Source organism: Mytilus galloprovincialis, chromosome 14 (assembly GCF_965363235.1).
Source record: "Mytilus galloprovincialis chromosome 14, xbMytGall1.hap1.1, whole genome shotgun sequence".
Taxonomy (NCBI): Eukaryota; Metazoa; Mollusca; class Bivalvia; order Mytilida; family Mytilidae; genus Mytilus; species Mytilus galloprovincialis.
The window spans coordinates 72300463-72444641 of NC_134851.1; the positions used below are offsets into that span (position 1 = coordinate 72300463).

Consider the following 144179-nt stretch of genomic DNA (forward strand, 5'->3'; position numbering starts at 1 on the left):
GATGCACTATCTCATTGCTGCTGGGTGTTTTTAACGTGCCCATTGTATTCATATGTTAACCATTGTATGTTACTACAATCTCATAGTTGTGATATCAGCGAGCTTATAACGTGAACGAAATAATTAACACCAATGTTTTCAAGATTCTTTCCGGTTTCTTTTCATAACAATATATTGTGATAAGAATAACTTTATTATCTTCATTAAAGAATGTGTGTGGTATAATGGGCCTTCATACAACTATCTAAAAATAAAAGACCAAAAAGTAAGGATATGAACAACTATGGTCACCATATGGTCTTCAACAATGACCAAAACATATGTTATATATTAATTAAGCTTTAAAAGGTCAAGGAATAGTAATTGTGAAATCATTTAAAAGACCGGAAAATGGAACATAAAAAATATTGCATGGTTAAACATGTTTGTTGGCGCTCAATCCGCCACTAAAAAAAAACACTTATCGATTTCGTGCGAAATAAGTTTAAAGGGCTGGACTCATCACCTAGTAGAAAGTAACTAAAAAATTTCAAAAGCCACATAGTATCGTTTAAGACATTTATTATTGCAGAAAACACCAATAACTTGCACTTCTCCGGAGGACCTACTAATAAAGATAACCTCCATTTACAGTTAACGACGTCATTATTCTCTTTATTTCAATCAATTCCACGAACCTCATTTTAGGAAAAAAGTGGGATCAAAGAAACTACTGATGTTTTCCAATCAAAGTTGAAAGTCGTAATAAACACAACGGAACAAGGCATGTATACGTTGCCTAATATTAAACATACTAACGTTACCGATTTATTGAACCATAATTGTGAGTGTAGAAGCTATTCGAAGTGGGCAAAACGTCTTAATTCGAATATTTCAAAATTGGACTTAGACATTTTGCTTGCAAAAGATATCCAGAGACTCAAGAAAGATCTGACTGTAAACAGAAAGAGTCTGAATTCTTACACCAGACGATTAACAAGTGCACATGACGACAGAAGATCCGCTAAGGCAACAGGGTGGATTGGAATTATTGTTATATCATTATATTTATAATTTTTCTTTCTGTTTAATTTAGTGTTATTTTTGCACTTTAAAATAGCTGACTAGCATGATTGAAAAAGAAAAGAAAAAAAGGAGCATAGACGCTACCATGGGAATGACGATGGTTTGCCGAAAAATCACGTCATCCAAAACAAAAGTGGCAAAATGGGCATCGCGTCGTAGAATAGTATGCATGTCTTTATTCATCCATGGTTGAATATATATGCTTGTTCTTGAGCTCTGCATTTTTTTTAGATTTTGTACATAGAGTGTTTACATTGTAAACACCATAAAACTTTAAATATCCGATTTTTGTTAATTGCTCCTATGTTGTTGTTTTTTTTTACATAAGACGAAGATAGAAACTGAAAAGTACATCAACTTCCACGAACTGTGAGACTTACGATGGCATAACCACTAGCTGTTGAGAAGGGACGATATTCTAGACCGCAGATACCATACCAGTGATATAATTTGTAAATTACACATACGAACTCTGTAGAAAACGAAATACATGTTTAATGGTTTGGTTTGTCCTTTATATTAAGACATCCGTTACGAACTCTTTGAAAAATCACTAGAACCTATTGATGACTTTGACAGAATGAACACAGAGAGTAGATTAACTGCTCTTATAAACTGTAAATGCATACAATTTTTTTTTAGCTCATACATTGAATAGAATTTTTCTTAAAAGAAAAGGTTTTTATGAAATCATGATTTGCAAACTACCAGTATTTATTTGTCATCTGAATTTCAGCACTATTTTTTCTTTCTTTGTACATTTTGTATTGTACATAAAGGTTGATGCAATACTCCTCATATAATACCCCAAGTTTAAATACTTTTAAAGATTTTATATAACAGTTATCCTGAAGAGTCCCAATGGGAGGATGAATAGAATGGAACTGTTTACTTATTTTATTATTTCATTTAATGAATATATATATCTGCACATGTGAAAATTATTTTTTACGCCTATATATATATATTTTAACTTATGTTAAATACGGATATTTTTTTTTTAAATAATAGTTAAAGATGGGCTTGTAAATAATTCATTCGATTTTGCCATAATTTTGATTAGTGGCTTTCTGATTTGAATTTTCCTCGGAGTTCAGTATTTTTGTGATTTAACTTTTTATATATATATAAATTGTATGTTTTTAATGTGCTGTATTGTACATTTAGTGTCTCGTAAGTCTATGTAGGCTGAATATCGATCTTTGTTTTAACAGTTTTGTATATTGAATTCGTATATTTTTTTGTAATATCAATATGTGACACTTTAATAAAATAATTATTACAATGTATCTTCTATCTGATCTTATCTTATATCTTAGCATTTAATATGCAGGTCGACTACATCAATCTGTTATTAATCAGACAATTTTCATGTTAAGGAAGTTTATATCAATAAGTGAACTGTGTGAAATTAATGTAAAATTAAGTAAATATTTAAATACTCTTATTTCACAAATTACTAATCCTTATATATACATCTGATAAAATCCGACAACTCAAATAAAAAGTGTGCTTTAAGATTTAAAGTAAAATAAACAGTCATCACGAACAACGTAGGTCCATACAGATTGTATATCAGTACAATAAGATTGGAAAGGACTGGCGGATATTAAATTGTTTAAATTTCCTTTTATTTTTACGTCCGTGTGGTTAAGATTACGTCACCTGATATTCTGTTAAAATTTTCCTGTATAATTGAAAACCATTTGACGCTAGACCACCAATTATCAACCAATCAGTCATAAGAATGGAATATACTTAAAATGTAAAATGAAGGCTGCTTTCCAAATGATCTGTTCGTTGTTATTTCAAACAAAGTTTCAGAAGACATGAGGCTGCTATAATAATATGTGGTACAAACAAATTAGGAATATCTGCTTTCGAGGATTACAACTCAGATAATTAGCATTTTAACTAATGATGATGCTGCTGTACATCGTACCTTTCTTTCCGTTGCTGCTACACACTTGTTTGTTTTTTTTTGCTAGTTTTTAATGAATCTCCAACATCGCTGATATATTTTGGGTTGTCATCGTTAAGTATACTGAACACAAAGTTGTATGTTTTTTGTATTTTTTTTTGGCTTCATTTTTTGTATAGGCTTAATTTTAGCCCAGTTCTTCTTTTTGTCCGTCTAATTTCGTTATTATACGACATCTTTTTACGCATTGCAAGTCTTTATTCATCCATGGTTGAATATATATGCTTGTTCTTGAGCTCTACATTTTTTTCAGATTTTGTACATAGAGTGTTTCCATTGTAAACACCATAAAACTTTAAATATCTGATTTTTAGCTCACCTGGCCCGAAGGGCCAAGTGAGCTTTTCTCATCACTTGGCGTCCGTCGTCCGTCGTCCGTCGTCCGTCGTCCGTCGTCGTCGTCGTCGTCGTCGTCGTCGTCCGTCGTCGTTAACTTTTACAAAAATCTTCTCCTCTGAAACTACTGGGCCAAATCAAACCACACTTGGCCACAATCATCATTGGGGTATCTAGTTTAAAAAATGTGTGGCGTGACCCAGTCAACCAACCAAGATGGCCGCCACGGCTAAAAATAGAACATAGGGGTAAAATGCAGTTTTTGGCTTATAACTCAAAAACCAAAGCATTTAGAGCAAATCTGACGGGGGTAAAAATGTTTATCAGGTCAAGATCTATCTGCCCTGAAATTTTTAGATGAATCGGTCAATCTGTTGTTGGGTTGCTGCCCCTGAATTGGTAATTTTGAGGAAATTTTGCTGTTTTTGGTTATTATCTTGAATATTATTATAGATAGAGATAAACTGTAAACAGCAATAATGTTCAGCAAAGTAAGATCTACAAATAAGTCAACATGACCAAAATGGTCAGTTGACCCGTTTAGGAGTTATTGCCCTTTATAGTCACTTTTTAACCATTTTTCGTAAATTAAAGTAATCTTTTACAAAAAGCTTCTCCTCTGAAACTACTGGGCCAAATTAATTCAAACTTGGCCACAATCATCTTTGGGGTATTTTGTTTAAAAAATGTGTGGCGTGACCTGGTCAACCAACCAAGATGGCCGCCACCGCTAAAAATAGAACATAGGGGTAAAATGCAGTTTTTGGCTTATAACTCAAAAATCAAAGCATTTTACGGAAATCTGACATGGGGATATAAATGTTTATCAGGTCAAGATCTATCTGCCCTGAAATTTTCAGATGAATCGGTCAATCGGTTGTTGGGTTGCGGCCCCTGAATTGGTAATTTTGCTGTTTTTTGTTATTATCTTGAATATAATAATAGATAGAGATAAATTGTAAACAGCAATAATGTTCAGCAAAGTAAGATCTACAAATAAGTCAACATGACCAAAATGGTCAGTTGACCCCTTTAGGAGTTATTGCCCTTTATAGTCAATTTTTAACCATTTTTCATAAATCTAAGTAATCTTTTACAAAATCTCCACTGAAACGACTAGGCCACAATCATCTTTGGGGTATCTAGTTTGAAAAATGTGTCCGATGACCTGGCCATTCAACCAAGATGGCCGCCACGGCTAAAAATAGAACATAGGGGTAAAATGCAGTTTCTGGCTTATAACTATGAAACCAAAGCATCCAGAGCAAATCTGACAAGAAGTTAAATTGTTAATCAAGTCAATATCTATCTGCCCTGAATTTTTCAGATGAATTGGACAACTGGTTGTTGGGTTGCTGCCCTCCAATTGGTAATTTTTAAAGAAATTTTGCCGTTTTTGGTTATCTTTAATACTATTATAGATAGCGATAAACTGTAAACAGCAATAATGTTCAGCAAAGTAAGATCTATAAATAAGTCAACATGACCTAAATGGTCAATTGACCCCTTAAGGAGTTATTGCCCTTTATAGTCAATTTTTAACAATTTTCATTAATTTGGTAAATTTATGTAAATTTTTACCAAATATAGTTCTCTGTTACTAATGGGCAAAGTTCATTATAGATATAATTGTAAGAAGCAAAATCATTCGGTAAAGTAAGAACTTCAAACACATCACCATCACCAAAATACAATTTGTCATGAATCCATTTGTGTCCTTTGTTTAATATGCACATAGACCAAGGTGAGCGACACAGGCTCTTTAGAGCCTCTAGTTTTTTAATTGCTCCTATGTTGTTTTTTTTTCTTTCAGTTAGTTCATAATAATAGGTAATTACTCATTATTATGCTGAGTAATTTACAAAACTAAAAAGAGAAAACAACATTTCAATCTAAAAGTTTTCTTGATTATAAAAGAAAATTTAGTTCTTAAAAAAAATGGTCATTAACACCTGTATAATTAGATTTTTTTTATTTTTTTATAATCTATATGTAGATTTCCCTAATTGAGTCAGGAGATACTGTCACAAGAACGCGAAGATGAATAATACATGATGAAAGATTGATTTTTAAAAGAAGTTGTTCGATGATAAAGCACACAATCTTTCAATACCTTGTTTTTTCGATTCCTGAAAATATACATGATATATTAATAATCTGAATTATATCATTGGTCCGATTCGTGACCTTACACAACATACTGAAAAATATAAGCAATTATGTAAACAAACCTTCCATGTTTTTCTTAAAACGTTTTGTATAAAGTCAGGAATATGGCAGTTGTTATCAAATAGTCCGTTGCAGAGTATGTTGGCTTTTGTTTTGTTGCAGTTCAATGTTCTGTGCATGCATGGTTTCGTTCGTTTTCTCTTATAGTTGATGTATTTCCCTCGGTTTTAGTTTATAACCAAGATTCGTCATCGCTTTATGACAATTAAACAGCGATATACTACGTACTGTTGCCTTTTTTTATATAGAATATATGTGCTACAAATGAAAATGAATTTTTACATTTCTTGACCTTAATGATGGTCATACCACATAATTATGACCATTAATCTATTCACTTTGCTACGGCAAATTCCTGCATTGCTCGTGTATGACCGAATGATAATCTAGATTTTACTATGTCTTATAGCGACTAACACGAGGTTTCTCAGGGTTCTTATGTGTGATCATGTTGCTTTTTTGTTATCTTTTTTTGTTAACCTCTTCCTTCTTTTGAGTACCTTTGATATTTTATTCCCTTTTTTTAAACTTTACACATCCAGCATATTCCCTTTTTAATGTTTTATAGGGGCCCAATGGCAAAATGTTATTATTAGATCATCTAAAATATCACTTGTCTGACAACCCTGATGCTTATCAGTTCGATCCACACACGTCGCAGGCTCATTCGATTCCAAATTGACTATGCGTGATAGTTTTTCGTTTCAAAGCTTGGTGGTTTTCTCATTCAATCAATCAACAATGTTTCAAAAGTTCAATCAAAATGTAAACCAGCAAGCATTAAACTATATGATTAAATCACGAGATAATAAATAATCCATAACATAAGATTGGTTTTCAAATATAGCCAAAAGATAATTGATGTAAGAAAACATAAAGCAATTATCATATTTATGATAGTACCGGAAATTGTGCATCCTTTATTCAGGTAAATTAAGCTATTTACCCTCTGTGTGATCCATATCTCATAAGAAAGTCATTATGAACTGTTTCTAAGGGAAGAAAACTGCACTTTTCCCCTGATGTGTTCACATTTACTGTAATAGGTTGAGAATACGATAACAAGAATTCAGTACTTTAGACTGCTCACTTATTTTCTATTTCCCTAAAGGGTTTCAGCGTCATGGAACCATATGGACTAAAATTTATTTTTATTTTTACTGGATACGTCAAACTGGTATTTTCAATATTAGGTAAGTCTTCCGTACATATTAACATTCACGACCTATATAATAAAATAAGATAAGACGAGTGAGAAGTCAGAAATTGTACAAGAATTCTACGACAAAATACTTATTTGTCTACGGTTTTATGTTTATTTATCTCTCCGCCTAAATATGTGGATTTGTTCCATCTCATTTGCTTCGCTAAAAATTTGAAATTGTAAAATAAATATTCGTTATCCTCGCTTCGCTAACAATGATAGTTTAATACTTAGCTCCAAACTGTACTGCAATATGTATATCTTTCATTTGAATTAGATCAGAATTAAGTTAGTCTTGTTTTTAAACTGATAGTTTTACCTTTCTTGTTTATAGATGCTGTGTACATTGGATGTTATGCGAGTCATGATCCAAATGGTAGAGCTGTTTTCTCTGGTTCTAAATTTAGCGAAGTAGTTAATCAAATGTTTTTAAACAATTGTACAGACTTCTGTTATACAAGTAATTCCACTTTTGCAGGCTTATATGGATGGATTTGGAAGAGAGCAAGTATTTTTTCATGCCTATTTGGCTATTCTGTCTATGTATTTTTTAGTCAAATATATCTAAACATTACAGCGTATTGACATATACCTTGTTTTTGCAAGATATAAAATCTTTCAACCGTTTATTTCATTTCCTAGCACTGGGTCGGTACCGCTTCTGGTGAACTATTAGTTCTCGACAGTATCGTTACCTGCACAAAAGGAAAGGAATAAAAACCACCAACACATTTATAAACTTTGAACAGTTATCATATGTTGTCATGCAAACCCATGATAACTATATAATAAAACTTAACTATGCATATGCGAGAAATCATTAATGTCACATAATTCAAATAATATAAAGGTCTACTATGATAAAACACTATAAAAGATAGACGAAAGACGCAAGAGGGGCATTCAAACTCAGAAGTCGAAAATAAACTGACAAAGCCATCGACAAATATACAGAATGACCTTTATCCATTTTCTAATCGAAAATTACAATGTCGACTGACATCCAAGTCTCTATTGACACAAACTCACCCTAATATAAATAAAGGGGTCATTAGTATACGACTGTTCATTCGTCATACATCGATTAAGCAAAAACAAATCAAGCAAACTAAGTAAAAGCAAGTGTAACACAATAACCACGTGTTATAAGATTTTTACCTAAAACATCTATCGTGAAATCAATATTATTCGTTGGATACCAATTTTCATGGATTTCTTAGGTATAGGTAAACCACGAAATCAAATGTTCACCGAATGACACATTTTCTAAAGGCTTGTATAAAGACTTCGGCAAAACCACGAAATTAAATGTCTCCGAGCACGAAAGTTTTCCTTCATCCACGGTAATTGGTGCTCACGAAAATAAATGAATTCATAGTATTATAGACCGAATTTAATTTTCATTTTAACAAGGCTTAGAGAAAAAATATTGAAAAGCGTAAGCGTTTTTTTTTTACATATCTACTCTCTGTTTTCCGATATTTAAATGATCATTAGATGTATATGCTTAGTATGATGAAACGTGCATTCTTCTGACCATTACCATCAATACATTTGTGGTATACATATCGAAAGAATCCATTTATCTGATGTATGAAGAACAAAAATTACAGCACATAACTTGCTAAATTTTTGTTGTATTTCAGTGTGTCTGTGGTTTAGAATATGAACTTAATACGAATTTGAAATCAGAAGATGCGTGGTGTAACAGAAATTGTTTTGGTGACCTTCAATATGGATGTGGAGGAGTTAGAGTTATGGCCGTATACCAGTTATTCGGTATTTTTGTTTTTTTATTTACTCAAGGTTGACATACATTTGGACCATGTGTTTTCCGCTATCTAGAATTGTACAATAACAGATCACAGCAGATAACACTCAGCCTTGTTCTTTACAGAAATATGCAAAGTTTTACTAATTTATTTTCATGAAGGAATGTACAGTGTATTTACCTCTGAAACCACACAACAGAATTTCATGAAACTTAGTGGATAGTAAGGACATACTATGTAGATGTGCATATCAAGAGAAAATTATGATTAAATTTTTATTATACGAGTTACGCCCCTTTTAACTTATTTGCTTCAATACACTACTGCAATAGTTTGTCATCGCAACTCCTCTGAACCCCCGCATAACAGAATTTCATGAAACTTTGTAGATAATAAGGAAATACTATGTAGATGTGCATATCGACAGGAAATTATGAATTAGGTTTTTTTTTCTAGTTTTTACGCCACTTTAAACTTATTTATTTCAATACACTACTGCAGCAGTTTGTAATCAAAATTCCTCTAAAACCTCACAATAGAACTTCATGAAACCTTTCATATAATAGGACATTCTATGTACATGTGCGTATCGACAGAAAATTATGATTCAATTATTTTAGTTATTTTATTTGTGCAGTGACAGCATGGGGGTGTGGGGTATGTGCGAACGCTCACTAAGGTTCTTCTAAATTGATTTGAGATACACATCGCTAACTATTAGTGCTAAAACTTACAGCTTTAATTAAAGATTATCAAATGATATGCTGTTCAAGACATAACATAACTATTTCTATCAAAAACAATCTATGGAATTGTCCTTAATCTTGCAAAAACCGTAATTACAAGTGCCATCGGTTTGTCTACAACTATGCCTGTTTATTGTGGTAGCTATTAATGAATTAGACAAATAGTAATAATCAATGCACTATGCATCTTAAACTATCTCTCAAGATTGTAAAAGACAATTTCTGGCAGTCTAGGCAACTTTTGATTTAAATTTTCCAAAAGTAAATCCCACTTAATATAAGACTCCAACAGTCCTTGTATTAACTGTTCGTTTCTGGGTTTTTTTCCCGATCTCTTGTAGCAACTCTCATGTATCTCTCGACTCTATCAGACATTGGTGGAGATTCATGTGAATGTGTTTCTCGATTTTCTATTAGCGAGTTTTTTTTTATCTGAAAACTCAAACAGACAGTGAACTCCCGATACATATGCATTCTTTCATTTTTCAAAATTAAATTCACCCCTAAAAAAGTGCGAATAGAGCCTATGAACTTTATTGTAACCTAACCTTGTCAATCTAATAATTTCGTTAAAGCACCATAAAAGGACAAGACTTATCATATAATTTCAGTTGATATTGTCATTATCAGTTGTATTTGTTTTGTCTCTATTAATCTTAAATGTTTTTTTAAGGTGTTAGTACAAAAAAAAGAATGACGTGATATCATCAACGGGAGAAACTTCTATAACAACGAAAATGTACACTTTACAATCTTCAGACGAAATCATGACAGCCACGGCAGGTTCAAGTTAAGCTGAAGAAACAACAACACCATGAAATACACGACTTGAAAGAAATAGTACAAATATAGAACAAAGACTAAACTTCTCAATAAAAGCAACGGTTCCACTCTCTATACGTGAAGAAACATATGTCACTAACATAACATATTCCTTAGACACAACGGACCCATACTCTGCAAAGTATGTCAACAAAGGTATCACTGACGTGGCAAATGAACCCACCGTCTTCATAGAAACAACTCAATGGTACACTTCTAATTTGCCGTTGAACTACTGCAAATGTCCATGTCATGCAATTTACTCCAAATGGAAGAACATTCTTCATTCTAATATATCGAAACAAGAAATCCTTTATTTAATTGAAAACGAAGTTAAGGAAATTCAAAAAGAAATTGCTATCGACAAAACAGCTACAAGTGCATATCTAAGACGTAAATCTAGTGCCACCGATAAAAGAACATCGTCAGTGACTGTGGGGATACTAGCGGTCATACCTATTGTCGTGGTTTTAATGTTTTTTTGTTTGTTTCGATTGCGTTTCAGTTTACCAGAAAATCAATAACTAATTGATATATTTTTGGTCGAAATTTTTAAATTTAGTGTTTCTCACTTTTAAAGCTAGACATTAAAAAAATCAGGTAACTTTCATACAGCAACATATGTTTTTCTCATTTGTATTGATTGGTGCTTGTATATATTGGAATAACTGTAAATGTTATGCTGTATAATTGTCAGATATCTATTTATCAACAAGTGCAAGCGTTACCTCTTCACGCTCAAGTACTATAACTCTACCTAAACATTCTTCAAATGTTCATAGGACATTCGATATTTATATTTTTGAATTGTGTCTAACAACTTGCGATCGTGTCATTAATATTTGAATGAGAGCCAAGATCTAGACTTTTCCCTAAATAAGTTGTTGCTGCAAGATGTGTTATATAAAGTTGTTAATAAATAAACTCATCATAGATACTAGGACTAAATTTTGTATATACGGCAAACGCGCGTTTCGTCTACAAAAGACTCATCAGTGACGCTCGAATTCAAAACAGTTAAAAAGGCCAAATAAAGTACGAAGTTGAAGAGCATTAAGGACCAAAATTCATAAAAGTTATGCCAAATACAGCTAATGTAATCTATGCCTGAGGTAGAAAAGCCTTAGTTTTTCAAAAATTCAAAATTTTGTAAACAGTTAATTTATAAATATAACCATATCAATGATAATTCATGTCAGCACAAAAGTGCTGACTACTAGTTTGTAGTTTATTAAAAAAAAATCAGATTGTAGAAATATAAGAAATATATAAATGTAAATGTATAGCAGAAATTTTAAATACAATCGCCAAGACTTCAAAGTCTATATAGTTCAATCATAGATGTTGATATTTGTTTTTTAAATGGAAAAGAAGGTAAATGGTATATTAACTTTATTTACAAAACTTAGATTTGTTATCCAAGGATAAGATTACCTTCGCCATATTTCGCAAAACTTTTTTTGATATATTGGTCCTCAATGCTCTTCTTATTCTTACTTAATTAAGCGTCTTTAGCTTTCTTTATTCGTTCTTCGTTCTTCAATCATTTTAAAGACTTAATGCGTAACTCGCGTAAAAACATTTATTCATGGTATCTGTGATGATTTTATTTAGCAGATACAGTGAAAGATGTGCCATAAAACACCTAATTCTCAACACAAAAAAAAACGAAAAGATTATGTGATAAACGTCAGTATGGATTAGGATACAGAATTTGAAAATATGGGGAAGGTCATTAGTTTTGTATATCTATTATTGAAGGTAATATACATTTATTCGTTATAAAGTCAGTATCAAAAACATAAAAGACCTTTTTATATGTAAAAAGAACATGGTTAAAACATAATAATACAGGAAGCAGGTAAGTAAATAAAGCAACATTCTACAATAGAATTAGGTATACATATGAAACAAAGCACTAAAACTCGATACAGTTTAACAGAATCTTCACAGGATCTCACAGCCGGTATCAAGTAATTTAGTACCATAACCATTTCGTACAAAATAGAAAACATAATTAATCAATTCGTACCAAACAGAAAACATAATTAATCAATTCGTACCAAACAGAAAACATGATTAATCATTTCGTACCGAACAGAAAACATTATTAATCAATTCGTACGAAGCAGAAAACATAATTAATCATTTCGTACCAAACAGAAAACATAATTAATCATTCCGTACCAAACAGAAAACATAATTAATCAATTCGTACCAAACAGAAAACATGATTAATCATTTCGTACCGAACAGAAAACATTATTAATCAATTCGTACCAAGCAGAAAACATAATTAGTCATATTGTACCAAACAGAAAAAAACATAATTAATCATTTCGTACCAAAAAGAAAACATTATTAATCAATTCGTACCAAACATAAAACATGATTAATCAATTCGTACCAAACAGAAAACATAATTAATCATTTCGTAACAAACAGAAAACATAATTAGTCATATTGTACCAAACAGAAAAAAACATAATTAATCATTTCGTACCAAAAAGAAAACATAATTAATCAATTCGTACCAAACATAAAACATGATTAATCAATTCGTACCAAACAGAAAACATGATTAAAAAATTCGTACCAAACAGAAAACATAATTAATGAATTCGTACTAAGCAGAAAACATAATTAATCATTTCGTACCAAACAGAAAACATAATTAGTTATATTGTACCAAACAGAAAAAAACATAATTAATCATTTCGTACAAAAAAGAAAACATGATTAATTAACTCGTACCAAACAGAAAACATGATTAATCATATTGTACCAAACAGAAAACATAATTAATCAATTCGTACCAAACAGAAAACATAATTAATCATTTAGTACCAAACAGAAAACACAATTAATCATGTCGTACCAAACCGAAAACATAATTAATCATTTCGTACCAAACCGAAAACATAATTAATCATTTCGTACCAAACATAAAACATAATTAATCAACTCGTACCATATGGAAAACAATGCTTGTTCATTTCTTACAAACATTACTTTCATCACATAGTTCAGTTAAAACAAAAAATTTTGACGAATTTTTCTAATCTTAAACTACAAAACATATGTTCGTGTTGTTTATTCTTTAGTTTTCTATGTTGTGTCATGTGTACTATTGTTTTTCTGTTTGTCTTTTTCATTTTTAGCCATGGCGTTGTCAGTTTGTTTTAGATTTATGAGTTTGACTGTCTCTTTGGTATCTTTCGTCCCTCTTTTATATACACATAGTATTACTTATACAGTAATTTTAAGATATATTACATTAAAAATAATTGATTACATACATGTAACTATAATCCATACCAGATGGTGTTTGAAAATAGATAAAATAGAATAGCAAACCCTCTCTTATACATACAATATAAACCAAATCACTACTGAATGATATCTTGTTTCTAGAATGTAAATTTCCTCTAATAAATCTTGACACTGACATATTAACATTTTCAGACTCGCAGCACATCAACCAAATTAATTGTTAGTACTTTGAAATATAAGGGATTTTTTTCATTGAAAGCATGCTTCTTTAAGAATAGAAATCATTTCCTTTTCGTATGCAATGCATTACATTAAAAGTGAAACTCGTCTTCAACCTGCATATTTTTACACTGCCCACAGAATCTTTTATCTTTTATTAGGATAATTCTGATATAATTTTATTTTAGTCTGATATATACCAACATATTTATCCAATCTTATTGTGCCTACAAATAGTAAACAATCGTACAATTCTCGACTCTCACCATCAAATAATTGTATTGTTCCTAAATCAAATACAGAATTATACAAATCAAGTTTTTCTTTTAGTGGTCCAAAAGTGTAGAAATCACTATTCATTTAAATCTAAAAATCAAAGAGTATATTTGCATTCAAATATTCTTACAAATCATTATATGTTTAAAAAGAGGGACGAAATATACCAAACGGACAGTCAAACTCATAAATCCAAAATAAACTGACAACGACATTGCTAAAAACTGTGCAATCTATAAGTTAAGTCACAATGTATACTATAGGTGTTTTTTTGTTTTTGTTGTTGTTATATTTGTGTTAATATACATTTATTTTCATATGTGTGTATGAGTAGATTAATTATGTTTTATTCATGTACTAGCAGATTGATATTGTATGTAGAGAACCGTATTGAAAATTAGGTTAATCCAAATGAGTTTAAATGAAGATTTAATTATTATTAGGTCTTTCCACTTTTCTGTGGAAAGACCTATTGTTTTTCTTCTGATTATTTTTTTTTTTTCTTCCGCCTAATTTTGTTCTTGCGATAAACATTTGTTTCGCAATATGTCGCTTAGATATTTGGTATATGATATCGAACAGTTTATGCACTTTTGAAATTTACCCTGCGTAAACGAATACTTTTCTTTGTAGGAGTTATCTCCCCAAACACTGTTTTCCTTGTTAGCGCATCTCCTTCGCAACCGTAAAAAATTATGACAAATTTATTTTACAAAATTGCTCGTTATATCCTTCGCATGATTTGTCCTATTTTGACCGAAGCGATATGACCGCTCCATATGAGAGTTATTTCCCCTTATGCATCTGATATAAGTGATATGAATTTCTATCTTATAAATCATAAGTGATAGAGACCTAGGATCTTTTGATTTGAGGTCCTTGGTCCCAAAAAATGAAAATTAGGTCAAGGTCAAAGATCAAGGTCATATTCTAATATTTGAATTTGGCTTATTTTCACTTATATCCAAAGACTGTATAAGATATCAACAAATTATTTTTACTAAATTGTTAGTTGCGACATGTCGTAAGATGTAAATTTTGATTGCAAGCGTACGTTGAATGTAAAAGGGAGTTTTCTCCCCTCTTGTATTTAAAAATACGCGTTTGGTGATATAACTCATTAACTAAATATAATAAAGACCTATGGTCTTTTGATTTGAGGTCCTTGGTTTATGACCTTGAAACTGATCTCAAGGTCATAGCTTAATTTGACGTTCTAGATTTTGACCTTTGCTTTTATTCTATATGTATACATGATAAAGATATACAACTTTTAGAAAAAGATATCAAACCATTTAACCTTGTAAAAAACAACCGGAAGTGACCTTTGGTAAACCGGAAATAGCTATTTTTTTGTACTTTTTAATATAAAAGTATATAGAACCAGATATTTTTGGAATCAGTGTCAAGTAAATATTCAAATATAATCGGAAGTAACATTTTTCAAACCGGAAGTAACAAATTATCTCCCTTATTTAAAAAAAATGTATGGAAACAATATATTTTTGGAATCAGCTTACTAGGAGCTATCATTTGACGATTGAAATGTCATTTTAAGCTTAGTTTCACAATTTTTCATATCAAAATACATTGTTTTGATGGAAAGACCTTCAATTGTTCTCTGAACAATTGGTTTTTAATTATTATTATTATTATTATTATTATTATTATTATTATTATTATTATTATTATTATTATTATTATTATTATACTAAGCCTGTATATGCAAGGTTTATATATTGTGTCCGTCAAACTCCTCTTAAAGATTCCAATTTTAATTTTGCACAGATTAAAAAAGATATATGTATATTTGAAAGAATAAGAGTGTCTTTAAATTTCCTACAAACGGTTTTATGATTATTTGATAAGTTCGCATTTGTTCCCTCCTGACAAGTTAACAAAACATGAATCATGAACCATGAGTAGATTAAAATAAGTCAATATTTTATTTAATTTCATCTTTTATATACAACTACACAATACAATCATGAACAAAATACATTTTCAAACGGGTGTTGGTATATGTTCTAGCAATATCTTGATTCGAATGTGAAAATACCTTTTTCTGACGTCTTGGAAATCTATTCAAATGCTATTTGATTTTAAAAGATTCGTTAAAAGAATTTATCTAAAATTTTTCAAAAGGACGATGCAAAATAAATGATATTCATTTCCAACAGTAAACAGATTTTTTTCATACCACCAAGTTTCCAGCATAATTGGAGCCACCACACATATAATTGTATAAAGATACTTCTTTCACTAAAATGCAAATCAGACGTTTACAGTAGTTTTCAACAACATGAACCTGTTTACAAAAAGTATACGTTCCCAACGTGTTTCGCATATGAGCCCGTCTGGTATATAAACCACGTGTTTCCATTCATCACATATTAATCAAACATTTTTAAAATGACTATCAACAAAAAATATTTTTATTAACATAGGTTTTGGTGTTGCAAAAGTCAACCAACTCAAAATCAGGGAACTATTTTCTAAACCATGAATTTTCATTTGTATTACAATTTGATGTTTCAGACTCACATCATCATCCCATATAGATATTTCCTATTAATAAGGTACGAAAAAAAAAACATGTTTTTAATCATTTTAAAGTTCGAAATAATCGTTTTAATACGTTAAAAAAATGATCTAGATCCATGTTTATTAATATGTGCATTTTCATTTAAGACCGTATCAATTCATTTTGACAAAGCTTAATATTAACAAATTTATGTCTTTCGTGTAGATGTCAAGCCCAACTGCATGAACCGTATATTTATTGCTATCAAGAATACACATGCACCATCATTATCAACCGTTTCATTAAATAGTGTATTCGAAAATAAAATGCAAAAAGAAAATAGTTTATGTATCATAATAATATTGCCATAATGAAAGACAATCGAAGAACACAAACAATGAAATAATGGCTACAATAACCATAACTCCTATATATCCCATGACAGCAGACGATAACCGATCATCCGTGGCACTTGTTTTCATACTTCTGTATCTTGCTGTTTCGTCTTTGCGGATTTCCAATGTCTTTTTAAGTTCCAATACCTTCTTATCAATTTCAGCATTCGAGATTGTTTGTGGAATTTTGTCCTCTGAAAAAATAAGTACACAAATGAGAACAAAGAAATCATCATGTAAGACCCTATTTCATTAAATACAACGTAACCTTTTGCTCCTTTAGATGAGTAATGAGTGCATATATATTTACTAGCAGTTCTGTCTAGGTGACCGTGTTTTCTATAGCGATGACAACATTGTAGGCGGTGTAATCTTGATATCCCATTAGCTTGAGTTCGAATCCCGACGAGGGAAGAACAAAATATTCCTTGTAAATTGCAGATTTAACAGTGATGTGCTGATATTTAGTGTAGTTATATATGAATGAGATCAACAAAAATTGATAATGTTCTGACATGCATTAACATCACAGCTTTTTAAGGAAAATTTACATTTATCATTTTACTTCATTGGGATGTAAACTGATTAAATTAAAATTCTATAAGTTCTTCAATCTCCATTACGGATCATTTGATTGTGTCAACTTATTATAACAGATAACGCGTTATATCCGTTTCTATGTTTATAGTTATCAAAGGTACCATGATTATAATTCAATTCAAGTACAAAGTTAAAGAGCATTGAGGACCCCAAATTCCAAAGAGTTGTGCCAAATACGGATAAGGTAATCTATTCCTAGGATAAGAAAATCCTTAGTTTTTCCAAATATTAAAAGTTTTGTAACAGAAAATTTATAAAAATGACCATATAATTGATATTCATGTCAACACCGAAGTGCTGACTACTGGGCTGGTGATACCCTCGAGGACAAAACGTCCACCAGCAGTGGCATCAGTATAGTGGTGTAAATAGTTATCAAAGGAACGAGGATTATAATTTAATACGCCAGACGCGCGTTTCGTCTACATAAGACTCATCAGTGTCGCTCAGATAAAAATAGTTATAAAGTTAAACAAGTACAAAGTTGAAGAGCATTGAGGACCCAAAATTCCAAAAACAGCTGTTGTGCCAAATACGGCTAAGGTAATCCTGGGATAAAAGAATACTTAGTTTTGGAAACATTCGAAGTTTTGTAAAAGAAAATTTATGAAATATAATTGATATCCATGTCAACATCGAAGTGCTGACTACTGGGCTGGTGATATCCTTGTCCACCAGCAGTAGATCGACTCAGTGTTAAGCTGGCTTTGAGATGTTCCTAGTCATGATATGAAAACAATGAGATGAGTGCCGACAAGTTATTAATTAAAATGTGTAAGTTTTTTTCTATATTTACATGTGTTTTGCGTTATAAAAATGAAAACAACCCTGTATGAATTTCATACGCCAGAAGCTTTTTTTCTAGATATGTCTACTAAAAAATTAAAACAACACGTTATACATGTAATAAGGCTAAAAGCTTTTTCTTGATTTACCTTCACCAGCAACACCCATGGCCGAATATGTGACAGCCCATGATGTATAACAACCGGAAGGAACGATCAAAGCCGAATATTTGATAGCCAAGCACAACTGAAGCAGTTCACGTATATGATCCAAAAGTACCAAAAATTTGAGCTAAATCCATCAATGTTAAAATTTCTTTATGGAGTTGAAACCTTGTAATTAGTTATTACGCAGTTAGTTCGAGCATTTTCGGTTTTATAAACTAAAAATATTTCGGATAATGTAGTCTGTCTTACCAAAAACTATTAAATATTTGAAATATATTCTTAATGAAAAAACAGATATCTTAAATGTTATAATCCTTATATGCATCATGTATCACTCCACGATTCATACCATTTTACTCTTGAAATCATCATGTATTTTTTTTTATGTTACAAGGAATTTTAATGGTTTAACCCTATATTTTAATATATGTGTTTTAAACGCCTAAAAGTCAGTTCTTCGTATTTTTGTTACTTATTACTATAATTACCTGAGAGCTTTAGCACAACAGAATTCGTCTGACAAGTGCTATTGGAATTTCCAGTATAGCAAATGTATGTTCCTTCGTCTGAATAATTCATGGAGCTAATGTTGAATACATCGAGTTTAACAGTGGTATTATTGCCGCTTAAAGTTGTCTGTTTCCAGTGCACTTCTGTTTGATTGTTAAAAACGTTACATTGTAGTTTAACAGGATTCCCCTTTTTGACATACAATGTAGATACAATAGTAAGTGGCTCTGAAAATGCAAGTAAACATACAAAGTAAAGATAAAAACGTTACTTTTTCTGACAAGTCATCCAGAATTCCGCACACTGTAGAGGAGACCAAATACGAAATACACGTTTGAAGTAGGTTATCGTGGTCCTAAACTGATTTGTCCCATGCATCTTATAAAACCAACACTTTCATAGGTTAAAACTTAATACTAAACTTACCAGTTACCTATATGATTTGTGGATTAAATTTCAAAAGCATTAAAGTTTGCTACAGCCCTTCGATGATGTAAACTTCCCAAAAAACGTGTATGATGTAATGTTGATAGGTGTTTGGTGCAATGGTGTAAGGTGTATAGTGCTATGGTGTATGGTGTACGGGGAATGGTGTAATGGTGTATAATGATTGGTGGGCTTGTGTAACATGTGTTCGGGAATGGTGTGAATGATGGTGTACGACATTTCATTAGTTGAAAACGAAGTTCTTTTTATTTTGTTTTTTTTCAAATTGTAAACATAAACAATTATAATAATCTTAATATTTGAAATTTAATTGCATTATTTCGGATCGTGTAGATAGAATGGGTAATGGTGTATGGTGTAATATGTAAGGTGTATGGTGCAAAGGTGTAACGTGTATGGTGTTATGGTGTATGGTGTTAATGGCAAGTTTACACCATCCAAGGACTGTATATAAATATCGATATTGTGGAATTTTCTCTTAACGTAAGTCCATAAACTAGTAATTTATTGATATGTTCATGTGATGGGATTTATACAGTTCACAGAAAGGTAGATTGAGTCGGATAGTTACGAATTTTTCTGCATAGCAACACTGTAAACTTATTCTCAACAAATTAAAACCTATGAAATTTGTAGTTCTTGTCGTTCACATTGTTCGTTAAACATAATAGTTGTTGTATGTTTTTGAATACAGTTATTCCAAAAACACGTGTAGAGTAAACTGAAATCGGTACCATATTTTTGAATAACGATTTTTATTTTTAAGTATATTCATATAAAAAAAAGTATGTATATCTATTAGTGAATGTGTGTTCTGCAATTTCATTACTAAGATGACCATGTGATTATTTCTGTACACTTAGAGTACTTCGTTTATTGTCAATGGTCATCCTTGGTCAGTAGGAACAGGAAAAGGCTACCAAATAAAAGGTTTTTCTTAAACATTGAAATACGACCAAGTTACCAGTACTTTTGTCACTCACTTATAAGGTAACACATTCCTATTCCCTAGGGATATATTTAATAAGGGTTTTTCAACTAAGCAAAAGTATGTGAGATAAATCTATTCCCGAGATTTCGTTGAAATGAATAATGAGAAATGAATAATGAGAACTGCTTAATCACAACGGGTAGAGAAGGCAAAGAGACAGGAAATAAAATTAGATTTCTAGATCTGACAGAATTTTTTATGTTTTTAGTATCTTACAAACTACAACTGATTAAAACAGCTCATATAGCAGGTACGGTTACACAGTAAATTTGCCGCCGACATTTGATTGGTAATAACATATATGTAGGCAATTTGGAACTAGGTCTTGCATGCATATATGTCTCTATTTGTCTCTATTTGAACACAGCAAAGTATATGGTTTGATTCCCAGGTTTATCAAAGTTAATTTCTTTCAGTATTCGTCTTATACAAACTTATTTCCATTATAATAGAGATATGCTTCGTTTTACTTTTTTTTTCTACTTCTTGATTTTGTAAATCTCAATTAAAGACATAGCAATTTAATGATACACCTAAATTGTATGAAATTCAAAGTAAACTATTTTAAGACTAATATTGACCTCTTTATGTCATTTGTTTTGTTAAGTTGCGGTCTCGTTGCCATTTACTGCACATTCGCTTTAACTATATATATATATATTTAAAAAAGTACTGTAATAGTATGGTCAAGTACCTGGATATGTAGCTTTCAACACTCGACTAATAAAATTATTCACCAAATGACATTGATCAATATCTATGATGTTATCTGATGTAGGTGGTGTGACAATAGATTTGAGTTCTGCACTTTGCGTTTTGCTTACAACAGCATAAATAGCGATGTCATTCTTTCGAATTGTATTGACCTCCTCAACCATTCTTCGTCCAGAGTTTACATTTGATGTTTCACCATCAGTCAACATAATCACAACATTTGGAACATTATCTCTGTCACCAGAGCTATTTGTAAACATTTTAGTGTGTATTTCTTTCAGTGCATCAGCTGTATTCGTATCTCCAGTATTATATGTAATACGCTCTAAAGCTTCAAACATTTTCAATTTGGTTAAATATCTGTTCAAATTAAACGCAATGTTTACTGTGTGGCTGAAGGAAAGTATACCAACTTGTACATTTCCGGAATCGATGTCTGCAGTAGCAAGAATATTTTTACAAAACGTCAAAAATTTTCTGTGAAATGTTATATTCCCCACACTTCCTGATGTGTCCAGCATTATAACCAGGTCTAACTTGGCACTACCTCTACCTAGGAATAGCAAATATCATAGGATAGTACTGAAAAATCGTTTCTAAATGGAATCCTTTACATATCAAATGGCTTAGACTAGTGTTTTATTTCTAAACATAACTTTTTTTGTGCTGTTCATGTTGAAATTGTTTTAGAAAATATTCTGAAAATCAACATATTTACTCTTGATATTACACCTTTCCATCAAACTCTCGGATTTTTTTTTTTTGCTGAAGCAGTTTCAGTAGAATTAGCCGACCTATACGAATGTATGAAACACTGGAAAATAATTTGCAAATATTTACACATCGAAATAAAAATACTGGTAAAGTCAAGATTTAGAGACGATAGCTGTATAATTTATTCATGTTCAACTAACGAAATACAATAAAATTGAGAATGTAAATGGGGACTGTGCCAAAAAGACAACAACCCGACCATAGAGCAGACAACAGCAGAAGGTCACCAACAGGTCTTCATTGCAACGAGAAATTACCGCACCCGGAGGCGTCCTTCAGCTGGCCTCTAAACAAATATATACTAGTTGAGTCATAATGAACGCCATACTAAACTCCAAATTGTACACAAGAAACTAAAAGTTTAAAAAATACAAGACTAACAAAGGCAATTCAACATTTAAACGTCATTTGAATCCAATATGATTAGGGACTTTCCGTTTTGAATTTTCCTCGGAGTTCAGTATTTTTGTGATATTACTTTTTACCGAACGAATTATAATTAAATTTTGTTGGGGATATGATGTGTGTGTGCTTTAAAAGTATAGTGATTTTACGGTAGCTGAAATCATGAAACCTGGCAACAGGCATCAACAAGGAATACCGTTTTCGTTGATTGATTCGACCAACAAAAATCCGACGTATATACATTATGTGTAAATGCTTTACATTGATTGATATGTTTTGATGTTACATTCGAGATAAAACGAATCTAAGAAAACATTTTGAAGGACAAAAAATGGGTGCAAAATATTAATTCACTTTTAATAGTACCCTGAATTTGGAATAAATACACTATTTTGAAGACTTATTTTTTACCTAGCGTCTTGAAAAATGCTGTTTATATTGTTTTGTTATTCTTCCTAACATTTCTGCCTACATATATGGTGGCTCACCGTGAAATTTTTATTTAAAAAAAAAAACATCTGCCATGATTGGTATTGAATGATTTTTTAGATTATAAAGTTATGGCAAAGGCAGTTGCAAAGTCAGCAAGTCGGGCATTAGGCCTTCTTATTGTAAAATGTTAAGCACATGGTGGCTTCCAACACAATATTTTCACCAAAATGATTGACACTTAAGTTTGGTCAGTCATCAATTACGTTTCAGCTATTGGGGTTCTCCTGCATTTCAGCAGTTTAGAGCCGAGCCTTGAGATTGCATATGGGAGTTGGAAAGTATACCCCCTGTATTGTAATAAACGAATAAAACTCTATACTTTGCGTTGTGTTACTTTTATGACCAAAATCTATATCGAAGGCACCCATACAAAGGTACAAAGTAACGTCATAAACATAAAACGTAAATACGGGAAACATAACGTTACCATTTGCATTATATTCTCAACATCCCCAATGATGCTGTTACAGATGCCATGGCTTGAAAGCCTCCATATGTTAAACAGTGGTCAAACATTTTATGACACTTGTTAAGATGTACAAAAATGGATAAAAACAGAATACATTATAAAGTGTTTATATGGTCAATTAGAAAAGGTAGTTATAAAATTAAAAATTGGAGATATAAAAGTTATGGAAATATTGAAATTTCACAATATGGACAGATTTTGTAATGTAGATGAGTATATACTCGATAAAAATGCAATTTAACACTTAGAAGAAAATATTTTTGATAATTATAAAACTGAATGAGTACAAGGCTTGATTCATTTTGTCAAGGAAATAAGTTGATAACTTATAAAATTATTTAAATTTTTAAACTCTACTGAACATTATTTGCTGCAAAATATACCTACTCGATATCGCAGTGCATATCGCTAAATTTAGATGTAGAGTACCACCTTTCAAAATTGAAACTGGTCAAAAGAAAAGATTTAGATAAAAGATTATGTTTAAATTTTGATTATATAGAAGATAAAAAAACTAAATTTTGTTCCGATGTTTTAAAATTGTATAAACCAGTCTCTCATAGTTCTTTTAAGAGTGGCACATGCATTCTAAATTTTATTTTGTACATTAAATATCATATTGTGTTTATACTTGTATGTATGTGGTGAGACTATAATAAACTATTGATGTGAATCTTTAAAGATGAACTTCTTATAAATTAATTAAACTTTAGAATACTACTTTGTATATTTCTTTAACTTCAAATGCCATTTTATCTGCAAAGGAACGTTATAAATATATATCCAACGAAAAAAATATGATTATATAGAAAGGATGAATGCTGCATACAAAACCAGCTTTTCCAAAATTTTATTAATTACAGAAAAGATTAATCTTACCTTGCGAAGATACAGTTCTGGCATTCAAAGCAAGAAGCAAACAAATCTTGAGACCTAGTTCCATACTTTTTATGATGCTGATCCCAACCAAAATGTTTCGTGAAGCTCCTATCATTTAAGGAAGTAAAACCTTATTTATATAAGCTAAGTTTGTGGATTGATATTTAAAACATCCACGTAAAAATGTTTAAATATATCTGTAACTATGATATAATCCAATGAAATAGCATTTATATTTTTTCAATTTAATCACAGTTGGAACAACTAATTGTAATGTATAATTTTATCCAATCAAGAATTAACAGTTTCGAAAAAAATTTGAAAGTCAATAAAAATTGGTTGAAGTCACTATTGCCAAAGAATTGTATATTGACAGATGCCATTTATCCTCACTAGAGGTTCGGGTATGCTCTTATTTTATTGCCCACAGCTAGTCCTACTTATAAAATACAGCATCCGTGTGTTTTATTTAAGTGCAGATCTTTTAACATATTATGTTTGTTTAATGGAAAATATAATATTAAATACAAGTTATTAGAATTGTGTTAACAATTGAATTTGTATTTTTATGGGATTACGTTTAATTTCACGATAAGATCTCAGATATTTCTATTTTATTAACTTATTCGAAATTCGAGCAATAATTAAATTGCTTCCTTGTAAACATTTATTTTTGGTTGTTGTGTTTTAATAACAGCTTGACAAGACCAACTGGTGTTTCAATTTTATTGCGTTTTCTATAAGCCAATCCGTTCAAAATCTGTTAAACCATGTAAAAAGCCAAAGACTGATTTGACTAGCCGATCTTTTACGTATTATATTTTTAGTTTATTAAATATAAAATTTTCAGTTTTCTAAGATATATATGATACATTCTACATGTCCTCTAGAATTAGCATATTAAAAGACCGAAGCTCTTCTCTTAAAAAAATTACGTCTTAAAATTTATCGTAAGTTATACTGAATTGAGAGGAGACTTGAACATTTCTGAATACCAAAATTGTATAAATTGATCCTTAAGTTCTTATTCAACACACTTTGAATTCCATTTTGACAAGAAAACAGTTTGGTTCTGCCAAACATTTGACATACAACAATCATCTAAAATATTCTTTATAAATTTTAACCACTTAGATTCACAACTGTAATCTGTGTAGTAAACATGTAACAATGTATATAATGCGGATGAACATTTGGTTTCATTTTCTCTAACTAGTCTACACCAGAAATTTATCATACGTATCTTTATTTATAGCGATATAGGAAATATGTCTAGCTCACCATATACAATATGGTTGGATGAAGATTGCTTCGAGTGCAATATAATTTTTCAAAATCTGAACTAAAAAGTTATACTGAAATATTCATGATTTGTTTGAAGTAACTGACCTTGATTTTTGTTTAGATAATGAATGTGCCTTTCTGAGAACTTTAAGGACCTGTAATTCGGATAATTATGGGCAATTATTCCACGATTAAAAAAAATATGGTACAATGTATTCTGAATATAAATGTGTGCTGTAACGGAGTTTTGATATACAGTATGCTGGAGTTTCTTAAAGACAATAATTTGTTGAATTAGGAGGTAGACTTTTTTAACAAATTTTCGGGATTCCGATAGGGACGAACTGTGTGCCTTTCCTTGTCGACCTTATCTTTTTTTCATATGAATCTGAGTTCCTTCAGACAATTGTCAAAAACGAGATGATCAAAGAAACCAGGTCATTCAATTTCAGATTCAAATATATAAAAGATGTTCTTTCCATTAACAATTCAAACTTTTCGGACCGGGTTCCATTAATATACACCCACAGAACTAGAAATTAAAGAAACAACAAACACGGCATCCTGAGCCTCATTTTTAGACTTATATCTCGAAATTGACTTACTAGATCTCAGTAGTTGAATTTATAACAAACAAGAGGATTTTGATTTTGAAAGTATCGATTTCCCCCAACTTAGTATCAATACATTAGCTTCACCTGCATATGAGATATACATTTCCCAACTACGTCGGTATTCAAGAGGTGGCAGCTCCTACCGAAGACTTTTTAAAACGTGTCTGAGTGACAGTTGATGAACCCAAGGGTATGTTCAAGAACGTCTCCTCCTGTTTCTAAAAAAGTTCATCGGAAGGTACCAAGACCTTGTTGATAAATATCCATTATAGTATTCTTTTATTTGTCTTAATGAGTATTACTGTTTAGTCTGTTTTTTGTGATATCCATTTGACGTGTCTCTGTACTTATACATCCCGTCATTGTGTATTGTTCTGTGCTTATTTTTGAATTCTAGTCTTTCATTTTTGCTAATGTGCTTCGTCTATATGCCTTTTTTTGTTCCTTTGATACATATGAACTCATACATCCCGTCATTGTGTTATTGTACCATTGCAAAATATATTCTTGTCTTTCATTTTTTTCAATGTGCTTGGTCTATATTCCATTTTGTTTTTCTTTTATACAAATGACGTGGCTCTGTACTTAAACATCCCGTCATTTTGTAATTATGCAATGGTAAAGTTTTGTATGTCTGTCTTTAATTTTTTGCTAAGGTGCTTTGACTATATGCCTTTTTGTGCTTCATTGTAACATATTTGTTAGTTTTGATAGTGATAAAGATTATAACACATGATGACTGCTGTAACCCTAATTTTTGACATGTTTATATTACTTATGTATGTGCCTGTCCCAAGTCAGGAGCCTGTAATTCAGTGGTTGTCGTTTGTTTATGTGTAACATATTGTAGCGGGCTGAGGGTTCCATCTTCCGGTGACGGACGACTTTCTTAAAAGCGTTGTGTGTCTGATAATTTTATATACCTGAAAACAGGTCGTAGGTTACGAACTCAGAGGATTGCTATTTGTATATGTTAGCGTAGCACCCTACGAATCTGTAATCAGTACCGAGTTTGAGTCGTATATGGCTTTTATGGAATGATACTGAATAAAGTTAATGATTAATTACCCAAAATAATTATGGTTTATACAGGCTGAACAATATCTATAAATAAGTGTAGTATATACAATTAAAACACTATTGGCTGCTCTAGTAATATGTGGTGCACCTAAAACTCAAGTGAGAAAAAGGGGAATTAATATATGAGTATTACTGGCATGTGTGGTAGTTAGCTCTGCTATCAAAATATGATAGACATAAGGGTTTAACAAAAATAGTACACAATAATTCTAACAATAAAATTATATTTCTCAATAAACAATGTCTGATATTATGATTGTACGTATAATTAACAGCTTATTGTCTCTGTGAGTGTCAATCTACTTTATACTGATTTAGTAATAAATATTCAATATGATAGCTCAAAACTGTGTCACTAGCGTGTCGTACTTTGAATTGATTTTTGTATGTGTAAATGAAAAACCATATTGGCCTTCAACAAATAATAATAAATATTAACTTGTAATAGTAGAATTAATTTCAATTACGCAACTCTATATCAAATTTCGGGTATCTATTTTCCCCAAAGGGATTTAACCTAATTTCCTAGAAATGATACTCTAGCAGTGTCGGGACTGTGTCGTGTCGAGACATAGTTAAGACAATATATTATCGTTAATAAAAGCTAACTGTTTTCTTTATTAGGATAAATTAATTTTTATAGATAAAATGAATCGAAAATTACTTTTCGACACTAATGTCAATTGTGCCCACCTTAAAGACAATACGACAATATTATTGTGCAAATGGAGACTTTAAATATTTGGATATGGTGCCCAGAAAAGACAAGACTGAACCCGAGAGATGCGAACATCAGTATTTATAATGAGTATGACACGGTGCGACACAAAGTTCATTAAATGGACATCTATGAGAAAACCATGCAGATGGTGCTCCATGCAAAAATGTTTGATGTTGATGAAACTTTGCTGACATGTTCAGGTTGACCTCATATGAAAGTAATGCAAGTTAAAAGCCCTTACACTGCTGGTAACCATGGCAACGATAGGAATTTAGGCCGGGTATTTTCGAGTTTATTTATAGATGCATTTACTGAACTGCATAGATTTCATAGATTTCCCAAAAAGAAATAAATACTATAATACTTCTGAGTGTTGAAATACTTTAATAGCACAGATAGGATGTGTATGAAGTACAAATCACATAATTTTATTAAACATAATGATATATATATACAAAATAAGGGTGTGGCAAAACACATAAAATGATAAAAAATATGACCTTTTCATCAAATCACACTAAAACAGAAACTACAGCCCAACAGTCGCTTTAATTTACCCTAAATTTCAGAAATGCTTTGCATTTTCTTTGGTTCAAAATATTTTGAAGGGATTTCGGTTGCAAATAAATTTTATAGATTTTATTTCTTTATTTAAAAGCACTTTACACCCATATGGGCCAATGGCTTAAAACATGATACATAATATACAGTTTACATATATAAAACAATGAAAATAAACAATGCAGACACTTTGAACTATAATCCTTATCTTTCTTTAAATCAATATATATATATATATATATATATATATATATATATATATACAACTCGTCTAAACATCAACCCAACAATGTTAGATCTGTAAATTTGCTTTCGCAAATTTTTGGTTCTTCCCTCGCCGGGATTCGAACCCATGCTACTGTGATATCGTGACACCAAATCGCCTGCACTGCAGCCGTCCCGCTAGACCACACGACCACCTGGGCTCTAAAAAAGAGCTTTCGGTGGGCATGTGTTACCTTTCCACGTCAGTTTTAATCTAGCGGCGTACTACAGTACATGATATATAAGGCATGAAGATGTTATTGTTACAGATCAGCTAAATTATCTATAGTAAAGGATCCTACAAATTAATGTAAGATACAGTCACAGAAAATAATTATATTCATAAGTACGTCTGAGTCAGTGACAACCCTACAACAGATGTATCCATCGGATCGCCATCAATGATGGTGATACATGGCTGTGTACATAATGTATATACAACTCGTCTAAACATCAACCCAACAATGTTAGATCTGTAAATTTGCTTTCGCAAATTTTTGGTTCTTCCCTCGCCGGGATTCGAACCCATGCTACTGTGATATCGTGACACCAAATCGCCTGCACTGCAGCCGTCCCGCTAGACCACACGACCACCTGGGCTCTAAAAAAGAGCTTTCGGTGGGCATGTGTTACCTTTCCACGTCAGTTTTAATCTAGCGGCGTACTACAGTACATGATATATAAGGCATGAAGATGTTATTGTTACAGATCAGCTAAATTATCTATAGTAAAGGATCCTACAAATTAATGTAAGATACAGTCACAGAAAATAATTATATGCATAAGTACGTCTGAGTCAGTGACAACCCTACAACAGATGTATCCATCGGATCGCCATCAATGATGGTGATACATGGCTGTGTACATAATGTATATACAACTCGTCTAAACATCAACCCAACAATGTTAGATCTGTAAATTTGCTTTCGCAAATTTTTGGTTCTTCCCTCGCCGGGATTCGAACCCATGCTACTGTGATATCGTGACACCAAATCGCCTGCACTGCAGCCGTCCCGATATATATATATAAGAGATTCAAATTATATTAAGGACTCTCTGCCCTTAGTCTTAGTGACTTTTTTTAAAAGGAGCCTAATTTGCAAGTGTCCTTTTTTGTTTCAGGATTGAGAATATGTTTTAATTTATGTATATCATTTAAGTTATTATATTTATTTTCATTTAAAAATTCTTTTCTTAATTGTTACATTTAAAAAAGAAATGAAACTCATCATCTAGTACATCACAATCGTGTACATAGTCTTAAATCTCTGGGAATTTTTCTGTATCTACAAGTTTCTATTAATAAGCAGTGGTCACTTATTCGAAATTTAAAAATAAGTTGTCTATATTCAACGTTTTGAGAAAGTAGGTAAGGTTCAAAGTTATAGCTTTTCTTTATTTTTTTTTTTAAAGTTCGAGTGTACTATTGATTATTTAGATAGCCTCCCCCCCCCTTTTTTTTGTATTTTCGCAATAAATTGAGGAAAGTCTCATATTTTAATGAAACCAAGCATTCAAAAATAAATACTTGAATTATACAGATTGTAACATGCAATATAGGTAATTCAAATAGAGAATTCAAAGTGAAATGGATTTTTATGTCACAAACAATAATAAGCATCAGGCTTAAAAAAGGGGGGAGCTGCCAAAGACAAATTTTGTTTGGTATTTTTTTTTATTCCAAATTTCTTTAAAGAGTAAAATCCATTCATTTCTTCCTAGTAATCCCATTTTTGGTTATTGCAGCTTGCTAATTTCTAAAGTTCTATTCTGGTTACCTAAAAATTGATATGAAATTCAATGTCAAGTTCATCATATTGTAAAATCTTTTAAGTATCGACATTCAGAAGTTGTGTCTGACAGGTTAACAAAATTAAGACACGTTGCAACCTTTTACTTGAATGCTGGCTACCATATAAGTCATTTTGATCATGAGTACCTGAGACAGTGTGGATAAAATCTGAATTTCTATTGTACAAAGGGAGATAATCCAATAAAAATGCTGGTTTTTTTAAACCTTAAACTTGCATGTACATATTAATTTAAACTAACATACGCTTCACCAATTTAATAACATATAAACATATCTCTATTTGGTTATCTGGAGAGAGAGTTAATAGTGCATTTGAGCAGATACTATTGGTTTGCTTTTGTTGCAGTACTTTCTAAAATTCTCCTCGAAAATGTCTAAATTTATAAATTATCTTTTATCATTGATAAATTTTTAAATATCTCAATCTGTATAAATGATCATAAATGTTATTTTTCTTTATAATAAAATTGAGAATGGAAATGGGGAATGTGTCAAAGAGACAACAACTCGACCAAATGAAAAACAACAGCAGAGGGTCACCAACAGGTCGTCAATGTAGCGAGAAATTCCCGCACCCGGAGGCGTCCTTCAGCTGGCCCCTAAACAAATATATACTAGTCCAGTGATAATGAACGCCATACTAATTTCAAAATTGTACACAAGAAACTAAAATTAAAATAATACAAGACTAACAAAGGCCAGAGGCTCCTGACTTGGGACAGGCGCAAAAATGCGGCGGGGTTAAACATGTTTGTGAGATCTCAACCCTCCCCCTATACCTCTAACCAATGTAGAAAAGTAAACGCATAACAATACGCACATTAAAATTCAGTTCAAGAGAAGTCCGAGTCTGATGTCAGAAGATGTAACCAAAGAAAATAAACAAAATGACAATAATACATAAATAACAACAGACTACTAGCAGTTAACTGACATGCCAGCTCCAGACTTCAATTAAACTGACTGAAAGATTATGATTTCATCATATGAACATTAGGCACAATAGCAATGGTATTATATTTAACAATCAATGAAGATGATACAATAACACTAAATGGTGCTTACATGCAAGAATAAGATAATAATAAACATGCATAAAAGTTAATTCAAATTGACTTATCAGCACAAGGCAATTGTTACATTAGACTTAGAATTTAGGGAAGTATTAAATTGTTTCCATGCTATCTGATAAAAATTTACATACATGTAACTACATGAACTTCGAACGGTAATTTACTAATAATTCAATCAATAAAACTAGTTAGTCAATCTAAGTAACAATTTCTGACAAATGAAAATATTATAATGTTTATCAAATGGCTAAGTACATTCGCCATCTTCTTGATTGTATTCAATACTGATGGCCTTTTAATACAGAAGTCATTTTAGACTTCTTATTTGCTGATGAGAAGAAGCCATTCTGATGGTGAGACAGTGAGGACACTCTGTGTCCTTGTAAATATCTCTCTCTTCTGATTTGTTTTGCAACTGTGTGTTGACTTGGTTGTTTTCAAGTCTTCGGCGAGATTCACATTGCCGTTTTCTTTCTTTTTTTCAAAGCATATACATGAGTTCCATTTCAATTTATTTTTATTTGAACTTGCAATTTTTTAACACCAACAGGAAAAATCAAGGACAGATCAGAGCCTTATTCAAGTATCCGTAATATTATCTAAGTTTTTCTTCTTCATAAACATGTTTATCAACAAAAATGTGTCTCAGCAATCAGTCTTCTTTCATGAACTCCAGTTATTTTTGGATCACCAAATGTCTGTAAAAAATAATAAGAAAAACAATTGTTATCCATTAAATGACTGAAATTTCCTAAAAAGAAGTTGATTATTAACTTGGTCTTAGTGTAAAATGTGTTTCGATTATCACAACTCTGACATTCCAGTACATAGAATAAGAAATAAAGTATACTGGCTGAAAATGGACCTAAATTTGCTTTTTATACGCCGGTCAATTTTGACGGAGCGTATTATCTTATACAAATGTCCAGTGTCCGTCCGTCCGTCTGTCTGTCCAGCGTAAACATGTCGTACCGTAACTTGAGAACGACTTATCCAAATTTCATGAAACTTATTAAGGTTGTTTCTTATGATGGTCAAATGATCTGTATACTTTTTGGTGAAAATAAGATTTAAACTTTTTGAGTTACGGCACTTTGTAACTAAAACAGGGATGTGTTTTTTTCACATGTCGCACCGTATATCAAAAACGATTTTTGATTATTTCTTAAAACTTTCCACACTTCTTAGTTATATTAATCTTAAGATCTGTATACTTTTTGCTGATGATTCAAAATTTCATTTTTGAGTTATTGAGTATGTTGTAAAAAAGGAAGAGGGTTTTTTACATGTCGCGCCGTATCTCAAAAACGATTTATGATTATTGCTTAAAACTTTACACACTTCTTTGTTGCATTAATCTAAAGATCTGTATACTTTTTGGTGATGATTCAAAATTTAATTTTTGAGTTATTGAGTATTTTATAAAAAAAGGGGGAGTCTTTTTTTACATGTCCGCCGTATCTCAAAAACATTTTATGATTATTGCTTAAAACTTTACACACTTCTTTGTTATATTAATCTAAAGATCTGTATATTTTTTGGTTTTGATTCAAAATTTTATTTTAGTGATATTTAGATATTTTGTAAAAAAAAAAAAGGGATGGGGGTCATATGTCCCGCCGTATCTCAAAACAATATATGGTTATTGCTTATAACTTTCTCAGAAACTATTTATGATTGTTGCATAAAACTTTCACTCAAGACGACGGGTGTATCATGCGCTCATGGCGCAGCTGTTCATTTTCTTATTCCAAGCTGCAGCAAACTTAATTTTAATGAAGTTAATTTTGCAGATTTCATCTTGTATTTATGACATTATGACAATACAAAAAAAGGAAGATGAGTATTGATTGCAAATGAAACAAATATCCACAAAAGTTTAAATGAAATAAATGTAAGGCCCCTGTATAACCTTCAACAATGAGAATAAACAGCTCAAGAGTACATTCTCTTACGAACGCAGAGATTGCACCTTCATCAAGTTGTTGTTGTTGGTGGTGGTGGTGGTGGGGGAGGGATGTTGACACTACATTCAAACTTGATTTGACACATCACACATGTAGGTTTCTGACACAGAATAAATGTGGTAAAAGAACTGATGATTTTGAAAATATCCAAAATCTAAAGTCTAAAAGACATGATTAAATTTATCGTATCAAAGAACTCCATATATTCAATTTTTAATGATTTTAAACACAGTTTAAGTTTTGACCCCAATTTGAATCAACTTGAAAACTGAGCCCAAATCATAAGTATAAACATGCTTAATGCATGATAACATTTAGCATAAAAATAATAATATTTTAATAAACTAACAAAGGTTTTTTTGCCCCTGTGATATTTTTTTCAATTTGAAAACAAATATTAAAAATCTAAACATATAAGAAATGTTTAACCCAAAAAAGTACTTTCAAAGAAAGAATCAAATTAAGTTTAATTCTGGATCCCTTATACCTTGATGTGGTCCAATTAAAAGATTTTAAGACAGGCTCCAAATTAAAAGAAAATAGGACTACAATACACCGTTTAACTTTGCATCATATCAAAGAACACCAATTATTCAATTGTTTTATGAAATCAAGTTTAACTTTGGACCCTTTTGACCCTATCGCTGATATGGACCAATTTAAAAACAAGCCAAAACATTTGAAATTGGTAAAACAATAAGCGTTGAAAACAAATATATAATTAATTTTACAGCTAATTTCCTAAGGCATGTAAATCTAAGACTTCGGTTAGCTTGCATGGTTTGTTTGTATATTGTACCATTGCAATTGGCATAACGTCTAATCAAATTTAAAAGTACACCATGAAGGTTCAAATATGCTTATATTTATTGTTTGAAGATATCAACCTGAATTACAAAGCTTGAATTAATATTTATACAAACAGAGCAAGCAAACCTACCACGCATTATGAAAATAGATGTAATAATGATAAAAGTGCTTTTTAAAATGAAAAATACAAATGTAGTCTTCAGGTTTACAATATGCATGTATACTATAAATGAGGATCTGTCAAGCTGACAAGAACACATATTTTTTTCTAGGTTTTATTCTTATAAAGAGAACAATTCCAATGATGAGTAATGCAAATTTTGTTGTGTAAATTGTACTGATATGGCCCTTAATTGATCATAAAATAAGAATTTGAGTGTAGGATTTAATAATGTCCCTAATGAAAAAATGTCCACCGGACACATTTTCATAGTAAATACTGTCCAAGGACAATATTTACTTATTTAGATGGGTCCTGGACACAATTTTCTATGAAAATATGTCCTCCGGTATGAAAAAGTGTCCATGAACATGGACATAATTCACTATCATAATATTGTCCAGGTGGACATTTTTTCACAGGACATTGTGTACGCAAAGGCATTTTTTGATATGATTAAAGTTTTAAATGTTATCAATTACCTTGTTATTACTGAATGTATTTTACATGTTTCAACTCTAATTGCAAATTTTTATTAATTGTTACTTTGACATATAGAGCTGTCTCATTGGCCCTCATACCATCCTTATCTTCATATTTATATCTTTTATAATATAATTATATACATGTATAATTAAAACACAAATAAATAACAGATGCTGTTCAGTTTTATTCTCCTTGGAGGACACAATTTAATAACATTTACTACAAAAGTTGCTGTAAAATGCTGCCCACTTAGGAGACAGTGTTTCATAGCAGTGGACATTATTTATTTTCTATTGCCTTCTTTTCTGACATAATAAATATAGTAAAGTTCTTCAGATTTGATTTTACACACCCTTATTATTGTTATTCTTTCATTGTCATTACCATTTGCTGGGAATTTCTAAGAACTTAAATTTCTCTATATTCACTTCCATCCATTATGTGTTTGTTTACATTTGTATATCAATCAATTTCTCATCAATCCTTCCTATTTTAATTAGAATTCAAGTATAATAAAACTTTTTAATGACCTTTGTATTACTTCCCTTGAAGGACACAATCTAATAGCAACTTCTATGAAAATTTGTCCTGTGGGTGGACACTATTTCATATCTTTTACAGTAAAAATCTGTCCATTTAAGGGACACTATTCCATGGCAATGGACATTATCAAATACCAAAATTCTATGTAAAACTGTCCATGTGGACACTTTTTCACAGGACACTATTATGTCTTACATTTGCTGTCTATTTAGCAGTCTCTTGTTATGACTTGTTTGATTCATTTGTTTCATCAATTATATCATATGTATATTTACCTACATGTATATGATCTCCTATCATATCTGCTTTCATTTTAACATTATTTTTGTGCTTTTCCATCTTCAACATTAACCTGTTGATAATAAATAAAATATTGTATATTTGTGCATTTGCATGATCAGTACAGTGAGTTACATCTACATGTACATTGAAAATTGAGTTGACTTCACATAATGCATTGGTTCATTGAAAAAAAAAGTTATGATAATTAATTTGTGTAAATGTCATGAATGCTATGATATCAATCACATCATCAAGTTATTCATTTCTATAAAGTATTGTTATTTTTGAATTTGTTTTATCTGAGTAATCTGTATAATGTTATAATCTCATGTTGCCCCTTCTGGGCCCTTTAATTTGGAATACATGTGTAAGCATATTCTATTCAGATTCTATTTTATTAACCGATAGAAGTAAATACATGTACAAGTTCTCTTTCCATGTTTATAACTGTGAAACATGACCTGCACTAAGGAAATGTAAAGAAAAAGTCTCACAGTAACCAATTTATAGAGTAAAAAAAAGCTCATAGTCTGTAAAAAAAAATTTTGAGTTTGAGAACCATATATTGTATCAATCTAGTTGCATTGTACAATGTACATGTAGTACTGGTAAAGGAATGAATAAAGACAGGAAATTCAAAACTCTTTGGGAGCTATATTGTGACTTTAACAGTGCTTAATTAAAACCTGTCACAAAAATCTTTAGGGTAGGGATAAACATAATGGTAGGCAAGGGTAGTGCAGTTAACACATATACTTTTTAGTTGGCCTAAATGTACAGTAGTTTTCATATGTTAATGTAATTTATACGTGTTTCTCCTTTTTTTTTAATATAGATTAGACCATTGATTTTCCCGTTCGATGGGTTTTACACTAGTAATTTAGGGGTCGTTTATCATGTTTATAGCTTGTTGTTCCGTGTGAGCCAAGGCTCTGTGTTGAAGGCCGTACATTGACCAATAAGGTTTCATACCACCAATTACTTCCTCAAATTTAGAACGTATGTGAAAGTAGGCCTACTCGGACAAAAAATAGTGCATTTGATGTCATTGTTTACTTAAACTAACCAACAAATTGGCAGAAATGAAACTTTTGGTGAAAGAGAAATATATTAAGACCATTTTTAGCTAAAATTTACTTGTTTATGAGTTTGCATTCAAAATTGAGGATTAATGCACTCCATAGTATCAGTCTATGGAAGAAGCGAATCGATAAAAACTTTTCCTATATCAACGTGCGATATTGTCTTATATCAACGAGTTGCATTGTGGGAAATTTCAGACGAATGTTAGCATTTGTACGAATAAAGGCAGATTTCTTGGTATAATGTAATGACTCTTTTCTTTAAACAGGGTGACATTTAACACGACATACGTCTGCTGTATAATTTCCAGGAATTATTTTATGCAATAACAAGCAAGGTGAATTTAAACGAAAAAATTGAATTGTTGAATAAATGAAACATAAATGCACGATTTATCATTTGTAGATGTACACATTCAATAAATATCACGTAGCAAATTCAGTGGAATGCAATTGAGACGAATTCAATTGTTTACATTGTACTAAGCAAAAATCACCTATAAGTCAAAGATACTGCTATATTTTATTATATCAATGCGATGTTTGTCTTATATCATAGCGATGCTCTTAAAATATCAAAAATTTATGAATGCGATACTTTTCTAATATAACTGCTATAGCTTTTTAATATAAAATGAATGCGATGACACGTCACAATGCATGTCAAGAAAACTGCAAACATAATTCACAAACTTAGTTCATGACGACAGACCGGCTTAATGTTTGAGAATTAATATCACTTGATAGTTGAAAGTGTTAACAACCTTTTCAGTCTATTGTTTTCAATCAAATGGTTAAACCGACTAATTCTCTTTGAACTGATGATGCGATGGTGGAATTTAAATGCGGTTGTAAATAGTCTACCGACCTATTAGATTCTAATATATGTCCAGTGGTGGATCAGTGAGGGTCTGGGGTTGGAACCCCCCATTTATTTGGCCGATCATTGCATTTGAATGGGGACATATTGTTGGACCTCCCTTTATCCTAGGTTTGGAACCCCCCCCCCCTCTTTTTGAAAACGGCTGGATCCACCCTTGAGGTCACACTGCTATAGTCTATCCTTATGGGTAATAAGGACTTTTCCCGTTGGTAAATCGATATCTCTATGAACATAATCAGCTCGCCGCATGGACGCTCTTCTACATCGCGATGACTGTGAGGGCATTCCAAGGTATTGTTGCCACAGAGATTTTTCTTTTGTTTTTGACTAGTAACCGATTGTATAAATACGCGAACATTGCTTAGTGCAAAATAACAATCCGTATCTATCATATATTTATAAATTTAGATCATTCAGTGCTGTTTATTTGGTAATTTTATTGACGTAATCGTTCTTGTACCATCGTAACTGTCGTTCCTGTTAAAGCTTTAGAAATGTGCTAGTTCATATTGCACTTTACAAAAGATTCAGCACCTAAATGACGTTTTAGGAGGACTGGAATGCAGGTATTTATAAGGGGAAATTTTAAAGATTATATAAGAAGATGGTGCATGAGTTCGAATGAGACAACTTTCCACCAAAGTAAAAAATGGTTTCAAGTAAACCATTATAGATCAAAGTATGGCCTTAAACGAGGAGCCTTAGCTCACAGCGAAAACCACGCTATATAAGAACAAAACAATTAGTAGTGTTAAACCATTCAAACAGGAAAACCAACGGTCTGATTTGTATAAATAAGGAGATTCAAAAGTACAGGTCAGATTTTGTCGAATCAATCTGAACGAGGACAATATGATTCATCTTTGTCACAAGTTCATTTCATTAATTGTTATCAATAAAGAAAGTCTTCCATGCGTGCGTTGCGAGCATATCAGATACATATTATTTTGGTGCGTTCATTATAAAATTTGCCAAATGTTATATATGTGAACAATAATTTTGATACTTAGCTGTTTCATTACGACATTGTTTATTAAACCCAAATGGTACTGGCATTTTTCAAATTTTTAAAATGGTGGATTGAACCTGATTTTATATATATATAGTGCTAAACCACTCACGTCTATGACAGTCTCATCAAATTCTGTCATATTTACAACGATGCGTGAACAAAACAGACATTATAGGTAAAATTGTTAAAACATAGGTACAGCAGTCAAATATTAGGGTTTCCGCTGGCGAAAAAATAATAATTGTGGCGATAAAAATTCGTCATTTGCGAAAGAATTTTGCGAAAGAATTTGGCGAAAGAAATATATAAAACGATTTATTTTCCTCCATCTTGTTAATTTACTTTAATTTTTTCTCGAGTTTCTCGGACTTTACCCGATCAGACAATACTCGTAATTAACCTTGACCTCATTAAGATTTTGACAGAAAATCAATAATCAGCTGATTGCATTTAAAAGCTATCGACAACAAAGGACTAATTAATAAAGGTGTTGATTGAATTGTTTGACAAAATGATATTGTTAAATGGCTTCCGCTAAATGTCACATACAGAATTTATTTACCACCTTGCGACGCACATGTTTGAAGTAAACTTTTGACGTCTCCTCTCCTTTTAAAGAAAGTTTAGAAAAGAAAGCTGTTGTTGTGACAAAAAATGTTCAAAAGCAAGAAAAGTCTTCGATTTAAAACTTTAATTATCATTTGGTTTTAATATAGGTAATTGATTAGGGAGACTACTTTAAAGTCGTTTGAGTGACACGCGTGTTTCAAGCATAGTTTTACGTCTCAACTTTTTCATTTACGATGGTCAAGAAAAGAAAACTGTCGTTATGAAGAAATCTATCCAAATTCATTTAAAATAAAATAAGTTTGAGGGAATAATCATAGACACAATGGAGCAAAATCATCTTATTTAAGGGCGGGGGTGGGTAGAAAAAAAGGTAAATTTTAAACGAAAAATATAGTTATAATACTTGGCGAAAAAAATAATAAAGTGGCGAAAAAAATAATAAAGTGGCGAAAAATATATTGTTTTGGAGAAAGAGGTGGCGAAAAAAATAATTGACCCAGGGGAAACCCTGATATTACTTATAATTACTAAATATTGACATAACAAAAACACCGCGATGATATTTTAAAAGTATCGCATTAATATTAGAAATAATAGCATTTGCAAATTTATGTATATAAGAAAAACACAGCACTTCTAATTTTGCACGGACATAAACATTTGCTTCTAACTAACTTCTGAATGTTTATTAAGACTCAATTGTTGTTTATATTTGAACAATATTTATAAGTTTTAAAGTTAGTATTTTCTTAATTTTTCGTTGCCGAAAACAACATTTTCCGCATGCAATGTCTGCATATTTACAATTGATATTAGACAATATCGCTATGTAATATAAGAAAAGTTTTTATCGATTCGCTTCTTCCATAGACTGAGTATACTTATTTAAGATTTCCAGAAAACCAGGGTTTATTTTTAGTGGTACCTCTATTCGGAACACCTTTTCTTTTTTATTTGATTTCAAACATCTGTTGAAAATTGGCATATAGAAAGCTGATACATGTACGATTCAGGATATACCTGGTTTCTATGAAGTTAAACTTAAGGTAAAATATTTAGAAAGCTGTGAAAATTGTAAAATTTCGTTGAACATATATGGACTTTTAATTAGTGGTATGACACCTATAATGGTTTACTTTTATAAATTGTTATTTCGATGGATAGTTGTATCATTGGCACTCATACCACATCTTCCTATATCTATCTACTGAATGTTTTTTTTTATTTCAATGAGTTATATTTAAAAACAGGGATTTGAAGCAACCATTATTTTTTAAATTAGGAGAAAAAAACTGAGTCAACGGACTCTGTTGACAATTTGGCAAACAAACTCAGGGCGAACAGACCTGATACCGGAGGGTTTTGTAATAGAATATATATTTTATCATGATTATTATAGATTTCTTGAGAGAGAGAAAAATGTTTTTCTATTAAATTTAGAAGGCAAACACATAAATCTTTTAGTTTCAGAAGAGTTTTAAATCATTATAAATGTATGTCAATGAAAATTAAATCAGTGTTTGCTTCAAGAAAATTATGTAAATCCCTCCCCCTTTTCCCCCCAAAGACAAATGGTCAATGCTTTTTCCTTTATTTATGAGTTGATGTGATGTTTCTACAGTAGGTCTTTTTATGGAGTCAAATTGCTTTTCGCATTAGACAACAAAAAAATTAAAAATATCAGCATGAAACGGTAAATATTGAATATATAATGCAAAGGCATATATTATAGGACTAGCCGGTGGCTATGTTCAAAGTGCTGGGTTTCCATCACCCTCGTTGTTTGAGGACTAACAATTTAGGTCTGTGGTGGATAAAAGTGTGCGTGCATTAATTTTCTATACCTTCTTAATCAATATTTTCAAATACTGTATGTATGTATGTATGTATGTACTGGTAAATGCCTCCGATATCCGAAGAACCCCTCAAAAGCTGCGAGGGTACAGTGGCATCCATGTACACTCCCTATCGGGACTAATGGAGATGTGTCACTAACGTATATTTATACGACAATTATTTTTACAAGGACAATCAATCCCCACCCAACACAAAGGTAGTGCTAGGACTCCGGGAAGTCTGGTATTATGGTAGAGGAAGCCGAAGTACTCGGAGAGAACCACCGGGCCACTCGGTGGAAACAGACAAACCAAAGAGATATCAGAAGATTGATCTCCAGGTCAAAGTAGGGGGCAACTTTGACCAACCGAGGCCCCAAAAATACCATTCTAGGTACCAGAGATGTGTGTGAGAGGGTGAAAATTACCCTTCTGATTTACTGATATTTTTAGCACCCCGAGTGAGAATCGAACTCGGACCTTCAGCAATGTAGTCATCGGTCTTGACCACGATCTCACTGACGGCAATTGTTGTAATATATCAATGTCAACGTGCTATTTATTCAGGGTCTTCTTTATCTGTCTTCTTTGTTTTAGCTACATTTTTAATAACTTACACTTTTTTCCATTATTACACTTTTTTCTATTATTTTCTTTCTTTCACTATTCTTTATTCTTTTTATTTCTTTGTCCGTTATTTTCTATTCTGTTAATTCACATCTCTTTTGAGGACTTTGTTGGTTTATTTTTTAATTCTGGTATTATGCGATAAGTCAATTTTTCATGCAGTTTCATGAAATATTGGTTTTATGCATATCAGCCAAGATTGTGCGTGAAATTTAAATAAACAATTCAACACTACACGGTATGTGAATTCGAATTCGAATGTATGTTAATATCTATAGATGGAAATGAATTTGACAGCTAGTGACCCTTTAACAGGTAAAATTTAATTAATCAATTTACAAATTCTAATCTATTGGCATTCGATCAACACCAAATTACTTACTTGCCGTATATTGATAAATGTGATTGAATACGCCATGCGAGGTGTTGCCTATGTTTGATACGGGGTCACCGGTGGCGGATTCGAAACAGAGCAAAACATCCAGGTAAAAAAGTGTTGAATTTTGTGGTTGAAAATTTAAAGGGGCACTAGCTACGAGATATCTAAAAAATCTTAAGTAATTTTTTTGTTGTTCAATCAATAATGAAAGTGAAATAGTGAAATAATAATGTGAACTTCAATTTATTAACCCCTAGCTAGAGATTGACAACGTATGCATTATACGTGTACAGGTTATTTAAAGAAAAAGAATGTCAACAATGAAAGTGAAACTACGGTAAATCAATGATGACTGATTCGATCTATATAAAATCATTCTTGTACGGTTAAAAACAATAATAAACATAAATTTGTAATCTATAAGATAAAATCAAACAGACCTATAAAACCCCAATTGCACGTGTTGGTTTAATCTATTCATATCGTTATTTATGTTTATTTACATCGCTTATATGGTCATCTGAGGTCAAATCAATAGTTAATTAGATGGCGTCTGGGCTTACATACACACGAAACGAACCTACATATTATCTACACCATGCTCTGTATACTGTTTATTTTAGACATTTGGTAGTTTGGATAAATGTTTTACATTGTTATAAATCAAATATGAGAATTTGAGTCAAATCGGTGACCATGAACTTGACAGCTAGTGCCCCTTTATTAAGTTGTAAATTCAAAAAAAAAGTACTTCTTTCCTTTCAACTGCTAACATGTTAGTTCGATACGTAAATAGTTTAAAAATATCCGGAACATTTGTGATCAGTAGTTATCATTCGAATATATGAAGAGCAATGGGTATAAAAAAAAACTGAACAAGAAAAGTATTAGTAAACAGACAGAAATTTAAGTCGTTGAATTAATTATTTTACAATTGTATAATTATACAATGTATACGAGATAATGTTTTAGGCGAATTGTCTTTATTTACAGATAAATGTATTTCAGTTCAGGAAATGATTTATTCTTCTGGCGGCTTCAAATATTTTTTATCAATTACTTATACACAAGGAGATATTTTAAGTTACAGTTCTGTTAGGATTTTACTGCCTTTTTATAAGGACTTTCTATTCTTACTGTTAACAGTTAGTATAGACTGTTCCTGGCTCAGAATGATTCTTTGCTCAGTCCAACTGGTGTGTAATTAGCATTTGATTCAAATATCTCGTAACAGTAAAAAAACACAAATTAATGTATTTAACAGCTTTATTCAGGAGCACAGTCTGTATTAATCGTAAATGGGTCATTTTCAAAAAATGTCGAATTTTGAAATTGAAAAATTTATTAAAAGTTACTTATTCAAACAACCCTCTACATAAGCAAATCAAAACAAACAGTACTTTAAGAACAACATATTAAAAGATGCAATCTTAATGATGTCATACAAGAAAATCTTGAAACATTTTTTGATCGGTGGTACAATATTTTGTCTATCCTGTTACCATTTTCAAAAGAAATTTTGGGTTATTAAGAAAAGGTTTAGATAAAATGTTAAGCTTGTTTTACGTTACCAATTAGATGGTTTTCAAGAGAATACACTTCTATATATATTCATTCTGTAAAATAATAGATTATTTGCCAATTTTCTAGGTTGTACTGAAAAATGGCTCTAAAAATTGGTTTTCAAAGGTTGTAAAAATTACCACCAGTAATGCAAGTCTAAGATGGCAATTTATATTGTTCGGCCTTTTTTCACCCTTTCAAATAAACCCAACATCAAGTAAATCCCTCATAAGTTAATTTACTTTTCTCTTTATTTCGTTGGTAACAGGAACGTACGTTTCTGATATATCACTATATAAAAGTCTTTCCTGTTACCTTTTTGTCTATCCTGTTACCGATATCAGTATTGCACCTGCAAATGCTTAATTGGGAAGATTAAGACGTTATAACCTTAAGATGAGTTCAAACAATGAAATATTTCATTCGTTTTCCACCTACATGTTAAGATAAAAAAATTAACGACGTTTTTGTCTATAATTGTCTATCCTGTTACTGTAACCATAGCAACCATAGTAACAGGATAGACATAACAGGATAGACAAATTTCTTCGTTTTTGATTGCTGTTGTGAAATAACTACTCCCTTTGGTGAAGTGATTATGGTTTTCTATTGTGAATTTGGTTTCCAACACGTTATTGCACTTTTTACAACCATACTGTTAGTGTAATTAATCAAAATGGTTGGTAACAGCACAGACATGAAAAAAAGTACGCTCTATTTTTTTCACTAAATGTCTTGAAATTTCTTTTCTCTACACTGTCGTTCAAGAAACGAGGCGTTTTAAATGTAAAGATTACTTTGCATTTTTGAAATCAACACTGACTGATTCAATATTCATAGGGAGAATAATTTAACGACTGATTTAAGTAGCGGTAACAGGATAGACATGAACCTCCTGTACGCTGATTGAATTTAGTTTGTAGATAATCTGTTACATACAATGATAAAGAAGCTACGATTTTTCGTTAGAATTATAATTAACGTTCTTAAAAAGTCCCGTTTGCAGATATCAAGGCGATCAGAAAATCGGAAAAAAATCATTTGAAATGTGTTTTTCTGACAATGTACGCACACAAATACCCCCAAAATCGGACTTAAATGCAGTTTAATCTTATCAAAATAGATGTAAGGTGTGTTTATTATTAATGTTCTGAATCACAAATCCGACAAGCTTTCATTTAAACCATTACAACTGAAATTTCCATTAGAAATAAAAAATTTAGCATGGGTGTACTGAAAATTCGACATTTTTTGAAAATGACCCAAATAACTTCGAGATTTATGTGGAAGTTTACTCTGCTGCTCGAGCTCTGCTAATCGATGAACCATTATTTCAGATTTGAATTTATTCGTGAGGCCCTCGTCATTTTTTTATATTCACGCAAAGCACAGTCGCCTGAAGATTTAATCATTATAGCGAAAAATGGGGGAAATAAAATATTTTTGGTAGGATTATTATTAAATCTTCAGGCGACTTTGTGCTCAATTTTAAAAGAGGTTCTCCGTAACTTGGTAAATCTTATCTGATTCAGGATCAATTCATCGGTTACACACTCCCCTATCACCAGTGATTCTTTGTTTTTAGCTGACATTCTTAAAAAGGTATTGTGTAAGTATTGACTCTCAATTTGCATGATTAATAACAGATATCGACTCGTTACCCGGACTACTGCAAAAAACAAATATTGAGTTCATTGATTTAGATGGAAGGTAAACAAGGACAGAAAGTCACAGGACATAAAGTCACAAATTTGATAGGACAAAAAGTCACAAAAAATTTGTTGACAATTGTTTGAATATATATGAAATAGATCTTGAAATATTTTCTTTTTATTACATATATTCATTTTTAATTTAAGGAAATTGCTCATAAACCTTGATAAATGAAAATGTACATTGTAATAGATTTTTATCTTGCAAAGGTCAAAGGATATATTTATTCACTATAATTGGCAAATTGAAGCCATTTAACACAGTGCCATTTAAGTACCAAGCCACTGTGATATTTTGTTTTCATAACAATTATTTGATCATTATTGATATTTATTGAATACATTACAATTACAAAGTTGCTTCATGTATAAAACTTTCAAGAACAATACAAAAAAATTGATTTTTTTTCAAAGAAAAATAATCTCACAACTTAATTGTGACTTTTTTGTCCTGTGACAGTGTGTGACTTTTTGAGCGTGACTTTTTGTCCTGTGACTATCTGTCCTACATTCAGATTGAATAGGGATTTGGTTGACCCCGTCATCCTCTATCTGACAGAGACTAATATAATATCTCAGTGATGAGCTTTATGTTTTATGTATTGTTCTTGTGACATATATGTATGTTAGATAAAAGGTTTACAGAGCTTATGTTGTATTGTTTTATGTACAAATGTATTACCAACTTTAAATAAATCTTTTTTGCTAGCCCCTAACAACTAACAAGTAAGAATTAGGTTACCTTAGTTTGTCATGTTTGTAATGCAAACAACTATGACATCTTGCAAGGCTTTTTTTAATACGACGGCGTCCCAGAAAAAAATTGAAATAGCCATGCTTAAAACTACTAGTCATAAAGTGTTAACTAACTTCTTAATTAAAGCCTAATATTTAGAAGGTAGAATACCTGGACCATTCATACTTTTTATATACAACATGCCTTATGTTATGAAGTTTTCGTCTGTCATATGTTCATTGACCTGGAGTGACCTCATTTCAAGGCTAAGTGACTGCATTGAAAAAAAAGTTAAGGTTTTTTTAGTATCCTTAATTTCTATTATGATTATAATCATGATAATGAGTAATAGGATTGCTATTACTCATTATAAGAGAAATCTAGAAACCTAAAAAGGATAACTATATTTGATATGTGCATACCTTGCAAAGTCTTCATTTTCGCCAGACAGTTTTCACTTGGTTTGACCTAATTTCATGGATCAGTGAACAAGTTAAGCTTTTGTGATCACGTCCATATCTCAGATACCATAAACAATGTGTCTACTATATTTACTTTTGATTATTGTATGGAATGATTGTAAGGTATGCATGTTCAACTGGCAAGTTTCTTCTGACCTTGACCTCATTTTCATGGTTTAGTGGTTATTGTTAAGTATTTGTGTTTTGGTCGGGTTTTCTAATATTGTATGCAACATGTCAAGTATATTTGTTGTATGAAATTTTTTAGGGATGTACATGTTAGTCTTCAAATTAGCAAAAGGTCAACTAGGTGCATATGTCTGACTGAGAAGGTTCATCTTACTTCATTTTCATAGTACATTGGACCAAGGATTTGTATAGTATCTTACTATACAAATCCTTGACTGGACAATATAAAAAAAGAAGATGGGATATGACAACTCTCCACAAGTGACCAAATGAAACAGAAATTAACAACTCAAGGTCACCGTACAGCCTTCAACAATGAACAAAGCCAATACCGCATAGTCAGCTATAAAAGGTCCAGAAATGACAATGTAACACAATTTAAACGAGAAAACTATAAACTACCTAATTTATGTACAAAACTAAAGATGGAAAAACAGATATGCTACACATAAACAAACGACAATCTCTGAATTATAGGCTCCTGATTTGGAACAGGCACATACATAACGAATGTGGCAGGGTATAAGGAACTATGAAAATGTTTAGTTTTTGTAGTTTGGTCTATTTTCCGGATACTGTAAGCAATAATGCCCCTTTATTTAGTGAATGAAATGATTGTAGGATGTACATGTCTTTCTGCCATATTTTATATGATCTTGACCTCATTTTCATGGTTCATTGGTCAATGAAACACTGCATTGTTTTGTCAGTTTATCATATGCTTAAAGTTACAGGTAGATTATATGTGGTGGATATGTAACAATTGTAAGATGTGCATGTCTGTCTGGCAGGTTCATATAACCATGACCACATTTTATGGTTCTTGGGTCAATGCTAAGTTTTCTTGGTTTTGTCATTTTATCAGATATTATAAGCATAGGTCTACTTGTTGTTGTACGGAATGACTGCAAGGTGTCATATAAAAATTAAAAGAAGGTTAATTTTACTGTGACCTCATTTTCATAGAATAATGATATTAGCAAGAATGATGAGCAAGTCAACGTTATATACAAATGAGGCAAAATTTTCAGTTGCCTACTAATTATGTAATTATGTAGTTTTTTTGTCATTAAATGATCATGATGATAATGTTTACCCTTTTATGTGTAGGGCAAGAACATTAAAGATACAAGGAAACTATAAACAGAAGAAGCTATCAACAAAAATAGATTTACAGAGGTCAACAGGTCTAAATGGTAAGTCCACTGTTTTTAAAGTTTTTGCCCTTGAATAATGATTAAATACTTATTAAAATAAGATGTGGTATGATAAATGAGAAAACTATCCATCAGAGTTCAATTAAGTGGATGTAAGCATCGAAATTACTTATTAGAGGCCAATGATGACCTGTAAGTAATGAGAAAACACATACCCTATACATACAGTCCGGGGTACTGCTTACCCAAGTACTTTTTTTTTACTTGAAGAAGTAAAAAAAGATAAACACATACATGACATATAAGTAAATTTTTAGGATACTTATACAAGTGAATTTTATTTACTTGTATAGGTAAAAAAAAATGGCTTATTTATGTCCCTTTGACAGTCAGAATTTTTTACTTGTATAAGTAAAAAAAGTCATCCTTTCCTTCTTTTCTTGAATTCTAAGATTTCTTTGCTCTAATAGAATTTTAACTTGTGTACCCTTTGCAGATGTCTTTACTAATCATGTAAGTGTAATTTCATGGACAATGAAAATCTCATTTGTCTGTTATCTTCATAACACTGCTCATTTACAAAGGAGCAATTTTTGAAGGCCTTGCCAAATATACAAGAGCTTTGCTCAATCAGTTTCTTTGATGAATTAATGAAATGAAACATTGAACATTAATGAAAAAATTTGAGCAAACCTGGGATGAATCATTAAAGGCATGATTTTACATCTCAAAACTGGAGGATTTTTGTAGGATAGTAAGTAAAATTTACTTATACAAGTACATTTTGAGAAAATTAAGGGGAGAGATTTTTCTAACATTATTTATTTACTTATATGTGTATATTTTTTTACTTGTTCAAGTAAATAAAATTAACTTGTATAAGTAGTACCCTTGACTGACATAATATAGTAATCTATAAAAGACAACACTAACAAAATTTGAAACAAAGCAACAATTCAAACTTCAAATATATATACCAGACTAATTTATAAAAAAACAAAAAATTATGAAAAACAAAAATGACATATATGAACCAACATCAACCACTGAACGATGTACAAACTCCTGATATTAGATAGGCATAATATTGCTGGGTAGATATAAAAATAGGAAGCAGTCTGATATCCAATGAGACTTTTCTCCAGTAGAGATCAAATGACATTTAAGGAAGCTCGAATGTATAAAAAACAAAAAAAAATCATAACTAATTTTATTTATAACTTTATAAGTTGTTACTTCATGGTACAAAAATCGTTCAAAACAATCAATTCGTTTTGTCCCCAGATAACTTTTAAAATGTATATTCATTTGTATCATTGAAAAAGCTCCAAATTATCTCCCTTTGGTGCAAAAATGCCCTTTTCTGCATTAGAATTGTAATATCTTTTTTAACTCATCGGTGACCTATATTTTGTATTATCATTTTCACAAAAGCTGTACTTAAACTAAACTATTATAAAATTTAAGCAATTTCTGTAATTTAGTTCTTTTTTCATTTCGATATTACCTCTATTTCTCCTATTAGTTCAACAGAAAAAAAGTACCTTCACAAAAATGTATGCTTCTTTCTAAGGCGGATTGTGAGCGTAAATGAACAGTGACCCCATTTTTTTTTTATTTTCTTTTTCTTTTAAGTATTAGATAAAGTTCATTTATAGAAAAATATAGCAAAATCCTATATTAAGAAAAAAAAAATGATTTAGACCCGTGAGCCACCTTAAATTAACAAAAATAGTTCCCTGTAAAGCCTTTGACAATGAGCAAACCCTATACCCGACAGTGGTTTTAACAACAGCACAACATTTGAACAAATTGTAAACATTTGTTGCAATGGGCTTAACTCAAAAGACTGCATCAAGGAACCAAACAACAACTGGTAATATGTAGATCATAGACACAAAGCACTGAAATAAGAGTACTAACAATGAATATTGAAATGAAAGTTTATTAAATTGTTCATAAACATGATAAAATAGCCATTTTATTGCTGTATTTCTTTTCACTGATAATTTTTTAGTTTTGTGTATTTGTAGGTCAGACATCTCAGTTTTCATGGTCATCATTTAACAGATCAATACTGAACAGAAAACATGAAGTTGATATTTTTCTCCATAGTGGAACTTTTTTTATTAATTTGAAATAGAACGTGTTTTCCTACATGTATTAGAAAAAGTAAATTTCAACATAATGACTATAAACAACACAATGAAATTTACATTTACCTGTTGAAACCAAGACTCGATGGTGAACGAAATCGTTTGAGAATGGACTTAAATATCAACCATAAGCATAAAACATAATGATTTTATATATATATATATATAGGTTGCAAACAAAAAATATTGACAAATTAAATATGTTTTCCAATAAAATTGCAAAAGAAACAATGTTGAGTCGTTCCACACATCGTTGTATGTGTTCCAGACCATATGAGTATTTGGACCGTACGCGTACGGTCCGGACCGTATACGTATACTCGTACGGTCCGACCATACGCGTACGGTCGGACCGTATGAGTATACGCGTACGGTCCAGCTGATGTTTTGGGATCATATTGGTTAAATTTAAACAAATATTTATCAAAATCATTATTTTTAGTTATACAAATTGATTTCATTACATGTATATGGATGAAATGATTAAGCGAACAATTGAAATTAAATATGTGTTTATTTTTATATCCGTGATTCCTATTTTGGTACTCAAGGTGACACTGACTTCCACAAAGAACGTCATATTTTTTTTACAGTAACATAATTTGTTCATGCACGTTGCTTTGCATTTTTTTTTTTTTTGTAAAGTTCCTTAATATTCTAAAACGATTGTCCTCCCACTCTAAGTTTACTTCCGATAACTTCAATTTTAATTTAGCATACTTGGCTTCAATATATGAATTACTGACATGCTAAATACAGGAGATTAACAGATTAAATAAACGGGATTTTTAAAAATAGTTATAACATTATTTTGTTTTATTTCAATTACTATTGAACTTTTTACATTAATTTGAGATGTAAGCTTTGTTGATCTGTTATATACATTTGTATCTGATAAACGTGACCAACTTCTTAATATTAGTCAGACCGTACGCGTACGGTCCGACCGTATGCGTATTTTGAAAATATACGCATACGGTCCAGACCGTACGCGTACGGTCCAAATACTCATACGGTCTGGAACATATGCATTTAAAACAAGAACAGGTTGAAGAGGTCATATGAATAATTCAATATTATTTCATGAGGAAAAGTGATATCGGGTCAGTGACTGTATATGACATAGCAATATACAGTCAACGCATTTTGACTGCTCAAATAGAACGAGTGCAGTATAAATGCGATTGTATGATTGTTGTTTATCTGGTCCTTTAGATCAGTATAAGACATTCACTCTGATCTTGACCTACTTACTTCTCATATCAGCTTATATAATTGTGTTGAGTGCACTCAATTGCACGAAGCAGTCATCTGAGTTTTTTTCTAACTTTTGTGAAACAGTACTTGTATATAGTTGAGGCTGCTTAAACGGATGCAATTATATAAGTTCTTAAAAGAAAGAATATAGTGTATATATACATGACACAAAATTAATACATGCACAACAACAACAAAATAACGCACAATAAACAAAGGAACAGCGCTTTTGTTGCAGTTCCTCATATCAAAATCACAGTGAGGCTTTCAATACGGAGCTACAACAAATCTCATCTCACTAAAAGACGGTCACTTTTAGTAAAATTGAGAATGGAAATGGGAAATATGTCAAAGAGACAACAATATAAAAAAAGAAGATGTGGTATGATTGCCAATGACACAACTGTCCACAAGAGACCAAAATGACACAGACATTTACAACTATAGGTCACCGTACGGCCTTCGACAATGCACAAAGCCAATACCGCATAGGCAGCTATAATAGGCTCCGATATGACAATGTAAAACAATTCAAACGAGAAAACTAACGGCCTTATTTATGTAAAAAAAATGATAGAAAAACAAATATGTACCACATAAACAAATGACAACAACTGAATTACAGGCTCCTGACTTGGGACAGGCACATACATAAATAATGTGGCGGAGTTAAACATGTTAGCGGGATCCCAACCCTCTCCTAACCTGGGACAGTGGTATAACAGTACAACATAAGAACGAACTATGAAAATCAGTTGAAAAAGGCTTAACTCATCAGATGGACAAAAATACAAGTGGACGTGGTCTTTAGCTGGCCCTTAAATAAAAAGGTGTAAATGTACTAGTTAAGGGAAAATGGAGCTTGATCGGAATTATTTGCAAAAATAATGTACGTGTTAATAAATACCATTGGACATTCATTATCAGGTTTGATTGATGATATAATCATATTCAAAACAGTGTAGCTGTGACCATTGATTGACAACCTTAAATTATCCCATTGACTGGGGCGAATTATGTGAACGTTTGTCTGTAACAACCGCTGCTCACTATTTACTTGTTAAAGGCACTTAAACTGTGGGGTCACAAAAGGTTCTCAACACCTAAATAAAGAAATTAGAAAAACTAATCAGGAATAACACGATGTTTTGATTTATATCAATAATATAAATCAAAACATAAAGTTATTCCTGATTAATTTTTCGAACTATTTTAATATTAAAGGCGTTAAGAACCTTTGGTGACCCCACAGTTGTCGTTACAGACACACGTTCACCTAATCTGCCCCAGTCAATGGGATAATTTAAGGTTGTCAATCAATGGCCACAGCTACACTGTTTTGAATCTAATTGATCGTGATTCATTACTAGTATTGTACTTTTTTGTCTATCCCAAACTTACCTCGGCCGAGCTGCTATTTACAAATTAACTTTTGAAATCGAATGTCATTGGCACTCATACCACATCTTCCTATATTTATATATACAAATATTGTTCGATTAGATGAAAGGCGTATTACTATATAAATACACTCGTGAAATTTATATTAATTACCCGAATAGTGATGCAGATTTTGTTTCTGATTATCTAGTTGATTAACTTATTATTTGATCTTTAGTTTGGCTTAATAAGGAAGTTCGCTTGTCATGTTTTTGGTATTTTTGTCAGATTTTCGGAATCTTCTGGTTTTATCCATTTGAGTGCCTTAACAAAATGTGCACATTGATCCCCCCCCCTTTTCCCATTTCATTGTTGTCATTGTTGAAGGCCGTACGGCTGCCTATTGCCCCCCCCCCCCCTATAATTACTAACATCCACTTCATTTCAACTTTGGTTGATAATTGTTTCATTGTCTATCATACCTAGACTTCTTATTTTTATATATAAAAAAAAACAGTCCTACAAAAAATAGCTTTCATTTTTCAAATAATTAGTAATGTCAGTAGATTGTGGGTATGACAGGAAAAAAACACATGATGATAATGACGGATTTTTGTAAAAATCATGCAAAAAAAGAACAATCCCAGGAAATAAAAAAGAATGTAAAATTAATGCAGTGCATTATAATTATACACGTTCACAATGTCTTTTTAAATGAACGTGAACTGTGCAAACACGCGTTTTTTTATGACAAGTTATATTCGACGTTTATCGAGTTATATCTATAAATCACCTAGTAATAGATTTTGAAGATATCGTTTATGGAGTTATATCTATAAATCACCTAAAAGATTTTGAAGATATCCATAGATATGACAAGTCCTTTTAAAAATCCACTTCACCCTTCTGTTGTGAATGGTTAACTTATAAGTATTACGTAAATCCTCTTCATACAAGATAGTTATTACTCATTCGGCAATCTTCGGTAGAATCCGCTTCTCTCATTCTATCAGGGTATGGAATTGGCCGAGTTGAGACGAATGAGTTACTTCTATCTCATCGTTATCAGATTTACCTGTTGGAGCCTCCGAGAAATTAAATGATTACGATACTTACATTCAGAAGACGTTATCAAATTAACCCGCGGGAGCCTCCGAGAAATTAAATGATTACGATACTTACATCCAGAAGACGTTATCAAATTTACCCACAGGAGCCTCCGATAAATTAAGTGATTGCAATACTTACATCCAGAAGAATGTAAAATTATCTAGTTACAGAATAATTTGGACATTATAATGGTATCACCGTGCTGGTAAGAGAATTGTTTGTACTTGTTTACTTTCTTTTTTTTTCAGAATGGTTTTATTTAATGCTTCAATACATGAACATTACAAATACGAGTATAGAATAGGATGCAAATAATGAGGTCCTACATTTCCATATACTTTATTGATTCATGCCATTTTTCTCTTTTGTTTATAATTTCGAACCCCAGTGTTCTGCATTGTTTATTTTCATGTAGGGTTTGTTTTTTTCTCTATTTATTTTACCCTTAATTTCATATATATCGCCTACAATTATCTATTCTGATAATCCCATTCGAACCCATATGGAAAGGAAACGAGATTTTTTTTTCATTTACAGCTATTTACCTAAAGCATGTAGATTAAGACTTTGGTTAGCTTGATTGCTTTGTTTGTATATTGTACAGTTATTTGGGAAAATGTCCAATTGAATTTAAATATGATATATACAGGTTTAACTATTCATATATATTGTTTGGCGATGTCAATCTTAATTACAAAGCTTGAATAAACCATTATACAAACAAAGCAAGCAAGCCTATCAAAGTTTTACTCTACATGCATTAGGAAGTAGCTGTAATGTTTGTATTTTGTTTTTTCTCGCCTGTATCTGTTTATTCTATGTTAAGTTGTTCAAAAAATGAGGTTCAAAATCCAGATCACATAATGAATGTTCACTAAAACCAATAAAAACTGCCCCTACCCCCTTTTCGTATAAAACTATCACAGAATTTCTTGTCTATTTTGTTTTTTTGAGTCTATTAAAAATGAACCAGTAAGAACAACACAGAAATATCCCACCCACCCTACCTCTTTTCGTATAAATCTATTCAGTTTTACTATAAACATCAATCTTTTCTTAGAATTGATCGATCTGCTAACATAAGTTGAGAATGTCAGGGTCGGATCCTGTCATTGTTAAAAGGTGAGTCCCAACCCCGGATAAAGGAGAGTTGCAACTACGTATACTAACCCTTTAAAGGATAAAAAAAAACTTACTAGTCAGGAGTTAAAATCCCATAGAAATAACCCACTCGCCCCCTACCCCTCGTATAAAACTATCACAAAATTCCTTATCGATTTATTTGTTTTGAGTCTACTAAAATAAACCAGTAAGAACAGCACATGGACATATTACACTCCTACACCCCACTCCATCTCTATCCCTTTAAAGGATTTAAACAATAACTAGTCAGAAGGAAAATCACATAGAAATAACCTACTCGCCCCTACCCCTTTTTGTATAAATCTATGCAGTTTTCCTATTAACATCAAACTTTTTCTTGAATTGATCGACCAGCTAACAACACAAAGTAGGACGAATCCAGCCATTTTAAAGGGTGAGTTCTAAGCCAGGATTAAGGAGAGTTGCAATTATGTCCTCATTCAAATGAATTGATCGCCAAAAAAAAAGGAGAAGGGCTCTACCCCCTCTATATCCGACACAGAAACGCCACAGAGTTTGTTTCGACTGATAATAATGAGTATCAGATCTACTATGCAAGCTAAATTGAAATGACAAAGTACACCAAGGGCAGTATTTCATGTATTTGGACCGCCTATTTTATCCAAAAATCATTTGCATAAAACATATGAACTTAGCATCGGACAAGAATTACATATATCTGTTCTTCAGTATTGCAAGTGTGTTTTTCCGTACTACGACAGAAACTAAGTTTTCACATTTTATACCGTTTATTTTCGTTGTTTCATTTTTCATCAATTGAGCAGAGTAGTATCCATTTGAAGATGATTTAAAAAATGTTTGTCGCTTAACGTCCAGTCGCAAATATGTCATGCGTATTTATGTTTGATGCAATGGTGTGATCATAATTACATGTATGTGTGGTAAAATATTTGTGTTAAGGATTTTCTCTTTCAAAGATAATAGCTAAATTATGTAAGGGGGATTTATTTTACTCTTTCTAATTTAATTGTAGGAACTGCTAACAATTCTGCTACGATTTTATACTACCAAGGATGTCTTTAAACATTTAGGATATGCATTTTGAGGCGTGAAATATATAATTTCGTTTGGCCTAATTAAAAGTGTTAAACTATAAATATCATATTCTTCAATTCAAAATTGAAACGAGGCGTTTATTTACTTTTTTGCCAAATACATTATATAATATTTCTAACTAAATTGACATATACTAGTATTGAAGGACCGAAATTCATTGACTTTGACGCTAGACAAATATTGTTATATATTTCTCAATTTAACTGTACTTATATCATGCATATGATTTTTATTCTGACAATACATTGATTGATCATTTCGTGTTACTAGTATAGTATTACCTAATGATTTTATATTCTACAATTATTTTTAATTTTCTGCATCCATCTGTCCATTTATTGTATCTGTGTTTATGCTAATGTTTCTTATTATGTTATTTAACACGATTCTCTACTCTGTTAACCCCATTCAGTCCCTCATTTTTTTATACTGATATTCGGTAATAAAATGGTGTCTTCCTCCTATTCCAACTTTTTAATAATACTATTCCCACTTGTAAATAATAATAGATGTTTTGATAAAATTACTTTGTTTTTATAGCAATCAAGGTAATCATACATGTATGACCCCTCCCCCATCACAGTCTTCGAGACACAATCTCACAGCTTACCAAATGTACTCAGATACATGTATGACCCCTCCCCCATCACAGTCTTCGAGACACAATCTCACAACTGACCAAATGGACTCAGATACATGTATGACACCTCCCCATCACAGTCTTCGAGACACAATCTCACAGCTGACCAAATGGACTCAGATACATGTATGACACTTCCCCCCATCACAGTCTTCGAGACACAATCTTACAGCTGACCAAATGGACTCAGATACATGTATGACCCCTCCCCCATCACAGTCTTCGAGACACAATCTCACAGCTGATAAAATGGACTGAGATACATGTATGACACCTTCCCCATCACAGTCTTCGAGACACAATCTCACAGCTGACCAAATGGAATCAGAAACATGCATGACCCCTCCCCCATCACAGTCTTCGAGACACAATCTCACAACTGACCAAATGGACTCAGATACATGTATGACACATCCCCCCCATCACAGTCTTCGAGACACAATCTCACAGCTGACCAAATGGACTCAGATACATGTATGACCCCTCCCCCATCACAGTCTTCGAGACACAAACTCATAACTTACCAAATGGACTCAGATACATGTATGACACCTCCCCCATCACAGTCTTCGAGACACAAACTCATAACTGACCAAATGGACTCAGATACATGTATGACATCTCCCCCATCACAGTCTTTGAGACACAATCTCACAACTGACCAAATAGACTCGGATATATGTATGACACCTTCCCCATCACAGTCTTCGAGACACAATCTCACAGCTGACCAAATGGAATCAGATACATGTATGACCACTCCCCCATCACAGTCTTCGAGACACAATCTCACAGCTGATAAAATGGACTCAGATACATGCATGACCCCTCCCCCCCCCCATCACAGTCTTCGAGACACAATCTCACAACTGACCAAATGGACTCAGATACATGTACGACACCTCCCCCATCACAGTCTTCGAGACACAATCTCACAGCTGACCAAATGGACTCAGATACATGTATGACACCTCCCCCATCACAGTCTTCGAGACACAAACTCATAACTGACCAAATGGACTCAGATACATGTATGACACCTCCCCCATCACAGTCTTTGAGACACAATCTCACAGCTGACCAAATGGACTCGGATATATGTATGACACCTTCCCCATCACAGTCTTTGAGACACAATCTCACAGCTGACCAAATGGAATCAGATACATGTATGATACCTCCCCCATCACAGTCTTCGAGACACAATCTCACAGCTGATAAAATGGACTCAGATACATGCATGACCCCTCCCCCCCCCCATCACAGTCTTCGAGACACAATCTCACAACTGACCAAATGGACTCAGATACATGTATGACACCCCCCCCCCCCATCACAGTCTTCGAGACACAATCTCACAGCTGACCAAATGGACTCAGATACATGTATGACCACTCCCCCATCACAGTCTTCGAGACACAATCTCACAGCTGACCAAATGGACTCAGATACATGTATGACACCTCCCCCCATCACAGTCTTCGAGACACAATCTTACAGCTGACCAAATGGACTCAGATACATGTATGACCCCTCCCCCATCACAGTCTTCGAGACACAATCTCACAACTGACCAAATGGACTCAGATACATGCATGACACCTCCCCCATCACAGTCTTCGAGACACAATCTCACAGCTGACCAAATGGACTCAGATATATGTATGACACCTTCCCCATCACAGTCTTCGAGACACAATCTCACAGCTGACCAAATGGAATCAGATACATGTATGATACCTACCCAATCACAGTCTTCGAGACACAATCTCACAGCTGATAAAATGGACTCAGACACATGCATGACCCCTTCCCCCATCACAGTCTTCGAGACACAATCTCACAAATGACCAATAGGACTCAGATACATGTATGACACCTCCCCCCCATCACAGTCTTCGAGACACAATCTCACAACTGACCAAATGTACTCAGATACATGTATGACACCTCCCCCGTCACAGTCTTCGAGACACAAACTCATAACTGACCAAATGGACTCAGATACATGTATGATACCTCCCCCATCACAGTCTTCGAGACACAATCTCACAGCTGATAAAATGGACTCAGATACATGCATGACCCCTCCCCCCCCCCATCACAGTCTTCGAGACACAATCTCACAACTGACCAAATGGACTCAGATACATGTATGACACCTTCCCCCCAATCACAGTCTTCGAGACACAATCTCACAGCTGACCAAATGGACTCAGATACATGTATGACCACTCCCCCATCACAGTCTTCGAGACACAATCTCACAGCTGACCAAATGGACTCAGATACATGTATGACACCTCCCCCCATCACAGTGTTCGAGACACAATCTTACAGCTGACCAAATGGACTCAGATACATGTATGACCCCTCCCCCATCACAGTCTTCGAGACACAATCTCACAGCTGACCAAATGGACTCAGATACATGCATGACACCTCCCCCATCACAGTCTTCGAGACACAATCTCACAGCTGACCAAATGGACTCAGATATATGTATGACACCTTCCCCATCACAGTCTTCGAGACACAATTTCACAGCTGACCAAATGGAATCAGATACATGTATGATACCTCCCCAATCACAGTCTTCGAGACACAATCTCACAGCTGATAAAATGGACTCAGACACATGCATGACCCCTTCCCCCATCACAGTCTTCGAGACACAATCTCACAACTGACCAAAAGGACTCAGATATATGTATGACATCTTCCCCATCACAGTCTTCGAGACACAATTTCACAGCTGACCAAATGGAATCAGATACATGTATGATACCTCCCCAATCACAGTCTTCGAGACACAATCTCACAGCTGATAAAATGGACTCAGACACATGCATGACCCCTCCCCCATCACAGTCTTTGAGACACAATCTCACAACTGACCAAATGGCCTCGGATATATGTATGACATCTTCCCCATCACAGTCTTCGAGACACAATCTCACAGCTGACCAAATGGAATCAGATACATGTATGACCACTCCCCCATCACAGTCTGCGAGACACAATCTCACAGCTGACCAAATGGACTCAGATACATGTATGACACCTCCCCCGTCACAGTCTTCGAGACACAAACTCATAACTGACCAAATGGACTCAGATACATGTATGATACCTCCCCCATCACAGTCTTCGAGACACAATCTCACAGCTGATAAAATTGACTCAGATACATGCATGACCCCTCCCCCCCCAATCACAGTCTTCGAGACACAATCTCACAACTGACCAAATGGACTCAGATACATGTATGACACCTTCCCCCCAATCACAGTCTTCGAGACACAATCTCACAGCTGACCAAATGGACTCAGATACATGTATGACCACTCCCCCATCACAGTCTTCGAGACACAATCTCACAGCTGACCAAATGGACTCAGATACATGTATGACACCTCCCCCATCACAGTCTTCGAGACACAATCTTACAGCTGACCAAATGGACTCAGATACATGTATGACCCCTCCCCCATCACAGTCTTCGAGACACAATCTCACAGCTGACCAAATGGACTCAGATACATGCATGACACCTCCCCCATCACAGTCTTCAAGACACAATCTCACAACTGATAAAATGGACTCAGACACATGCATGTCCCCTTCCCCCATCACAGTCTTCGAGACACAATCTCACAACTGACCAAAAGGACTCAGATACATGTATGACACCTCCCCCCATCACAGTCTTCGAGACACAATCTCACAACTGACCAAATGTACTCAGATACATGTATGACACCTCCCCCGTCACAGTCTTCGAGACACAAACTCATAACTGACCAAATGGACTCAGATACATGTATGACCCCTCCCCCATCACAGTCTTTGAGACACAATCTCACAACTGACCAAATGGACTCGGATATATGTATGACACCTTCCCCATCACAGTCTTCGAGACACAATCTCACAGCTGACCAAATGGAATCAGATACATGTATGATACTTCCCCCATCACAGTCTTCGAGACACAATCTCACAGCTGATAAAATGGACTCAGATACATGCATGACCCCTCCCCCCCCATCACAGTCTTCGAGACACAATCTCACAACTGACCAAATGGACTCAGATACATGTATGACACCTCCCCCCTCCCCATCACAGTCTTCGAGACACAATCTCACAGCTGACCAAATGGACTCAGACACATGTATGACCACTCCCCCATCACAGTCTTTGAGACACAATCTCACAACTGACCAAATGGACTCGGATATATGTATGACACCTTCCCCATAACAGTCTTCGAGACACAATCTCACAGCTGACCAAATGGAATCAGATACATGTATGATACCTCCCCCATCACAGTCTTCGAGACACAATCTCACAGCTGATAAAATGGACTCAGATACATGCATGACCCCTCCCCCCCATCACAGTCTTCGAGACACAATCTCACAACTGACCAAATGGACTCAGATACATGTATGACACCTTCCCTCCATCACAGTCTTCGAGACACAATCTCACAGCTGACCAAATGGACTCAGATACATGTATGACCACTCCCCCATCACAGTCTTCATGACACAATCTCACAGCTGACCAAATGGACTCAGATACATGTATGACACCTCCCCCCATCACAGTCTTCGAGACACAATCTTACAGCTGACCAAATGGACTCAGATACATGTATGACCCCTCCCCCATCACAGTCTTCGAGACACAATCTCACAGCTGACCAAATGGACTCAGATACATGCATGACACCTCCCCCATCACAGTCTTCGAGACACAATCTCACAGCTGACCAAATGGACTCAGATATATGTATGACACCTTCCCCATCACAGTCTTCGAGACACAATCTCACAGCTGACCAAATGGAATCAGATACATGTATGATACCTCCCCAATCACAGTCTTCGAGACACAATCTCACAGCTGATAAAATGGACTCAGACACATGCATGACCCCTTCCCCCATCACAGTCTTCGAGACACAATCTCACAAATGACCAAAAGGACTCAGATACATGTATGACACCTCCCCCCCCCCATCACAGTCTTCGAGACACAATCTCACAACTGACCAAATGTACTCAGATACATGTATGACACCTCCCCCGTCACAGTCTTCGAGACACAAACTCATAACTGACCAAATGGACTCAGATACATGTATGATACCTCCCCCATCACAGTCTTCGAGACACAATCTCACAGCTGATAAAATGGACTCAGATACATGCATGACCCCTCCCCCCCCATCACAGTCTTCGAGACACAATCTCACAACTGACCAAATGGACTCAGATACATGTATGACACCTTCCCCCCAATCACAGTCTTCGAGACACAATCTCACAGCTGACCAAATGGACTCAGATACATGTATGACCACTCCCCCATCACAGTCTTCGAGACACAATCTCACAGCTGACCAAATGGACTCAGATACATGTATGACACCTCCCCCCATCACAGTCTTCGAGACACAATCTTACAGCTGACCAAATGGACTCAGATACATGTATGACCCCTCCCCCATCACAGTCTTCGAGACACAATCTCACAGCTGACCAAATGGACTCAGATACATGCATGACACCTCCCCCATCACAGTCTTCGAGACACAATCTCACAGCTGACCAAATGGACTCAGATATATGTATGACACCTTCCCCATCACAGTCTTCGAGACACAATTTCACAGCTGACCAAATGGAATCAGATACATGTATGATACCTCCCCAATCACAGTCTTCGAGACACAATCTCACAGCTGATAAAATGGACTCAGACACATGCATGACCCCTTCCCCCATCACAGTCTTCGAGACACAATCTCACAACTGACCAAAAGGACTCAGATACATGTATGACACCTCCCCCCCATCACAGTCTTCGAGACACAATCTCACAACTGACCAAATGTACTCAGATACATGTATGACACCTCCCCCGTCACAGTCTTCGAGACACAAACTCATAACTGACCAAATGGACTCAGATACATGTATGACCCCTCCCCCATCACAGTCTTTGAGACACAATCTCACAACTGACCAAATGGACTCGGATATATGTATGACACCTTCCCCATCACAGTCTTCGAGACACAATCTCACAGCTGACCAAATGGAATCAGATACATGTAAGACCACTCCCCCATCACAGTCTTCGAGACACAATCTCACAGCTGACCAAATGGACTCAGATACATGTATGACACCTCCCCCGTCACAGTCTTCGAGACACAAACTCATAACTGACCAAATGGACTCAGATACATGTATGATACCTCCCCCATCACAGTCTTCGAGACACAATCTCACAGCTGATAAAATTGACTCAGATACATGCATGACCCCTCCCCCCCCCCCCAATCACAGTCTTCGAGACACAATCTCACAACTGACCAAATGGACTCAGATACATGTATGACACCTTCCCCCCAATCACAGTCTTCGAGACACAATCTCACAGCTGACCAAATGGACTCAGATACATGTATGACCACTCCCCCATCACAGCCTTCGAGACACAATCTCACAGCTGACCAAATGGACTCAGATACATGTATGACACCTCCCCCATCACAGTCTTCGAGACACAATCTCACAGCTGACCAAATGGACTCAGATACATGTATGACCCCTCCCCCATCACAGTCTTCGAGACACAATCTCACAGCTGACCAAATGGACTCAGATACATGCATGACACCTCCCCCATCACAGTCTTCGAGACACAATCTCACAGCTGACCAAATGGACTCAGATATATGTATGACACCTTCCCCATCACAGTCTTCGAGACACAATCTCACAGCTGACCAAATGGAATCAGATACATGTATGATACCTCCCCAATCACAGTCTTCGAGACACAATCTCACAGCTGATAAAATGGACTCAGACACATGCATGACCCCTTCCCCCATCACAGTCTTCGAGACACAATCTCACAACTGACCAAAAGGACTCAGATACATGTATGACACCTCCCCCCCATCACAGTCTTCGAGACACAATCTCACAACTGACCAAATGTACTCAGATACATGTATGACACCTCCCCCGTCACAGTCTTCGAGACACAAACTCATAACTGACCAAATGGACTCAGATACATGTATGACCCCTCCCCCATCACAGTCTTTGAGACACAATCTCACAACTGACCAAATGGACTCGGATATATGTATGACACCTTCCCCATCACAGTCTTCGAGACACAATCTCACAGCTGACCAAATGGAATCAGATACATGTATGATACTTCCCCCATCACAGTCTTCGAGACACAATCTCACAGCTGATAAAATGGACTCAGATACATGCATGACCCCTCCCCCCCCCCCCCCATCACAGTCTTCGAGACACAATCTCACAACTGACCAAATGGACTCAGATACATGTATGACACCTCCCCCTCCCCATCACAGTCTTCGAGACACAATCTCACAGCTGACCAAATGGACTCAGATACATGTATGACCACTCCCCCATCACAGTCTTCGAGACACAATCTCACAGCTGACCAAATGGACTCAAATATATGTATGACCCCTCCCTCAAATAAGATACTGACGAGTTTCCTCGACCTTCTAAATGCACAGGAAGATGTGGTGTGGTTTAAATTTGTTCAAATTCACCCTTTTCATTTTTGATACAGCATCTATACACCTAAGGAAGATACCAATTTCATTGAGGCGTAATTCCTCTTAAACCATACAAAGTCGGAAATATTTGTAAGATGACGTATTAATGTAGTGTTTTGGACTCCCTAAATTTGTCTTTTAAACAATCTTTTTTCCACGGAAAACTCTTTTTTTGTGAAACCCAAAACACTTGCTCAATATTGGAATGCGATTTCGCGGTCATGTTCTAGTATTATATAACACAAAAAAGTACAGGAAAAGCACACATCGGCTCTTTGGTCGGGTTTTTGTCTCTTTGACATATTCCCCATTTCCATTCTCAATTTCAAGCATACAATTATGTAAACAAATGTATGTATACATGACCAATATTTACATAACTTTCTATACAACAATTCATTTTGTTGAAATATATTTAACTTTTTTTTATCTTTATCTTTAGTTAATGTTAGATTATAGGACACTCAGATTGGTGTTTTTGTTGTAGGATTTCATTCCAGAAAAAGTACAGGCAAAAATAAAAAAAATGATTTGCTTTAAGTTGCCTTCCTACCACCTTAAAAAGCAGCCTCCTGGAAAATTTCCAGGCATCAACGTGTGTCATTTTTTAAAAGTATCTGTTCTGCTTTAAAAAAATTTTTTTTTTTGTCTAAAACATGTAACTCATGTTTCAAACAGTCTGAAGTTTAACTGCAAAATAAATGCGTGTTTTTATAAAGCTTGATGTTGCAAAGCATATATAAATTGTATAATGTCGTATTTGTTAAATATTTACCAAAATCATAACGCTTTTAAAAGTTTTTGTCATAATTTGAGTACTCGTAGAAATAAAGATTGTAAAAAGTAATAAAAGGACACTTTGCGGGTCAAAACTATATAATCATTTCCTTAGCAGTCAAAGCATGTTTGGAATTATCTTCTAATTCAAATGTTTATTTTACTAGAGGGAAATCAAGTTGGTTTTACAAAAATATAACAAAATATTATTTTCGAAAAGTCTGAAGTTTGTAAGTTTAAATTTTTCTCTATTTTCTATCCAATGAAGGAAGGAAGTACAGGGGAATAAGTCAATCTCGGTGACGAAGAAGTTTCTCACAAAATAAATAACCTTTACATGTGTATGCGAATAAGATCGATTATCAGTGATTGACAACCAGATGTTCATTTGCGTCACGTGATTCGATGTTCTGCAACAGCAATAAAGATATTTATTGTTTAGTGTAAATTCACAATTACTATTAGACGTGTGTTTGGAATTGTCTTCTAATCAAATTTTTAATTTACTAGCGGATAATCAAGTTAGTTTTACAAAAATATAACAAAATATTATTTTCGAAAAGTCTGAGTTTGTAAGTTATCTTATCCATCCCAAATTCATGTATTTGGTTTTGATGTTATATTTGTTATTCTCATAGGTTGTGTCTAATGCTTAGTCCGTTTCTGTCTGTGTGTGTGTGTTGCATTTTAATGTTGTGTCGTTGTTCTTCTCTTATATTTAATGCGTTTCCCACAGTTTTAGTTTGTTACCCCGATTTTGTTTTTTGTTCATAGATTTAAGAGTTTTGAGCAGCGGTATACTACTGTTGCCTTTATAATACTTTTATGATTTAATTTGTCATAAAGATTGATATCTCACAAAACGTGCATGTTTTATCCATCGCATTTTTGCGCATGTCCTAAATAAGAAACCTCTGTCAATGTTGGTCTTCTATGTTCGTTTTTAAATTTTGGTTCATTTGTTTTGGTGTTTGAGTGACCTCCTTTTTCGCTAAACTAGTACACTTTTTTAGTTTAGGGGGCCAGCTGAAACCCACATCCGGATACGACATTTCTGGCTGTGTTGAAGACCCATTGATGTCCTTGGACTGTGTTCTGCTATTTTTTCGGGTTGATTTCTCTAGCACATATTCCCCATTCTCAATTTAATTTGATATATATGCAGGTTATCGACAATACCATTCATCTTGCTGTTGGATTTAACATGTACAAGCCCGATTCAAAACTTTATCCTTTGACTTTGATAATTGATTTTAAGGAGTACTTTAAAGTCGTTTGTGTGACACGACATGTTTCAAGCATGTTTCTACGTCTCAATTTTTTAATTTACGATGGTATAGACTAAAAGAAAACTGTCGTTATGAAGAAATCTTTGCAATAGATTGGGAACAACCCCTCGAAAGGGAGTAACCCTTCAATGTATACCTACACCTAAAATGAGGGATCAATTCCAAGTGATAAATAGTAAATGTTAAGTGTTTATTCATTACAACGTAGACTCTAAGATTTGAGAGAATAATCATAGACACCGATGGGGAAAACTCATCTTATTTAGGGGTGGGGTGGGGAATAAACGAAAAATATATAATTTTACTTGGAGTAAACATTAAAAAGTGGCGAAAAATATATAGTTTTGGCGAAAGAGGTGGCGAATAAAATAATTGACCCAGGGGAAACCCTGTATACATCCATGCCAAATTAAAATCAGTAGTTGTAAAATAAAAAACTACATAATTATAAGCACTTAATAGTTTTATATCAATCCACTGTTTATATATGTTAGACAGGAACTTAACTATGATGCAAATGATCTCGTTGAAAAACTTATTGAAAGAAATTTATCTTTATGTATATAATGATTTACTCAACATCACTGAACGTCCTTCATAACCATTTTTCGTACAACAAGCATACATTTTATAATTTTATTTTTCTGTAAAATAGGTAAGTATCAAATATGATCCTCTAACTACGTAAACAGGTGTTCTTTCTTCGTCTCGGATTATATTTAAATAATGAGAAATTTAACTCCAGATATGTCACACCGGGACACTGTTTCTTTGTTCAAAGGCACGAAGAAGTATCAAACTTCATATATAAGTCTCCAACATAAGAATACTATCTACAAAATTATAGTGATATCATGTCAAAAGCATCAAATTATTTAACAATATCTTACTTAAAACAAATTCCAAAGCATAACATTACATTTGTGTGTATTTTAGTATGATGTATGCACGCACATTGGTAATTTCATCATAATCCGATGAAGTCAAATAGTTCGACAATTGACAATTTGATTATTGTTATTAACGTTTGAATAACAATTTTAAAAAAAATGAAATATCTGGTGTGAAAAGTGAACCATTTATATTCATTGTTAGTCTATTTTTTGTCTGCTTGTCTTTTTTGTTTTGTAACAATGGCGTTATCAATTTTTTGTTAAAGAGGGACAAAAGATACAAGAGGGACAGTCATACTTATATATCGAAAATAAAACTGATAACACCATGGCTAAAAATGAAAAAGACAAACAGACACAAAAAAAGTACACAAAAAAAAACAAGTGAGAGATATAGCTGCCTATAAAACCAGATTTAATCTATCATTTTCGAGAACTCATGACACATCATTCAAAACTAAAGACTAAGCAACACGAATCCCACCCAATACTAGGGGTGATATCACGTGCTCCGGAAGGGTAAGCACATTCTGCTCCACATTTGGCACCCGTATTTTCAATCTATACGTTTGACCGTCCCTCTGGTATCTTTCGCCTCTATTGTATTACAGTCGCATTATATTATTTAGTTATAATTCCACAGAGATGTGTAGTGTTGTAGTATGACAATGGGGTTTTTCAAGATATAGGTATAGTAACAAAAAAGAGTGTGGAGTATATAACAAATATTATTGAGCCAGACTTGAGCATACCAACGTTGATGTCTAATGCAATATCTGCAGCAATCCTAATTGAATGGGTTTTGGTGTATTATAAAACTGGTCGCCCAATTGTACCAATTTATATAACTTATATTAAAAGTCAATCCCCATTTCATAGAAATGACTAAATGTGTACTTATGTCAATATAAAAGGGATAAAGAACGTTTCAGCTGTTTGTCAAAAGATTTGACTTTTTTAATTTACAATTGATAGTTTCTGCAGTTACGATTTATTCTGTAAGTTAACTGGAAGGAAGAGAATACCCCACTCAAACTCATTTACACCAATATTTTCATGAAATCAGTGATGAAGTTACAATATACGAAATAATCAGAAGTTTGTTATTAAAAGAGGGACGAAAGATACCAAAGGTACAGTCAAACTCATAAATCTAAAACAAACTGACAACGCCATGGCTAAAAATGAAAAAGACAAACAGAAAAACAATAGTAAACATGACACAACATAGAAAACTAAAGAATAAACAACACGAACCCCACCAAAAACTAGGGGTGACCCCAGGTGCTCCGGAAGGGTAAGCAGATCCTGCTCCACATGTCGCACCCGTCGTGTTGCTTAATATGTGATTAAAAAATTTTAATCCGGTAAATAGTCTAATTCGGTAGGTCACATTCATGAAAGGGAAGGGAATTTAAGTTACGACGTAAGGAACATATCCGATATCATTTGTGAAATGGTTATTCCATAACGGTCAACCAACTCGTGATGGCGTCCGTAAAATTTACGAAGGGATGATTTCAACTTCACCATTTGGAACTCTTGGTTTAATAGCTTCCTTGTGAGCAGCAACCCTCTATCAAGAAAATCATGATAGGAAATGTAAGCACGGGAATATCGTATCAATTGGGAGATATATACCTCGTATGCAGGTGCTGCTGGAATGTTGCTACTTAGAAATGGAAAGTTCACAATTGGAAAGCTGAAATCATCCCTTTTGTCGTTAAATTTTGTTTTCAACCGACCCTCATTGTCAATTTCTAGATGTGAGTCAAGATATCTGTAGTATCCTTTATCTCTAGTTCGATGGGATAGATGCGTTCCACATAGTCACCAAATTTTGAATTGTTTAGTGAAAGAACATCATCTATATAGCGGAAAGTAGAGTTAAAGGATATTGCTAACTTCTTATCTTTCTTCCTAAGAAGTTCCTGCATGAAGTCAGCCTCATAATAATAAAGAAACAAGTCGGCAAGTAGAGGGCACAGTTTGTTTCCATTGGAATGCCGACAGTCTGTTGAAAAACACGTCCTCCGAACGTAACAAATATGTTGTCAATCAAGAAATCAAGCATCTTGATAATATCCGTTTCAGAGAATTTTTTGTTGGAATCAGAGTGATTCTTTACAAAGTAGGATTTATCCCTCCTTAAGACAAGATACTTGTATCTACGTTGGCCATTCCTTTTTATGAAGCAAAGTAGTACCAACTCTTTCAATTTGTCTTTTAGTTTGGAATGTGGAATACTTGTGTAAAGAGTAGAAAAGTCAAATGTTTTAATACTGTTACAAGATGAAAGAGAGTTATATTGTATGTACTCTAAAAGATCTTTGGAATTTTAAGTATCCACATCTGATTCACGCCACCTCTAGAATAGGCAGTTTCACAATAACTTTGAAGCCCGTCTTTGATTGCTGATAAAATAGATGTTACTAATTTAGAAAGAGGTTTCGTGGAGCACTTGGAAGACCCAGCAATATACCGTTGTTTGTAAGGACACTTATGTAGTTTAGGTATCCAATACAGTGATGGAAGATCCTGTTCTTCATCTTTGGTTGAAATTCCAAAGGAACATAGAACAGACCTATTATTATCCAGGATTTCTTCTTTGGTAAGTGTCGTGAGGGTTTATGTTGAGTTTCCAAGTGAATTGTCAATACCTAATTCGTTTATCAAACAGTTAATGTAATGACTTTTACACACAACAACGATGTTATTTGAGGCTTTATCTGCGGGGACAACAACATATTTGTCATGGAGGTCGGATAGGTCTTTTGCAACATTTGGGTCTGTAAAGATTGACGTATCATGGGCATTGATGGACCCATTCAGTTTCCTAATTCTGATTTATATCAACGACCTCACTGCCTTAATCCATTCGGAAAGAGTGTCTACGTCTTCCTTCTCGCGCTTAGCCCATTGCCTGGCATAATCCTCCACTGCATCCATCAAAATTTTAAAGTTGTATTTCCAATTGATGGATTTAGGCTCACGATATTTCGGACCTTTCGATAACACATTTCGTAGAGAAGTGTTATTAACAATGTTAAGGTCACAGGTAATAACGTGGCCAGCAGGATTATATGTGAATTGGGAACTAGCACAAGTGCAATCAGGAGGTTTAGACTTGAAGTCGTAAATATAGAGATTCTGCAAAACGCGTTTGTAATTGAAAATTTTAGTTGCAGTAGGTTTGGTATAGGTATAAGAAATTATTGGTACAGACTGGTCTTTGAAATAAGGAGGTATTTTCGATTGAACTAATTTATGATGAAGGATATTGCCTAGGTTGACGCCATCGAGACCTTTGTTTGCAAAGGAAAAATTTAGAAAAGATCTTTTCTCTTTTTCACATTTTTCCAATGCGAACTGGCTTGAAAAGTCTGTGACTTGCAATATCCGAAATTGTAGCTCGAAGTTTGCATTGGTTTGAATGAGGGTTTGTAACAGTAGATTCCAAACATAAATTGAACAGAGAATGAAGTTTTGAAAGGGGTAATGAATAAAGTTTCTTGCGAATGTGATGAATACCTAACGGCTTTTGTATGAATGGCAGCAAGTCATTAATAGAGGCATCATGCAGAGAAGGTGATGTATAATGACGATGACCATGACTGCGTCTACGTCGAGGAATCGAGTTGAAAATATTCATCACATTCACCGAGTTACACGAAGGACTAGATAGAATACCTATACCATCAATTTTGTCATTGCAGCCATAAGGTGTTGCAGTTTTCAATTGTCTTATCCAGTAGTCTTCTTTTTGTCTACGGAGAGTTGTTGAACGATTAGGATTGTTAGAGCTATGGTATATTTTTTTCGATAATGCGAACTGTCATAGAAACGATGGAATGATCGGGCTGATTGAAATGCTGGTATAGATTGTATTAGTTGATTTAAAAAAAGAAGTAGCAAATATGTTTAAAAATATTGAATATCGCAAAGAACAATTACAAGAAATAAAATACAAATACACTGTTTCGGTCTTTTTAAATCATCTTCCTACTGTACCGTGTACAGGTGAAATTTGACCTTCACCATGTCACTTCTATGAAGTCGACGGACGAATTTTGAACACTAACACGACCAACTGGGGGTCAGTGGTGTCTAAGCGGTGGGACAAGAGTAAATGGGTTGGCTTAAGCACGACAAATTGGCAGTCGGACACCACGATATGTAGTTACATTTTGCCTGGACCTCGACAATAAACAACAATTAAAACATTAAACTTGCCAGTGAATTTTATCTGCTGGCTCGGGAAGCTAGTCTTGAAATGTTTTGATCTGTTTATACATCTTTTACACATTTTTATTTTTAAAATTAATCCTAACAGCACAAAACTATCATGATTATAACGAGATACTGAAATGCACAGTTTCTGAATTTTAAAGGTTAACTTTTGAATAGTATTAGTTGAATATGTGAAATTCTTTACCACCGTCATCTTTCATAGACTGAATAAAACTCCTCATCTTGCAACCTTCTTTGTTCAGTTAATATAGACCAGTATTTGAAATTTGAATTTGACCTCAACCGGAAGTCAGAGAGATAGATAAACAAAGAAAACTGGAATGCATTAACAATTTATTCATTGTAGCAAATCATCAATGAATCACACCAAGATAGCTAAGAAAGTTAACAAATCATTTTAAATCATTAAAGTTGACAAATCATAACGAAATCACACCGTTCTAGCTAACAAAGTTAACAAATCTCTTTCAAATAATTTCATATGATAATCTAAGTAAACAAATCATAATGAAATCACACAAAAACAGACACAAAAGGCTTACAAATCATACAATAGAAAGAAATCACATAGAAATAAGTCTTAGGGAATTTGGAAAATTCTGATTTGTCTATGATTTGTTTAATGAATCGCAAACAAATGGTACTAACAAATCGCAAAATCACGATTTGAAAGAGATGGATTTGACTGTCCCTTTGGTATCTTTCGTCCCTCTTTTTGAATACGATTTGAAAGCAATTTGTTCATTTATTTTTCTGTTTGGGTAGGTAGTGTTTAACTTTTGACGAACTGTGAAGTATATATTTTTACTAAACTTCTGTACTAACCCTGCTTTCACTTTAGGTCTTCCATATTTGTTGAATTTGGTGGTTTGGTTTTCCAACAGACTATTGAAATCCCAATGGGTACCAATTGTGCTCCTCTACCTGCAGATTTGTTTTTATATTCCTGTGAAGCAGAATGTATCCAAGGGTTTGTACAGAAAGGAGAAAAGAAATTAGCCCAGTCTTTTAATTTCACCTTTCGTTATATTGATGATGCACTGTCTCTTAATGATAATAGATTCAGTGATCACTTACATTTAATATATCCAACTGAACTTGAAATTAAAGATACTACCGACACAGATAAATCTGCTTCATATTTTGATCTTTTTTCTCGAAATGACTACTGATGGTAAGATGAATACGAAATATTATCACAAACGCGATGATTTTAATGTTCCTATAGTCAACTTTCCATTTCTTTGTAGCAACATCCCAGCGGCACCAGCATATGGAGTATATGTGTCTCAATTGATACGTTACTCTAGAGCTAGCTAAGTAAGTTTATTTTGTTGAACGAGGAATACTTCTTTCTCAAAAGTTGCTAAGACAGGGCTATGAATCAATCAAATTAAGGTCATCACTCAAGAAATGTTACGGTCGCCATCATGAGCTGATTGGCCATTATGACAAAAGTGTGTCAGACATAATATCTGATATTCTATTTTTATAAAAAAATAAAGAACGAAAAACAAATATGTAACACATAAACAAACAAAAACCACTGAATTACAGGCTCCTGACTTGGGACAGGCACATACATAAATAACGCGGCGGGGTTAAACATGTTAGCAGGATGCCAATCCTCCCCCTAACTTGGGACAGTGGTATAACAGTACAACATAATAATTCATACATTCAGAAGAACTCGTTAAACATATATTCTCGCCATGTCTTTTAATATATCGAGGGAAATTTACAAAGATAAACGTGTTAGATATAATTCAGTGCATGACAATTATTTAATAAATAACTTATAACACACAACTGTTTAAGTGTGGAATGGTACATTCCAACCACGAATGAATAACTCTTATTTCATGAACATCCCTTTTAAAAGATTTTACAAATTCAGAGGACCAACTGAGAACTTTTGCATACACAAATATTCATTGATCCTATCGCATAGTCAACTCTTGTAGAAACTCAAACAACTTCTTTTAACTATAATAATTATGTTTATAAAAAAAAAATTCAAGTTTTGTTAATATCTGTACAATAATAAAACTTAACCAAATTGAAATATTTGTTTATCTTCACATTATTTTAACCATGAACCCGAAAAGACATTTAAGAACAAGACATGTTAGTATTGTGTTAACACAATTTAAAATGCATGTTAATATGTTATATGTAAAAGAGTTGGTATCTTGTAAGAGGCCAAAGGGAAGTAACAAACACAAATCTAGAAACTATTCCTTTAAGTAAAACAGATTGAAAACAAACCCATTCAGCTAAAATGTTAAATACTAGATTAACTTTGATAAAATTGATGCTTGTCAAGAAACTTATTCACTCAGTATGCGGATGATCGTCATTGACCCGAGAACTTACACAGAATTGTTTGTGTACATAGTCAAGATGTTCCACTGAAGTCAAAATCTAGAACGCAGCATATACAAACAAATTTAACACGGTTCTTTTAGGTCCTGATTTTTTTCCAAAATTTGTTCAATAATTCCGTTCTTTTTTTAAAATTAGAAAATACATCTCCGATTTTGTGAAGCCCATAAGACGAGTTATCTAGTTTAAAGCATCTGAAAACTATCCGATTGAAATACATAAAACACAGGCACTTGTCTCTGTCGTAAAAATAAGTTCACCCTTTAGATATATCTTAATTACCAAAATATTATTTTGATTTGGTAAATGATCGCCGTGGAATAATTTCATTACAGATAAGAACGGACATATTCCAATCGTTACCCCATTCCAGTCTCCCCCGTATATGACCTACCGAATAAGACTTTTCATTGGATTTTATACTAACAAACCAACACCTTGGGTACCACATGTGGAGCAGGATTTCATAACTATTTTTGAGCACTTGCGATCAGCATCTGACTTATGTGGGGTAAGTGTTGCTGACTCTTTTTTTAAGTTTTGTATACTGTATTGATTTATTTTACATGGTGTTGTTAGTTTATTTTTGACTTGTGACCAGGCCTCATGGTCATAAAACTTTCGAGCATGATTTTTGTACTCAGACTCATAAATCAACCAATCAAATTACTGGATTTCATGTTTCGAGCATGATTTTTGTGCTCCGAGCACTGAGCGAAGTTTTATGCCTTCAAGGCCTGGCATGTTCCTTTTATATTTATCGCCTCTCTGTTAACGCAAAATGTAGATTTCAATAACTTTTGAATGTGTCTTTCAGTAGTTTGGTTTGAGTTTTAGAAAAGCTTGATATATGCAGAATATCCACTGGCATTAAATAAAGTGTTGATGTAAAATAAATATACGAAGAAAAAATCACGATATGTTAACTGCAACTGGAACATCGCCGGAGAGCATGCTAGCATGTTGTCTAAATATGAAGTTTGTTTAATAACAGATTAAAAACAGGAAAAATTCGTCGAACAAACAAATAAGAGAATTCTCTAAGTTACTTTATTAGACTTTTGGTATCTAAGAACTTGATATTAACCACAGTAAACTGCATGTCTTTGTTGTGTGTCGACTTGCTGGTCAGATATCGGAAGATTGTAAAAATTCAAGATGGCGGAAACTTCTAGAGTTGCCGATAAAAAGTAAAGAAAATGTGTTTTTATTTGCTTTGTTTCGACTAACTGGTTTGATAAATATGTCATTCCCAATATTTCGGATCAATGCGGCAGGCATCAACGGGTCGCAAAATATTAATAGATCTACCAGGTTTTGCCGTGAATCCACATTTTGTATTTCTAGTTTTTGTGTCGATTTCCCTGTAAGGTTTGAAGTTCTGAGCACTCACACAAGCTTGTTGCAGATTGTTTTCTGTTCAGTTCATACCGACTGTGTTTTGAAGTGTTACCCAATTGTTACTAGTTTAGACGATTCTAACATTATTTTTGACTGTCATGATAATCATTAGTTTACATTATGAACGTTACATGTTAAACTCGATAATCGATATAACTCTTCAATTCTTGTGGTTCTTATACATCTTATGAAGTATTCAGCTTTGAGCGTTCTTGATGAAGGTAAATTCAGACAGCATTTCGGACGTTTCAAATGTACAACGTGTTGATTTTATGTTTCATACTAACTGATATTTACAATATATTTTGAACACAAATAATTTAGTTTTATGCTGTATTTTTGAATATTACAAATAACAAAACAAATGGCATCTATAGTAACATACATTTATTCATGACTTTAAACGATTAGAAAGGACGTCAGTGATTGGTCGAGGCATGAATAAGACATCGTCTTGGCGCGTTAGAGAGGTTGAAAAAGTAGTCGTTTATGTCTTGTTGTAAAGATGAAGTATAAATCAATAATTGCCATATAATTTTATGGGTTTACATATTATCATAACCTTTGTTTTTCCACATATTCGACACCGTCCTACCATCTTTAGTGGCGGTAATTTTTGTGTTTAACTCTCTAAAAACATTATGCGTCGTTTGGTGTCTATCGTTAACGTTTTTAAAGGTTTTCTTGACCAATATTTCATAAACTTGGCCTGGATTATCGTTAAGGTATCTAGGACGTCATCACAAGTTGGTGGACCGGTATGGAATAACCGTTTCACAGATGATATCGGATCTGTTCCTTATGTCGGAACTTCAATAGACTTCCCTTTTTTCACGAATGTGACCTACCGAATTCTACTATTTACCAGATTAGTAATAACATAAGTAACACGACGGCTGAAACATGTGGAGCAGGATCGGCTTACCGGAGCACCTGAGATCATCAACCCCGATTTTTTGGTGGGGTTCATGTTGTTTAGTCTTTTGTTTTCTATTTTGTGTCTTGCATGTGACTTGTGTAATTTTATTTTCCGATTGTCTTTTTATTTTATAACCATGGCGTTGTCGGTTTATTTTAAATCTATGAGTTTGACTGTCCCTCTTGTATCTATCGCTCCTCTTTTAGTTAAAAGGGTGTGTGTTCTTAGTTCGCTCATTTAATCAACATCGCCATCGGGCTTGAAAATACTACATAGTTGTAAAATGCGTACTTTTTTCATTTTTTTTTAAATACACAGTACTAGTATCTCTATTCAGACCAATGCGGGGATAAATAGTCATTAGTACATCTACCTGTTTGGGTCAAGTGACGGAAGAACAAAGGTCATCACTTATGAACAGTTGGCGAAAAAAGTGTAGGAAGTGAAAATTTTGTAATTTGTATAACTAATGATCCATTCATTTAAACAAAGATAGAAAAATAAAAAAAAAACAAATACTGTTTGAAGTATTTTACAAAGGTTTTAACAAAACCCTCTGGATTTTGAATACACAGTTTATTGGAATCATTTAATAGGGAACTAGATAGCTTCAATAGTTGTGTAAATTAAGAACTTGCTTTGTTGAGTTTATTGGGTTGATCACAAGCAACCAGTCTATTTAACATTAATAAAATTTACACAAGCAAGGGTTATTTTCAGCACAATTACTTTGATGCTGTAAATTGGGTTAACAGAATGAAGAATAATAGACAAAACATTCAAAATAGGGGGCCAACGGCATTACGAATAAATAAAAACAGGTTAAAAAATAGAATAACTGGCACACTTTAAAGGGGCGATATTTACAAGAGGGACATAAAAACTCATCAATTGAAAATAAACTGTTTTGTGGATAGTTGTCTCATTGGCAATCATACCACATCTTCTTTTTTATATGTCAACGCCATGTCTGACAAAAAAAGACAAACAGACAAATAATAGTACATAGAAAACTAAAGACTAAGCAACACTGCTCCGGAAGTGTTATCAGATACTGCTCCACATGTGCCACCTGTCGTAAAGAATACAGATTATCACCCAGACCCTCCACTTTTCGTTATTATTAAACAAAGTTGATTTTGGATGTAACGCGTCTTCTGATTGGCTGACAGTGTTTTGTCTAACAACTCATAGACATAACTTTGTCTTGTTACCGCGACGTTATCAATGGTTTTTCACGATTTAATCCGGTTTAAAATGAAATTTAGAATTTAAGTACGAGGAAAGACTATACTATTTTTTCTGTCTATTTGAAATGACATAAAAGATGTGGTGCAACATTTGAAATAACCTGCAACGCTATATGTATTTCTTTATAGACAAAACAATATTACAGTTATTTTTTTTAATACATGTAATACAAATATTAATTGTTATTTTCTTTATTTTTTTTAAGTAATATCATAGCGAATAGCGAGCTGTCTCTGTAAACATTGACACATGAAAGTTGATGTGTAAAATCTGAACTGTGGTATCTACTGGGGTATCGATGTATTCTTTGATTTTAATATTTTATGCTAGAATTTAAAAAAAAAATCAGGGTAAGTTTATATAAATTAACGAATTAAATACATTAGAAAAATAAAATTGAGATTGGAAATGGGGAATGTGTCAAAGAGACAACAACCCGACCATAGAGCAGACAACAGCAGAAGGTCACCAACAGGTCTTCTTCAGATAATCCAATATTTCAACAAAAAGCGCTTCCCCCTGAAGCCGATATGCCATATTGGATTCACGAACATTCGTTACATCAACAAAGAAGATAAACACTTTTGGAAGAAGCTGTTTGCCAGTATTTATATCCTCTTCAATCCGATGCGCAACAGCAGAAAAAAATGCAGACATATTTGATACAATTAATTCATATAATGACATCGACGGAAGTCATCGGTATGAGGTCGAATCAGAACGAGGTTGCATCAATGGACATAACAAGCAAAGTGCAACAGGTTAAAGAAATGCAAAGGTTTGAAGATGACGAAGATGCCCGCTCGATTTCAACGAATGTTATGAAGATATCAATGTGACAATGGACGATTCACCTAAAGTGAGACGAAGGACAACCCTTAGAAAAAAATATGAGAAACAAACGCAGAGACAAGCCTCACACTGGAAATCTAGGTGGAAAATTTTTGAAAAATTTCCTTGATTTGGCCAACGATCTTGAAAAAGAAGGCAGTAACAAAGATGCTTCCGTAAAGGTAGGAAAAGGTCGCAAAGGGAGCAGAGGAAGCAGGAAGTGAAGTAAAAAAGCACTGAAAACGATTAAACTATAAGAACAAAGTAAAGACAATAAAGAAAGGAATCTAACAAAAGCGGAAGCTATTAAAGACAAATGGCAAAGATTTGCTAAATTAGCTCGACCAGAAAGTTCTGGTTCAGGAGACCAATGACGATTTCTTCTCAGGTCCGTTATTGGTCAGTCCAGAACGAGCCTCAAACGATATCGGAAGATGATAAACGGAGTTCATGGTTCCAAAGTATAGGGAACAATTGAGAAGGACAAATATCGACTTTTCTTTATACCTGACCTTGGGTCATGGTCGAATAGGAATAGCTATGCTGAACCAATCTTAAATATAATTAGTAACGAATTAGAACCGCGTGATATGAAAATAGATACTACGTCAAAAAATATTCCAGCATCCTAATCTGCCGGAACTAGTTAAAATTAAACAAGGGCGATAATCGAACGTATAACTGCAGAAAAATGAGAAACGGTATACGATACAGCAGATTTTATTCCATCTAAAGTGAACAGTGACGGTGAATCAGACTCGGACATTTCTCTAATGAAGAGTGATTCAACATCTAAATCAGACTCGTCACAACCCCAAATGTCAATACAATTACAAGATATTGAGCTTTAGTCTTCTGAAAACAATGACATTGGTAAACTTCATAAAGGTCATACACAATTATAATAGTACGACTTGTATATCAATCTGAATTTTTCTATGCGTAGAATCCAATTTTGAAATCGTATGTCCTCGACCATTTTCGTTGTTATCGTATGTATTCAACTATTTTCGCTGTAATTGTATGTTCTAGACTGTTTCCGTTGTAATCGCATGTAGTCGACTTTTTCCGTAAATAGAAAATATACGCCAATTTTTTTTTAAAACCTTGAATGTTGTTCTAATTATCATATATTTAAAAAAAAAACCTTGATCAATATTATTATCAGATATATTCCTTAAAAATTTATCCTCCCATTGTTTTAAATTGAAAGTCTTCTTTTGGTTACGTTCTATAGTATAGTATAAATGGAACTTGGGAATAATACATCAGTGTACACCAAGCTGGTTCCTCTATATAACTCTAGCGTTGTTATTGTTAAAGGAAACCAGTAAACTTTAAATTACAATGAGAACATATTGGAAAGGTGTGCATAATAAAACACCAAATGTTTTCTAAATTAAGTATGATTCATAGCCTGTTGTAGATATTCTAAAGGGTTTGAAGATTTGTTAACGCACTGTTTATTAATACCCTTTCATTGGTAGTTTAAATGCATGTAAGAATGTTGTGTTGATAAAAGGTAACACTAGTGTATATTATAATGTACAATCAATTATTTAATGTTTATGACTAGCTCTTTTGATACATGCAGCTGCATTGTGCTTTGAATCATGACGAGCTTTACATTCTTAAAAAACACGGAATCTGGACAACTCAGGATCAAAAACGACTTGGATCATTTCGCCAAAAAACATCCATTTGATGACTTTTTGGTATATTTATCTCGACCAATGATTCATAAAATAGATTGGGGCCCTTTATAGCTTGTTGTTCGGTGTGAGCCAAGGGTCCGTATTGAAGGCCGTACATTGATCTATAATGGTTTACTTTTATAAATTGTTATTTGGATGGAGAGTTGTCTCGTTGGCACTCAAAACAAATCTTCTTATACCTATAAACAACAAATATCTTGACATGTCTAGATAGATCACTGCATAAAAATATAGCAAGTTGTCCAATTAGTCTCTTAAACATTTAGGCTTTGCCTTAAAACTGGTTAGTTGTCTTAAAATTGGTTCCAGTATTCTTAGTCCGGCATGTCTTCGGTCCAGACTGTCAAGTATTCATGCAACAAATATCACATAGGAATCATTTTTTTTTATATTCCTATTGTATTCAAAATAACAAATTTCAAAATTCATAATGACCCGCAGGCGGGTGAAAAAGAGGTGAAAACTTGAACGCTTAACTTAATGTGGTGATTATTTTAGTAACTATATTATAAATAAGTTCTCTCCATACGGGCATAGGTGTTGAAAGTTATTGGTTGGTCCAATGCAATATTCAGTTGTTTCTTTTAGATAATCTCTGCATAAATTATTGAAACAGTAGCACGAACCTTTCGTTTTCAAATGCCATAAAAGCATCTACTTTAACATGTGTTTTAAATGATATTTATTGTAATGACTATTTATTATTTTGTTTTTATAAGCAGTATAAAAAAAGCGTTGGAAATTCACTATCTTACGACATATATGATTCTTGTTTTGAATTATATGAAGTAAGATCTGTTTATTATCTTAACAACGTGTATTATTGTTCTTTCATTTGTCTTTGTTCTATTATTAATATTACTTTTACTGTTGGATTGTTTTATGTGATATCCGTTTAACGTGGCTCGGTACTTATACATCCCGTCAATGTGTTTGTTTTGTCTCTGATTTTTTGGTGTTGTGTTTTGTATATGCGACTTTTGTATTTCTTTGGTTCTTATAACGTGACTCTGTACTTTAAAAGATCCCGTCAGTATGATATTGTTCTATTTCATGTCATTATGATATATTTCTATTATGAATTACAAAATACGTTAAACCACAAACGTCAAAATCATTCAATCGCGTAGGGGAATTAATTATTTGTGGATTCTTATAAATTCTTTATAACTTTTGGACTATTTTAAATCTTGCTCTATTTCTGAAATTTATTCTTACATACTTTTGATTTTTTAACCCTGTATGTTAACATTGCCTATGTGAAATTTTAAAATTGTTTGTGTGTACATTGAACGACAAATATATGTGACGTATACAATTTTCTAACGTCAGACACGCAAATCAATGAATGTGTTTTAAGATAGATGTTTTGTGTTCTGTTTATTGTTTCTTTTAAAATTGTTACACGATGATGACTGCTGTACCAATATTTTGACTATTTTATTTATTGTGTCTGTTTAGTTAAAGCATCAAGGTAAATATAACGGAATTTGATGAGACTTCATCAAAGTGACAGGGTTAGCGCTATAAAGCCAGGTTTAATCCACCATTTTCTACATTTGAAAATGCCTGTACCAAGTCAGGATTATGACAGTTCTTGTCCATTCGTATTTGATGCGTGTTGTTTTTTTTTTATTTTGCCATGTGATTATGGACTTTCCGAATTGATTTTCCTCTAAGTTCAGTATGTTTGTGATTTTCCTTTTTATCATGAGTTTCATCGCTACTGGTTTAAGGTTGTCACGTGATTTATTCTTTTTTCAGTCTTGTGATTTATTCTTTTTTGTTACGTGGTTTATTCTTTTTTCAGTCACGTGATTTATCTTTTTTTTTTAGTACATAGATAGTTTATTCTCATAAAACCACGCAAGTACAAAGGTTACAGAGAAGTTAAAAAAAATAATATACATAATAAAAAAAATTAAAATACATTATAAATGCATAAAATTTCGGATGAGATAACATTTATAGAAACATATATATAGTCACGTGAATCGATGTTTGCAATCACATATATTGCCAAACAATCAGTTATATCACACCGTAAATGTCAATTAATAAAAGATGTGACGAGATGCACAAAGAACGAAGTTGTTATCTGTGATTTTTACTTAGCAAATGAAATTTCAATGCTGTATCTAAACTGTGTGTATATATCTATATAATGTTGTGTTTGTTGTTAATGTCTGGTATGCATATCTCCATTTATGTAAGTTAATAAAAATCTAAAAATGAACCATGATTCTTTAATGCGTGTAAGGTTCGGGGGAAAGGGATGTAGGAAGGTTGGAGAATCATTTGTATATGATACATGTGATATGATATATGTTTATTTGTTAACGAACCATATTTATACCCCATGCAACGAAGTTGCGGAGGGTATAATGTTTTTGACCCGTCCGTCCGTCCGTCCGTCCGTCCGTCCGTCCGTCAGTCCGTCAGTCCTGTTTCTTGTCATCGCAACTCCTCTCAAACCACACAACAGAATTTCACGAAACCTTTTCAGATAATAAGGACATACTATGTAGTTGTGCATATCGACGGGAAATTGCGATTCAATTTTTTTTCTAGGAGTTACGCCCCTTTGAACTTATTTACTTTAATGTACTACTGCAACAGTTTGTCATCACAACTCCTCTCAAACCACACAACAGAATTTCACGAAACCTTTTCAGATAATAAGGACATACTATGTAGTTGTGCATATCGACGGGAAATTGCGATTCAATTTTTTTTCTAGGAGTTACGCCCCTTTGAACTTATTTACTTTAATGTACTACTGCAACAGTTTGTCATCGCAACTCCTCTCAAACCACACAACAGAATTTCACGAAACCTTTTCAGATAATAAGGACATACTATGTAGTTGTGCATATCGACGGGAAATTGTGATTTAATTTTTTTTCTAGGAGTTACGCCCCTTTGAACTTATTTACTTTAATGTACTACTGCAACAGTTTGTCATCGCAACTCCTCTCAAACCACACAACAGCATTTCACGAAACCTTTTCAGATAATAAGGACATACTATGTAAATGTGCATATCGACAGGAAATTACGGTTCAATTTTTTTTTTCTAGGAGTTATGCCCCTTTGAACTTATTTGCTTCAATGTACTTCTGCAACAGTTTGTCATCTCAACTCCTCTGAAAACACACAACAGAATTTCATGAAATTTTGTAGATAATAAGGACATACTATGTATATTGACAGGAAATTATTATTCAATATTTTTTTTATACAATTTTTTTTTTCTTATACTTATTTAATTTCTCCAATGACAATGTGGGGACATGGGGTATGTGAGCGTGCTCACTAAGGTTCTTTAATTACATAATAATTATGCATGCTTCACTATAGTATATTATTAAATAAATTCCTCATTGTGCGAAGTGCTCCTTTGAAGGAGGGATTTTCTACAACAAAACAGAACAGAACTGTGAGTGAGAACAGATTATGGCTTATCTTCAATAGAAATGTTTATTTATTATTATTATATAAAAAAAAATAATTTTGCTTTACGTCCAGTGGCAAATATTTCATACATAATCATAGCGATAAAAAATTACAAATACAAAAGGTAGGTCTTGCAATGTATACAATTGAGAATAGTAATGTATATATAATGTATGCATGCCGTCGGGGTCAAGGTTAGGATGATTTGGACTGCCGCTGGCAAAGAGATAATATTGAAAATGCATATATTAGACCGTTGGTTTTCCCGTTTGAATGGTTTTACACTAGTAATTTTGGGGCCCATATAGCTTGTGTTCGGTGTGAGCCAAGGCTCCGTGTTGAAGGCCGTACATTGACCTTTAATGGTTTACTTTTATAAATTGTTATTTGGATGGACAGTTGTCTCATTCCCACTTACACAACATCTTCCTATATCTATGGACAGAAATAAAGTCATGCAACACGCTACTTCAGGGCCAACCGAAGAGTTGTTGCATTGGCTCTTAATATGCAGAGAGCGTATCTCTTTCTACAAATACAGAATAGAATATATGGTATAATAACCATTAAGACTAAAATCCACAAGCGACCGACTAACGCTGGCCTATTAACCTATGTAGGTCAACATTGGCCTTTAACAATAAGCAAAACCAAATATGTAAGCGTATACAAAACACAAATTATTACAATTCAAGCAAGGAAAACCAATGGCCTGCTTTAAAGACTTACGCTTTAATTATATTTAGATAGAGAGATGGTTTATTATCATAAAACCATGCAAGTACAAAGGTTAAAGAGAAGTTAACACATAATATACATGAAAATAAGTATCTTATTTGTAATTCGATTTTCAGCATTTGTCATGCCTAAATAGATATAAGTAGTGTATTCTCATAAAACCATGCAAATACAAAGGTAACCGAGAAGTTAAAAAATAATCTACGTCAAGGGGACAATACATAACCATGTTAACGTCACATGTCTTCTAAATTATTGATAATTATGATGTTACATCACCTCTAATACTATGTGTGGCCTGACGTTTCCAGGATCATATACAACGCTTGATATGTTTAAACCATTCGTCACAACTCGGCCGATTTAGTAGTGGACTCACCCGAGGATTGTTCAAACATGACTACAATGTCGTTGATACATGCAATTGTATGATTGTTTTTTATTTGGTCCTTTAGATAAGTATAAGACATTCACTCTGACCTTGACCTATTACTTCTCATATCAGCTTATATAATTGTGTTGAGTGCACCCAATTTTCTAATTTTTGTGAAACAGTACTTGTATCTAGTGGAGGCTGCTTAAAGGGATATAATTATATTAATTCTTATAAGAAAGAATATAGTGTATATATACATGACACAAACTCAATACATACACAACAACAACAAAATAACACACAAAAAGCAAAGGAACAGCGCTTTTGTTGCAGTTCCTCATATCAAAATCACAGTGAGGCCTTCAACACGGAGCTGCAACAACTATCACCTCACTAAAAGACGGTCACTTTTAGTAAAATTGAGAATGGAAATCGGGAATATGTCAAAGAGACAACAATATAAAAAAGAAGATGTGGTATGATTGCCAATGACACAACTGTCCACAAGAGACCAAAATGACACAGACATTTACAACTATAGGTCACCGTACGGCCTTCGACAATGAGCAAAGCCAATACCGCATAGTCAGCTATAATAGGCCCAGATATGACAATATAAAACAATTCAAACGAGAAAACTAACGGCCTTATTTATGTGAAAAAATGATCGAAAAACAAATATGTAACACATAAACAAATGACAACAACTGAATTACAGGCTCCTGACTTGGTACAGGTACATACATAAATAATGTGGCGGGGTTAAACATGTTGGCGGGATCCCAACTCTCTCCTAACCTGGGACAGTGGTAAACAGTACAACATAAGAACGAACTATGAAAATCAGTTGAAAAAGGCTTAACTCATCAGATGGATAAAAATACAAGTGGACGTGGTCGGGTATTTATACATCCCGATAACAAAAAGACACTAGGAACAGATCTGAGAGTACTCGCAGTTATCTGACAGCTAGTTCAAAGCCACTTACAGCTAATAAAAAATCATGCACCTAAGAACAACCCAACCAAAAAAGCAGACAACAGCCAAAGACCACCAATGGGTCTTCATCGTAGCAAGAAAATCCCGCACTCGGAGGTGGTCTTTAGCTGGCCCTTAAATAAAATGGTGTAAATGTACTAGTTAAGGGAAAATGGAGCTTCATCGAAATTATTTGCAAAAATAATGTACGTATTAATAAATACCATTGGAAATTCATTATCAGGTTTGATTGATGATTAATAATCGTGATTCATTACTAGTATTGTACTTTTTTGTCCCAAACTTACCTCGGCCAAGCTGATATTTACAAATAAACTTTTGAAATCGAATGTCATTGGCACTCATACCACATCTTCCTATATTTATATATACAAATATTGTTCGATTAGATGAAAGGCGTATTACTATATAAATACACTCGTGAAATTTATATTAATTACCCGAATAGTGATGCAGACGTTGTTTCTGATTATCTAGTTGATTAACTTATTATTTGATCTTTAGTTTGGCTTAATAAGGAAGTTCGCTTGTCATGTTTTTGGTATTTTTGTCAGATTTTCGGAATCTTCTGGTTTTATCCATTTGAGTGCCTTAACAAAAAGTGCACATTGACCCCCCCCCCTTTTTCATTGTTGTCATTGTTGAAGGCCGTACGGCTGCCTATTGCCCCCTATAATTACTAACATCCACTTCATTTCAACTTTGGTTGATAATTGTTTCATTGTCTATCATACCTAGACTTCTTATTTTTATATAAAAAAAAAAATAGTCCTACAAAAAATAGCTTTCATTATTCAAATAATTAGTAATGTCAGTAGATTGTGGGTTTAACAGAAAAAAAAACACATGATGATAATGACGGATTTATATAAAAATCATGCAAAAAAACGAACAATCCCAAGAAATAAAAAAGAATGTAAAATTAAATGCAGTGCATTATAATTATACACGTTCACAATGTCTTTTTAAATTAATTTGAACTATGCAAACAAGCCTTTTTTTCTGACAAGTTATAATTGACGTTTATCGAGTTATATCTATAAATCAACTAAAAGATTTTAAAGATATCCATAGAGATGACAAGTCCTTTTAAAAATCCACTTCACGTACCCTTCTGTTGTGAATGGTTAACTTATAAGTATTACGTAAATCCTCTTCATACAAGATAGTTACTACTCATTCGGTAATCCTCGGTAGAATCCGCATCTCTCCTTCTATCAGGGTACGGAATCGGCCGAATTGAGACGAATGAGTTACTTCTACCTCATCGTTATAAGATTTACCTGTAGGGGGCCTCCGAGAAATTAAGTGATATCGATACTTACATCCAGAAGACGTTATCAAATTAACACAAGGGAGATACTTACATCCAAAAGAATGTAAAATTATCTAGTTACAGAATAATTTGGACATAATGGTATCACCGTGCTGGTAAGATTATTGTTTGTACATGTTTACTTTATTTTTTCAGAATGGTCATTATTCAATGCTTCTATACATGAACATTACGAATACGAGTATAGAAGAGGGTGCAAACAATGGGGTCCTACTTTGTTGAGTTATGCCATTTTTCTCTTTTGTTTATAATTTCGAACCCCAGTGTTCTGCATTGTTTATTTTCATGTAGAGTTTGCCTTTTTCTCTATTTATTTTGCCCTTAATTTTATATCTATTTGCCTTCAATTATCTATTCTGATAACCCCATTCGAACCCACATGGAAAGGAAACGAGATTTTTTTTTCATTTACAGCTATTTTCCTACAGCATGTAGATGAAGACTTTGGTTAGCTTGATTGCTTTGTTTGTATATTGTACAGTTATTTGGGACAATGTCCAATTGAATTTAAATATTATATATACAGGTTTAATTATGTCATATATATTGTTTGGAGATGTCAATCTTAATTACAAAGCTTGAATAAACAATTATATAAACAAAGCAAGCAAGCCTACCAAAGTTTTACTCTACATGCATTAGGAAAATAGCTGTAAAGTTTGTATTTTATTTTTTCTCGCCTGTATCTGTTTATTCTATGTTAAGTTGTTCAAAAAATGAAGTTCAAAATCCAGATCACATGATGGATGTTCACTAAAACCAATGAAAAACTATCAAAGGCCGGGTCAAGTAAATTTTATGAACCAGTTAGAACAACACATTGAAAAAATATCACCCTCGCCCCCTACTTCCTCCCCATCCCTAACCCTGAATAGAATATAAAAAAACTACCAGTCAGGAAGAAAATCACATAGATATAACCTACCCACCTTACCCTTTTGCGTATATATCTATTCAGTTTTACTCAGTATAAACATCAATATTTTTCTTGGAATTGATCGATCTGCTAACAAAAGTAAAGAATTCAGGGGCGGATCCTGCCATTTATAAAGGGTGAGTCCCAACCCAGGATAAAGGAGAGTTGTAACTACATGTGTGTCCATATTCAAATGCATTAATCGTCCAAAAAAGGGAAGGGTTCTATACCCGGACACCCCCCCCCCCCCCCCACCCCACTATATCCACACATAATTTGTTTCGTCTGATGACAATGATAAAAAAAGCACCTAAATTTGATGATTATTTACCTGTCGTGGATGTGGTCTCAGACATGGTACATATAAAGTACATACAACGTGTTCATGATATCTACAATTGAGAATAGAAATGGGGAATGTGTCAAAGAGACAACAACCCGACCAAAGAGCAGAAAAAAAGAGCCAAAGGCCACCAATTGGTATCAGATCTACTATGCAAGCTAAATTGAAAGGACAAAGTACACTACGGGCAGTATTTGGACCGCCTATTTTGTTCCAAAATCATTTGCATAAAACAAATGAAATTAGCATCAGACAAGAATTACATATATCTGTTCTTCAGTATTGCAGGTGTTTTTTTCCGTACTACGACAGAAACTAAGTTTTCACATTTTATACCGTTTATTTTCGTTGTTTCATGTCCTTTCATTTTTCAGCAATTGAGTAGAGTAGTATCCTTTTGAAGATGATTTAAAAATTGTTTGTCGCTTAACGTCCAGTCGCAAATATCTCACACATATTTATGTTTGACGCAATGATGTGATCATAATTAAATGTATGTGTGGTAAAATATTTGTGTTAAGGATTTTCTCTTTCAAAGATAATAGCTAAATTATGTAAGGGGGATTTATTTTACTCTTTCTAATTTAATTGTAGGAACTGCTAACAATTCTGCTACGATTTTATACTACCAAGGATGTCTTTAAACATTTAGGATATGCATTTTGAGGCGTGAAATATAGAATTTCGTTTGACCTAATTAAAAGTGTTAAACTATAAATATCATATTCTTCAATTCAAAATTGAAACGAGGCGTTTATTTACTTTTTGCCAAGTACATTATATAGTATTTCTAACTAAATGGACATACATGTATGCTAGTATTGAAGGACCGAAATTCATTGACTTTGACGCTAGACAAATATTGTTAAATATATATTTCTCAATTTAACTGTACGTATATCATGCATATGATTTTTATTCTGACAATACATTGATTGATCATTTCGTGTTACTAGTATAGTATTACCTAATGATTTTGTATTCTACAGTTATTTTTAATTTTCTGCATCCATCTGTCCATTTATTGTATCTGTGTTTATGCTAATGTTTCTTATTATGTTATTTAACACGATTCTCTACTCTGTTAACCCCATTCAGTCCCTCATTTTTTTATACTGATATTCGGTAATAAAATGGTGTCTTCCTCCTATTCCAACTTTTTAAAAATACTATTCCTTCTATTCCCACTTGTAAATAATAATAGATGTTTTGATAAAATTACTTTGTTTTTATAGCAATCAAGGTAATCTACTTGTATTTTTGTCCATCTGATGAGTTAAGCCTTTTTCAACTGATTTTTATAGTTCGTTCTTATGTTGTACCGTTATACCACTGTCCCAGGTTAGGGGGAGGGTTGGGATCCCGCTAACATGTTTAACCCGCCACATCATTTATGTATGTGCCTGTCCCAAGTCAGGAGCCTGTAATTCAGTGGTTGTCGTTTGTTTATGTGTTACATATTTGTTTTTCGTTCATTTTTTTACATAAATAAGGCCGTTAGTTTTCTCGTTTGAATTGTTTTACATTGTCTTATCGGGGCCTATTATAGCGGACTATGCGGTATGGGCTTTGCTCATTGTTGAAGGCCGTACGGTGACCTATAGTTGTTAATGTCTGTGTCATTTTGGTCTTTTGTGGATAGTTGTCTCATTGGCAATCATACCACATCTTCTTTTTTATAATTAGAATTTCACCTAAGATTTACCTGTATTTTTTTCAAAGCAATATAAAATGTGTCAAATTTATAAATATGCGAAAGAATTCAACAGTCAGAGACCACCATAGTCTTCGAGACACAATCTCACAGCTGACCAAATAGACTCAGATACATGCATGACACCTCCCCCATCACAGTCTTCGAGACACAATCTCACAGCTGACCAAATGGACTCAGATACATGTATGACACCTCCCCCATCACAGTCTTCGAGACACAATCTCACAGCTGACCAAATGGACTCAGATACATGCATGACACCTCCCCCATCACAGTCTTCGAGACACAATCTCACAACTGACCAAATGGACTCATATACATGTATGACACCTCCCCCATCACAGTTTTCGAGACACAATCTCACAGCTGACCAAATGGAATCAGATACATGTATGACCCCTCCCCCATCACAGTCTTCGAGACACAATCTCACAACTGACCAAATGGACTCAGATACATGTATGACACCTCCCCATCACAGTCTTCGAGACACAATCTCACAGCTGACCAAATGGACTCAGATACATGTATGACACTTCCCCCCATCACAGTCTTCGAGACACAATCTTACAGCTGACCAAATGGACTCAGATACATGTATGACCCCTCCCCCATCACAGTCTTCGAGACACAATCTCACAGCTGACCAAATGGACTCAGATATATGTATGAAACCTTCCCCATCACAGTCTTCGAGACACAATCTCACAGCTGACCAAATGGAATCAGATACATGTATGACACTTCCCCCCATCACAGTCTTCGAGACACAATCTCACAGCTGATAAAATGGACTCAGATACATGTATGACACCTCCCCCATCACAGTCTTCGAGACACAATCTCACAGCTGACCAAATGGACTCAGATATATGTATGACATCTTCCCCATCACAGTCTTCGAGACACAATCTCACAGCTGACCAAATGGAATCAGATACATGTATGACACCTCCCCCCCATCACAGTCTTCGAGACACAATCTCACAGCTGACCAAATGGTCTCAGATACATGTATGACACCTCCCCCATCACAGTCTTCGAGACACAAACTCATAACTGACCAAATGGACTCAGATACATGTATGACACCTCCCCCATCACAGTCTTTGAGACACAATCTCACAACTGACCAAATGGACTCGGATATATGTATGACACCTTCCCCATCACAGTCTTCGAGACACAATCTCACAGCTGACCAAATGGAATCAGATACATGTATGATACCTCCCCCATCACAGTCTTCGAGACACAATCTCACAGCTGATAAAATGGACTCAGATACATGCATGACCCCTGCCCCCCTCACAGTCTTCGAGACACAATCTCACAACTGACCAAATGGACTCAGATACATGCACGACACCTCCCCATCACAGTCTTCGAGACACAATCTCACAGCTGACCAAATGGACTCAGATACATGTATGACACTTCCCCCCATCACAGTCTTCGAGACACAATCTTACAGCTGACCGAATGGACTCAGATACATGTATGACCCCTCCCCCATCACAGTCTTCGAGACACAATCTCACAGCTGACCAAATGGACTCAGATATATGTATGACACCTTCCCCATCACAGTCTTCGAGACACAATCTCACAGCTGACCAAATGGAATCAGATACATGTATGACACTTCCCCCCATCACAGTCTTCGAGACACAATCTCACAGCTGATAAAATGGACTCAGATACATGTATGACACCTCCCCCATCACAGTCTTCGAGACACAATCTCACAGCTGACCAAATGGACTCAGATATATGTATGACATCTTCCCCATCACAGTCTTCAAGACACAATCTCACAGCTGACCAAATGGAATCAGATACATGTATGATACCTCCCCCATCACAGTCTTCGAGACACAATCTCACAGCTGATAAAATGGACTCAGATACATGCATGACCCCTCCCCCATCACAGTCTTCGAGACACAATCTCACAACTGACCAAATGGACTCAGATACATGTATGACACCTCCCCCCATCACAGTCTTCGAGACACAATCTCACAGCTGACCAAATGGTCTCAGATACATGTATGACACCTCCCCCATCACAGTCTTCGAGACACAAACTCATAACTGACCAAATGGACTCAGATACATGTATGACACCTCCCCCATCACAGTCTTTGAGACACAATCTCACAACTGACCAAATGGACTCGGATATATGTATGACACCTTCCCCATCACAGTCTTCGAGACACAATCTCACAGCTGACCAAATGGAATCAGATACATGTATGATACCTCCCCATCACAGTCTTCGAGACACAATCTCACAGCTGACCAAATGGACTCAGATACATGTATGACACTTCCCCCCATCACAGTCTTCGAGACACAATCTTACAGCTGACTGAATGGACTCAGATACATGTATGACCCCTCCCCCATCACAGTCTTTGAGACACAATCTCACAGCTGACCAAATGGACTCAGATATATGTATGACACCTTCCCCATCACAGTCTTCGAGACACAATCTCACAGCTGACCAAATGGAATCAGATACATGTATGACACTTCCCCCCATCACAGTCTTCGAGACACAATCTCACAGCTGATAAAATGGACTCAGATACATGTATGAGACCTCCCCCATCACAGTGTTCGAGACACAATCTCACAGCTGACCAAATGGACTCAGATATATGTATGACACCTTCCCCATCACAGTCTTCGAGACACAATCTCACAGCTGACCAAATGGAATCAGATACATGTATGACACCTCCCCCATCACAGTCTTCGAGACACAATCTCACAGCTGATAAAATGGACTCAGATACATGCATGACCCCCCCCCCCCCATCACAGTCTTCGAGACACAATCTCACAACTGACCAAATGGACTCAGATACATGTATGACACCTCCCCCATCAAAGTCTTCGAGACACAATCTCACAGCTGACCAAATGGTCTCAGATACATGTATGACACCTCCCCCATCACAGTCTTCGAGACACAAACTCATAACTGACCAAATGGACTCAGATACATGTATGACACCTCACCCCATCACAGTCTTTGAGACACAATCTCACAACTGACCAAATGGACTCGGATATATGTATGACACCTTCCCCATCACAGTCTTCGAGACACAATCTCACAGCTGACCAAATGGAATCAGATACATGTATGATACCTCCCCCCTCACAGTCTTCGAGACACAATCTCACAGCTGATAAAATGGACTCAGATACATGCATGACCCCTGCCCCCCCTCACAGTCTTCGAGACACAATCTCACAGCTGATAAAATGGACTCAGATACATGCATGACCCCTCCCCCCATCACAGTCTTCGAGACACAATCTCACAACTGACCAAATGGACTCAGATACATGTATGACACCTCCCCCCCCATCACAGTCTTCGAGACACAATCTCACAGCTGACCAAATGGACTCAGATACATGTATGACACTTCCCCCATCACAGTCTTCGAGAAACACAAACTCATAACTGACCAAATGGACTCCGATACATGTATGACACCTCCCCCATCACAGTCTTTGAGACACAATCTCACAACTGACCAAATGGACTCGGATATATGTATGACACCTTCCCCATCACAGTCTTCGAGACACAATCTCACAGCTGACCAAATGGAATCAGATACATGTATGATACCTCCCCTATCACAGTCTTCGAGACATAATCTCACAGCTGATAAAATGGACTCAGATACATGCATGACACCTTCCCCCCCCCCAATCACAGTCTTCGAGACACAATCTCACAGCTGACCAAATGGACTGAGATACATGTATGACCACTCCCCCATCACAGTCTTCGAGACACAATCTCACAGCTGACCAAAAGGACTCAGATACATGTATGACACCTTCCCCCCCATCACAGTCTTCGAGACACAATCTCACAGCTGACCAAATGGACTCATATACATGTATGACACCTCCCCCCCCCCCCATCACAGTCTTCGAGACACAATCTCACAGCTCACCAAATGGACTCAGATACATGTATGACCACTCCCCCATCACAGTCTTCGAGACACAATCTTACAGCTGACCAAATGGACTCAGATACATGTATGACCCCTCCCCCATCACAGTCTTCGAGACACAATCTCACAGCTGACCAAATGGACTCGGATATATGTATGACACCTTCCCCATCACAGTCTTCGAGACACAATCTCACAGCTGACCAAATGGACTCAGATACATGTATGACACCTTCCCCCGCCCCATCACAGTCTTCGAGACACAATCTCACAGCTGACCAAATGGACTCAGATACATGTATGACACCTCCACCCCCCATCACAGTCTTCGAGACACAATCTCACAGCTGACCAAATGGACTCAGATACATGTATGACCACTCCCCCATCACAGTCTTCGAGATACAATCTTACAGCTGACCAAATGGACTCAGATACATGTATGACCCCTCCCCATCACAGTCTTCGAGACACAATCTCACAGCTGACTAAATGGACTCAGATACATGTATGACACCTCCTTCCATCACAGTCTTCGAGACACAATCTTACAGCTGACCAAATGGACTCAGATACATGTATAACCCCTCCCCCATCACAGTCTTCGAGAAACAATCTCACAGCTGACCAAATGGACTCAGATACATGCATGACACTTCCTCCATCACAGTCTTCGAGACACAATCTCACAGCTGACCAAATGGAATCAGATACATGTATGACCCCTCCCCATCACACTCTTCGAGACACAATCTCACAGCTGACCAAATGGACTCAGATACATGTATGACACCTCCCCCATCACACTCTTCGAGACACAATCTCACAGCTGACCAAATGGACTCAGATACATGTATGACACCTCCCCCATCACAGTCTTCGAGACACAATCTCACAGCTGACCAAATGGACTCACAGCTGATAAAATGGACTCAGATACATGCATGACCCCTGCCCCCCCCCATCACAGTCTTCGAGACACAATCTCACAACTGACCAAATGGAGTCAGATACATGCATGACACCTCCCCATCACAGTCTTCGCGACACAATCTCACAGCTGACCAAATGGACTCAGATACATGCATGACACCTCCCCCATCACAGTCTTTGAGACACAATCTCACAGCTGACCAAATGGACTCGGATACATGTATAATACCTCCCCCATCACAGTCTTCGAGACACAATCTCACAGCTGACCAAATGGAATCAGATACATGTATGATACCTCCCCCATCACAGTCTTCGAGACACAATCTCACAGCTGATAAAATGGACTCAGATACATGCATGACCCCTCCCCCCATCACAGTCTTCGAGACACAATCTCACAACTGACCAAATGGACTCAGATACATGTATGACACCTCCCCCCATCACAGTCTTCGAGACACAATATCACAGCTGACCAAATGGACTCAGATACATGTATGACACCTCCCCCATCACAGTCTTTGAGACACAAACTCATAACTGACCAAATGGACTCAGATACATGTATGAAACCTCCCCCATCACAGTCTTTGAGACACAATCTCACAACTGACCAAATGGACTCGGATATATGTATGACACCTTCCCCCTCACAGTCTTCGAGACACAATCTCACAACTGACCAAATGGACTCAGATACATGCATGACACCTCCCCATCACAGTCTTCGAGACACAATCTCACAGCTGACCAAATGGACTCAGATACATGTATGACACCTTCCCCCATCACAGTCTTCGAGACACAATCTTACAGCTGACCAAATGGACTCAGATACATGTATGACCCCTCCCCCATCACCGTCTTCGAGACACAATCTCACAGCTGACCAAATGGACTCAGATACATGTATGACACCTCCCCCATCACAGTCTTCGAGACACAATCTCACAGCTGACCAAATGGACTCAGATATATGTATGACACATTCCCCATCACAGTCTTCGAGACACAATCTCACAGCTGACCAAATGGAATCAGATACATGTATGATACCTCCCCCATCACAGTCTTCGAGACACAATCTCACAGCTGATAAAATGGACTCAGATACATGCATGACCCCTCCCCCATCACAGTCTTCGAGACACAATCTCACAACTGACCAAATGGACTCAGATACATGTATGACACCTCCCCCCCCATCACAGTCTTCGAGACACAATCTCACAGCTGACCAAATGGACTCAGATACATGTATGACACCTCCCCCATCACAGTCTTCAAGACACAAACTCATAACTGACCAAATAGACTCCGATACATGTATGCCACCCCCCCCCCATCACAGTCTTTGAGACACAATCTCACAACTGACCAAATGGACTCGGATATATGTATGACACCTTCCCCATCACAGTCTTCGAGACACAATCTCACAGCTGACCAAATGGAATCAGATACATGTATGATACCTCCCCCATCACAGTCTTCGAGACATAATCTCACAGCTGATAAAATGGACTCAGATACATGCATGACACCTCCCCCCCCAATCACAGTCTTCGAGACACAATCTCACAGCTGACCAAATGGACTCAGATACATGTATGACCACTCCCCCATCACAGTCTTCGAGACACAATCTCACAGCTGACCAAATGGACTCAGATACATGTATCACACCTCCCCCCCCCATCACAGTCTTCGAGACACAATCTCACAGCTGACCAAATGGACTCAGATACATGTATTACACCTCCGCCCATCACAGTCTTCGAGACACAATCTCACAGCTGACCAAATGGACTCAGATACATGTATGACCACTCCCCCATCACAGTCTTCGAGACACAATCTTACAGCTGACCAAATGGACTCAGATACATGTATGACCCCTCCCCCCCCCATCACAGTCTTCGAGACACAATCTCACAGCTGACCAAATGGACTCAGATACATGTATTACACCTCCCCCCATCACAGTCTTCGAGACACAATCTCACAGCTGACCAAATGGACTCAGATACATGTATGACCACTCCCCCATCACAGTCTTCGAGACACAATCTCACAGCTGACCAAATGGACTCAGATACATGTATGACACCTCCCCCCCCCATCACAGTCTTCGAGACACAATCTCACAGCTGACCAAATGGACTCAGATACATGTATTACACCTCCGCCCATCACAGTCTTCGAGACACAATCTCACAGCTGACCAAATGGACTCAGATACATGTATGACCACTCCCCCATCACAGTCTTCGAGACACAATCTTACAGCTGACCAAATGGACTCAGATACATGTATGACCCCTCCCCCCCCCATCACAGTCTTCGAGACACAATCTCACAGCTGACCAAATGGACTCAGATACATGTATTACACCTCCCCCCATCACAGTCTTCGAGACACAATCTCACAGCTGACCAAATGGACTCAGATACATGTATGACCACTCCCCCATCACAGTCTTCGAGACACAATCTTACAGCTGACCAAATGGACTCTGATACATGTATGACCCCTCCCCCATCACAGTCTTCGAGACACAATCTCACAGCTGACCAAATGGACTCAGATATATGTATGACACCTTCCCCATCACAGTCTTCGAGACACAATCTCACAGCTGACCAAATGGACTCAGATACATGTATGACACCTTCCCCCCCCATCACAGTCTTCGAGACACAATCTCACAGCTGACCAAATGGACTCAGATACATGTATGACACCTTCCCCCCCCCCCATCACAGTCTTCGAGACACAATCTCACAGCTGATAAAATGGACTCAGATACATGCATGACCCCTCCCCCCATCACAGTCTTCGAGACACAATCTCACAACTGACCAAATGGACTCAGATACATGTATGACACCTCCCCCCCCATCACAGTCTTCGAGACACAATCTCACAGCTGACCAAATGGACTCAGATACATGTATGACACCTCCCCCATCACAGTCTTCGAGACACAAGCTCATAACTGACCAAATGGACTCCGATACATGTATGCCACCCCCCCCCCATCACAGTCTTTGAGACACAATCTCACAACTGACCAAATGGACTCGGATATATGTATGACACCTTCCCCATCACAGTCTTCGAGACACAATCTCACAGCTGACCAAATGGAATCAGATACATGTATGATACCTCCCCCATCACAGTCTTCGAGACATAATCTCACAGCTGATGAAATGGACTCAGATACATGCATAACACCTCCCCCCCCCCAATCACAGTCTTCGAGACACAATCTCACAGCTGACCAAATGGACTCAGATACATGTATGACCACTCCCCCATGTTACGGCCAGAAATCGCCTTTAAATTGTAGCCAACAAAAGACACAAATCAATAGTAAAATTTAACAATATTTATTATACAAAAGTTTACAAAAGGTTTTACACAAAATTTACTGTTAACTTAACTGTCAAAATATGAGTCCAATCTGTTATCTTTATCTGTATCCGGAAATCTTTCGGAATCCAATCTGAATATTATGTTCACTACTAAGGTCACAATCCAGTATGATGTTGTTTGTAGAATAAAAGTGTCAATCCAAATGTTGTGAATACTAATGTCTATCAATGTCTATGTCCAAGTTTAATTATGAGAGTTTAACTTTAGTGTCTGTATATATAGTGTTGTCATGGAAAATTCTAGAACACTCTATAATGGAACATTGTGGAAAATCCTGGAAAGTTACAACGGAAGTTTCTGGAATAACGTAGAAGTTTAAATTACGCATCTTTTATAAGGATCATTCTAGAAAGTTCCAATCATTCTGTGATTGTTCCAGTGATTCCTAAACCTAAACTGCACAGTTATAAGATTATTTGGTAAACAACTATCAGGCCATACAACACAAATTAGGCCAACATAAATAAACATAATAATTACAATATCATAACACCTCCCCCCTTAAAAGAAGTTTTAGTGTAACAAAAACTTATCATGAATAATATGAACAAAAATACATAATATATACAAAGTGATTTAATAAGCTCTAGATAAAGCATCAGCATTACATTATCTTTACCCTTAATATGTTTTACAATTACATCATATTCCTGTAACAATAAACTCCACCTAGTCAACCTCTGATTCTTGTTTCTCATTTTATGCATGAAGGTGAGAGGATTATGATCAGTATAAACAAGAATAGGATATACAGTGGGATTCAAATATACATCAAAATGTTGAAGTGCTGACAACATTGCAAAACACTCTTTTTCAATAGTTGAATAATTTTTCTGATGTTTATCCAATTTCTTAGAAAAATATGATATAGGTTTTTCAACATTATCATCTGTCTCTTGATATAAAACAGCTCCTATTCCTACATCGCTTGCATCAACGGCAAGTTTAAATTGTTTTTCAAAGTCTGGAGTAATCAGAACTGGACTATTAATTAAAAGTGATTTGCTATTTTCAAAAGCTTTTTGACAATTTCCGCTCCAGATAAATTTAGAATCTTTCCGTAAAAGATGAGTCAATGGTTGAACAACAGTAGCAAAATTTGAACAAAATTTTCTGTAAAATCCAATCATGCCTAAATATCTCATAAGTTGTTTTCTATTTGTAGGAGGTGGGAATTTGGAAATAGCTTCCACTTTAGCCATAATAGGTTTTACTTGACCTTGGCCAACTGTATGCCCTAAATAATCAACAGTGGCCTGACAAAATTCACTTTTACCAAGATTAACAGTCAAATTTGATTTTGACAATCTATCAAAAGTATCATATAAATGTGTTAAATGCTGTTCCCAGCTATCACTACATACAATAAGATCATCAATATAAGCATAACAACAGTCTAAATCTTTTATAACATTATTGATCATTCTTTGAAATGTAGCTGGAGCACTTTTCATGCCAAATGGCATTACAGTATATTGAAATAAGCCATCTGGTGTAACAAAAGCTGATATTTCACGAGCTCTCTGTGTCAATGGAACTTGCCAATAACCTTTCAATAAATCAAATTTGCTCACAAATTTTGCTTGACCAATATTGTCAATACAATCGTCTATCCTTGGAATCGGATAGGAATCAGATTTTGAGACTGAATTTACTTTTCTGAAATCAGTCACGAAACGAAAGGTTTTATCTGGTTTTGGCACAAGGAGACAAGGAGAGCTCCATTCACTGTTACTCGGCTCAATAATATCATTGTCAAGCATATATTTAATTTCTTTTCTCATAACTTCAAGTTTGAGTGGATTGAGCCTGTAAGGATGTTGCTTAATTGGAGAAGCATCTCCTACATCAACATCATGACAAACAGCAGTGGTTTTGTTTGGCACATCTGGAAAAAGATTTTTAAAAGAAAATACCAAAGTTTTTATTTCTTCTCTACGATCAAAAGACAAATGTGCAAGTTTTGAATCTAAATTTGACAAAATTTCTGAATTTTTCAATCTAACTGTCTCTTCCATAGTTTTACAACTAAAAGTTGGTTCAATTACATCTGGTTTGTCATGATTGTTCTCAAAGTTAACCATGCCTAAAGTGGCAACTGGTTTACTATCACATAGTACATTAGTACGCTCAAAATATGGTTTTAACATATTAATATGACACACTCTATTTTGTTTGCGCCGACCTGGAGTTTTTACAATATAATTCAAATCATTAATTTTATTCTCTATTGTATAAGGATCACAATATTTAGCCTGTAAAGGATGTCCAGGGACAGGCAGAAATACAAGTACCTTATCACCAGGCTCAAAAACTCTGTCCCTGGCATCTTTATCATACCATATTTTCATCTTGTTCTGTACATTTTTTAAGTTTTTCTGAGCAATTTGACAAGCAGTATACAATTTTTCTTTAAATCTAGATACATAGTCTAAAAGATTCAAGTCAGTATGTTCAGTAAGCCACTTTTCCTTAATCAATTTTAACGGTCCCCTTACAGTATGACCAAATACCAACTCAAAGGGACTAAATCCAAGGGATTCTTGAACAGCCTCTCGAACCGCAAAAAGTAGAAAGTGAACACCATCATCCCAGTCTCTGTCAAATTGAAGACAAAAAGTTCTAATCATGTTCTTCAATGTTTGATGAAAACGTTCTAAGGCACCTTGAGATTCTGGATGATAAGCACTTGATCTGAACTGAGCAATCCCTAACTGGTATACGACTTGCTGAAATAAACCTGACATGAAATTTGATCCCTGGTCGGACTGTATAGACTTAGGAAGTCCTACTAATGTGAAAAATTTGATCAAAGCTTTGACGATAGTAGGTGTCTTGATATTTCTGAGCGGAATAGCTTCAGGAAAGCGGGTAGATGTACACATGATTGTCAATAAATATGCATTTCCAGTCTTGGTCTTTGGTAAAGGTCCAACACAGTCAATTAGAACTCTGCTGAAAGGTTCGTCAAAGGCTGGAATAGGCAGAAGTGGTGCTGGTGGTATTTTCTGGTTATGTTTACCAACAACCTGGCATATATGGCATGATTTGCAGTATTCTGCGACATCATTTCTAAGTCTGGGCCAGTAGAAATGTTGCAATATTTTTAGGCAAGTCTTCCTTATACCTAAGTGCCCAGCCAAGGGGGTGTCATGGGCAAGACCAATAATTTCTTGCCTATAAACTTTAGGCACCACCACTTGGTATAGCACTCTCCATTCCTCCTCTGGGGTGGCATCAGGAGGCCTCCACTTCCTCATTAAAATGCCGTCCTGATGGTAATAGCATTCGGCCACTTTGTCTGCTTCCTCCTGTGGTTGAGCTCTCTGGCTGAGCTGAAGAACCTCAGGGTCTTTATGTTGTTCTTCAGATAAATTCTTTCGGTCTAATGAATGGCTGTTAACGTCTGGCCATGGCATAATAACATTCTTGTTAACACTAGGTGGTCTTGTAATGGCCTTTTCTGAGCTACCAGGACCTTCAATGTCAGCTATAAAAGTGTCAGAAAGGTCCATGTAATCAAACTTGTCTTCTTGCAAATTCTGATTTTGTTGTTTTCTAGCCATCGCCCTAGTAACAACACAAGCTGGATACAATTCAGCATCATCTTCAGGTGATTTAACATCCACCACCGGTTCACTGGTAACAATTGGTTCAGCAACCACTTTGTTCCTAGCTAGATCATTTCCTAGCAATAATGTAACACCCTCAACAGGGAGATTAGGACGAACACCTACAACAACTGGTCCAGTTATCAAATCTGACTTCAGATAAATACGATGGAGAGGAACATCTATACAACCTAACTCTACACCTTGTAACAAAACGGAGGCACCAACAGAAGTCTTCTCGGACAAAGGCAACACACCTTCTAACAATAAAGACTGAGAAGCTCCAGTGTCCCGTAAAATCTTAATAGGCTGAAGAGTGGTATCATCAACAATAGAAATAAACCCATCAGACATAAAGGGTTTATATTCCTCCATGTAATCACAAAAACTGGACTTAAAAGCCTGACTCGCAGGACATTCCAACGTACTGGTAATATAAGGTGTCGTACAAGCACTGGATTTTGGCTTATTATCTCGTTCATTCTTCTTCTGGAGTCTAAAACAATCAGCTATCAGGTGACCATTTTTCTTGCAATAAGCACAAATCAGTGACTTCTTCTCAAAAGTATCAAATTTTGGACTAGACATATTATAACTGGACTGACTCTTATTCTGTGGAACAGGCTTACTATCAGTATGCTCAGTGCTTTGATTTTTGTAATTTCCACTGGAAGTATTAACATTTTGACCCTTGAAACTTCTTTTATGTGAAAGAGTATAATTATCTGAAATGACAGCTGCATCATGTATCGACTCAACAGTTTTGTCGTCTAAATGTGTTTTTAAGTCTAAATGAACACATAGTTTGAACTCTTCTAATAATATCAATTGTCTTAGGTTTTCAAAATTGTTATCTGTTTTCTTTGACGTAAGCCATTTGTCAAATAGATCTTCTTTTTCCCGAGCAAATTCCACATATGTTTGTGAATCAAACTTTTTATAAGATCTAAATTTCTGTCTATATGCTTCTGGTACTAGCTCATAAGCTTTCAAAACTTCCTGTTTTACCGTGTCATAATCAGAACTTTTTTCTGATGGAAGTGCGGAGTATATTTCAGCGGCCTTCCCCTCAAAAACACTTTGCAGCATCGTAGTCCAATACGGCATAGGCCATTTCAAATTGTTAGCAATTTTCTCAAACTGTGGAAAATATTTATCAACTGTTTTTTCACAAAATTTTGGAACCAAACGTATGTTTTTTGCTGCATCAAAATAATCTGATTTCGAGTGAACGTTAGTGTTGCTTTCTTCTTTGACCATTTCAATTTTCAGTTTCTCCATCTCTAGCCTTTCCCTCATTTCAAGTTCTTTTAATTTCTCCCTCTCCTTCATTTCCAGTTCTTTTAATTTAAATTCATCTTCTTTTTCTTTTTTCTCCATTTCTAACCTTTCCTTCATTTCCAGTTCTGCCTGTTTTAATTTAAATTCATCTTCTTTTCTTTTCTCCATCTCCTTCAATTCCAGTTCTTTTAATTTAAATTCATCTTCTTTTCTTATCTCCAGTTCTTTTAATTTGAGTTCATGTTCTAATTCAAGCTGTTTTAATTTAAAGGCGTCAATATTTTCGACCTTAAGTTCAAGAGCCTCTTCACCTAAAATTTCTGCGTCAACTAATTTGTCTATAACCAAATTTTTTATAATTTGTTTTCTCATAGATACTTTAAAATCTAATTTCAGATGTTTAGCAAGCAACACTAATTCCTCTTTCTTTAAATTATCAAACCCCTCCAGGTCTGGCGTTTTCAAAAATTTACCAGCATCAAATGCCATTTTGTAGAATTTTGTTGGCTAGTTATAATAAAAATATTAAACAAATTTTGAATAAAATATGTTCAGTATCCCGGACGAGCCCCCAATTTCTGTTACGGCCAGAAATCGCCTTTAAATTGTAGCCAACAAAAGACACAAATCAATAGTAAAATTTAACAATATTTATTATACAAAAGTTTACAAAAGGTTTTACACAAAATTTACTGTTAACTTAACTGTCAAAATATGAGTCCAATCTGTTATCTTTATCTGTATCCGGAAATCTTTCGGAATCCAATCTGAATATTATGTTCACTACTAAGGTCACAATCCAGTATGATGTTGTTTGTAGAATAAAAGTGTCAATCCAAATGTTGTGAATACTAATGTCTATCAATGTCTATGTCCAAGTTTAATTATGAGAGTTTAACTTTAGTGTCTGTATATATAGTGTTGTCATGGAAAATTCTAGAACACTCTATAATGGAACATTGTGGAAAATCCTGGAAAGTTACAACGGAAGTTTCTGGAATAACGTAGAAGTTTAAATTACGCATCTTTTATAAGGATCATTCTAGAAAGTTCCAATCATTCTGTGATTGTTCCAGTGATTCCTAAACTGCACAGTTATAAGATTATTTGGTAAACAACTATCAGGCCATACAACACAAATTAGGCCAACATAAATAAACATAATAATTACAATATCATAACACCCATCACAGTCTTCGAGACACAATCTCACAGCTGACCAAATGGACTCAGATACATGTATGACACCTCCCCCCCATCACAGTCTTCGAGACACAATCTCACAGCTGACCAAATGGACTCAGATACATGTATGACCACTCCCCCATCACAGTCTTCGAGACACAATCTTACAGCTGACCAAATGGACTCAGATACATGTATGACCCCTCCCTCATCACAGTCTTCGAGACACAATCTCACAGCTGACCAAATGGACTCAGATATATGTATGACACCTTCCCCATCACAGTCTTCGAGACACAATCTCACAGCTGACCAAATGGACTCAGATACATGTATGACACCTTCCCCCCCCCCCATCACAGTCTTCGAGACACAATCTCACAGCTGACCAAATGGACTCAGATACATGTATGACACCTCCCCCCCATCACAGTCTTCGAGACACAATCTCACAGCTGACCAATAGGACTCAGATACATGTATGACCACTCCCCCATCACAGTCTTCGAGACACAATCTTACAGCTGACCAAATGGACTCAGATACATGTATGACCCCTCCCCCATCACAGTCTTCGAGACACAATCTCACAGCTGACCAAATGGACTCAGATACATGTATGACACCTCCCCCCATCACAGTCTTCGAGACACAATCTTACAGCTGACCAAATGGACTCAGATACATGTATAACCCCTCCCCCATCACAGTCTTCGAAACACAATCTCACAGCTGACCAAATGGACTCAGATACATGCATGACACTTCCTCCATCACAGTCTTCGAGACACAATATCACAGCTGACCAAATGGACTCAGATACATGTATGACCCCTCCCCCATCACAGTCTTCGAGACACAATCTCACAGCTGACCAAATGGACTCAGATACATGTATGACACCTCCCCCATCACAGTCTTCGAGACACAATCTCACAGCTGACCAAATGGACTCACAGCTGATAAAATGGACTCAGATACATGCATGACCCCTGCCCCCCCCCCATCACAGTCTTCGAGACACAATCTCACAACTGACCAGATGGACTCAGATACATGCATGACACCTCCCCATCACAGTCTTCGAGACACAATCTCACAGCTGACCAAATGGACTCAGATACATGCATGACACCTCCCCCATCACAGTCTTTGAGACACAATCTCACAGCTGACCAAATGGACTCGGATACATGTATAATACCTCCCCCATCACAGTCTTCGAGACACAATCTCACAGCTGACCAAATGGAATCAGATACATGTATGATACCTCCCCCATCACAGTCTTCGAGACACAATCTCACAGCTGATAAAATGGACTCAGATACATGCATGACCCCTCCCCCCATCACAGTCTTCGAGACACAATCTCACAACTGACCAAATGGACTCAGATACATGTATGACACCTCCCCCCCATCACAGTCTTCGAGACACAATCTCACAGCTGACCAAATGGACTCAGATACATGTATGACACCTCCCCCATCACAGTCTTTGAGACACAAACTCATAACTGACCAAATGGACTCAGATACATGTATGACACCTCCCCCATCACAGTCTTTGAGACACAATCTCACAACTGACCAAATGGACTCGGATATATATATGACACCTTCCCCATCACAGTCTTTGAGACACAATCTCACAACTGACCAAATGGACTCGGATATATGTATGACACCTTCCCCATCACAGTCTTCCAGACACAATCTCACAGCTGACCAAATGGAATCAGATACATGTATGATACCTCCCCCATCACAGTCTTCGAGACACAATCTCACAGCTGATAAAATGGACTCAGATACATGCATGACCCCTCCCCCCATCACAGTCTTCGAGACACAATCTCACAACTGACCAAATGGACTCAGATACATGCAAGACACCTCCCCATCACAGTCTTCGAGACACAATCTCACAGCTGACCAAATGGACTCAGATACATGTATGACACCTTCCCCCATCACAGTCTTCGAGACACAATCTTACAGCTGACCAAATGGACTCAGATACATGTATGACCCCTCCCCCATCACAGTCTTCGAGACACAATCTCACAGCTGACCAAATGGACTCAGATACATGTATGACACCTCCCCCATCACAGTCTTCGAGACACAATCTCACAGCTGACCAAATGGACTCAGATACATGTATGATACCTCCCCCCATCACAGTCTTCGAGACACAATCTCACAGCTGATAAAATGGACTCAGATACATGCATGACCCCCCCCCCCCCCCCATCACAGTCTTCGAGACACAATCTCACAACTAAACAAATGGACTCAGATACATGTATGACACCTTCCCCCCATCACAGTCTTCGAGACACAATCTCACAGCTGACCAAATGGACTCAAATACATGTATGACCACTCCCCCATCACAGTCTTCGAGACACAATCTCACAGCTGACCAAATGGACTCAGATACATGTATGACACCTCCCCCCATCACAGTCTTCGAGACACAATCTTACAGCTGACCAAATGGACTCAGATACATGTATGACCCCTCCCCCATCACAGTCTTCGAGACACAATCTCACAGCTGACCAAATGGACTCAGATACATGCATGACACTTCCCCCATCACAGTCTTCGAGACACAATCTCATAGCTGACCAAATGGACTCAGATATATGTATGACACCTTCCCCATCACAGTCTTCGAGACACAATCTCACAGCTGACCAAATGGAATCAGATACATGTATGATACCTCCCCCATCACAGTCTTCGATACAATCTCACAGCTGATAAAATGGACTCAGATACATGCATGACCCCTCCCCCCATCACAGTCTTCGAGACACAATCTCACAACTGACCAAATGGACTCAGATACATGTATGACACCTCCCCCCCATCACAGTCTTCGAGACACAATCTCACAGCTGACCAAATGGACTCAGATACATGTATGATACCTTCCCATCACAGTCTTCGAGACACAAACTCATAACTGACCAAATGGACTCAGATACATGTATGACACCTCCCCTATCACAGTCTTTGAGACACAATCTCACAACTGACCAAATGGACTCGGATATATGTTTGACACCTTCCCCATCACAGTCTTCGAGACACAATCTCACAGCTGACCAAATGGAATCAGATACATGTATGACACCCTCCCCCCCATCACAGTCTTCGAAACACAATCTCACAGCTGACCAAATGGACTCAGATACATGTATGACCACTCCCCCATCACAGTCTTCGAGACACAATCTCACAGCTGACCAAATGGACTCAAATATATGTATGACCCCTCCCCCAAATAAGATACTGACGAGTTTCCTCGACCTTCTAAATGCACAGGAAGATGTGGTGTGGTTTAAATTTGTTCAAATTCACCCTTTTCATTTTTGATACAGCATCTATACACCTAAGGAAGATACCAATTTCATTGAGGCGTAATTCCTCTGAAACCATACAAAGTCGGAAATATTTGTAAGATGACGTATTGGACTCCCTAAATTTGTCTTTTAAACAATCTTTTTTCCACGGAAAACTCTATTTTTGTGAAACCCAAAACACTTGCTCAATATTGGAATGCGATTTCGCGGTCATGTTCTAGTATTATATAACACAAAAAAGTACAGGAAAAGCACACATCGGCTCTTTGGTCGGGTTTTTGTCTCTTTGACATATTCCCCATTTCCATTCTCAATTTCAAGCATACAATTATGTCAACAAATGTATGTATACATGACCAATGTTTACATAACTTTCTATACAACAATTCATTTTGTTGAAATATATTTAACTTTTTTTTATCTTTATCTTTAGTTAATGTTAGATTATAGGACACTCAGATTGGTGTTTTTGTTGTAGGATTTCATTCCAGAAAAAGTATAGGCAAAAATAAAAAAATGATTTGCTTTAAGTTGCCTTCCTACCACTTTAAAAAGCAGCCTCCTGGAAAATTTCCAGGCATCAACGTGTGTCATTTTATAAAAGTATCTGTTCTGCTTTAAATTTTTTTTTTTTTTTTTGTCTAAAACATGTAACTCATGTTTCAAACAGTCTGAAGTTTAACTGCAAAATAAATGCGTGTTTTTATAAAGCTTGATGTTGCAAAGCATATATAAATTGTATAATGTCGTATTTGTTAAATATTTACCAAAATCATAACGCTTTTAAAAGTTTTTGTCATAATTTGAGTACTCGTAGAAATAAAGATTGTAAAAAGTAATGAAAGGACACTTTGCGGGTCAAAACTATATAATCATTTCCTTAGCAGTCAAAGTATGTTTGGAATTATCTTCTAATTCAAACGTTTATTTTACTAGCGGGAAATCAAGTTGGTTTTACAAAAATATAACAAAATATTATTTTCGAAAAGTCTGAAGTTTGTAAGTTTAAATTTTTCTCTTTTTTCGATCCAATGAAGGAAGGAAATACAGGGGAATAAGTCAATCTCGGTGACGAAGAAGTTTCTTACAAAATAAATAACCTTTACATGTGTATGTGAATAAGATCGATTATCAGTGATTGACAACCAGATGTTCATTTGCGTCACGTGATTCGATGTTCTGCAACAGCAATAAAGATATTTATTTTTTAGTGTAAATTCACAATTACTATTAGACGTGTCACGGTACTTATCTATCCCAAATTCATGTATTTGGTTTTGATGTTATATTTGTTATTCTCATAGGATTTTGTCTAATGCTTAGTCCGTTTCTGTGTGTGTGTGTGTGTGTTACATTTTAATGTTGTGTCGTTGTTCTCCTCTTATATTTAATGCGTTTCCCTCAGTTTTAGTTTGTTCCCTTGATTTTGTTTTTTGTCCATAGATTTATGAGTTTTGAACAGCGGTATACTACTGTTGCCTTCATAATATTTTTATGATTTAATTTGTCATAAAGATTGATATCTCACAAAACTTGCATGTTTTATCCATCGCATTTTTGCGCATGTCCTAAATAAGAAACCTCTGCCAATGTTGGTCTTCTATATTCGTTTTTATATGTTGGTTCATTTGTTTTGGAGTTTGAGTGACCTCCTTTTTCGCTGAACTAGTACACTTTCTTAGTTTAGGGGGCCAGCTAAAACCCACATCCGGATACGACATTTCTGGCTGTGTTTATATATATCATTTTATTCTGGTATCACCTAAGTTGGACAAAGGTATACAGAAAAACACATTAGTTTACATTACATTGCATATTATGTACATTTGTTGAGGAAGCATTAAATATGAGTTTTTTACAACGGTATGATCAGTATAGCCGACAGGTTAACATCAGAGAGAATCCAGTTTGTCATTTATAATTCTAATAAATTGGCACAATTTTCGAAGTTTAGATTTCTGTTTTTGGTTCATAATAGCATTAAATTTTAAAACATTCAAGTTCGTTAGGTATTTCTTGTCAATCAGTAGTGTTCTATCTGTCAAGAGACTGCTGCATTCCATTACATAGTGGTATTCGTCACCTATAGCAACTCTGCACAACGGACACTTTCTCTGTTCTCGAGGAATGTTTTGCCATCTACCATTTTCAATTGGCAGTTTATGGTTCATTTATGTGTTAAAGACCCACTGTGTCCTTGGACTGTGTTCTGCTGTTTTTTCGGGTTGATTTCTCCAGCACATATTCCCATTCTCAATTTGATTTGATATATATGCAGGTTATCGGCAATAATATTCATCTTGCTGTTGGATTTAACATGTACAAGACAGATAGCATTATTGATTATTGATGTCCAAAACTGTTTCTTACCTGGTGGAAGTCTAGCGGTAACCGAAGGAGATCAGGTGATACCAGTAATAAACAATATCCGGTCTGAATATAAAGCAGACATTTCATTGGTGGTTTTATCACAAGACTGGCATTGCAGTGACCACATATCGTTTGCATCTCAGCATAAAGGTGCCGGTCAAGTCATTCAGCTTTTGTATGATAAATCAGGTAACAATAAAAAAAAAAATCTTAGTGTTAAAGGGGCGAAAGACACTAAATATACATTCAAACTCATAAGCCGAAAATAAACTCAAAACCACATTGCCAAAACAGAAAAAGACCAACAAATAGATAATGGCAGACAATAAACAACATAAAAACATAAGACTGATCAACACGAACCCCACGATCTGAGTTGCACTTAAAGACTCACTTTTTAAATTTCAGTATCATAATTTGTAAGCAGTATTTTCGGATATCACAATAATTACTCTTGCTTTTTTGCGACGTACGACAATGAGAATAATAAACACGTAGAAATTTCTGAATTGAATTCTATAATATTTTAACGAAATATGTTTGGCAATATCTAAAAAAGATAAGTCCATAGACGACTCAGTATAACAAGTAAAATGTGTTTTTCCTTCAAACAAACAACATTTTATGTTGTTAAGGTGATACATGTACATAACACTATCGGGAGCTGACTCTGTAAATATCAGCTTGACATTTTAATCACATTCTATTTATGGAAATACTAATACAATTGAGGATGGAAATGGGAAATGTGTCAAAGAGACAACAACCCGACCACAGAACAGACAACAACAGAAGGTCACAAATAGGTCTTCAATGCAGCGAGAAATTTCCGCACCCGGAGGCGTCCTTTAGCTGGCCCCTAAACAAATATATATACCAGTTTAGTGATAATGGACGTCATACTTAACCCCAAATTATCACAAAAAAACTAAAAGTAAAAATAATCCAAGACTAACAAAAAGGCCAGAGGCTCATGGCTTGGGTCGGACGCAAAAATGCAGCGGGGTTGAACATGTTTATGAGATCTCAACCCTCCCCCTATACCTCTAGCTAATGTCGAAAAGTAAACGCATAACAATACGCACATTAACAGTCAGTTCAAGAGAAGTCAGAGTCCGATGTCAGAATATTTAACAAAAGAAAATAAACAAAATGACAGTAATACATAAATAACAACAGATAACTACCAGTTACATTTTGTAACTGTATAACATGCCAGCTCCTGACCTAAATTAAACTGATTGAAAAAATATCTCGTGATCATATGAATATCAGGCACAATCCTTCCCGTTAGGGGTTTAGTATCACACCATCATAACATATATGAGAAGAACATAACCCGTGTCATGCAAACAATGGTTTTTGCATGTGTTAAGTTCCGATGCAAGGACACTATAAGTGAATCAATATTAAAGCCAAAATATGCCATCTTTAATGACCTGACAACAGTATAATAACTTCTATATCATTTCTTAATAAGTCTTTTTAAAGGTTTTGTTAGCTTCTGAGGTGAATACTGACATCTTTGTGCTTTATAAATAATATTACCATAATCTTTTATGTGAAATACCTGAACGTATAAGATGTATGCATGTTGAGCTATATTTACGAATGATGTCCTTGTACCGATGATACAATATATTTAATGTTTTGACTAGTTTGTGATATCGAAAACCCTGGTGAAATAATGTTTTAGCAATACAAAAATTTCTCTCGTTAAAAATCTTAAACGTTGTTACATACACGAGCGAATCGTACAAGTTGAGATATATGAACACCGTAAGAAGGTGACAAGGGACCGTAACCCTCTAAACATGGATAATTAACGATAGGAAATGAAAAATCACCTCTATTATCATAAATTTTTGTATGAAGCTTTCCGTTAATGATATAGATATCAAGATCGAGGAAAGGGCAGTGGTCATTGTTAGTATTAGCTTTATTTCAAGTAAGTTCAACAGGATACATTTATTTAGTATACATACTGAAGTCGTCATTATTAAGAGCCAATATATCATCCAAATATCTAAAAGTATTATTAAATTTTTGTATCAAATGTTGTTTCGATGGGTCTTTACTGATTTGAGTCATAAATTGTAACTAATAGCAATACAAAAACAGGTCTACAATAATTGATGCACAGTTAGTCCCAATTGGAATTCAGATAAACGGAGGATATACGGAATCTCCAAAGCGAACAAAGATGTAATCTAGTAAACAATCAAGAGCAGATATAGTATCAAAGCATGTCCAACTGTCATAGTTGTTTTGTTTATTGCTACTTAAACATTACCTAAAAGAGTTTGAACATATGTATTTACATTCTGACGTTTTAAATGCCTGTTTACTCGCGTAGTGGTATTTCATTAGGTGTGTGAATTTGTTTTTAATGAGAATGTGAGGCAATGTGGTATACAGGGTAGAAAAATCAAAACTTGGTACAGATTCAAAATCAACAATATAAGCATGCAATTTATCAAATACTTCCAACGAGTTTTTGACACTATAAAAGTAATGAATTCCACTATTTCAAAGGGCTTATTTGAACAATTTATTATTAAGTTTTTCAATATTGAAATGAGTGTTTGTCAAACTTCTATATATCAAGTGAATGCATCCAAGTGAATGAATCGTTAGTGAAGTGAAGTGTAATTGTCTGGCTGGACTGTTGTTCGTATCTAAATCTTTCTTTGTTTTAATGCCAATTCGTTGTTTTGTTTCCTCCAACATGTGATTTCAGATTGCCATTTGAATAATTCATATCTATTTATATATTCACTTAGGTTCCCTATGTGATGAAAACAACAGCTGCACTGAAGTGGCATACGATCTTACTCAAAACCTGTGTTTTGTTTTCCAACATGTGATTTCAGATTGCCATTTGAGTAATTCATATCTATTTATATATTGAATTAGGTTCCCTATGTGATGAAAACAACAGCTGCACTGAAGTGGCATACAATCTTACACAGCACCTGTGGCCAGACCATTGTGTTATAAACACTCCATCAGCTAACTTTTCACACAACTTGACTCATGAGCCATCCGACCTTGTTGTAAGAAAAGGATATAACTGCAAGGTATGTACTTAATAAGTTGCCCGTTGGTTCATCCTTACCAAATACCTTAAAATCACGTTTATAGGAACGAGAACATTTGAACAATCGGAATGTACCGTATCTGCAAAGTAAATGAAATCATGTTTTAATAACTAGTACTTCTACATTACAATAATTGTATGCTTCAACATACATATGTTATAAACAGGTCGCGTTCAACATCAGTTTTCAATATATATATATTATGTAGTTAGGAGACGAAAAATTCAGAACTTTGTTTTACCTTTTATGTTGATGTCTTTTAAGTATCTCGTTTTTATGGAAAGACACGAACACAATAAATACAGCTAGTGAAACAATAAATATTAAAGAGAAAGATAGAAAAAAATACCAAACACGAAACATTCTACATCTGTTTTTCTTGTGTTACTTTAGGTAGATTCTTATTCTGCATTTTACGACAATGGCGGTTTCCGCCATACAGAATTGCACGACAAGCTCAAGGAAGCCGGAATAGACGCTTTAATCATTACAGGACTGGCACGTGATTACTGTGTTTACTATACAGCAATGGATTCTAAAACACTGGGTGTGTGTGATTTTTGTTTCTGATTATTGTACCGATAAGGGGAAGAAAGAGAATAAAACGAAATGTCCATCGTTTCTGACATTTTGTCAAAACTGTTGTAAATCAATACAATTTTTAAACACTCGTGGCAAACTTAAAAAAATTAAATCACAAGAATACTGAACTCCGAGGATAATTTAATCGAAAACCCCTTATCACATGGCAACATCAAATGATAAAACATATAAAAAACGAATAGACAACAACTATCATATTCCTGACTTGGTACAGGCATTTTTTAAATGTAGAAAAGGGTGAATAGATCCTGGTTTTATAGCACTAAACCTCTCACTTGTACGACAGTCAATTCAAATTCCGTTATACTTACAATGATGCGTGAACAAAACAAACATAATAAATGAAATGGTCAAAATATGGATGCATCAGTCATCACTGTGTTACAATTTTAAAAGAAACAATTTTACAATTTTACAAAAAAAGGACAAAATCATCTATCAATATAAAAACACATTCATTGCTTCGCGTGTCTAAATGTAAGCACGTTAATAGAGATGTTTTGAATGTTTCACTGAGATTCTTTTTATTATGGTGGAGGGTCTAGATTACCGTACATTTGTTTATTTCGTTTGAATTATTTTACATTTGTCATTTTGGGAACTTAATTATCAATACTATGCAGTATTGGGTTTGATGATATTTGAAGTCCATACTGTGCCCTTTAGTTATAAACTTTTATGTAACTTAGTCGTTTATTCTAATGTCCATGTTTTCTGTCATCTGCAGGATATGAAACATACGTTGTTTTAGATGCGACAAGACCAGTTACCAAGGAAACCGGAGATTCTGCAGTAGCTGTTATGAAAAGCAAAGGTAACATAAAGTGCTAACCAAGATTTGATAAATGCATTATGTGTTGAATATATATTTTATTTGTTTAGGGGGCAGCTGAAGGAAGCCTCTGGGTGCTGGAATTTCTCGCTTCATTGAAGACCTTTTGGTGACCTTCTACTGTTTTCTGTTCTATGGTAGGGTTGTAGTCTCTTTGACACATTCCCATTTCCATTCTCAATTAGATATCTTCTAGTGAATGCACCGGTTCTACAATACCATTGCATGTGCCTTATCAGATAAATAAGGGCAACAGTAGTATACCGATGTTCAAAAGTCATAAATCGATTGAGATAAAACAGGTCCGGGTTATAAACTAAAACTGTGGGAAACACATCAACTCATCGCAGATACCACAATTGAAATTTTGTATTTGCGTCAGACGCGCGTAATTCGTCTACGACACTATCAGTGACGCTCAAATCCCCAAAAATGTAAAAACAAAAGCTAAACAAAGTACGAAGTTGAAGCACATGTAGGACCAAAAGTTTTGCCAAATACAGATAAGGCAATCTATTCCTATATGGATCATCACAGTGCGTTGTACTTTGTGTGGTCCTTAGAATAAGTTAACTGAATATGTACGGTTGAGTGGTAGGAGGATATTCTTAACGAATCGATTTAATTTTAATGGCCCACTTATGGGCAAAATGTTTTCTGGTCAGTGCGTCCATTCGTCTTTCAGTCCGTCCGTTCATCCGTCTGTTCCGCTTCAGGTTAAAGTTTTGGTTAAAGTTTTTGGTCGAGGTAGTTTTTGATGAAGTTGAAGTTTAATCAACTTGAAACTTAGTACAAATGTTCCCTTTGATATGATATTTCTAATTGTAATGCCAAATTAGAGAATTTCCCCTCATTTTCTCGGTCCACTGACCATAGAAAATGATAACGCCGACGGAGCATCCGTGTACTTGTGACACATTCTTGTTCTTTCTGTATCATTATTGTATAATGTTATAAAACATTTTGGCGAAGACGACTCACTTACAAACATAAGAGAGTGCGACATGACTATATTTTTAATATTTAAATGAATTAATATAGAGAAAGGAAAACATGACTTACCAAATATATTAGGCAGTGGAATGGATAAAAAAAAACATTTACATCCTACTTATTTTCTATTTTTTATATTTAAGCACCTCGTTATTCACTACTTTGTATTTCATTTTCGTCGATTATTCTTCCATTCTATATGCTGTTAACTCTTCCAGACCCTCTTATATAAATAAATAATTGTGTTAATTCTTTTCTTTAGGTTTGAAATGGCATTCTTAAGCCTTTTTAACCTGTTTTTTAAATTTCGTTCTTTTTTACTCCGCAACATTATGTATGTATGTGTCTGTACCAAGTCAGGAGCCTGTAATTCAGTGGTTGTGGTTTGTTTATGTGTTTCATATTTATTTTTCGTTCATTTTTTGTACATAAATGAGGCCGTTAGTTTTCTCGTTTGAATTGTTTTACAATGTCATTTCGGGGCTTTTTATAGCTGATTATGCGGTATGGGCTTCGCACATTGTTGAAGGGCGTGCGGTGACATATAATTGTTAATTTCTGTGTCATTTTGGTCTATTGTGGAGAGTTGTCCCATTAGCAATCATACCACATCTTCTTTTATTTTTATTTACAGCAGCCCTTATTCTGATATCGATGACACACTCTTTAAACATGGCCAAACATTATTTCTTTAAGCAACTAGCACTATAGGCAAGTGACTACACTATATAACATGTCTCAATAAGAGCACCCAAACTTTGTACTTGCTTTGGAAAAGAGTTATCTACCATCAGTAAGGAACGACCATATAACTTTAAAGGGGGAGGAGTTATGTTTTTTCTTTATAAAAAATAGTCACAATTTGATGAAAAAAAAGTAATCTGGTCAGCAGATGACAAAAAAAATTATGCTTGGAGACTTCATCAATACCTTATTGTGTTTTACTTCATATACCTCCATATTATTTAAAATATCCAAATGAAAAAAAAGTACTTGGCATGCTTAAATATAGTAATAGTAATGTGCTGTCTAAGCTGTCAATTTTTATTCAAAAGGTAGAAAAGATGCTTGTCTAATTTAAAACTGTAATAAACACAAACTTATTTCTGAAGATGTATAATCTAAAAATGTATTCTGTTTGTATAATGAACTATGTTGTAATTAATATTGCGTATATAAATATGCTCCTGTTACGCAGTCTTCTGCGGCTGAGTTTTCTCTAATAAACTAAACTAAACTAAACTTAAAAAAAAAAAATTGAAAAACTGAGCTTAGCTTAAAGTGTTCTGTGAAAAAAATATACACCCCTTGAAATGAAATGGTTGCTCCCTTAACATTATGTTTGATCAATTAATTTGTTATGACGTTGAAAATATGTAAGAATCGATGTTTTTTTGTTGTTTATATCTTTCTGAATGACTGGTATGCTTTGATTTTTTTACTAGAGTAACATTGTTAAATTCATTTATTCATTAAATTAGGTATCATGTTTATGTTTCAGGTATTCAGATAATCGAATCACCCGATGTAGCTGGGGTAATTGCACAGCTGACCAGTGATGCGAAATATTTAAATTCAACGTCTATATTGATGATTTCTATAATTCTATGTTTATTTAAGTGTTTGATAGGCATGTAATGAGTTTTCTATCTTTTTTATGTAGTAAATTGTAAAATTTAAAGCCTTCATAAACTTATTTCAAATCGAAGTTGACCCGGGAACGGACGAGACGTTTTTGACATAAACCCGGACCATCAATTGTCTTGTCTACTCATACATTTGTGACGTATAATAAAGTCTGAGTAGAAGCTACAAAGTTGAAAAATTCATGTTTACCACTGTAAATCTTGTAGCAACAGTACTTGGTTTGATGGTCGCAAATTATGTTTTCTGGCGACGGGTCTCCGATTGATGCCGTCGGAGCTTAACATACAATAGCGGTTTCTCAATTTTCAAGAAACTGACAGAAAACACAGTCAAATCATTTATTTAAAATGTTACAAAACATCAATTAAGAATTGATGTCATGAAAATTAGTGACGTTATCCAATCAAAATAACAATACAAACGATGTTGCATTATAATATGTAATGTAGAATGACAATGTAATTACTTTCAAGCAATTATATGAACAGGTGAGATCATTGATGTTAGTCTATAAATCATTTACCTCAAGATCACCGACTTTGATTCCAAACAAGTACTATATAGAATTAAACTGGTTCCTTGTATTTTATCTGATTATCTCTACCAGTGACTGGTAACGAGTGTGACTCAGATGCCCGTATGTTCTAAGAGAGATAACAAGCTTACACAGAAAACACCAAAACAATTTACCTTTACATGTAAAATACATTTGTCATTTTTGCTTGGTGCATGTACAATATTGTTAAACAATTGATAATTTAAAGGAATATTACAGAAATGAGTTCCAATTTAAAAAAAAAATTGATTTCAATTGATTTTTTTTTTTTTTTTATAAAATGAAATAACGAAAACACCGAGCTATATATAAACAAGTAAGGGAACGTTTCTGATCAAATGGTAAAAACCAAAAGATCAAACACATAAAATAAAGCAAAAAAATCTTCCGACAAAAACAAATATCAACAGAAGGTTTTTCTAAACGATAAAATATATAAAAAAATGCGTTTATTATCTATGTACCTCTTGATTTCTAAGGTCACATAATTTAACATTTCACGCAGACATAGATAAACACAAAAGAAAAACGTAAGCAGTACATTGATAAAATTACCAAGAAATAGTATGGTAACATACAAATTATAGAATAGTCATCTATTTCCATTTCAAAAATAACACCAGTTACATTTTTTTGCAATGGCTGCATATAATTTGTTCGAAACAAGCTGGTTGTCTGTAGTAGCTTGATCCGTTGTCACAATTTCTGGTGCAATATCCTCTAAACAGCTGTGCGATAAACCATGATGTTCAAAATTTAGATGCATGATTTTTATCAAAATGTAGCGAGTACGACTTTAAAATATAGTTTCTATACTATTAAACGAGAAGACCTCATTTTGTGTGTCGCTTCTCTTCCTTCCAGAATAAATTAATAATCATGACTCTGTGTTCTTTAGGTAACATGCATAGTTGCATTTGTCATCCTTTCTTATGATTATTCAGATTGAGTTATTTTGGGAGAAAAACGACAAAATAGGTGTCCGGATATTGTTTCCGTTATCAGACTGACTTTTAGTCATATATAGGACTTCTGGTTTTAAACATGCACAAGAACAACCAATCCTAAGATTGATTTCAAAAATGAAAAATAAATAAGCCAATCAGAGCGTTCTCCATATCATGGTTTTTAGATCGCAAGAACCACAACTTTTATACCTCCTTAGAGACAATTATGTTTTCGCGTTAATCCACTTGTAAACTACGATGATTTTTACTACTATAATATACAGATGCTCTCTGTATTCTGTCTTCTTTTTTTTCTGAAATATTTACTATCTAAGGGGTCATACCAGTTGCATATATATTGAAATAAGTAAAACATGTGGAAACACGAATGTATCTATAGTATACGAATGCAACATCATCACTATCATTTACTGTTTAGTGGACCGTGCCGGAAATGGGGTAAAATCTCTAATTTGCCATTAAAATTAGAAAGATCATATCATAGGAAACATATTCACTAAGTTTCGAGTCGGTTAGACTTCCACTTCATCAAAAAGTACCTCGAAAAAACTTTAACCTGAAGCGAGACGGACGGACGGACGAACGAATGAACGGACGAACAGACTAGAAAACATAATTCCCATAAATGGGACATAAAATGTATTGTTGTAAGTGAAAGTAGTAATTTGGCCAAAATGAAAGTAGGGTAGAGATTAGAGGGAGGCAGGACTTATTCGGGACGTCTGGATCGGGTGTTTTTAAGCTCGGGATTTCTGGATTGATCTTTACGGGATATATATTTTTTTTTTAATATCGGGATGTCAGGATATGAATTTCGTTCAAATACGCACCTCGGGATTTCATGTTTTAAGCCCGGGATTTCGGGATCAGGGCCCCTCAGACCACCCCTCAAATGAGCCTTAGTCATTTATACGACATTCAAATCCATTGGCATGTTAATATGGCTCTCAAAGGAAAAAGCACTGATGGATTGTTCCTAGATGCAAATTTTATTAGAATAATAATGGTCTATAAGCAGTTTCATTTATTTCATGTTTGAAGCGGTGCAAATTTTTATCTAATTTGACTTTTACCAAAAAATGCATTGTAGCAAAGGGGAAGAATAATTGTGGTATTAGGCCAGAAACACGAAAAATAATCGAATTTAACAGAAAGGAAACACATAACGGACTTTGGAAAAAAGGGAGTGGGCTTTTGATACCTTATATGAAATTATTCAGTCGTGATATCTTTTACAAAAATTCATCCTACAACAGTTTACAAGCTGTATATGCCCGCGATTTCGCGGGTGTGTTCTAGTTACTTTAGATAGTGCTATTTTCATTTTATAGACGTATATCAATGTTTTTTTCCGATCAGAGAATGAGAATATTTTCTAACATATGAAGTCGAAGCGCACATGTGTTACTTTAACGTTTTTGTTTCCAATAGAGATTGGTAAACATTTACAGTGTAAAGGTTCAGTCATTAGATGCATTTACGTAGGTTTTATTCATATTTTAAATTGAATAAATGTCATTGTTTGCGTCCAAACTTAAACAATCAAGTACAAAAAGATATAACTAAGGGAGATAATTTTCTACTTTCGGTTCAGAAGATGTTACTTCCGGTATTTTTTAATAGTTTACTTGACCCTGCTTAACCGAACACTTTCCCATATAAGAGTTATCTCCCCGAACACTGTTTTTCTTGTTATCGCTTAATATTCGCAACCGTATAAGAAACCGACAAATTTATTTTACCGAATTGCTCGTTATATTCTCAGGATAAATTGAAAATTTTGACCAAAGCTATCCGGAGACTCCATACGAGAGTTATTTCCCCTTTTTTATTTGATGTAAGTGAAATGTATTTCTAACTGGGAAACCATAAGTGATATAGGCCTAGGGTCTTTTGATTTGAGGTCCACGGTTAAAAAAAATAAAAATGAGGTCAAGGTCATGTAAAAAAAAATGATTTTGGCTTGTTATCTCTCATTTTCAGAAATCTTATAAGATATCGACAAAATATTTTCACACAATTGTTAGTTGCGACATGTTGTAACACATAAATTTTAGTCGAAAAGGAACGTAACCCTTTGATGCGAGTTTTCCCCCTTTAATATCTAACATCAGTCGTATGGTAATATAACTCATTAAACATATAAAGTAGAGACCTAAGGTCTTTTGATTTGAGGTTCTTGGTTGATGACTTTGAAATTGAGCTCAAGGTCATATGTTTATTTAACGTTCTAGATTTTGACCTTTGCTTTTACCTCATTTGTATTTTTGATAAAGCTATGGGACTTTTTGCATTAAGTTGCAAGCAATATGACCTTGAAAAAGCTAACCGGAAGTGATCTTTTGTAAACCGGAAGTAGCTAATTTTTGTAATAAATTATTGTAAAAGTATGTTTAATCATATATTTTTGGAATCAGCGTCAAGTAAACTATAAAACAATATTGGAAGTATCATATTTTGAATCGGAAGAAGAACATTATCTCTCTTAGTTATATCTTTTTGTATAAAAACCTTATATTTTTGGAATTAGCGTACATTAAGCTGTCATTTGACGCTGAAATTGATATTTAAAACCAAATTTTAATATTTTTCATATCAAAATAGATCCTTACTGGTGGAAAGACCTTCAATTGGTCTCTGAACAATTGTTTTTTAATTATTTTTTTTTCTTCCGTCAACATTTTTTTTCCTTCGCTGATATTTTTTCGAAAGATGTCGCTTAGACATATGGTATATGATATCGAACAGTTAATACGCTTTTGAAACTGAGAACGCATAATTAAAATATTACCATGTAAGAGTTACCTCCCCAAACACTGTTTTTCTTGCCATTACTTATACGTCTAAACCGTATATACCAAACTGAAAATTTATTTTACCAAATTGCTCGTTATATTCTCAGGATGATTGGATTTATCTGATTGAAGCTATGCGGAGACTCCATATGAGAGTTATTCCCCCTTATGTATTTCATATAAGTGATATGCATTTCTAACTGTTAACCATAAGTGATAGAGACCTATGGTCTTTTGATTTAAGATCCTTAGTCCAAAAAGATGAAAAATAGGTCAATGTCAAAGGTCATGGTCATATTCTAAATTTTGATGTTGGCTTGTTTTCACTTATTTTTATAAACCTTATAAGATTACGTCAAATTATTTTTACTGAATTGTTAGATCTACATGTCGTTACATGTAAATTTTAGTTGAAAGGGTGCGTAGACAATACATGGGAGTTTTCGCCCATCTTGTATTTAGAATCAGCGTCAAGTGATGTCACTCATTAGCAATACATATTAGAGACCTGTGGTCTTTTGATTTGATGTCCTTGGTTTATGACTGAATTTGAGGTCAAGGTCATCGGTTGATTGACGTTCTAGATTTTGACATTTGCTTTAAATTGATATTGATGCATCTTAAAGCAATAGGAACTGACATTTTAAACCTAATTTTGCTGTTTTCCAATGAAAATAGATCCTTACTGGTGGAAAGACCTTCAATTGTTTTTTGAAAAATTGTTTTTTAATTAGCATTTTTTTTTTTCTTCTGCCAACTTTTTTTTCCTTTACTGTTTTTGTTTTTGTTTCGCAAGATGTCGCTTAGTTATATGATATATGATATCGAACAGTTAATACCCTTTTCAAACTGACACTGCGTAACCAAAATATTTTCCATGTAAGAGTTATCTCCGCGAACACTGTTTTTCTTGTTATTACTTATATGTCACAACCGTATAAGAAACCGATAAATTCATTATCTTGTTATATCCTCTTGATGAATTGATTATGATCCTTAGTCCAAAAAGATGAAAATTAGGTCAAGGTCAAAGGCCAAGGTCATATTCTTAATTTTGAGTTTGGCTTATTTTCACTCATTTTCATTAACCTTATAAGATATTGACAGATTATTTTTACTAAAATTGTTAGTTGTGATGTCGTAACTTATAAATTTTGGTTGAAAGGGTGCGTAGACAATACATGGGAATTTTGCCCCCCTTATATTGAGAATTATGCGTAAAGTGAAATTACTAATTAACCATACATATTAAGGAACTAGTGTCTTTTGATTTGAGATCCTTAGTTTATGACCTTGAAATTAAGGTCAAGGTCATATGTTAATTGGACGTTCTAGATTTTTACCTTTGCTCCAAATTCATATGTAGACATCATTAAGCCATAAGAACTGACATACGAACTGAATTTTTAATATTTCCACATCAAAATATATTGTTAGTGGTGAAAAGACCTTCATTTGTTCTCTGAACAATTGGTTTTTAATTATTTTGTATCACTATTTGTTTGTGATTTTTTTTTTGTATATTTATATCTTTTATATTATAATGAAGAGATTTTTACAAAATAAACTGATAATTGGTATATTGAATGAATCACTTGTTTTTGTTAGATCTGCCTGGTTCTGACAAATAGCTACACTTAATATTGGTCCGTAATATTATTGAAGTGCTAAAATTATAATGAAAATGAAACATATTATCACTTGTACACATTATTGTAAAATGTAAAATAACAAAAAATAACAACATTACCGAACACTAAGAAAGATTCAAAACAAAAGTCTATTACTAAATGGAAAATTAACACCTCAAACACATTGATTGAATTGATAACAACTGTCACATTTCTGACTTGTTAAAATCTCAATTGTAAAACAGTCGCATATAATTGTAAATGTAAACTGCAATTTCATTTTGATTAGATTGTTTAACTTCAATACATTCAATTTTGAAGGTGATTATCTGAGAAATTGTGTGTAGCAACGTTATAGAAGTTACGACTTAAATAGCATACATTTATTTTAATTATCGTAAGGAAAATTGCTCCCCAAACAGTTTGGTTGCTTTATTATCGATATTTACAACTTAGATTTTCATTCTCCCTTTCTTAGTTCTTTAATAGTCCTGATACACTTGTAATAGAATTCCATCCTTGTTACTGTCTCTCGACTGTTCTAAATTTGGAACAGTTTTAACGGATTTTTTTTGTGGTGTACAAACAATGTTTCGGACGTAACATAAATTTTCATGCATATCAACATATTATGTAGATGAATACACTACAAACTGCTCAGAGTCTGAATTGACCAGTTTTTGCGTCGACCAGTAAAATCGAGCACACATTTTACTCGACTAGTCTCGACATTGTCTCGACTGTACTTAACTGTACTTAAGTGTACTCAACTAGGTCTCGACTTTAATTAATTAGTCTGATTCAGTACTTGATGATCTTTGTGTAGTCTGAAATAGTCTTGACCAAGGCTCGACCTGTCTCGACCTGTCTCGACTAGTCTCGACTCAGTCTCAACCAGTCTCGACCTGTCTTGACTAGTCTTGACCTTCAAACTTAGTTTTGACTGGTGTAAATCAGCCCATCTAACTAAATTAAATATTGATCTTACAAAATTCAAGCTTATTAGGTAGTTTGATTTATTGCTGTGAAATGAAAGAATTTAATTTTACAATATTTCAAAATAAACATTACTATATAACTTTTTCAAATCAACTTGGATTTTCATCAAACTATGCAGCTATCTTAAATATATATCAAGCTTACTGAATCCCATTTCATTTTGTTTTTTGTTGTATTGCTGTCAAATTTAAGAATTAAAGTAATCTTGGTTAAAAAAGCTAGGATTTGCAATGTGGACAAAATAGAGATAATACACTTTAATTTTTTTAATAACTTTTTCAAATCAACTTGGATATTCATCAAGCTATGCAGCTATCATGCTATGTTAGATATATATTAGGCTAACTGAATCCCAGCTTATTTTGTTTCTTGTTGTATTGCTGTCAAATTTAAGAATTAAATTAATCTAGGTCAAAAAAAGCTAGAATTTGCAGTTCGAATAAAATAGAAATAGTACACTTTATTTATTTTTATAACTTTTTAAATTCAACTTGGATTTTCATCAAACTATGCAGCTATCTTGGATATACATCAAGATTACTGAATCCCATTTCATTTAGTTTTGTGTTGTATTGCTGTAAAATTTAAGAATTAAATTAATCTAGGTCAAAAGGCTAGGATTTGCAATTGGGACAAAATAGAGATAGTACACTTTAATTTTTTTTTTAAACTTTTTAAATTCAACTTGGATTTTCATCAAACTATGCAGCTATCTTAGTTATATGTCAAGCTTTCTGAATCCCATGTCATTTAGTTTTTTGTTGTATTGCTGTAAAATTTAAGAATTAAAGTAATCTTGGTAAAAAAAAAAAAGCTAGGTTTGCAATTCGGACAAAATAGAGATAGTCCACTTTAATTTTTTTAATAACTTTTTCAAATCAACTTGGATTTTCATCAAACTATGCAGCTATTTTAGATATATATCAAGCTTACTAAATCGCAGGTTATTTTGTTTCTTGTTGTATTGCTGTCAAATTTAAGAATTAAATTAATCTAGGTAAAAAAAGATAGAATTTGCAGGTCGAACAAAAAAGAGATAGTACACTTTAATTTTTTTAATAACTGTTTCAAATCAACTAAGATTTTATTCAAACTATATAGCTACCTTGGTGATGTATTAATCTTACTAAATCCCAGGTTGTTATTAAGTTTGGTGTATTACTGTCAAATTTAAGAATTAATTTAATGTAGGTAAAAATAGCTAGATTTTGCAGTTTTGACAAAATAGAGATAGTACACTTTAATTTTGTTCGTATCTTTTTCAAATAAACTTTTAGTTTGGTGTATTTCTGTCAAATTTAAGAATTTAATTAATCTATATGTAGGCCAAAAAGCTTCGATATTAGAAATATATCTTTCCTCATATATAAATGATATTAAATTTTTGTTTTAACCAAAAAAAAGGTGTCTTTTTTAAGATTTCATAACTTTTTCAAATCAGCTTAAACAAAATAACACCTTTTTTTGGTTAAAATCATGAACTTTCATGACAATCCTTGATAACCTTTTAAAAAAAGAAATGTGTTCCAAAGTTACAGTATAAATTCATCAAATCTTAAAATATTTTTTTGTCAAATTTAATGACATGGCACTATACATGATTTAATTACATCAGTATACGTGAGTTTTACAGGTAAAAAGAAAGCCCTACTTTTCTTAAACTCGTGTATTACTTATCTAGTGAATTAAAAAAACCTTGCGATTAAGATTTAACAGGATGTTGCAACTTTAAATAATGTTATTTAGAATTTAAAACTCTCTGGTAGATGTGATCTTTTTAATAAATTTGCCCCAAGCAGAAGGTATTGCTTTATAAATCACCACAAATCAGAAGAACTATTTTAATAATTTCTTTAATGTTTCATCCCTTTTTGCTATATTTATATAACATATATCAAAAGGAATAAAACATTAAAGGAATTATATAACTATTTTATATATACTTTTTCCCAAATTATGAGGAAAGATATATTTCTAATATCGTAGCTTTTTGACTTAGATTAATTAAATTCTTAAATTTGACAGAAATACACCAAACTAAATAACACCCTATGATTCAGTAAGATCAATATATTGCAAAGATAGTTGTAGAGTTTGATAAAAATCTTAGTTGATTTGAAAAAGTTAAATGAAATGGGATTCAGTAAGCTTGATATATATCTAAGATAGCTGCATAGTTTGATGAAAATCTAAGTTGATTTGAAAAAGTTATAAAAAAAATTAAAGTGTACTATCTCTATTTTGTCCGAATTGCAAATCCTAGCTTTTTTTTACCAAGATTACTTTAATTCTTAAATTTTACAGATTTTCATCAAACTATGCAGCTATCTTAGATATATATCAAGCTTACTGAATCCCATTTCCAAGAAAATCCAAGTTGATTTGAAAAAGTTATAAAAAAAATTAAAGTGTACTATCTCTATTTTGTCCGAATTGCAAATCCTAGCTTTTTTAAGATAGCTGCATAGTTTGATGAAAATCCAAGTTGATTTGAAAAAGTTATATAAAAAATTAAAGTGTACTATCTCTATTTTGTCCAAATTGCAATCCTAACTTTTTTTACAAAGATTACTTTAATTCTTAAATTTTACAGCAATACAACAAAAAACTAAATGAAATGGGATTCAGTAAGCTTGGTATATATCTAAGATAGCTGCATAGTTTGATGAAAATCCAAGTTGATTTAAAAAAGTTATAAAAAAAAATTAAAGTGTACTATCTCTATTTTGTCCAAATTGCAAATCCTAGCTTTTTTTACCAAGATAACTTTAATTCCTAAATATTACAGCAATACAACAAAAAACTAACTGAAATGGGATTCAGTAAGCTTGATATATATCTAAGATAGCTGCATAGTTTGATGAAAATCCAAGTTGATTTGAAAAAGTTATAAAAAAATTAAATAAAGTGTACTATCTCTATTTTGTCCGAATTGCAAATCCTAGCTTTTTTTTACCAAGATTACTTTAATTCTTAAATTTTACAGATTTTCATCAAACTATGCAGCTATCTTAGATATATATCAAGCTTACTGAATCCCATTTCCAAGAAAATCCAAGTTGATTTGAAAAAGTTATAAAAAAAATTAAAGTGTACTATCTCTATTTTGTCCGAATTGCAAATCCTAGCTTTTTTAAGATAGCTGCATAGATTGATGAAAATCCAAGTTGATTTGAAAAAGTTATATAAAAAATTAAAGTGTACTATCTCTATTTTGTCCAAATTGCAAATCCTAGCTTTTTTTACAAAGATTACTTTAATTCTTAAATTTTACAGCAATACAACAAAAAACTAAATGAAATGGGATTCAGTAAGCTTGGTATATATCTAAGATAGCTGCATAGTTTGATGAAAATCCAAGTTGATTTAAAAAAGTTATAAAAAAAAATTAAAGTGTACTATCTCTATTTTGTCCAAATTGCAAATCCTAGCTTTTTTTACCAAGATAACTTTAATTCCTAAATATTACAGCAATACAACAAAAAACTAACTGAAATGGGATTCAGTAAGCTTGATATATATCTAAGATAGCTGCATAGTTTGATGAAAATCCAAGTTGATTTGAAAAAGTTATAAAAAAATTAAAGTGTACTATCTCTATTTTGTCCAAATTGAAATACTACCTTTTTTTTTACCGAGATTACTTCAATTCTTAAATTTTATAGCAATACAACAAAAAACTAATTGACATGGGATTCAGAAAGCTTGATATATAACTAAGATAGCTGCATTGTTTCATGAAAATCCTAGTTGAATTTAAAAAGTTTAAAAAAAAAATTTAAGTGTACTATCTCTATTTTGTCCAAATTGTAAATCCTAGCTTTTTAACCTAGATTAATTTAATTGTTAAATTTTACAGCAATACAACAAACAACTAAATGAAATGGGATTCAGTAAGCTTGATATATATCTAAGATAGCTACATAGTTTGATGAAAATCCAAGTTGATTTGAAAAAGTTATAAAAAAATTAAAGTGTTCTATCTCTATTTTGTCCAAATTGCAAATCCTAGCTTTTTTTTTACCTAGATAACTCTAATTCTTAAATTTTACAGCAATACAACAAAAAACTAAATGAAATGGGATTCAGTAAGCTTGATATATATCTAAGATAGCTGCATAGTTTGATGAAAATCCAAGTTGATTTGAAAAAGATATACAAATAATTAAAGATGGCTATCTGAATTTTTATATAATAATTTTTATTTTGACATATTGTAAAATTAAATTCTTTCATTTCACAGCAATAAATCAAACTACCTAATAAGCTTGAATTTTGTAAGATCAATGTTTAATTTAGTTAGATGGGCTGATTTACACCAGTCAAAACCAAATTTGAAGGTCAAGACTAGTCGAGACAGGTCGAGACTGGTTGAGACTAAGTGGAGACTAGTCGAGACAGTTCGAGATCCATGATCAAGACCATTTCAGACTACACAAAGATCATCAAGTACTGAATCAGACTAATTAAGTAAAGTCGAGACCTAGTCGAGTACACTTAAGTACAGTTAAGTACAGTCGAGACAATGTCGAGACTAGTCGAGTAAAATGTGTGCTCGATTTTACTGGTCGAACACATAAAACTGGTCAATTCAGACTCTGAGCAGTTTGTAGTGATAGTCAATCCCCAAAAATTATCAAAGCGGTTCTGGCGCCTGAAAGGCAGACGGTCGAAGCCATGTTACGGAAATGAACAAGAAACACCATAAAACCAACAGGATTTCGCTCATCATCAGACATTGTCGAAGAACTTATATTTTCAAAGAAATACAAAGTTTTCGAAAATGCATAAACAGAAAAAGCACAAAACTGAACTCGGAGTAGAATTTAAAACGGAAACTCCCTAATCAAATGGCAAAAACAAAAGAAATATATACTTAAACAGTCGAATGTGAAAGTTAAAATTGTATAAAGAAATACTTTTTGTGTATAAGTATGATAAATTAATATGGTTGTTTAGAAGGAGTGAGCTTACCATTAATACATCGTGTCAAATGAACAACAACTGTTATATTTCTGAATTGGAACAGGCATTTTTTAAAGTTGAAAATGGAGGATTGAACCTTGTTTTATAGCGCTAAACTTTTCACTTGTATGACAGTTGTATCAAATTCTGTTATATTGACAACGGTACGTGAACACACAGACAAAATAGGTTAAATTTTCAAAACAGGGGCACATAACCGTGTAAACATGCATCTGATCTGTAATTGTTATACATATAAAATACATGTGTTTTATAAGTTTGTTTCATTGACTTATATTGATGATCACATGTAGACATATATTTTTTTACTATTACCTAGAATGTTGCATAGTGAAAATGTAATTGTTCCATAGACATGGCAGAGTTATCTTTCTTTGTACTATTATTTAGAGTCTTTTATTTAGTGTGGATTGTATGGTATATGTGTTCGTCTTCGTTGTTCCAATTACTTGTCATATTATACATCTAACTGAAGAACTTATATCAAACCGAGGTTCTAGATAAACCAATAACAACTGATTACACAGTTAGTTTTTATGACTATCTTTTCAGAATATGGAATCTCATATTTCACAAATTCAGTGTTCATGTAAATAAATCGAAGATCCAGAAAAAAAAAATTATAATTGTAATTGAGGAAAACACTTCATAAAAATTTACAAATATATTCTTCAACATATTGAATAAATACTTCGATTTCCCTGTCTATTCATTTATTTGTTCGGTATATTTAAAAAAGAAAACACAGAAATTAGGCAATGGGTATCAAATTAGAAAACTCTCCACCAGAGTCAAACTGACACAGAAGTTTAAATTCATAGGTCACCATGCGTCATCTATCAATGATCAAAACAGAAGACGTGATTACTACACAATATATGCAATTCTTATGTGTCGAGTATTGCTATGTATAAAAAGATGCCAATGAAACATTGAAACTAAACTGTCCAGTGTCAAAAAAAGAAAACCCCAAGAAGCAAACATCAGTATTCCAAACACAACATCAACTCTGAAAGACTTACATTGACATATAATGGTTTACTTTTATAAATTGTTAATTGGATGGAGAGTTGTCTCATTGGCACTCATACCACATCTTCCTATATCTATTAGAATCACTTACCCTACCAAATTGGTGGTCCGTCGGAAGTGTTAACAGACCCGTCGTGTCCTATACAATATATAAATTAGTATTTTAAATGATAAGGCATCACACAATTATATTATCAGGATTATGATTATCACACATTATTTTAACCCTCAGACATTGTACGACATCACCAAATTAATAAAACATCGATCAAGTACATTCTCTAACCTTGAAACTTGACCCATTACGAAATTTTGAATTGAAGCGTTTTTCATGGCAGCGGATAAACAAGACCGTTACCGGTATAAACAACAGAGAATTTGAATAATTAAAGGCATAAAGAAAGAAAAACACTTAAAACTGAAGCAAGGGCAACATAAACCCATTAAAATCAAAACTCATATGATCTTAAATGTTCCGTTATGGTAAACAGACCCTGTGGTGTTGCTCACGTAAAAATAAATCCATGTAATAAGTAAAATTATGTAAGTCACATTCGTGAAAAAAGGTCAAGATCTAGGTAACGACTACTGCAGCATATCAGTCTTTTGACTGTAAAACAGATATTCAATATCAGAGGGACAAAAGATTACAGAGGGACATTCAAACTCATAGTTCGAAAATGCAATTACAATGCCATGGCTCATAAAAGACGACCGGACAAATAATTAACCACACGACACAACAAATAAAACTAAAGACTATGCAACACGAACCCCACCAAATACTGTTGGTGATCCGGAAGGGAAAACAGATCCTGCTTAATATGTGGCACCCGTATTTATCGTTTAGTTTTGTAATCATACATATTTCAAGTAACAATTAATTATATTTAAAATTTATATTTATAACAAAATCTCAAACAAATTACATCTAAGTTAATTGCTTTACTTTACTTCTTTGTATTCATTTTACTCCTGAATTCGTTTGTTTTGTGTTAGTATCATCCAATTTGAAAAGTCGTGAATAAACAAATATTAAACTATCAATTGGAGATTTTAATCTTGTTATTATTTTATCAATTATTTTACTCTTTCATTACACACAATTCATAGTATGTAAAGACCATTTAGAATAAACAGTCAACTTATTTGATATCAATTTAAATGTTATGTTTTGTCCAATGACAGTTAATTCTATATGCTCACACTGAATCTGTATTCGCAACTTTTAACTTACTAGTCTGCTGTTTAGTGCGAATCTACCAACTTAAACTTACTCTGTGACTGGAAGCATCCTGAAATACACATTTGCAGTCGTACTCGCTGTCAAGAAGTTTATTTTGTGAACCTCTGCGTTTGTCTGAACATGATTGTCGGTGATCCCAATATGGGCATTTGAAGAAACATTATAGATACAGAAAAGAAAAAAAGATCAACAGAACATGATAAAAATAGACAGGTCAAACAAAATAGAATATACGGATGAGTTCGGCATTGTGTCAGTTTATAACACAGAACATATAACATAATTTAGTATGGTATACTTATTTTAAAGCATTAAAAACGTATTTCCTTGTTTGACACAAATGTATATAAAATAATATTCCCCAAGTACTTCAATACACTTTCACGTGTGACTTCTATATCTGTAGAAGGCGTTATGTGTTTTTGCTGCAAGCTGTATAAGGTCATGTCATTCTAATGATGACAATAATGTATATTGTATATTCATTTCAGTTGGGTAGTCGAATCTGGTTGAAAAGTTAGACAACTCTCAGTCAAAAATAAAACTGTTTTATACAGTACGAGTTGTCTATACTATCTTTAATCACATGTGTGCTGCAACTATGCCTACTTTGCATTTTTTTTTGTGTTATAACATCCATGTTAAGCAGTCATGTTTTGATGATTTTTTATAACTTTGATACTAGTAGAGAATTTTCAATCAACATTAAAGCAAGACACCTGCATATGGAAATTTAGATAGCAATAAAACAAAGATTAATTTGTCATAAAAATGAGGAAATGTGTATTATTATAAAGCATTGGTCTGTTGGATTTGATATTTTTATTGCTGAAGAAAATTACCTCCATCTGTAGGATTACATTCTGTTGAGTACACTTTTAGACGAAACGCGCGTCTGGCGTATGTATTAAGTTTTATTCCTGGTATCAATGAAGAGTTTAATTGATAACAATATAAGCAACACGTTGTTCGATTCATAAGATTTCTAAAATGGAAGGACATTACTTGATTAAATGAAACAAATATATCAGTAAACATACCGCAACTGAATATCTACAGATGTTTACTTTTTAGAAGAAAAAAAAAACCTGTGGATACACGCGTTCAATTATGATTGACACAATTTAATATAGAGTCTGACATGATATTCCAAGATTCGTTACTTTAAGCAGTACTTTATTTTCATATTTACTCAACATTATTTGCATGAACCCCCTGAGGGGGTCATGCTTATATATTGGCGAGTTTTGGATGTGTCTATGGGCCACTCGATATCTCTCGGCCGGAAGTCAGAATAAAATTCTCGGAACGTCTCGAAAGTTTTCAGTCATTTATACAGGTCTTAACAGGTTGTTACCTACGTCTTTGATATGGCCCTTGATGGCCCTTGACGACGCAATTATATTTGTTTTAAAACGACCACTGTACACTGTGTGTATCTGAGTCAATTATAACGTGGTATTGTCTGTTGTCTCGATAACATGTAAACTAATTATGTTTGAAGATTTAACCACGGGATACTGTGTATTTCATCATAGACTTTAATACGGGAGAGAACATTCTGGTTAAAATATTAATATTAGATCGGAAAACAGAAAGATAATATTCTTATCAAAAGAATTTAATTCAATCGGAATCAAAGAAATATATTCAAAATATATACTGTATTTATGTTTCTGAAGAAACTAATAATGATTGAAATCAGAATATTTTCAGAGTTGCAATTAAGAAATAAGTATGACAAGATACTCTGCTTTGGTATTTTTAAATATTCATTTGTAAAGGAAACATAAAAATTAAATCTAAATAAAATCTTGCATCTACAAAAAAAATGTTTATAAACAATAATCATTATATTTCTACGTTAATTATTTCATACCATTTTAGTTTTTAAGTTTAATGAGTAATTATTATTTATTTTTTTTGTATTGTAATATATCCATAAAACGGAAAGTAAAATAAATTTATTAAATATTTAAATTTTAAACGGTCGTGAATAAAAATACTTGTGTGTTTTCAATTCATAAAGCATGATTTTCAATCCTTGCGGCTCACAACAACCGTAAAAATAATTTACAATAATCAATAACAAAATTTGTTGATTATTTTATACTGTTTTAGATTTATGAGTTTGACTGTCCCTTTGGTATCTTTCGTCCCTCTTTTAGTATGGATTTAGAAGTCTTGGCTTATATTTTGTATAGTAATAAATTCATATAGTGGAATGTTAGAATTTAAAAATAGATTCATTCGATACATAAAATATCCATCCGTAAATACTTGACTACAGTTTTGAAAATTGTATTCATTGTGTTGACCAACTATCCTACACGTCTTGATTTATACACATTATAGATCACGTTTCAAAAGCACACTATCGGTTTGCGTTCTAAAAAAATCCGGATAAAATGTCAATGAATCCGGAGTCAAAACATTTAATGTAGAACGTTTGACATTCGAATTCAACTATTAGATTACGATATGTGATGACGCAAATGCGTATTCTTTTCCTGGGTATCAGTGAGATGTTTTCTATTTATTATTTCGTGCGCTAAAATACTACTTGCCAGCAATACTATTAATTCACTCGTGAAAGCTTATTTTCGTTTTTGTTATCTAAATTCAGGACACGACAGAAAGAGCTTTACATGTGACTTTCAAGCACGGTCATCGTTACTAACGGTATTCTGACCTCAAGTTGTTTCTCTTTTGTTTCATTTTTTAGTCACTGTCCTATTATAAACTTTGACCTTTTCGAAAAGCTAAGGATTGTCTACCAAAGGAATAGATTCCTTAACTTTGTAATGTATTTAGCCTTTTAACTTTTTTCATTCGAGCGTCCCTGATGCTTTTTTGAAGACTTAACTTGTGCCTGGCGTACATCATTTTAATTCTGGTATCTTTTTATATCTACATACCCTTTTTATATAAATTGGTTATTTTAAAAGTGTGTACAGGTATTCATAAACTTCTGAATTAAGAAATTCTTCGGCAAAAATAAGTTTCCCTGTAGAATGTTTGAATTAATTTAAGTAAAATAAGGAAACCTTAATATTTGAGATGTTTTATGTGACCAAAATAAGTCTCTTTCATAAGAGTTCCCAATCAATTGCATGCCACAGGTTTCACCGCATACAACATCTAACATGAGTAAAGACAGCTTCAAATACGAGTTGAGAATATAAAGGCATTCATGTAGGAAACAAAATATAAAGATATAATAGATAGTATAAATGCATAAAAAATTCCAGATTATAAAGCAAACTTAGTGCATAAATTCAAATTGCGATTGGTTAAATTGTGCAATTTGCCTAAGTCATCCGGTTAGTAAAATTTAGGATTTGCCAAAGGGTTATAATCGGAATAAATATGTACATTCCCAAGTAATAAATAAAATAGTCGAACTTTAAAATAACTATTCAAATGGAAGCTGTAAATATATACTTTCAACTGGCTTCTTCTATTCACAGTCAATTATTTCAATTCAAAAGCAAACACAAATTCAGCAACAATCTTTTGGTGACCCAGCAGTCAGCAGTCTTAGGTTCATGTATTGCTTTTCTTTTTTTAAAGAAAGCAACTTGTTTTAGCCTGTACCTAGTTGATCAGTTTGTGTATCTTTGATAATTTGAAGGAATCGTCTGATATTGCCACGTGCATCGACAAAAGCATTACAATACATTTATTCCCCAGAAACTATTATATTTTTTTTTAATTATTTCAAAACGTGTATGCATGTAAACTCTAAATTTTTAAAACTTTAGTTTCTTTAAGCATTTTGAAATACATAACAGTAAAATAGATTACTATGTTGATTATCACAAAACGACATACATGTTTGATTGCGATGTCAGTTTGAAATTGGGCTTTGTTGTTTCTGAATCACTAAATACAATTAAAACTATCAGATATATCCAAATCTTCTTGATACCACACCGTTTAATTTTTTTTTATTATGTAGAAAGGAGTACAATGTAACTAAATTAATAGATTATGCACACTCATTTCCTCTTCAACAAGGAAATAAACGCATCCGGAATCCATTTAGTTATTTTTTTTTACCTTTTTGTTAGGATTATGTCATTAATAATTCTTAAACTGAAAACAAATTGCTTGTAAGAGACCACCTTGTAAAGTAATTTCAAAGGTTGGGTAATGTATAGTAAAAATAAAACTATCAGTTTCAGATTTACCATAGTGATTTCGATCTTTTTTTGTTGAGTATTTTATACTTCTAACTCAACCAAGCTGACGCCTTTTTCAATATTGATTTAAGTGCTTGAAAAGAGATATACAGGCCTTCACATTTATGTACACAAGCATATACATGTATACCCCGCCATATTAATTAAATATGTGCCTGTCCCAAGTCAGGAGCCTGTTATTCAGTGGTTGTCGTTTGTTTATGTGTTACATATTTGTTTTTTCCTTCATTTTTTTATATAGATAAGGCCGTTGGTTTTCTCGTTTGAATTGTTTTACATCGTCTTATCGGGGCCTTTTATAGCTGACTATGCGGTATGGGCTTTGGTCATTATTAAAGGCCATACGGTGACCTATAGTTGTTAATGTCTCGTGTCATTTTGGTATCTTGTGGACAATATAAAGCGTGTCCAGTTTTTACGTTCTTTATAATATTTCAAATCGAAAATGAGATAATATGAAGAGGTCTATTATTGTATGCCGTCATACGACAAAATTATTTTTATGTCTACCTGTGCGAATTTCAAACGCGCAATTTTACACCAGTAATGAAAACCTTCTTTCATTTATGGGTAGACTTTACATAGATAAATTCAGCCGTATAAGAAAAGCAAAATGAGAATGTTAAATTTGATGTATGCCTTTTTGTGCTACTTTGTTACATTTGTTGTTTATGTAGTGATATTAAGATGATAACACAATATTGACTGTTGTACCCCTATTTTTGACATTTTTACTCTTTGAGTATGTTTGTTTTGTTCATGCATCGTTGACAATGTAATGGAATTTGTAGCGACTGTCATACAAGTGAGAGGTTTAGCTAGCTATAAAACCAGGTTCAATCCACCATTTTCTACATTAGAAAATGCCTGTACCAAGTCAGGAATATGACAGTTGTTATCCATTCGTTTGATGTGTTTGGACTTTTGATTTTGCCTTTTGAATTTTGATTTTCCTTTTTGAATTTTCCTCGGAGTTCAGTATTTTTGTGTTTTTACTTTTTGATACTCTTTACTTCCGTTTACTTTTCTCATCATGTCATAGTTTGTTTACAAATATTTCGAAACCTATAACATGTATATTCAGACAGAGTAAATCGATTTACTCAGCTAATAGATTTTGTTGTTTGTTGTGTTTTAATATATTACATAATAGAATACAAATGTAAACTGGAATCAAAACTAGTCTGGGTAGGTACACATATGTCTTTTGTTCAAATTTTATGACCCATAAAACAATTTAATTTTTTGAAAAGAATCTGCTTAAGGAGGCTTGAGGGTATAAATATATATATATTTCAGAAAAAATATAAACATTTATTTTTCATTAAATTTTTTATTTATTACCTTTATTAGATGTAGCTTTATCATGTGGTACAAAAATCATTCAAAAATATCCATTTGTGTTGGTCCCAGGTGACTTTTAAAATGTATATATCATTCAAAAACCTCAAAAGTATCTCTCTTTGGTGCAACAATGCCATTTTTTGGCATTAACATTAAAATATTGTTTTAACTCATCGGTGACCTATATATATTTTTTATTATAATTTACAAATAAGCTGTTCTTAAACTAAACTATTGTAAAATGAGAGCGATTTCTGTAATGTAGTTCTTTTTTTTATTTCGATATAACCTTTATTTCTTCTATTAGTTCAACTAAAAAAAAGTACCTTTACAAAAATGTATGCTTCTTTCGAAGGCAGATTGTGCGCGTTAATGAAATTTTATTTTTCTATTAAGTATGAGATAAAGTTCGTCAACAGAAAGATTAAGCAAAATCCTATATCAAGGGATATCATATACTTAGCATTACTATGATAGCTTTTGCATATGAGTAATGAACGGAAGTAACAAAGCCATAACTTCATACCCAGATGATAACCCATATGAGAGGCCTCTCGTTCAAGAAAAAAAGCATAACAGTGCCCCTCGTGCAAGTTACTTCCCGTATTTCCGGTGGTGTCGGTTTATTTTCTATTTTGGCGTCATATATTTTTTATTATGACGTCAAAATGTTACAGAACTTTTATAATGTCCAGTAATTACGAACACATTGCGATGCGATGTTTTGGATCGAGTGGTAAATTTATTTGTACAGAACCAGCTGTTTTTGCAATACAGAGGTAAACATGGCTAAATCCAATGATGTAGATTTTTAAAATGATTATAGTTTAGTACCTGCTGATATTGATCAACATGTGTATGAATTTACAGAAAGAAACAAACACCATTGACTATTATTAATCATCTCATAGTACAACATGGAGTACTAAAAATCATAAAATTGTTAACACCTCTATGCTATCAGCTTCAAATTTTCAATGTTTTAAAAAGCCTCTATAGGAAACAGTATCATACATATACATGAAAGAAGACTTCATGATGTTATTGTTGGACAACTGTAGTGTATTTGTTGGATTCATATTTTGATTTCTTCATAAAGAATTTGACTGTTTTAGTAATTTCTTTTGTTTATTTGCCTTACATAAGATAATTGTTAGAAGTATATGATAAAGCGATTAGTACATGGCTTTTTCCCTATCGGCTCGGGTATCATCCCTCGACCCATATCTGCACATTGACTACGTCTCGGAATGAAATTGAGGTCTCGGGATGATATCTGGACCGATATGGAAAAGGCTATGTACTAATCTCTGTGTAATGGCCCAAACATTTTACATTATATCGTAGAGAAAAATACGAAGGATACAAATTCCAAAACCTCGCCTACGTACATCCTTAAGTAAGGATGTAGTTTATAAACAGAATGGTGCATATGTTTACACCTATATCAGTTTTTATAAACCATACTAAATGTCTGTGGTTATTTTCACAGTAAGTATTTTATTGTAAAAGACGAAGGTACATTTATATATCTGAGTTATCTCCCTTTTCACGATTAAAAATATCATCTTAATCTAAAACAAGTGAAGAAGAAAAATGTTAGCATTTATTTAAAAAAAATATATGTTGATGAGGAAGAAAAAAATAATAACAGCAGAGGAAAAAACTGTCATTAGAAGAAACGATTACAATAACCCGGACAAAATGGAGAACGGCTATCAACAAACAGCATTTAAAGACGCAGTTCTTGACTTTAACCTGATGGAACTATGATATAGCAGAATAAAGAGAAGCTAAAGATACCAATAGGACATTCAATATCATAGATCGAAAATAAGCTGTCAACGCCATGTCTAAAAAAGAAAAAAGACAAGCAGATGAATAATAGTACAAATTACACAACATAGGAAACAACATACATTTTATCACGAACCCTACCAAAAACTGGGGGGATAGCATGTGCTCCGTAAGAGAAAGCAGATCCAGAACGGTATTCACACTTACCTCACTTGTACCATTCGTCGTCACAGACATGAACACAATGTAAACATTCTGTTGAACGTCTCATTTGGGTAATTTGAGTAAAGTTTATTTGTATCGATCCTTATTTTTTTTTTAAATGATCAATTTGTTTTTCAACGTTAATACTATATGGATGTTACAATGGATGTTACAATGGATGTTACTATGGATGTTACAATGGATGTTACAATGGATGTTACAATGGATGTCAGTAAGCTTAACGCCACATGGGAGTTAACTGAGCACCATACACAACGGTAGGTTTTATGTAGTCCCTTTTTTGACAAATCGGAATAAACTTACCACATCTTCTTTTTTATATTACCATATTTTCTGATTAAATATTGCTTTGTATTTCGCATGCAGTTATATTATTTAGTTCAGTAATTATTCCATCCTCGATAATCCTTTAATTTTACATGATTTTTTTCGTTATTTGTTGGATAGTAACCAGCAGTAGCTATAATCATATGAAACAAATAAAATAAGCTTCACAGATAACACTGCATTTACACTTTTATTTTTAATTTTGGATCGAAGATGTTGTACATTGACTTTCTGGTAAAACATTATCATTAAGTACTCACATATCGAACACATTATCTTCAACTTCAGTTCTTTTTATATAGTTTTTGTGCAACTTTAATTTTTGCAAGGGTAAAAGATAAAAGAATAAGATAAAGACATTTTGATTTTTTGAAATTGCATATACTGGTGATACGAAGAACTCGACAATATTTTTTTCGGAGAGACAACTATGTTTTGCTATGACTTCGAATAATCGATAAATTACTAGTAATTAAGAGGTTAATATAATTAATCAATTTTCTATCTTTTACCTTAATGGTAGTCAGGAAAACATTTTTTGTAAGGTGTTTACGTTGTATGTAAAAAATAAAATATCACATAGAAAACTCGGTATATATCTTTGTCTGAATAGTGGTTAATTTCATTTCAACGGAAAATAAGAATAATCAAGACAAAAATTGATAACGACGGAGAAAAATATAAAGCAACAGATGCAAATGAGCCAGCAGGTAGTTATAAAAGCAGCCCTTTAAGACAAAAATTATAGAAATAAAAAACAATTAAAAACCAATTGTTCAGAGAACAATTGAAGGTCTTTCCATCAAAACAATGTATTTTGATATGAAAAGTTGTGAAACTAAGTTTAAAATGTCATTTCAATCGTCAAATGATAGCTCCTAGTAAGCTGATTCCAAAAATATATTGTTTCCATAGATTTTTTTTAAATAAGGGAGATAATTTGTTACTTCCGGTTTGAAAAATGCTACTTCCGATTATATTTGAATATTTACTTGACACTGATTCCAAAAATATCTGGTTCTATATACTTTTATATTAAAAAGTACAAAAAAATAGCTATTTCCGGTTTACAAAAGGTCACTTCCGGTTGTTTTTTACAAGGTTAAATGGTTTGATATCTTTTTCTAAAAGTTGTATATCTTTATCATGTATACATATAGAATAAAAGCAAAGGTCAAAATCTAGAACGTCAAATTAAGCTATGACCTTGAGATCAGTTTCAAGGTCATAAACCAAGAACCTCAAATCAAAAGACCATAGGTCTTTATTATATTTAGTTAATGAGTTATATCACCAAACGCGTATTTTTAAATACAAGAGGGGAGAAAACTCCCTTTTACATTCAACGTACGCTTGCAATCAAAATTTACATCTTACGACATGTCGCAACTAACAATTTAGTAAAAATAATTTGTTGATATCTTATACAGTCTTTGGATATAAGTGAAAATAAGCCAAATTCAAATATGAGAATATGACCTTGACCTTTGACCTTGACCTAATTTTCATTTTTTGGGACCAAGGACCTCAAATCAAAAGATCCTAGGTCTCTATCACTTATGATTTATAAGATAGAAATTCATATCACTTATATCAGATGCATAAGGGGAAATAACTCTCATATGGAGCGGTCATATCGCTTCGGTCAAAATAGGACAAATCATGCGAAGGATATAACGAGCAATTTGGTAAAATAAATTTGTCATAATCTTTTACGGTTGCGAAGGAGATGCGCTAACAAGGAAACCAGTGTTTGGGGAGATAACTCCTACAAAGAAAAGTATTCGTTTACGCAGGGTAAATTTCAAAAGTGCATAAACTGTTTGATATCATATACCAAATATCTAAGCGACATATTGCGAAACAAATGTTTATCGCAAGAACAAAATTAGGCGGAAGAAAAAAAAAAAAAATATAAATCAATTGCTTTAAAAAAGCAATTAAAGGGGGTCTTTCCCCCTGTAAAATTAATTGAATTGGGGGGTGTTTGTTTGTTTGTTTGTTTGTTTGTTTCTGTATGGGGTCTATATTATTGTTACCGGAGAAGTTTCATGTTTAGTTTGGAAAGTTTTTCTTTTATTTTAGGTACAGCGCGCGCGCCACATCACGTGACACGGGTTTATAATAACGAAAAGATTTTTTTTATTTCTTTTTAGGTGGGGACGTTAAACAGACAACATCTATAGAGATGGAATGTACAAAAATGTAATTTCTTTTGTTATTGTAGGAAATTGACATTTTGATGACAGTTCACAAGTAGTGCATGTTTTGGATTTAATTGATCCGGTGTAACTTTAAAACACATTTATTGATTATTTTCTGATAATGTACATTTTTCAGCACCTGTTTGTAACACAGATTAGTATTTCAAACTCGGAGCGGACATTTTATTGTAGGTTTTTACTGAGATTTACGGACCTAGCAAGCTATTTTTACGGCATTGCCATTTCTTTTCTCTAGGAAAAGCTTTGAGAGATATCTGCACCAAGTTTTTTTATAAACGTTTAGTACATGTATGCCCTGCTGACTGCAAATTTTGAGGTAGATTGTACTTGTAGTTTCAGAGAACATGTGGATTTTTTTTTCAGAAGTGACGTAAGAACAATATTAAATTTCAATTTTTCTTGAATAATTGAGAGTTTGTTCCTTCAATAAACTGTCATGATTAAACAGTCATACAGATTGATTGATTGATTGATTGATTGATTGATTGATTGATTGATAAGTTGGTTAGTTGGTTGGTTGGTTGGTTGATTGGTTGGTTGGTTAAACACGTTGGATAGGGTCAATTGAAACACGGAAAAAGAAACAAAGAAGATCTTGGACCCTATATTAAACACATGAGACGGAAACATGATTGATTGATCATGATCATGATTGATTGATTAGTTGATTGATTGATTAATTGATTAGTTGGTTGGTTGGTTGGTTAAACACGTTGGATAGGGTCAATTGAAACACGGAAAAAGAAACAAAGAAGATCTTGGACCCTATATTAAACACATGAGACGGAAACATGATTGATTGATCATGATCATGATTGATTGATTGGTTGATTGATTGATTGATTAATTGATTAGTTGGTTGGTTGGTTGGTTGGTTGGTTAAACACGTTGGATAGGGTCAATTGAAACACGGAAAAAGAAACAAAGAAGATCTTGGACCCTATATTAAACACATGAGACGGAAACATGATTGATTGATCATGATCATGATTGATTGATTGATTGATTGATTGATTGATTGATTGATTGATTAGTTGGTTGGTTGGTTGGTTGGTTGGTTGGTTAAACACATTGGATAGGGTCAATTGAAACACGGAAAAAGACACAAAGAAGATCTTGGACCCTATATTAAACACATGAGACGGAAACATGATTGGTTGGTCATGATCATGATTGATTGATTGATTGATTGGTTGATTGGTTGGTTGGTTGGTTGGTTGGTTGAACCCTATAAGAAACACATGAGACGGAAACATGATTGATTGATTGATCATGATCATTATTGGTTGATTGATCATGATCATGATTGATTGATTGATTGATTGATTGATTGATTGATTGATTGATTGATTGGTTGGTTGGTATGTTGGTTGGTTGGTTGAAATTCAAACACACATAAAACTGTTTAAATAGTGCCAAAACCACATAATTTGATGACCTTGACCTTTGACCTTGTAACCTTCGTCAAGGTCATTGCTCCACAAGGTCATTGCAAAAGACCCTATGGGTCAAGGACCTTTTGTTTAAGAGTTTTGCCTAAAAATGGCCTTTTAAAAACCATCGATGGGAGTTATGTCCCTTACATGATGGTAAAATCAATATAGTCATAATGTAAAAAAAGTTGCCCCTTGAAGTACCAAGCATTTTTCACTGCTTAATTTTTTTGTATCTATAACCGTTCAAGAGTTATAGGGAAATCAAAGACATATGAAAATCTAAAATATGACCTTGACCTTTGACCTTGACCTAATTTTCTAAGTTAGGAATCAGGGGACTCAAATAAAAACATTCCAGGGTTATACGGTTAACGGTTTATGAGTTAAAAAAACATACCGACAAATTTATTCCGAAAAGATAGATAACTCCTATAAAATTTCTTCGAATCGCTTCGATCCAAATACGCTAAAAATTACTGAGGATGTAACGAACAATTTTGTAAAATAAATTTGTCATAATCTTTAACGGTTGCGAAGGAGATGCCATAACAAGGAAAACAGTGTTTGGGGAGATAACTCCTACAAAGAAAAGTATTCGTTTACGCAGGGTAAATTTCAAAAGCGCATAAACTGTTTGATATCATATGCAAAATATCTAAGCGACATATTGCGAAACAAATGTTTATCGCAAGAACTAAATTAGGCGGAAGAAAAAAAAAAATAATCAGAAGAAAAACAATAGGTCTTTCCACAGAAAAGTGGAAAGACCTAATTATGGTAAGAAACTCAAATTGTAGACAATTGTACGTTGACTCAAGTATGGCTCCACCTTCGAATCATGCAGAGGGTGATACAGTGATAGTTGTAAAATTGACTTTTATGGGCTTCATATGTTCTCTTTTTATAAGAAACTAAAAAAAATAACAATTACACATGTGTTGTACATTTGGTTGCTTTGGTTACGATGGCACCATAACAACCCTTTAACTTCAGTCCTAAAACCTTAAAATATTCTGTTTTTCATCACAGATTTTTTTTATAAACTGCTAATTAATTTCGATAAAACAAATATATGTTATCATAGCTCCACATTT

The 144179-nt window shown here is 33.8% G+C and overlaps 1 protein-coding gene across 2 annotated transcripts; it reads left to right on the forward strand.

The window, feature by feature from the left end:
- The first annotated feature begins 53931 nt into the window (after positions 1–53931).
- On the forward strand, positions 53932–117347 carry LOC143059602 (nicotinamidase-like). Of its 2 annotated transcripts, none has more exons than XM_076233119.1 (6): positions 53932–54048; positions 110046–110326; positions 113054–113217; positions 113632–113785; positions 114569–114655; positions 117168–117347. In XM_076233119.1, the coding sequence occupies exons 1-6, from the start codon at positions 54032–54034 to the stop codon at positions 117302–117304; spliced, it is 840 nt and encodes a 279-aa protein (XP_076089234.1). In that variant the 5' UTR covers positions 53932–54031; the 3' UTR covers positions 117305–117347. The 2 variants fall into 2 exon arrangements, with proteins under 2 accessions (XP_076089234.1, XP_076089233.1); XM_076233118.1 differs by lacking the exon at positions 53932–54048 and adding an exon at positions 86908–87054.
- The last annotated feature ends 26832 nt before the right edge of the window (positions 117348–144179 follow it).

Coding starts and splice junctions, on each gene's coding strand:
- LOC143059602 (XM_076233119.1), top strand. Junction 110,327..113,053: donor GCTTTTGTATGATAAATCAG/GTAACAATAAAA, acceptor ATATTGAATTAG/GTTCCCTATGTGATGAAAAC. Junction 113,786..114,568: donor AATGGATTCTAAAACACTGG/GTGTGTGTGATT, acceptor TGTCATCTGCAG/GATATGAAACATACGTTGTT.